We start from the raw sequence: 144179 nt of genomic DNA, 5'->3' as shown, positions 1-144179 counted from the left end.
GCCTTTCAAACAAATAAATCTAAAAAAAAAAAATTTAAAGGAATGACTAAATATATCTTGAAATCAGTGCTTCAAAGCATCTCAATTGAAAGAGGCCTGCATTGGCAATTCTGGCCATGGCATGTAAGAGCTCCTGTGATGAAAGGAGCTGGTCCCAGCAACAGCGGAACAGCCAGGCCTAAAAAGGTGAGGCACTTCAGGAGCGCCCAGTGCACACGGCACTCCAAGCCAGAAAGCCTCTCTAAATGCAGAGCTGATCTGACCTTGGCTCAGATGAATTTTACAGATCTCACAACCTAATCCTTTTTAGAAAGGAAAAAATATCTGCTTAAACACACCAAAGCGGGCCCAGAAACATTTCTTGCATCTTGTCATTAATTAGAATCTCTGTGCCTGAGAAACACTGGATCAACAAAGCAGAGTATGCCCTTGAATCAGGGTCATCCTACATAACTGGGAACCCGGGAGAAGAGTAGAAGCTGAGGTCCTGGCCCCTGGTGCCCCATTCTCTACCCACCCTTGCTGGCTGCAGAGCTGTGGGCGCTAGTGGTCTTGTAGGCACATTCCCACACCTGTTTATCTGCATGTTGCTCACCACACCCCCAACTCAAACGAGAACTGCCCCTGCATTATCTCACAGGGCTAGGATGGAGTTGTGGGGAGGGGACAGCGATACCCGGATGCTCCAAATCCAAGAAGCTGAACTGAGCTGGGCAGTGCTCATCTCTGCTAAAGGAATTCTGTCTAAGCACAAGGACTGCTCATGACGACAGAACTGTGAGAGCTAAGAGGGCAATCCGAAAAGACCACCTAAGAAAGTGCTATATGTGCTCTCACTGAAAGACTAATTCATTAAATGTGATTTAAAATGGAAAGATGGAAGGGTGGGAGGAAGGAAGAGCCAAGGCTTCTGCAGCTTCCTAAATAACGTCCCCTCAGAGAAAAAAGTGGGGGAAGGAAGCTCACAAGCTAACGCTGGGGACTTCAGGGCAACTCCGAAGCTAAAAATTCCAAAATGTCTTCTCTGGCTTCTTGAATCTTCAAATATCATGTGGCTCTCCCCACATCCTCTGTCTTGCATTTTCATGTTTTACCACATTTGAAATTAATGTATCATTTTTACTAATTACTAGTTTTGATTTTAAAATGTCATCAAAAGTGCTGGTTCAGGAAGAGACAGTGAGTTTACCCCATGGGGTCAAGTGCAACCAGCACCCTACTGAGTAGCCCAGTTTTGAATCACAATGTGACAAGCTCCACAGCCCCAAATGATACCCCGCAGAGCTCCAACACCATCCTTGATTTCCTGGGTCAGTCTTGCCTGTAAAACTGGGACACACAGAGGGAATACAGAAACACAGGCTGTAGGAGATTCTCTGATGGGGGAAGTGATTGAGCCGGTGTCTCCAGTCATTTCAGCCAAGTCCCCTCAGCTTGTTCCTTTCACAGGAAAATAAGCCTCACACAGTAAGGAAAGCAATGTATCCTGACTTCCGGTAGGTTCCCAATAAAGAGGAATCTTTGATCTGAGTGGTTGATTTGAGTATGAATGTGAGAATAAAGACCTCTCCCGATGAATACAGGTCTGTGGTGTTAATACAGTAGAGGAAACACAAGTCTTGGGCCAAATTCAAACCAAGGCCTGGAGAGACAGGGAAAATGGGGAGAGGAGGGGGAAGGGAAGGAGAAGGGAGGGGAGGGGAGAGGAGGGTAGTGGAGGGGAGGGGAGGGGAGAAAAGGAAGGAAGGAAGGAAGGAAGGAGGGGGGAGGGAGGGAGGGAGGGAGGGGAGGGCAAGGGAGGAAGAAAGGAAAGGAAGGGAGGAAGGGAAGAAGAAAAGAAAGAGAAGGAGAATGAAGGGAACGGTGGAGTGGAGGAAGAATGGAGGAGAGGAAGGATGGAGGGGAGGAAGGCAGAAAGGGTGGTGTAGTGGAGACAAACCTAGAATACTTACTGTCTGAAACTTTCCACACCAAATTTGCCAACTTCTGTTTTTGAGACCACTGTGAGAGTCAATCAGGCCCTATGAAGTCCAGGCCCTGAAAAAAATGTAGCAGACTAACCCAGCATGAGTTCATGTTGTATAACAAACCATCCCAATTTTGTGCTATAATAACCCCAAAAAGGAACATTGGCCTAGTGGCTCTAAATCATTGTTTAGGATACATGTATGCTGCCTCAAAGCTCCTGTGGTCTGTATCTCCCTCTGCTCCTGGCTCCAGCTTCCTGCTCCTATAGACCCTGGAAAGCAGTAATGATGGCTCAGGAAGTGGGTTCCTGTCATTCACTGGGAGGCTAGAGAGAGTTCTTGCTTCCTGACTTTGACCTAGGCCAGTTTTAACTTCCATGGACATTTAACAAGTGAACCAGCCAATAAGCACTCTCTCTCTATGTATCTGCTGCCTAAACATGTGAATTACTTAATTCAAAAAGAAAAAGCACCATCTTTCACACCTGTAGATGCATGCTGATCTTGGCTGAGTGAGTTAATACAGGCCAGGCTGGAGATGGCAGTCCTACACGGTGAGTCTACAGGCCTAGATCTGCGGCACTGCCTCTGACCCTTGCAGAAACCAGTGGGTGAGACAAGTCCTGTCCTTCTCATGTCGGTGACAGAGGCCAAGACTTACAACATGCAACAGCTCTAAGGAGCCTGCTGGGAACCAATGGAATCACTTCTTTGTGCTTCATCTGGCCTTAATAAAGGAAGCCACATGGCCGACCTCGAAGTTAAGTGACAGGGCAGCGGGGGTGGGGTGGTGGGGTGTGTATGACCCATGGACTAGGTAAGGATCATGAAATCAATTGGTCTGGCCATGCCATTGCTACTAGAAGCAGAACTTGAAATTCAGTAAAGCTATAGCAGGCTAATTTTTAAGATAAACATTTTGTGTGGCCTGTGAGTGATGCTGTAAATATCCAAATGACCCTTGGGGAAAAAAGAAAAGCTTTCCCACCCCTGCTATTGAGTCTGCCTAGTCACCTGATGTGAATCAGAAGGTGAACAACACGGGCCAACCATGCAAACTGAAGCTTAATTACATACTTGCTTAACACTCAGCATGTGCCAGGCATTCTGGGTGCTACAAAGTTACCAGCACACAAGACCATCCATCCACCCTTCCTGCTAGGGGAGTTTAACTCTGGTGGGATGGGGAAGGGATGTAGTCGTCCATTTGCTTTGTTTCGCTGGGCAATGAGTTACTTGAATATCTGGGCCTGGAAGGCAGGAGTGCCGTGGCTTTGGGTGGCTTTATGTCTCTCAGTATGCAGAACTGGGCTTTGGACGAGGCCCAACGTGCATGTCAATGAGTGAACGAACAAGGCATCTTCCATCTCTCCTTTCTGGAAGTCACTGAATGTCTGTCATTTCATCTGCAAATGGACAAGAGTAAGCTGACAGAAATTTAGATCTTCAGATTAACAGATGAGGCAGAGCTGGGACACAGAACAAATGACACCTGACGGCGAGACTGGAGTTAAGAGGACTTGAGTCATCTGGGCGAGAGGGCCCACAGATGGCACATGCTACTCTGGGTAAAAAAAAAAAAGTGGGTCATTGCTCCCAGGCCAATTATAGAACATCTGAAAGATCAGCAGGAGGAGCAGAGCATGTGTGCCTCACACCGGCTGCTCAGGGAAGAGTTTGGACAGCCAGGTAGAGATGTTAGCATATCCCAACTGCACCTGGCAGGTGCCCAGGGCAAAATCTCAGACAACCTCTAGAGGAAGTGCTATGAGATTCTCTTTAAAAATAAAATAAAATAAACTTATTTTTTTCATTTCATTTGTTTTTTTTCAGATTTATTTTTATTATTTTATTTATTGGAAAGGCGGATATACAGAGAGGAGAGACAGAGAGGAAGATCTTCCGTCCGATGATTCACTCCCCAAGTGAGTGCAACGGCCGATACTATGCCGATCCGAAGCCAGGAGCCTCTTCCGGGTCTCCCACGCGGGTGCAGGTTCCCAAGGCTTTGGGCCGTCCTCGACTGCTTTCCCGGGCCACAGGCAGGGAGCTGGAAGGGAAGCGGGGCTGCCAGGATAGAACCGGCGCCCATATGGGATCCCGGGCATGCAAGGCGAGGACCTTAACCACTTGCGCCACCGCGCTGGGCCCTTTCATTTCATTTGTATTTATTTGCAAGGCAGGGTAACAGAGAGGAAGAGATAAAATAAAGATTTATTTTTATCTGCTGGTCACCCTCCAAATGACCACAAAGGCCAGGACTGAGCCAGGCCAACCCCAGAAGCCAGGAACTCATTCTGGGTCTCCTACATTGGCGGCAGGAACTAAACACTTGAGTCGTCACCTGCTCCCTTTCAGAATATTTGCTAGCAGGGAGCTGGATCAGGAGTGGAGGTAGAGGAAGGACATGATCCCTGGTGCTCCAATATGGGATGCGTAACATGCCATGCTATAGCGCTTGCCCCACAGTGGGGTACTCTGCTGTGGCCCTCCGCAGGCAGAATGAGGCCAGCCCCACTGCACAGCAGAGAGAGAACTTGTTGAGTCTGTGGCAAGTGAACACTAGGATGCTGCTGCCACCATGATGGCTGAAAGCTGAGACGTGCTGAGAACCCAGATCCACTCCACTGGAGTGACCCCATTGGACAGGCAACTGGAGGTCTTCATTCAAGCTCTGCCGCTGATGACCAACCTTAATTTCTTCATCTGTGAAATGGACATTAAGGTACTCTCACTGCCTTGTAGGTTACAGGATTTGAGTGAGGATGGAAAAGATAAGCAAGTGCAAAAAAAAAAAAGCCAGGAACTGTCAGCCTTCCACCAAATGAAGACTGTCTCTAGGAGGTGAGGCTGGGCTTGAGCCAGCCAAGGATGCCGCAGTTGGGGAAGGGATGAGGTCCAGGGGAGAGGAACTGTCAGAACCACGAATGGGATTCTTTTCAAAGTGGCAAGTACTTTAGTGTCTTTCACTATAGGAGAAAAAAAAAATGAGGGATGACTTTCTTAAAGCTTGAAAAGTGAAAGTTTCAGAGGCCTCAATTTGTCTTATGAGGGTAATAAATATTGAAAACAAGTTACTCTTAAAGGTAACTGAAGCAAAGAACAAACAAATCCAAAATCCACCTGCCTGTTCTGTCACATACGATAGAGAGAACCATAAAGGATAGAAAAGCAAGGATGCAAAATCAGCGATCACAGGCCAGGGCATTGTTCTTCTCCAGTGACAGGAATCCCAGACAGGCATGTCACCAGGTTCGTTGTTCCCTTCTTAGCCTAGCGGTCATGTCAGCAGTACGGGCCATTTGCACACGCTTCACAAGTTTGGCTCTGATGGTACCTCGGTTCTTCATGAGCCATCACCTGCCACTGCTTGCACTTCAAGTCCACCTCTTCCTTTCCCTAGCCTGATGCACATCAAGGAAAGGGAGGATGGGGTACCCTGCCGATGGGGAACAACTTGAAGCATTCATTGGGCTGAAGGGATCAATAACAATGAAATTGATGGACATTGTGAAGGTACAGGATTGGGTAGTAAAACTGGACCTGTCATCTCTCTTTGTAAAGCAAATTCTCACCAATAGCTGCTCAGCTCCCAACATACAAGGAGCACCACTTTTCACCTGAATGCACCTGTACCCTTCCCCTGCTCCCTTAAAAATAAGTGTCATCTGGGGCCTGGTGCGTTAAAGTCCTCGCCTTGCACGTGCCAGGATCCCATATAGTCACAAGTTCTAATCCCGGCAACCCTGCTTCCCATCCAGCTCCCTGCTTATAGCCTGGGAAAGCAGTCGAGGACGGCCCAAAACCTTGGGACCCTGCACCCACGTGGGAGACCTGGAAGAGCTCCTGGCTCCTGGCTTCAGATTGGCTCAGCTCCAGCCATTGCAGCCACTTGGGGAATGAACCATCGGACGGATGGTCTTCCTCTCTGTCTCTCCTCCTCTCTATATATCCGCCTTTCCAATAAAAATAAATACATCTTAAAAAATAATAATAATAAATGTCTGGCTGCCTCTGAGATTCACGCAAATGTAGGCCATCTTTTTGCCTCTGGATGATACATCACTATCAGAAGATGTCTCCCAGCATGAGTTACAAGGCCTCTAAAAGCAATGACTCGTTTATAGGGCTGTAGATTATGGTGATTTTCCGTAAATCCTGCCTGAGTTGCACAATAGGCCAAGAGCAATTAACATTAATTAAGTGATCCCCATAAAGAGGTTGCTTTGCTGACACATTGATAACCTCTAAATGCACTGAGTCTACGAACGGCCTTCATAGTGTTCCTGCAGCTGCACCAGGGCCGCGGCTGTCCCCAGGGCCGCTGTGCACACATGTGGAACTCCACTCTCTGCAGCACAGGCTTCACACTGACCAGAAACTACCTGTACATCCTGATCAAAGAGAACGACTTGATAGGTGAGAAGTAGGGTGGAGAGTGTGCGTTCCTAACACATTCCTGCATTCCTGCTGGTGCCAGGGCTGCTCAAGCCCAGTCCATGTGAAAGAAGCAACATGGGACACAGGACCTGGAAACAGACCCACAGCGGGGCAGCCTGGATTCGGTTCAGGGAGAACACCCAGTGCCTTCTTCATGGGCTGGACTTCTACCCTGCTTCCAGACCCCACTTCCAATTTCCCAAGACTGAAAGAAGCAAGCAATAGATAGCACGCACAGCGCAGTCAACTTCAAAGCCGTTGAAGGCATTGCCACAGAACCCACAAACCTGAGCCCGCTCACCTGACGAATTGACATGAACAGTGTTGACAGAAAATCAGTATTTATTGCAAAGCACAGAATAAGGAGCCAGGTGGCTATGGCTTAATTCCCAGGCTCCCGGAGGAGTTAGGAGGGAAGGGTCTCATAGATTGAAGCTGGGGTTGAGAGGTGTATATTCAACTCGTTTCCAAGATCCTGGTTGGTCGGTGGAGTTCGTGACGTTCCTTTGATTCGTTGGTGATGCCATTCTCTTTAGGACACTTACAATGGTCGTGTGGATTTCAGCATGTTGGAGGGGGGTTACTTGTGTTATTTACCTACTCTGCCACACCTGGAATTTCCCTGCTTGAACTTGGAATTCCCTTAAATAAACCCCATCTGATAATACTGGCCCGTAGGATTTTACCTATTGAGAAAGTAAATGATTTCTTGGGTCAGGTCATTAGAACCTGTGTAAGGTCAGCTGTAGCACTCCACCAATTCAGTGAACTCCCCTTGATACAAGACAGGCAAAGACTGATTGGACTAAGAAAGATGAGAGGATGTATCCTGCCTTTGAACTATAGGGCTTTGGGGTCAGAATCACTTGTCTTCTGTTGAAAGGAAGAAAGACAAAAACCTGCTTCTGAGTCCGGGGTAGCACCACCCTCACTCAGGTCTGTATTTTATACCTGCATTTTATACCTGCCTGACTTTAGAGAACTCACCTGTGAAGGACATGCCCCAGCATTACAAGGAAATTGGAAGCGAAGACTTTTTCCAAGAGGGAAGATTGGGGACCAGAGGACAAGCCTCTTCAATGACGCCAAGAGACTACCCCCCCCCACTGCCTACCCCTACACCCCAACGGATATCCCTTCCCTGCCTTAACCCCTGGCACAGGGAAGGAATAGATGGAAACGCTGGGGCCTGGCTAAGGGGAAGGGCCAAAGGTGAAGACTCCTATAAGGCAAGAAGTTGCTGTGTGGACAAAGAAGGGGGAGGAGAAACAGACATAGTGGATGTGACCTGGAGTGGCCAAGGGTTCAACGTATGAAAACTTGCCCTAAAAGCTTGGCAGAACCTTGCTGACTGTGGAGTGGTAACCATGTGTGGCAGGGAGCAGAAGCTAAGAATGCTGAGGGCTGAGACAGAGACTTTAGAGAAAGTGGGAGCAAGAGAAGGAGCGAGAAGCTGGCAAGCTGGCCGGACCCATCTCGGGGAGCAGATGTGACGTTTGTGGCAACAGAAAACTGCAGGCCAGTCCGTCATGAAATTATAATGTGAAAACGAAGCATTACAGAAAGCATCAACAACAAGGCACTGCCTACGAAGGTCTCCCGTTTTGATTCAGGAATGATGAGACTGAAGCTAGAGTGGGCTGTGAGTCTGCAGAAAGGAGCACATCTTCTCTTTAAAGCAACCTGGGAGCACATTTTCTGATGCACGATACTCCCGAGCACGAGAATACTGCAGAAGGACCTGTACCTTGGCAGATGCCATCTTAGGAAAGCAGGTCAGGAGAGTAGCGGGATGATGCCAGTGGGGCCCAGGAATGTTATGCGGAGAACTCCTGGGATTCCTCGGAGACCGGAGCCATCTGACCGAGATACTTGCCCTTGAATCTAAGACCTTTCCTTTTCCTTCTCTCTCACACCCTCCTCCTACTCCTCCGGAGCAATTCAGTGCGACTCCAAGCCAAGTCAGCTATTTATAGAGCAAGAGCAATTTTACCACAGGGTGTGGTGTTTAATTTAAAGAGCCGTCAGAAAGTGAGGGGCAGATGGCTGAGCCGGCAGTGCATCTTAATGACCTTGGTGGGGCACCCAGGCCCCTGACTCAACACTGAACTTCACAGTTCCAGAAATGTGCACTGATGAACGACCCCCTGGGTTGATGAAGCTTCAGGGAAGGAAGGAGGGATAGAGAAGCTGGTTGCCTGCTTAATCATTTCTAGTTGGTCTGTGGGTGGCTCAGGAAATGAGACCGATATCCGTTCTGGTGACCCTTTCTGGAAAGTCCTTCCACTCAAGCAGTACTTGGGTGAATTATAACGCAAACCTGAAAGCTTAAAAGATAAGAAGGCAAGAAAGGGGGGTGGTATTGTAGCACAGCAGGTTAAGGCACCACTTGTGCTAGAATCCCATGTAAGTTGAAGTCCAAGCCATCTGCTTGCAACCCAGTTTGCTGCTAATGCACCTAATAAAGAGGAAGAAGATCCATGTGCTTAGGCCCCTGCCACTGACATGGGAGACCAGATGGGTGGGGCTCTAGGCTCCTGGTTGTGGCCTGCCCCAGCCCTGGCCACTGTGGGTAGCCATTTGGGAGGTAAACAATGGATAAAATATCTCTCTTCTGTAACCTCCTTCTCTCTCTAGCCTGTGTCTTCATCCTCACATGACCTTCTCCATTATGATCTTATCGCAACTTAACACATCTATAACAACCTTATTTCCCAATAAGGTCACATTCTGAGGTAGTAGAGGTTGGAATATCAATGTTTTAGGAGACACAGTTCAATCTCTAACAGTTAAATGAATGCATCACTGAATTAGACATCAGTTCGGTTCCATGTGGGCTGGTGTTGAGATAACCAGAAGTAAGGCCAGTTCTGGACCTGAAAGAAACCACAGTCAAATATATAATGCACTCCCATATCACACATGCATGTGCACACACACACAGGTGCTCTTCCACTCATGATGGGGTTTCAACCTGACCAGGCCATCATTAAGTTGGAAAGAATATAAGTTAAAAAATGCACTGATTACTCCTGACCTCTAGGGTACCCTAGCTTAACACATTCTCATGTGGGTTGTGACCATGGGGCTGGCCAGGAGCAAGAGTTCTGTCCTGGATCGCATGTCATCGTCCCAGGAAAACATAAACATTAACAGTTCAGAGTATAGATTCTACTGAATGTTATCACTTTCACATCATCAGCTGTTAAATGAATTTAGCATTTTCATCATTGGGCTAAGTAAAGCAGATGATCCAGTGTGAGTGGGCCACATCCATCAGTTGGAGACTTGAATAGAACAAGAAACCTGCCTCTCCCTGATAAGAGAAAATTTCTCTTGCCTGAGTGCTTCCAGTTGAACCATCAGGCTTTCTTTTTTTGTTTTTCTGCCCTCAGCCTCACCAGCTGTTCCCCATGTCTTGAACCTGCCACGCGCTGCACTGGAACAAGAGCATCAGCTCTGCTGCAGCTCCAGTGTGCCAGCTGCAGATCTTGAAGCTTGTCTGTCTATGTGAGCCAATGACTTACAATAATCTCTTTATATGTACACACAAGCTACACATATGCATGCACATAGAAGATACATACATATCAGATGGATGGGTAGAAATAGAGGAATGTTCTACAATACAAGAGGATTTCAAAGGATTATCAGAAAAAGAGAAGTTTGCTGGAGGAGGTGTTGTGGCACAGTAGGTTAGACTACCACTTGGAACCTACACATCCCAACAGGCATCTTAACCACTCTGCAAGCCCTCCTATTCCTGTAATATATATTTTCCATTGACTTTTTGAAAACCCCTTATGAGAACCTGTGTCTTACACATTATGTGTCCCTAGAGATTCTTGACTAGGTGATTCTCTTATGCAGACAATGTTAAGGATCACTGATTTATAAATCTCTGATAGAGAAGCTGAATGATTGTGCTGGAGAGAAAATTTGTCAAAATGATCACATGTGAGCTGGGCCCAGAGAAGCAAGCAGCATTTGCCCTGCCAATATGATGGTGCCAGAGGAGAGAGTGTGAACGAAGGAAACAAAGAAGAGAAAATGGGAAGAAAATTGGAGTAACTGGAGGTGAAGCTGACATGGAGTAGACAGTCTTGACTCCACCCTGTTGTAAATACTATGGTTAAGTAACATAGGAAGCTCCTGAAAACTTGTACCCCAGGGCATGATGTGCTGTGTCTGCATTTTAGAGTGTCTGTAGAGGGGAGAAAAAACTGGAAGTGGTGGGGACCAATTCAGACATCAGTGCAAAAGCTTGTTAAAAACTGTGTCTCCCCAAAGTCCATAGATTGAAGCTTCAATCCTTTGTGACAGTATTAGGATACTGGGCTTTAGAAGACAATTAGAAGGGCTTGGGGCCTTCGTGATGGGATTAAAACAGCAAGATACTAGAACTTCTGTGTCTTGCATGTCAGCTATCTGCCAGCCAGGAAGGGAACCCTCATTGTAAGGAGTTATTCGAATATCCCACCCTGAACCCAGCGCCATTTCACGAAATTCGTGCCGGTCTAGCCATCCACCAATCAACCATTTCACCTGAGAATCCCACCCCCAATTTTCCAGCCCCCTTTCCTAAGCCCGCCCACTCACCAATCAACCCTAGGCATTCACCTGCAGGCACCAATCCCCTGGGGCCTGCCCTCAATCCTTGCCAATCCTGGCCCCCACACACCTTGCAGGCCTACCTGAACATAAGGGGCCTCAGGTGCCTCCATCTTCCCTTTTGTCCCCTTTTCCCGCTGATCTCCACCACCTCCACCCAGTGCCTGCCTGGCTGGAATAAACCTCCTAAGATACCTTGTTGCGTCTGGTGTTTTCAGCTCACATTAAAAAGAAACAGGTTGTGGCAATTAGCTGTGTGTAATAATATCATATGAACTAGAGCTCTAACATGTTTAAAATAACTAACACTCATCAATAACGTCATCGATAACAGAGCTTGCCTGCATCTTGATCTCAGAGTTTCCAGCCTCCTGTAAGAAATACATCTCTGTTATTTAAGCTACCCACCTATGTCACGTTGTTATGACAGCAAGAGCTAAACAAAGCCCAAACATGAGATGGTGTGGTCCTGAACTAAAAGAAAAACAAGGGAGGGGTTTTGGAAGGTTCTGGAACTGGATGCAACAGGAGTGTGATGTCTAGAGTTGGAAAATGAAGAGGAGGTATCAAATATAACTCCAGTGTTCTAATTTGGGTGACGGAGAGGATGGAGGCGATAACACTGGAACACAGAAGGAGAAACATTGTGTGGAAGACACAGGGAATCCAGTTTTGCACACTTATAATAGGAAGTTGCATGGAGCATTTGTTTAGAATTGTCCAATGAGCTGATAAACATTAATTTTATTCCTCCATAAATGAGTTGTGCTGTTTTATAAAGATTTTTTTTAATTGGAAAGGTAGATTTTACAGAAAGAAAGAGAGACAGACAGAAAGATCTGCTGGCTTGCTTCCCAAATGACCTCAATGGCCAGAACTGAGGAAATCTAAAGCCAGGAGCCAGAACCCTCTTCTGTGTCTCTCCCATGGGTTCAGGGAAACAAGGCTTTGGGGCGTAGGAAGAATGTGAAGCAAGGTTAGCTGGGAGCTAGTAATAGCCCAGGAGCTATTCCAGGGGTGGTGAGGTAGGAGAAGGAAGAAAGAAGTTGTCAAAGAGCCATCCATGAAGTAACAGAAGAAGAGGTGAAACTTGTATGAGGGAAGTTTTCTGAGCCAGAATCTAGTAGGCAGAACTCACATATGCAGAGCAGTGATGAAAGCGCCACTTGGGACACTAACATCCCATACTGGAGCGCTTGTGTCCAAGTCCCAGCTCTGCTTCAAATGCCAGTGTCCTGCTGATGAGTGCCCTGGGAGACAACAGATGATTTGGGACATCCAGACTGAGGTCCTGGCTCCAGGCTTTGGCATGACCTAGCTGTTGGAGGCATCTGGGAACAGAACCAAAACATTGAAGATCTCTGTCTTCATGTGTATCATTCAAATAAAATGAAGATAAGTCATTTAAAACAAAATTAAATAGCCACTTATGGTAGTGTGGTGGGTGTACACTGCCACTTGTGAAGCCTTTTTCACATGTTGGCATGTCAGTTTGAGCCCCAAATTCTCAGCTTCTGATCTGCGTCCTTCTAAGGAGCCTGGGAAGCCAGCAGAATAGCCTGAGTACTTAGTACTTAGTACCACCATCCCCAGGGGACTCCTATGGAGCCCTGGGCTCTTGGTTTTTCCCTGGCCTGGCCCAGTCCCAGCGGTTGCAGGGCAGTAAAACAGTGGATAGAGAATTCTCTCTGTCACTTTGCCTTTCCAAGAAATAACCCTGTTTTTTTTTTTTTTTCCCGAAGTGAAGCAACATATCAAAATAAAGACAAGTCTGGAAGAGAAATCAAAACTCATTTAAGGATGCAAGTGGCAAAAGATGTCCTTCCTGTGGAGGTTAAAGCCGAGGAAGTGACCATCAACAGTCTTCGAAAAGTTCATGGAAAAACGCAGAGTACTTAAAACTAAACATGGGTTTTGAAGTTTTTGCACCAAAATAAACTTATCTTCCCATTTTCCATGAACTTTCTCAAGTCGTTGTTTTTTCCATGTGATGATATAATTTAAAATTAAAAAAAAAAGGTTGATAATGCTGAAATCTTTCAAAGTGTATACAGAACCAGAAACCAGAGAGTAGAGGATAAGTGATGAAGAAACTGAAGCATTGTATTTAGTTTTTAAAGCAACTATAAATGTATCATGGGACAAAAGAAAAGACCATCCTTAAAAAGAAGTAAGATGAGAATTCAAGGAAATGTGTTTTCACATCCCTAACTGCGGGTCCCAGCAGCTCTCGTTCTTCTCGTCGGCCACTAGGGGCAGTGTGCAGGGAAAAGGCGAACTTCCGGCATCTGCTAAAAACAATCCACCCACGTTAAAACTTGCTCAGAAAGCTCAGCTGAACACACTTCCCCAGGTGCCTACACTCCACCTAGAAACTTAAAGCAACTGTAGTAGCACAGTTGCCATTTTTGTAGAAAAAAGTGAAATTGTGGAGGAAATTTGGCAGGATTTGTGAATTTTACTGCTTCTCAGCATTTCTTTAGAGGGGAAAGATCATTTCCTGGATACAGCTGGACGCACATCTTTCTTCTAGAAACCTGTAAGGCAAAAGAAACATCCTCCTATTGTGTGACTGAGAATTCAAATAAGTGGCTCTCCGGTCCCGTCGTCAAGCCATTCCAATGAGTCCTGGATCAGTAACGACACAGTACATTTTGTGCAAGAATGTGGCGTCTGTCTTCACTCTGTGATGCCCGAGTATTGGAAAGTGGCCCTAACCTTTCAACATCCTTTCTCTGCAAAGAAGTGTAACTCCTTCATCTGTTGCTTCTTTAAGAGAAAGCCCAGAACATCAACGCAGTCCCCGGAAACAATACTCAGTGTCTCAGTAATTGGTATCTCGGTTCCCCTGTGGCCCAGGTCTAGCTCCAAAGGTTACCGAGTCTCTAGAAGGAATGGTGGAATGGATTGTCGCTCAGCCTATTGTGACCGCTTCCATTGATGGTCCCCAATGAGACACTCCTCCTGGTAGTCGTCCTGCCTTCATGGGCTCCTCTTGGAGCTGGGACTGGGACTGACTTTGATGAAGATTTGATGAAGAGAATGTGGGGTCAGTGATGCTGTTGTTTCAGGATGAAGTCTTTTTTTTTTTTAAGATTTATTTCATTTTTATTGAAAAGTCAAATATACAGAAAGGAGGAGAGACAGAGAGAAAGACCATCTGTCCATTGATTCACTCCCTATAAGCGGCCGCAATGGCTGGAGCTGAGCTGATCTGAAGCCAGGAGCCTCTTCCGGGTCTCCCATGTGCTTGCAGGTTCCCAAAGCCTTGGGCCATCATTGACTGCTTTCCCAGGTCTAAAGCAGGGAGCTGAATGGGAAGCGGGGCCACCGGGATTAGAACCAGTGTCCATAAGATATCCCAGTGCATTCGAGGCAAGGACTTTAGCTACTAGGCTACTGCGCTAGACCCTTGAAAGAAGTCTTAATAAGTTTTGGCAATGGACAGGATTCTGCCATAGAAGGTATGACGTCATTTGGGTGATGGCATCCCATATCGTAGTATCTGGATTTGAATCCTGGCCCTCTCTCCCTCAGATTCCAGCATGTGCTCAGGTGCACCCTGGGAGGGAACAAACAAGTGATTGCTCCAGTGGTTTTGTCCCTGACATCCTTGCAGGGGACCAGAATTCAGCTCTCAGCTCTCTACTTTTCCTTGGCCTAAACTCAGACGTTGTGGGCATTTGGGAAATGAAGCAGCAGATGGAATATCTCTATCCCTCTGCTCAAACATGTGAAAAGCGTGTTTTCATTAAAAAGCTGCCTACTAACTTCTATACATATATTTTAAAACAGATTTAGCATATATATGTATATATATATATATAAGATTTAGTTATTTATTGGAAATCCGGAGCTGGAGAGAGACAGAGAGAGATCACATGCAAGAGAGCACCAGAGAAGACCTTCCTGCACAGGTTCATGTCCCAAAGGCTGCCAGGCTGAAGATCAGGCTGAGGCTAACAACTCCACTGGGGTCTCCCATGTGGGCGGTGCTGCATCCAGGTCTCTCATGTGGGTGCAGGGGCCCAAGTGCTTGGCTCACCTTACACTGCTTTCCCATATTTGTGTTGTAAGGAACTGGATAAGAAGTAGTGTAGCCAAGACTTGAGCCATAATTCTAATAAGGGATGCTAGCGTTAGAGACAGCGGCTTAACCCACAGCACTTCAATGCCAGCCTCTACTTCTTGGGAGTCCTGAGATGCCGTGAAACATGCCCAGCTTCTCTGCTGGACAGAAGCGATGATCAAAATGCAAGGAGGGAGGGAGACAAGATTTAAACAGTTATCAGAGGAAATACGGCTGTTAATGTCATTCACCAATGGCAAGGCTAACAGAGCAGGAGATGACTCCCATTGGGAAAAAGTGGTATGTTGTACTTACAGATCCCACAAAAAGGGGATGGGTCACACAGATCACTCGAGAGCACTGGGGTTGGTCAGGGGTAGCGAGGACAGAGGAAATCGGGTTCTGTGAAGGAACAGACAAGACACAACAAGCAAGTGTGCCATTGGCTTCTCTGAAGACTTGGAGTGGGTTTTGTGGTGAGCAGCTGTCCTTGCCCTGGGGTACCAAATGCTGGGGTGACTGGGGTGATTGGGGTATGTGGATAGTGGGCCAGAGGTGAGGATCTGAGAAAAACTAGGAGGGAGGGAAGGAGATGGGGAGGGGAGAAGAATAAGGAGGGAGAAGAGAATGAGAGAGAAGAGACAGAGAGAAGTCAGGGTCCAGGCTTGTCAGCATCCCAGCTGGGTCCAGCCCACAGCTGTCCAGCTAGCTAAATGCAGACTTTTGAATGACCATGGGCAAAGCCAAGAAAAGAACCACCCAGTTGAGCTCAGCTCTAATTGCAGAATGCTGAGCAAAGACAGTGGTAGTTGTTCCAGGTCACTAAGTTTGGGGATGTTTTGTTACACAGGAATAGATAGCCACAAGGGACATGAAATTTTGCTCCTATATAACAGGAATTGACAAGAGTTGCATAACAGCCAAGGGTCTGACTCTTACCTTACGGGGTTGATAAGAGGTAATATTGCTAATTTGTCCTAGCACATAACTTAACACATCATTTTATGCTGTAGATCTGATGCTTTGACATCCTGGGGTCCTACTGACCCTGGAGGGTCTGCCCCTCTCACAGTCACAGTGTTTTTCAAATACAGACTGACTATTCCAGAGTCCACACCTCCTACCACCTACTTTTCAGACTCCCACCTCAGCCACTACTCACCTGTGCTATTTACCCAAGGACCGGGTACAGCAAGGACAGCCCCTGGACCCCAGGGTTCACAGAGATTCTTCAGAGCAGCCAGTGGCAAGCCACCTTGTGCCTCTCCCGTTCCTTCCCAGAACCCACAGTGAGGCTTTCCACCCACATTTTACCCTGCCCTCCTAGAACCCCAGGGCTTCCTCTTGTGGTGCCCCCGTTGTGGGGTGTCTGTTTCACTGGAACCTGAGAGTATCCCAGACTGTCTTTTTTAATAGCAGTCATTTCCCGATCTGTTCGCCTTGCCATGCCGGCATAATAATGAAGATTCTCTTTTGAAACCATAATTCGCATGTCTAAACAAGCAGGACGGTCTATTAGCCAGTGTGACCCTCACAGGTGACTACACTGGGTGAGATATTTCAGGTTAAGCTCCTGCCTGTAATGGCAACAGCCCATATAGGTGCTGGTTCATGTCCCAACTGCTCTATTTGTACCACAGCACCTTGCTAACGTGCCAGGGAAAGCGGGGCAAGACGGCCCAAGTACTCAGGCTCCTGTCACCTACCTGGGAACAGAGTCCCAGGTTCCTGGCTTCATCCTGGTCCAGCCTCAACTGTGGAGGCCATTTGGAGAATAAACCAGCAGACGGAAGACCTCTTTTTCTTTTTCCTCTTTTTCTCTCTCTCTTTCTGTCACCCTGCCTTTAAAATCAAATAAATAAATCTTAAAAGAAAAGTGGCTAGAAAGAACCACTTATCACCACGGGCCACGAGGAGTAGTAATAGCTACAATTTTTGAATGTTTCCCATTAATCCTCAGGAGACCTCCAAAGGGGATCTTATTGTCCTTGTTAGCCAGTAGTGAAAATTCAAGCTTACACACACGCACAAAACAACATGCCATTAGCAAGTGACAAAATGAGGATGGTGGCTCCCTTTTCCTTTAATCCAAGGCCACAATCTTTCCCTAGCCAGAACCAACCACCTTTGCTAGGGTGCCTGTGGTTTGCCAAACTTGTCCATACATCTTACTGTAAAAGTAATGACTCTCCTTGACAATCTGCAATACAAGCAGGAAATTCTAAATTCCTCACTGGCTAGCCATTGTTACCCTTGCACCCCATGTTCCTAGTGTTTTTCCCATACACGGGGAGCATATATTTTAAAAACTTATATTCATCTTATTAACTCTTTTAATCCACTATTTAACCCAACTATTGTGAACACTTTATCATGTTCTTTAAATACCGTTTTAATTTGCTTTTTTTTTTTTAAAGATTTATCTATTTTGAAAGAGTGACACAGAGAGAAAAGTCTTCCAACTGCTAGTTTACTCACTGGACAGCTACAAGAGTCAGGCCCAGTCCAAAGCCAGGGACAAGGGGCTTCATTCCACTATTTTCCACCAAAACGTTAGTAGGGACTGAATCAGTAGAGTAGCCAGGACTAGATCTGGCACCCATTTGAGATGCCAGCACCACAGGCTACTGCTTAACCCTCTATGGCAAAATGTCAGCTCATAAGGTAGTGTTGTAGGGTTTTTGACCCCTGAGTACGGCAGCAACCTCAATTCTTGTCTCGCAGGAAAGAAGAATTTTCATGCGGACACAGTTAGTTTTAAAGTAAGATTTATTAGAAAAGCTGAGAAAGGAAACTCTCGTCCTAGTGGTGGGAGGAGACTTTGAGATTGAAAGGACCCTTACCAGTCCCTTCCCCGCCATAATGGCAGGAGGAAAAGTGGAAAAGACCCTTACTAATGGTGGGGAAAGCACCTTTGAAAGGTTTACTTCAAAGATGTTTCTCCATGAACAGAGGAGAATTCCTGGTCCCCATGGTACCTGGCCTTGGGACAAAAGGCCCAGAAAGGTATCAGACATGCTATTCCACCTTCCCTTTTCAGTGAAAAGGAGACCAGCCTGAGGCCCTCCCCCACAGTGGCCGGAGACAATGGCTGATGCTTCAGGTGGGGAATTGATATATTAATGTCGCCCTTGTCTCTTGGGGAGGGATTTTTCTGATATGTTAAAATATGCACTTGTCTCAGGAGAAACATGCTGTGGTGAATCCAAGACATGGTGGGGAAAATACCCTTTTATATTTGAGAAAAAAATGATGACTTGGGGACCCAGAACTCCTCTCTCAATATGAATTTTAATGGCTAGATATAATGGATAATTTCTTTCTTTTTTTTAAGATTGATTTATTTTTATTGGAAAGGTGGATATACAGAGAGAAGGAGAGACAGAGAGGAAGATCTTCCATCCAATGGTTCACTCCTCAAGCAGCCACAATGGTTGGAGCTGAGCCAATCCGAAGCCAGGAACCAGGAGCTCTTCCGGGTCTCCCACACGGGTGCAGGGTCCCAAGGCTTTGGGCCGTCTTCAACTGCTATCCCAGGCTATCAGCAGGGAGCTGGATGGGAAGTAGAGCTGCCGGGATTAGAACCAGCACCCATATGGGATCCTGGTACGTGCAAGGCAAGGACTTTAACCACTACAGTATCGCACCAGGCCCCATAATGGATAATTCCATCATGCAGCTTCCTAATTTATAAACACTATAGCCACTTTCTTTGTTTTGGGGGGACATTTTTATTTTAATTTTTATTATTTTTATAGTATATACTATTATGTTTATTTTATTTTTATTTTATTTTTTATTATTATTTTCCGTGATACAGTTTTGTAGATATTAGGATCCTCCCCTTTCTCTCTCCCCATCATCCCCCCTACCATTTTCCCCCAAGTTATTACAGTAGTATAGCCCTTCAGCAATAGTCACAAGTCCAACATTCTGTTATTTAAGTGTATCATGACATCGTAGGTATCAGCGACGGTCAAAAGTCTAATAGCCTATTGTCAAGATATATTTAACAGCTTCATTGGAACTCTTCCTTTTATTCGGGAGTATCTTCATTTCCTGGTATGCTAGTCTGGTCTGCATTATAAGGTCATCTAGAGAGTATATGTGCATTCATGTTTACCTGGTTATCTGTTCTTTTGTATTTTGCATGAATGTTGCCTTACATCAGAGAGAACGTGTGATATTTGTCATTTTGGTTTTGGCTTATTTCACTGAACATAATGGTGTCCAGCTGGGACCATTTTGTTGCAAATGGTAGAATCTCATTCTTTCTGATGGCTGAGTAGTATTCTGTAGAGTAGATGTACCCGTTTCTCTATCCATTCCTCTTTCAACAGTCATCTGGGTTAGTTCTGTGTCTTTGCTATTGTCAATTGTGATGCAGCCATTTTCTAACCCATCGATGCTCTCATGTGAATTATTCCTACTATTTTTGTCATGATTGCTCATATGTCCTCATACATAACCAGCATCTCTGACCACTACTTTAATATAACTTTCTGAAATATAGAATTGCTAAGTCAAAGGATGTACATATTTTAAACATTTTTGATGTTTAAACATTTATTTTAAACATCAAAATTTCTTCGCAATGTGTTGTACCTCTTCCCATTTACCCATAAGTCCTTGCTTTTTAAACGTAAATTACTTATGATAGGGATCGCTCTGTATGCATTTGCATGCATGTATCTATGTATGTACATGTGTGATTCAAACAGACAGGATCCTTCCCACACCATCAACAAACAGTTTAGTCTTCGATTAATATCTACCATGGGTAAATAACCTATTTGAGACTTGAACTCTTTATTCCAACAGAGCAACTTCATTTCTCCTAAGGGCTTACCTTAGTGGAGTGACTGTCTCACAGCTGTGGAGAACTATGACGTGTGACCACCTTTGTTGCTTATGTGACTGGCATGCCTGTAGGTCCATTCAGACCTGGAGGGTGCTGTGTAAGAAGGACAGCAGGCAGTGCATCCTGCTGCAGTAGAGGAGGCTGCCCAGAAGAAACAATGCCAAATCTGATTCTAAACAACTAGAGGAGGCAGAGGTCTCAAGTGCAAGTGGAAGGCGGTAGCAGTCCCCTGCACAGGCTGGCCACTGGAATGCCCTGCTTGCCTGTGCTGATCTACAGTGCCTGCATCCAAATGTCACACAGCCCACCACCACCCATTGCCCTCCACCTAGCCTTTTGGTTGGTATTTGCCCTGAACTCTAATTAGTAACATTTTGGGCTTCAAGCTCAAAGGTCCTTGTGAAACAGCAGATAGATGAGCCAAAATAACAACTCAGCTCACATGAAACTGCCACATAGCTGAAGTCACCTGGAAAGGCCTCAAGGAACTGCAACTCCCATATGTAATCTTTTCCAGGGGCCCACATCAAGGTAGAGTGGCAAAGAATTGTGCTGGGCGACCTGGGGCTAGGTCAGCTCTGGTGACAAAAGAAACAATACAGAGAGTTTTCAAAGTACTCTGAAGTAAGAGACTCCAAGTGCAGTGTTCCATGGGGTCCAGGCAATTAACTGGGCTCATTGGATTGAAACCTGGTGCCACTTTTCCTGCTGGGCTATGTTCCACACTTAGCGGTGGCTTCTACTTCCTGCCAGCAGCATAACTCTCAGCAAACCAGTGGCCCCAGGAGACCACACCCCATCCTTCCTACTCCTCCTCCTCCTCCTCTGGGTATAAGTAGGTAAGTGTCTGAGGCAGCCCTGTGCCTACCAAGTCACATCCATTAACAATGCACCGATGCCAACCCTGCAGAGGTGTCTCCCCATTGAAGTAAGGCACAAAATATAATGACCTCTTAACTGGAGCAGCCTTATCAGTATTATTATGGCTTTCTCTTCATGCTTGTCACTGCATTATGGTAATTTCTTTTAGTCATGGGTTTTAATCAGAGTTGAAGTCTAAGTTCCTGACAGCTCGGGAGATTGACTTCACACTGTCACAAAATCCTAACACAAGCAGAAAGCTAGAGGCCCTCACCAGCCTCCTCCCACCAATTAAGCACAAAGCCACTGCCTAAACAGCAGGCTCGTTTTCCAGGTTTCACACAAAAGGAAGGAAAACAGAGGATACACCCTTCTTTTCCCGCTCTGCTTCCATCAAGCTTCAAAGCCAGAGTGATCCTGGCAAAGGCTGGACAAGCAGCAGATATTGTCATTTAGCTAATGGCATCTACAGGAAGCCAGGAATCATTCCTTTGACAGAGGTGGCACCTCAACAGCAGTGAACCCTGTGGAGTCAGGAGTTCCTCAGATACACCATCTTGATCTTTTTAAATTCCCAGCGAGGACCTGGGATGAATGGGATGTGTTGGGTGTCCTCCGTGGAGGTTCTGTGACAGAGACGGGGGCACCTCTGGCCTTGGTTTCTTGTTGTCACATGTACCAGAAGGCCCTGCTCACCCTGTGGGACTCTCCTCACTAGCGGGTATCTAGGATTAGGTCAAGTGTTAGATGGGGAGCCGGATGGAGTTCTAGGCTTCCGACTTGCCTTCCCCCAGTCCTGGCTACTGTGGGCAGTTGAGGACTAAACTAGATCCTTCTGTCTCTGTTTGTCCCTCTGGTGGTAGTTCTTCCTTTCAAGTAAATAAATACATAAATAAATCTTTTTTAAAAAAAATTGTCAAAAAAAAAAAAAAAAAAAGACTGCAATCACCATCTTCTGGAAGGAAAAAAGCATTAGTCTTGCAGCACTAAAGTGCACTGGCTCCAAAATTATTATTATTAGTATTTCTTCCACTCTCAAATCATTAACCAGAATTAACCACGTGGATTCAAAAACAGGGTCGAGAAGGACAATTTTTCTGTGCATCAGAAAGCACAGAGCTAGACATAGTCCGTGAATTGGGTAAATGGCTAACGCGATGACTCATCATTGCACACCAAGAGGAGCAATGAAGATGCACAGAGTAGAGTTAGCCCTCTCAGTTTGTTTGGTAATACAAAGGCATTTATTGTGTTCAATTCTCCAGCACTATCAGCAATGGCCAGATAATGGGGAAAAAAGAGAACTTCTCCCTAAGTCAGGCCCTCTGCTCACTGTATACACAATTTTCCAAGTAGTTTGCCAGAGTGAATCCCAAATCAGGTATCTCTATGCAGAGCATGGAAAAGCTGGTATGGGAATATGCACAAAGAATATGCTAACCCTTTTAAATTTGGTGCAAGGTGGCGGGGGTGGGGAAGGACAAAGTGCAGTGCAAGGAGAAAGAACTGGAAGTCGGGACAGGGATCTGAAAGGGACAGTAAGATGATGGACATGAGGCCGGCTGCGGATATTTATTTTGCTTCTAGCTAGTAGCTTTCCAGAAGCATAAAAACAAAGGGCTAGTATGAGGATTGCTGCACCAGTCTGAACGTGAAGCAGTTAAGGCTTGCAGCAGAGTCTGAAGGAGACAGACATTTGAGATTGTAGTGGAGGGGTGATTGACGCACAGGGGTGAGGGGCAGCGAGAGAAAGCAGACACACCCACTGCTCATGGGTCTAGGAGAACTGCCGAGTGTAGTGGGAAGTTGGGCAAGGGCAACAAGAGCATGAGCTTCGGAAAACAGAAGGGCAGCAGAATCAGGTTCTTGTGCCCTGGACAAAGCCCTGTGTGTGTCCAGGGCAAAAACCCAAGAAGGAAGAAGTAAACACCAAATGAGAGCAGGGGCATGTTGCTGAGTCACGGTCCGAGAGCCCAGGCAGGAAGAAGCAGGCAGCTCAGGGATGCCTATGGACCTCAGGAGGGTGAGACCACGAGGTGAGCCCACACCCAATCAGCAAACTCTACCCAGTACCCAAAAGTACACTCCAGCTTACCACTTGCTCTTGCCACCTTCATCTGAGACACCTGACCTCTGGTCTGGATCGCTTGCAGAAGCCTGCCAAGGGCTTTTCTCTAGCCCTTGCTTCCCGATAGTTCATTTCTTATGAAGCAGCCAGGATGGGGCCCTTGTCATGCACTCATTTCTCTGCTGGAAACCCTTCCACAATGTCTTGTGCTCTCAGAGGATACCCTGGTTTTCCCTCGACCTGAGAAGTACTAAAGAATTCAGTCCTCTAGTCTTCTGTGACCTCATCTTGCAGCACTGCCTTTTTGAATCTCTTGGCTTTGCTGGTCCTCTGCCAAGCCTGTCTCAGGGCCTTTGCACAGGCTGACTTCCTCTAGCTTGGAGTCTCTTCCCAAAGAACTCTTCCCAGGTCTCTGCTTGAGTACCATCTCATCAAGAAAGCCTTTCTTTTCCATTTTGTTGCAGAAGACATCCCTCAGGGGCTGACGTGGTTTAGGTGTAGGTTAAGGAAGCTCCGAGGGGGTGAGAGGGATTGTAGGCAGGTTTCCTCCCTGCTATTAGTCCAGCATCTGTGCGAGGGCTGACCATAGTGTGAGCGCAACAAATACATGTTGATGTGAGAGACGAAAATCCACTCCCGGCTTACCTCCACATACAGGTAGTGTCAAAAAGATCTATTCAAGAAACAAGGCATTTGTTATTCTTGAAATGCCCTGTGAGATTCAGAGCTGCCTCCTCCTGGTATCAGCTGCCATGGCTACAGGTTTCTTAAAGGGGTCAAGGATGCAACAGATGCTTTACATTAGCTTTATGTGCCCCATAAAATTAACAACAAGCAAACCTGGAGTAACAGCGCTATCATTCTGTCGTGCAATTCTGATCTGACACAGACTAAAAGAGCTTGGCTCTTGGCTAAACGCTGTTTCCAGAACCTTCAATGGAATTATGCCTGTGTCATTCATTTACTGGTATTCATTTTATATATGTTTATAGATAGAGCCAAAAAGAAAATTGCATGGTCAACAAAATCAAAGTAAAGAAGGAAAGATACCTGGTGTTTTTCAGTTTTGAATTACAAGCATTATGTAAGAAACAATACTCCACCACACCAAAGCACTTCCAGGCTAAATAAGAAACACACTTAACACCATGGTAAACATAATAGGATAACTTTAAAAAAAAAAAAAAGAATATTGCTTTGCTCTGTCTTTGGGGATGTTATTTCCAATAGCAATATCAATTCACAAAGCAAAGTCAGGAGAATAATTATGCATTTTTAGCCAATAGAACTGATGTATGTAAATAACATCAGAGAGAATATTGGATAATACCCTGGAAAGGCATCAACACTTATCATCTCAGCAGTTATATTCAACTACATGACCAAAAAACAATCCAATAGACGCTCACTATTTATGTCCAAGTCTTTAATAAAGCAAACCTTGTGAAAAATAATCAAGTATGGAGACATATGGTACCAAATCTACCTTGTATGTTTATTTTATTTCATTTCAAAATAAATGTAAGATATTCAATACTGATTCATTTGAAAGACTCATTGGGAGCAGGGGTGGGGTGCATGGTAGTGGGGGACAATTTTTCTTATGCTGGATACAGCCTAGAGAATGGTGAGCAAATACACTTTTGTCAACCTCCAAGCTGCAACTCCCTTGTGTGAATTCCTTAATATTAATATGTTTATCATTTGCCATGGTAGTTTTATTAAAAGGGGTCCCTTTTCCTCCCCCTACCCCAAACCTCCACCTCCCAACACTAGTCTTCCTCAATGATTATAGTAGCAGAGCCCCTTCTGCGAGCTTCTGCCCACAGAATAGTCATGTCCAGTTCCAGCCCATTTTACAGACAGGCTGTTGAACAACCTCTAGAAAGTGTGAGTGATTTTATAAATGTGCTTCTTCTTACATTCAGATATGACGTTTCAACTATACAAAATCATACATGTGACACAGGCATTTGATGCAGCAGTTACATCGCTTGGGGTACCTGCATCCCATATTGAAGTTCAAGTTCAGCTTAATTAATACCTGTTTTGGTAGGCACAAGCATGGTTCGAGTGACTGGATCCATGAGACACTAGTAAAAGCCTGGCATGAAGGGATTAGCTCCAGGCTTCAGCATAGCTCATCCTAGTTACCATGGCCATCTGGGGAATGATCCAGAAGATGGGAGGTGACTATTTCTCTGTTCTTTTATCTTTTTGCCTTCCAGATAAATTAAAATAGAAAACCCTAATACCTTATTTTTTTCAAAGATTTATTTATTTTTATTGCAAAGTCAGATACACAAAGGGGAGGAGGGACAAAGGTAGATCTTCCATCTGATGATTCACTCCCCAAGTGAGCACAACAGCCAGAGCTGAACCATTCCAAAGCCAGGAGCCCGGAGCTTCTTCCGGATCTCCCACACGGGTACAGGATGTCAAGGCCTTGGGCTGTCCTCGACTGCTTTCCCAGGCTATAAGCAGAGAGCTGGATGGGAAGCAGGGCCACTGGGACACAAACTAGCACCCATTTGGGGTCCCAGTGCATTCAAGGTGAGGACTTTAGCTGCTAGGCTACTGCATCAGGCCCAATTTTTTTAAAAATCACATTTGAGAAAACTTGCAAGAGGACTTCCAGAAAATTTCGGTAAATTCACAGATTCGAATGATGCTTTGTAGAAAGCACCATTCCAAGTACTGGAGATACAACGATGAACACCATTGCTCAAAAGAGCCTTATCTTCATTAATTTTCTATTCTAGTGTGTGATGGGGTGGTGGTGACAAGAATAATAAGCAAAATAAGTTAAGACACATGCTCCTGCGATGACAATTTTGATTTTCTGTACAATGATACTTGTTATTTTACTAAGGATTTATTTTTATTTTTTATTTAAAAGAGCTACAAATAAAAGGAGAGACAAAGAGAGATCTTCCATCTGCTGGGTCACTCCCCAGATGACTGCAGTGGCCAGATCTGGGCCAATCTGAATCCAGGAGCCAGGAGCTTGTTCTGAGTCCCCCATTCTGGTGCAGGGATCCAATGCTTGGGCCACCCTCCATCACCTTCCTAGCTCATAAGCAGAAAGCTGAATCGCAAGTGGAACAACCAGGCCTTGAAACTGTGGAGGCTTAGCCTGCTGTGCCATAGCAACTGTCCCTGCCTTGATACTTGTTAAAGTTTACAACAAGTGGAATTACAGGATACGTTTATTTTCATTTTAAAAATTACTGAAATCCACAGGTTTTTCATGATGCACATGTTTCCTGAACTCTTCAAAATCCTCCTCCTAGAGTGAAAAATTGAAATACAAAGGAAGGTGGGACGGGATGCAGCTCAGAGATCAGGGTGGACCACGTTGAGGAGACAAAGACTAGGAGAAGATGTTGCCATGCAGAGAAGATAGCAAGCACAAAGATCCCGAGGTGGAAACATGCCAGCAACCATCCAGGAGCACCAAAAACCAGGGAGAGGCTGTGCAGCAAGGGGAGCACTGGAACCGCAGCCCTCAACCATCAGGCAGGGCAGTCATGGGATCTCACCAGTGCTCCCACTCTGGCTGCTTTGCTGAGAGGAAACGGGGCAGGGTTGGGGACACATCAAGAAAGCTGTGGCATTAACTCGGGCAGGAGATGATGGATACCACCGTTGGTCCAAGGTACAAGCCTGCCATGTGGATAATACCAAATGGTCCAACCCTGGATATATTTTGAAACTGGGCACATAAAATAGGTTGGGGACAAAGGACTGAGACTTTTCCAAAGACTTTTTTCTTAAGCTTTTTAAAATTTTTATTGAAAAGACACATTTACAGAAAGGAGAGACAGATAAAGTTTCATTCTCTGGTTCATTCCCTAAATGGCTACAATGGCTGGAGCTCAGCCACTTTGAAGTCAGGAGCCGGAAGCCTCTTCTGGAAACAGGGGCCCAAGCACCTGGGCCATCCTCTTCTGCTTTCCCAGGTCACAAGCAGGGAGCTGGATGGGAAGTGAAGCAACCGAGACTGGGACCAGCATTCACATGTGATGCCTGTACTTACAAGTGGAGGATCCATCAGTTGAGCTCTCACACTGGCCCCTCCAAAGATTCTATGGCCACATAGGGTTGGTGTGCCCCTCTCCCTGCTGGACCCAGGCCAGTGTTCATGAAACCACTCATCTGATCACCAACACCTCCCTGGCTTCCGGGAGTGGCTCGAAGCGGTAGTTCAGAAGTGAATGGTCTCCCCAACAAGCCATTGAACTTATCTGGACAATAAGATGCTGGACTCTATGCTTGGTATATGCTTGCAATGAAAGAATCTCAACTGAACTTGAACTGTGGTTATGCAACAAGGTGGAGGAATCCACCATGGGGGGAGGGTTTGGGGAGGGGTGGGGGGAATCCCAGTACCTATAAAAACTGTGTCACATAATGCAATGTAATTCATAATAATAATAAAGGAGTGAATGTTCTCTGCAAAGTTGAAGAAGTCCTGTTAGGATTAACGGGATTCCAGAGTCAAGCAAGACTCTCAGGTTTGTGCTGTTTGATGTAGGGGCAGGCGGGAAGCGGGTACGGGAAGGGGCAACCCTGGGTCTCTGTGCCTAAGACCACAGAGCAGCACTTCTGCTCTCAGCAGTTCCCAAGCTGGTTTGCCAGGAGGATGGGACTACCTCCTTCCTCCTCCTCCTCTTCCTCCTGCAACGTTTTTCCTCTCCTCCCGTTCCTCTCCACTCTTTTCTGTTTTGCCTCCTCCTCCTCCTCCTCTGCCAGCTCTCCCCAGGGCGCTCAAGGCACCAAGAACAAAGAGTTGCTAACTCACGCTGCTGACAGGCAATGAGCTCCATGGAGACAGTGCTTGGAACTGCTGCCCTCCCTCCCCCACCCCACCCACGCTCTCATCTGCTTTCTGATGTCTGTTTACATACAATATCCCTCTCTGGAGTGGCCTTGCCTTTGACTTTTCTTATTTCCCTTCCATGGGTTCTTCCTTAAGGTGAAGCCCAAAGCCAAACTGCACCTGACCCTACAAACTCCACAATCATCCCCCGATTATGGACAGTGTGCCTTTGCCATGGAGCCATTAACCCAGATGCTCAAAATGCCAAGAACCGTGGACCGCCCCTGCCAGGAAGGCGGGAGCAGAGAAGGGGGTCTCTGGAAGCAGCTGTGTTCCAAACCTTCCACATTCCATGGAACGCTTAGTAAAGGAACCCCGGGTTCACAGGCCAGAGGCTATTGTTTTGATTCCTGGTGCCTTTGAAACTACATGCCAGGTGGCGTGGCCTAGCAGCTAAAGTCCTCGCCTTGAATGCCCCAGGATCCCGTATGGATGCTGGTTCTAATCCCGGCAGCTCCACTTCCCATCCAGCTCCCTGCTTGTGGCCTGGGAAAGCAGTCAAGGATGGCCCAATGCTTTGGGACCCTGCACCCGTGAGGGAGACCTGGAGGAAGTTCCTGGATCCTGGCTCCTTGCTCCGGATCGGCACAGCACCGGCCGTTGCACTCACTTGGGGAATGAATCATCGGATGGAAGATCTTTCTATCTCTCCTCCTCTCTGTATATCTGACTTTGGAATAAAAATAAATAAATCATAAAAAAAGAAAGAAACTATATGCCAGAGGAGCTCCTGTGAGCTAAAGAAACCTGAGTTTTACTGTCTCCTTCGTTTGTAAATCGTGTCTTTTAGGCATATGCTGTAACAGATGGTAGGTGATCCTGCAGCGTGTTTAGTGAGATAGGATCCTTGCTAACGTTCACCCGGCCCATCTGCATTTTCTAGAGGCCATGACATTCTGATACCTGAGCTAAGAGATCCATCCAAACCAAGAAGATTTTTTAAAATAGTGAGTAATAGCAGCAGGGCTGTGCCTGGCATGTGCTAATGAAAATGCCGAGATGCTCAACTCAGAGTGGAAAAAAACCTAGCTAAACACAGCCTCAGCGGTTCTCCCGAAAGGCTGTCACTGCGCTCATCCGTGATGCACGATCAAGATGAAATTGGAACCAAGAGTACTTTATTCAGGACATCTGCAAGATAAAAAAATATAATGCTCCTTTTCTATCTGTGTGACATTGTTCGCAATGATGTGATTTGGCTGTTGAAACCATTTGTACTGTATCTCAAGGCTAAGGCTGACAAGTCTCTCTTTCTCTCTCTGGGTTGTTATCTGAACTGCAGTGAGCTGTCCTGGCCATTCTGCACACAGGGCACTTGGAAGGGGACAAGCTGTTCAACTGACTCCGACCTGCTCCTCTCCCTGGAATCCCTGCACGTCTGAGAACTCGGGTGGTTTCATCTAAGGACCTCCAAACCGGGAGCTGTGTTCAAGGCAAGCCACAAACTTTAATGCTTTTACTTACGGGTTTTGTGAGGCTAAGAGTCTAGTTGGTACAAAGAAGAAAATAGGATCCCCCTCTGAAGGAAGTACTGTCTTAGAGCATTGCCTCATGATACTGTTTTTTATATGGATGTGTGTATGTGTGCTGCTGGCTTGGTCTGATTCTTTAAAAGGAGAAGGGAGTTTGAATGAACAGTCTGTGAATTCCTCATTAACAATTTATGACAAACATTTCCCAACAACCTTTCCTTCTTAGCAGATGTGGGCACGCTGCACTTGGCCGTGATCATTAATCTGCAAAGAGCACCATTCTAGATGAATGTCTCTCTGAATTTTCATAAATCAGTTTAGAAGTTCCATGAAAGGAGACCCTGTGAGATGTTCTCTCATTACAAAGACACAATGCTGCCGGTGCAAAATCTCTTCTAGAATATTCAGCCTCATGGGATCTGGACTCTGGCTCTAGCAAGTGCTCTTGTCCTTGACCGCCCAGCCTCAGACTCTTCAATCAGACTGACTGGTGCGAGGGGCCAACATGGTCTGCAGAGAGGGTCCCCAAGGCATTCTCCTGCCTGCCCCTTTTCCCTCAAGTTCACAGATGATTTTCTGCATTCTTGCCAATCCATCCAAAGATGAGCATTCCTCAGAAGGCTGGTGTCTTGGGCAGCCGGCAACTTTGAACAGAAGGAGGGCGTGAAGGTTCCAGGAGCCAAGTCTCTGACCCTTCTGTGGGTCTTCCTTTTGCCCAAGAGAGCCATGGCAATGAGGACTCCTCTTCCCTAAGCAGTGGCTGTGAACACTAGAATCCCTGTCCTCCAAGCCAGACATGAAAACCTGGAAATATTACTCTAAACTTTCTCTTGTTTTTGCCTGTCTTTGAATGGTCAATGCAGACATTCTCTGTCGTGAATGTTGGCCCAAAGGGCCAAGAAGAATCTGGACAACCAGGCCTTGTGTGCAACTCTCCCTCCTGTTCAGTCTGTTCCATTAGATCATTCGTTTTTTTGTCAAATCAGATTTCTAAGTGGCTGTCTATTCTTTATCAAACCAAAACATAAAAAGTAGAGTTTTTGTTAAGGGTTTGGGTCTGCCTTTTTGAGCACTGGCGTGTTCTTGAAATAAATGTGTTACATTTTTCTGTTGTTAATCTGTTAACAGAGGTGTCGGCCATGTCCCTTATACGTATCATACTTGTCTATCCCCCTGCCTCCAAAAAGGCAACTTTCATATAAATACATTTATACATTTTCAGTTTGAATCTTAGGGTATTGAATTGGTAGCAACAGTCTGTCCAAGTCTTGTGGAACAGTGAAGATAAGGAAAGATGGGCAAAGACTGCTACACTGTGACGTCATTCGTTGGACTCTGGAGCTGACTGACACCTCTTGGATGAAGCCGTAAGTTGGCTATATGTTGGTTTCGTGACATTATTTTTGAACTCTGATACACCACTTTGTTTTAAATTTATTTGAGATATAAATAAACAGAAAGGGAGAGAGATCTTCCATGCACTGGTTCACTCTTTTAAATAGCTGTAATGCTTGGGGCTGGGGCTGGCCAAAGCAAGGAGTCAAGGATTCCATCAAGGTCTCCCACATGGGTTGCAGGTGCCCATCCACTTAAGACTTATTCCCCTGCCTTCCCTGGTACATAAGCAGGGAGCTAGATCGGAAGTGAAGCAGTCAGAAAACAAGCTTGAGCTTCAGTATGGGATCCAACATGACAAAAAGAAACTTAACCCTCTGTGCCATAACACCAGCCATAAGGTACACGAGTAAGATCTCCTCAGGAAGGGTCAGAGAAATGACTCAATGGCTAATCCTCTACCCGCAAGCACCAACATCCCATAAGGACACCGGTTCAAGACACGACTGCTCCATTTCCCATCCAGCTCTCTGTGGTCTGGGAAAGCAGAAGAGGATGGTCCTTGGGATTCTGCATCCACTTGGGAGACCCAGAAGGAGCTCCTGGCTCCTAGCTTTTGATCAACTCAGCTTTGGCCATTGTGGCCATTTAGGGAGTGAACCAGCAGATGAAAGAGCTTTCTTTTGTATCTCCCTCTCTCTGTAAAATATGTCTTTTCAATAAAAATGAATAAAACATTCAAAAAAAAAAGATACCCTCAGGGAAAACTGCAGTTGTTTGGCTTCCTTGAAAGAAATTTTGACTTTGAGAACAAGGAAACAGCGCATAATGCACTTACGTGTCTTTTGTCCTCCAAGTTGACGTCACATCGAATCCAGGCCAACTGGGAAGTTGGCCAAGATCTCCATGTGGGTGGTGGCATACTCAGGACCTGCTAGCAACTGTCACAGTAGCTGCAGGTACCTGAGACCAATGTTCTTGTTGAAATATTAGGCTGACTCTGCAACTGTGAAATCCATGGATAATTTTTTCATTTTGTCTTTTTCCACAGACTTTATTTTTTACTCAGTCCACATAGGTATCCATTTTGTGTTGCATACAAACCTGTTAAACATGTTGAGATGTAGGGGGGAGGGCAGGTAAGGAGTGTCCATCTCAGCAGGACATGAAGAAAACACGCTGTATTACTTTGTTTTCTTTTATTGGGCTGTGAAAGGGAAGGGAAGAAAAGGCGTTCAGATTTTATTGAAGTGTCTAAGAAAGATATCTTAACAAGTGACTCGAGGAAGAAGCTGTCTGTAATAGTTTTCTTATTGAAGAGCAATCAGGAGCCTGTTGTGGTTTTTCTACTTCTGAATCTGATTGTTTTCCCCCATTCCTTCATCATTTTTGGCAATTTATAAGTAGCTCCCGCCATCCAGTAGTTGAGATCCAGGCTTCCGAGCAATAAGAGTTAATATATTACATTAGGCCATGCAACCTGAAGTAAACACATTGATTATATGGTTAAAAAAATCCACAAACACTGGTGGCGCTCTCTCAGCCGATCAATCACACTTCATTTTGCCGGTATCCATTAAAGTTTTCAGGGATGACTGAAGGCAAAATGGCCGAGATGAGTTAGAGGAATAAAAACTAAAAAGCGTAGCTTTCAAACGGAAGACTATCGGATTCAAATCCCAAGACAGAAAAGAGAGAGAATAAAACAGAATTTTATTTTCATAGACCAGGATATATACATTAAAAATAATACTCAATAAGCATGAAAATCAGCCCACTATTCTCAGGAAATGTTGGCATCCGCTAGGAAGGTGTTGACGTTCTCACCGGGTTACAATTCCTGATTGCCAAGGAAATACAGCCACAAATGTCTAACGCAGAAAGAAGAAAGTCTAGAAGAGAAAGACGTATTTTCCAAACCAAATCTGAATGGTTCTTGGAAACCAAGAAAGGTCAGGGGACTTCAGTAGAGAGGAAACTCAGACCATCCTGTCTGATGGTCGACACACGAAACTCAGTGGACAGACTGGTGCAGCAGCAATCCCAACCTGGAGCAATCCCATGGTCCCACCACTGCTCGGAGTTCAAAGCACTCCAAGGACAGGTTGTGAAGCAGTTGCCTGAGACGCTAACACACGCACCTTTGCCGTCACCCAGCACAAGGGGCCGATTTCAAACCACAGACTCTATTTTCATCTTGTAAAGCCTGCATCTCTATGACATTGGATTCCACCACACTGAGCTTTTTACAGGTTTTTTTTTCCTCTCTCTCTCTCTCTTTGGTTACATTAAACTCTACTACTAACTTTCCAGGAGTTTTAGACAAGTAATTTGTTTTGAACCATTTGGAAGTGAGAATCAAGTTTGCAAGATAAAATGAGTCAGAGGCTTGAAAATTAATTGAATAAATCAAATTAAATAGCAGTCTAACAGTAAGACAATATGGATCTTCTGTTCCACCTCCAGGAGAAAAATAAGTTGCCCATCAATACATTTGAAATTAAATGCAGCTGATTTTCAATTATCACTGCTAATGATAACGGAGAGAAGGCAGAGATGAGAAACAAAACCCACAGAGAACTCTGAAACCTCATTTTCATCTCTCTATTTCCAGTTCCATGTCAATGTTCTTTTCAAGCTAAGTTTTGACATGCCTCTGTTTCTTTTCTGGTCATTTAAAAGACATTTATTAAGAACCCTCTGTGGGCCCAGCACAGTAACCTAGAGGCTAACGTCCTCGCCTTGCATGTGCCAGGATCCCACATGGATGCCAGCTCGTGTCTTGGCGGCCCTTCTTCCCATCCAGCTCCAAGCCTGTGGCCTGGGAAAGCAATTGAGGATGGTCTAAAGCCTTAAGACCTTGTACCCGCGTGGGAGACCCGGAAGAAGCACCTGGCTCTTGCCTCCTGGCTTTGGGTCAGCTCAGCTCTGGCCATTGCAGCCGCTTGGGGAATGAATCATCAGAAGACTTCCTCTCTGTCTCTCCTCTTCTCAGTATATCTAACTTTCCAATAAAAATAAAATAAATCTTAAAAAAAAAAAACCTTCTGTGTAGGCATGGGCGCTGCGGCTCAATGGGCTAATCTTCCACCTGCGGGGCTGGTATCCCATGTGGGTGCAGTCTGTGTTCCAGCTGCTCCACTTCCAATCCAACTCCCTGCTCATGGCCTGGGAAACCAGGGGAGGATGGTTCAAGTCATTGGACACCTGCACTCATGTGAAAGACTCAAAAGAAGCTTTTAGTTTCTATCAGATCAGCTCCAGCCGATGTGGTCATTTGAGGAGTGAACCAGGTAGATGCAAAATCTGTCTCTCCTTCTTTCTCTGTAACTTTGTTTTTCAAATAAAGATAGATCCTTTAAAGAAAAACTGTGTACGAGGCTCTGGACAAGAAAGAAACCAGAGCCATGGGGCTAAGAAGCTAATAATCACAGAGTTGGCTCCAGTTTCTTCCTTTAAGCACTGCAGCAAAATGCATTGCATAAATTAGAATTACTAAAAAGAAAAAAAAAATGCCCTTAGAAAAATAAAAGCATTCTTATCTCAATTCTTTCCTGAAATAGACTTTTTCACTGGGTCTCATTCTAATCCTAATCATTATATGAAGAAGAAAATAGTAACTGGGGGGAAATGGAGGGCAAACACAAAAGAGACAAAAAAGGCTATGCAGAAAATTAAGACAAAAATAGGAAAGTAGGATATCATTTGTTTGTAAACCACATGAAAAGTTAACTCCAAGTTTCCCCAGGTGAAAGATGGCAGAAGTGGATTGATCCGTATGACTGTCACAATTGACAAGCCGGAAAAGAATGCAGACAGGCTGCAGGGACCTGAGAGAGATGGGGTCTGTCCCAGTGAATGGCCAAGAAGAAGAGATAGCTGGGGAGACCAGTAAGCAAGAGAACCGGATCCACATTCAAAACAGAAATGACGAGGCAAGAAAATCTAGGGAGCAAAGAGTAAGCCAGGGCAATTAATAATGGGAAAATTTTGCAAGTCATTTTCTGATTGACTCGTTCCACAAATACCGGAGAGGAACCTTCTGTGAGTTAGACACGCACAGAGCCTATCCAGGTAATTCAGTGCTGCACGGTAAATTTTTTCTCAACCAGTAAATAAGGAAGGAAGGAGACAATACTTTAAAAAGCTCACATCATCCGTTTTAAATTTTTATTTATTTCTATTTAATTGAAAGGTTGGGGAGAGAAAAAAAAATCCATCTGCTAGTTTACGTCACAGGTTCCTGAAATAGTCAAGACTGAAGCAAGTCAAATCCAGGAGTCCAAATCACAGTTTGGGTCCCCCACATACATGGCAGAGACCAACTACTCGAACCTGCACCTACTGCCCTCTTGGGTGCACAGTAGCAATAAGCTAGAATCGTAAGGGGAGCTGGGGCTTGAATCTAGGCACTCCAACTTGGAATCCAGGTATAACAGACTTAACTACTGCACCAAATACCTGCCCATCCCTAGTACCTCCCCCTCGCACACGTACACACACACACATTGTTTAGCACCTGGAGCTTCCTATTAGGTAATTCCTTCTCCTTGGCTCCTGTTGAACTCTGTCTTACCCATCTGCAAATAATAAATCCTACAGCCCAGTTACCATGACCTCAAACTCATATGGGCCACACCAACCAAATGTATCCAAGTACATCTGGTCTGTTTATTTTTAGGAACCAAAAGAAAAGATTGTCAAGAAATAAGATGAATGGTCTTATTTAAAAATTCTATCACTCATGAGCAACATGAAAATATGAGTATTAGGTGACCAAATACCACAGGGATGGAAGATGGACGTCGTCCCCACTTCGATCTGGTTCTGTGCTAATGTGCCTAGGAACACAGCAGAGGATGGCCCAAGCGCTCGAGCCCCAGCACCCACGTGGGATACCAGGATGCCACTGCTGGCTCTTGCTCTCAGCCTGTCCCATTTCTGACAACTGTGGGCATTTGTGGGGAATGAACCAGTGGGCAAAAAATATATCTCTCTTTCCCTCATCCTCTCTCTAACTGTGCCTTTTAAACAAACAGGGAAAGAGACCTAATCAGAGACGGTAGCCTCAGTGCTGCCCCTTCTACTGGAACAAGGCACACTCCATCCGTTGTGTAATCTTAGGCAAAGCACCAATGGTTGCTGAGCCATCGATGACAGCACTGTAGGGCCACATTGCAGATCAGGCAGCAATATGGCTTTTCCCAGCTGTTTGACAGTGAGCACGTACTTCGAGTAAAGTCAGATTTGTGATGTTAAGAGCTGAGATGAGACAGAGAGGATCACAGGCTGAACAAGATTTATTTATCTTTATTGGAAAGGTGGATATACAGAGAGGAGGAGAGACAGAGAGGAAGATCTTCCATCTGCTGGTTCATTCCACAAGTGAGCGCAACGGCTGGAGCTGAGCTGATCCAAAGCCAGGAGCCAGGAGCTCTTCCGGGTCTCCTATGTGGGTGCAGGGTCCCGAAGCTTTGGCCTTTCCTCCACTGCTTTCCCAGGCCACAGGCAGGGAGCTGGAAGAGAAGCAGGACAGCTAGGATTAGAACCAGTGACCATATAGGATCCCAGCGCATTCAAGGTGAGGACTTTAACCACTAGGCTATTGCACCGGGCCTGAAAAAAGTGTTTCAAAACTAACTCAAGGGGCAGAGGTAGCGTGAACCCCACTTGACTATACAGATGTAAAAGGAAACCTGCCAGAGTTCAGTGCCTAACGAATGCTTTCCCAGAAGTGAGGACATAAATAACAACAAACTGCCCCACACTGACATGCATGTGTAAGTGGGTACTTTAAAAACCTTGTGTAAAAATGTTTATTTCCATGCCAAAAAAGAATCAAGAACTATCATAGTTTTTCCATAATGCATGTGTTCCACGAACTTCTTGATGAAGTGCATGGCTTTCACAAATGTTTATCACCCAAACCAATATCCTTTAATTCAATTATCTATGAACGTTTTGAAGCAAAACTGCCAAGGTGATTCAAGCATGCCAAAGATGACACCTACAGCCATAGTGTAAGGGACAAAAAAAAAAAAGGAGAGATATCTTTCACTAACTAATTGAAGAAGTTATGGCTGAGGCTGATAGCTTTATAATAAAATTCAGGTTAACAACAGAAAAGCCTAACAGCTTTATTTAAGCAGCATTTTATACAACATGGGCAGTTTTCAGACACGAAGACTCAAGGAAAATTTCATCTTATTATGCTAAGTCTGATGAAAGAAGTGGAGAGTTGTAGAGAACCAGGCTTGTGGTGATGGACAGTGAGAGCTGGCTGGTATACAGGCGCTTGGCTGCTCCGTCAAGAGGAATTCAGGAGCAAGTTCAGCAGAGCAAAGAGCAAGCAGCAAGCATTTTCTTGGGAAAGCAAAGAAGCACATTGCACGGAGAGGGGCCTATTTGCAGGGGAAGGCCCCATCTCTGAACTGTGCATAACATTACACTGGTTGTTCAGTGCAACAGGAGTGCACTCCCATAAAGCCAAGGAATATTCATGATTTTAATAGGAAGAAGGTGGAGATTGCCCAAAATATGGCCACTATGACTCATCATGTTTAATACGGTCCAATGTTTCCTGTACGGCAGCTGGTACCTGTGTCATTTAACATGCTAATGAGTTAGAATGAGCTCTAGGTCCATCTACTTCAGTCTTCGCTCCCTAACTGGATAAGAGCCTGGTCCAGGCAGGGGTCTGTTTATCCTCAGAACAAGGGGACCAAATGCCTAGCCTGTCGATCTTGGGATAATAGGAGCTATTATCCCCAAGTGGTTCAGCTGCTTCCTCTGCTTCCCTGTCTGGCTTTGACAACAAGGATAAGATACAGTCTTGATAAACAAGGAGAAACTTAGCAAGATTTTTTTTTTTTTTTGCTCAGATTCTTTTTGTGTGACTCTGCAAGGAATTCCTTCTCCCTGGGTGTGGAACAGGACACCTGTCACACGAGAACCTTGCTGACAGAAATAAATAGGCTCCATCAAAAGGTCAAAATGAGGTTTATTCAAGGCAGTTATGAGTGACATAGGCCTAGGAGGCACAAGCGTAATGACTTTTCGTGAGTCTTGGAATGTGTTCCAACGTGGTCATAGTCTGAATTTCTGTATTCCATGATAGCAAATTTTCATGTACATTGCATAGTGAGCATATATTGGTTTTGTCTGAACAGGTGGTAGTAGGAATTTTCACCACAAACTCAAAACACCACACACAGCAAGTCAGGCAGGGGGGTCTTTATTCCAGCAAGAGAGGTGCATTAGGCAGGGAGAGAGGCAGAGAGCAGAGAGGGGGCTCCCCTGCTCCAGCAGGATCCTCAGGGTTTTGTTTGTTTTGTTTTTTGCAAGGGGTGGGTATTGGGAATACAGGGCCAGGATTGGTGGATAGGGCTGTGAGCAGGTACCAGGCACACTGGCGATGAGGGATTGGTGGATAGAGCGGCCAGGTACTGTGCTAAGAGGTAGCAGTGGATTGGTAGAGAACAGGGTTATGAGGTTACAGCGGACTGGCAGAGAACAAAATTTGAACTTAAAGGATGGAAGACTTATAGAAGTGAACCTTAGGGAAAACTGAGTCCTAAGAGAGGCAGATATTTAAAACTGTGCCAGGTCGCGATAGCATAGTGGCTAAAGTCCTCGCAATGAACGTGCTGGGATCCCATATGGGCGCCGGTTCCAATCCAACCCCCTGCCTGTGGCCTGGAACAACAGTTGAGGACAGACCAAAGCTTTGGAACCCTGCACCCACGTGGGAGACCCGGAGGGACTCCTGGCTTCGGATTGGCTCAGCACCGGCCATTGCAGCCGCTCAAGGGGTGAACCATCCGATGGAAGACCTTCCTCTCTGTCTCTCCTCTCTGTATATCCGCCTTTCCAATAAAAATAAATAAATCTTAGAAAAAAAGAAAACAGCACCAGGTCTAAAATGTTGGGGTTCTTAGCAACCTTCAGGATGAGCATTTGAGGCCCTCCTCACAGGTCGGATTTAGGTAAGTAGGGGCATATTTCTTAAAATTGAAGGTTGCTTTAGTAGAGCAAGATTAGTAATAAAAATCTTCAGAATATGTTCATAAAAGAGGTTAATGGGGCCAGGCATGGTAGCCTAGAGGCTAAAATCCGCTCCTTTCATGCACTGGGATCCCATACAGGTGCCTGTACTAAGCCTGGCAGCTCTGCTTCCCATCCAGCTCCCTGCTTGTGACCTGGGAAAGCAGTGGAGGATGGCTGCCTTGGGACCCTGCACCTGCATGGGAGACCTTGTAGTGTCTCCTGGATCCTGCTATGGATCAGCTCAGCTCCAGCTGTTGCAGTCACTTGGGGAGTGAACCAGCAGACAGAAGATCTTCCTCTCTGTCTCTCCCCCTCTCTGTATATCTGACTTTCTAATAAAAATAAATAAATCTTTTTCAAAAAAAAAAAGTTACTGAAACATAGCTGCCGTTTCATTTTTAAGAATATTTCTAGGAGGAAATAAGGAATGTATTGATTAAGAATAAAGGGTTGTGCAAAGTTGCTCCACACAACTAAGCTGAAACAGACCCAACATACACATAACCCAAGTGGTCTGGTGGATAAGAATAACAGCTCTGCCTAGACACCCCTTCATCAGTAATTGCTTCTCTTGAATGTGTCATAGGCTTTTTAGGAGTAGTTTGTTTTTAACATTCCAGGGGGAGGGAGGAGGTCAGAGACCTTCCTTGGCTTTATGGCTTTCTCGGGGAAGAGCAATTCTAGTTTCTGTAAGGAGTTATTCGAATATCCCACCCTGGACCCAGCGCCATTTCTTCTTCTTCAGAGCTCATGAAATTCCTGCCAGTCCAGCTGTCCACCAACCAGATGTAACCCAGCATTCCACCTGAGAATCCCACCCCCAATTTTTCAGCCCCTTCCCCAGCCTGCCCACTCATCAGTCATCCCTAGGCATTCACCTGCAGGCACCAATCCCCTGGGGCCTGCCCTCAATCCCTCCCAATCACTGCCCCCCCACACAAACACCTTGCAGGCCTACCTGAACATAAGGGGCCCCAGGTGCCTCCATCTTCCCTTTTTTCCCCTTTTCCCGCTGATCTCCACCACCCTCACCCCATTCCTGCCCAGCTGGAATAAACCTCCTAAGATACCTTGTTGCATCTGGTGTTTTCAGCTCACAGTAAAGAACCAGGTTGCGGGAATTAGCTGTGCGTAATAATATCGTAATATCGAATGAACTTGAACTGGAACTGTTTTAAGTAACAGTTTCTGTGATCAAGCAAAGAAAAAAATGAGGGGGGAAGGGAGAGCAAGACGTGATAGGTGAAAACTCCTTGTTCCTTTCAGCTCAAGCATATTCAGTATGCCAAGGTTTAGAGGTGTCTTACTTTGTGCCCCTGGCAAAGCTTCCTGAAAGACTCTACTTCTCCCTTCTTCTTCATCCTGGTTTAACCGCGAAAATGACAGGTTTTCAAAAACAGAAAGTCATCACATAGAGTCTCCTAGAGTTTCAGGAGCTTCGCCCAAGACCAAACCACTTTACAGATGCTTGTTGATCCACAGTAAATTGGGGAAAATTGCAGACTGACACTGAGTGGTTGATTACTCAAGAGATCTCACCAGGCTCCAGCATTCGGCTTGAGCTCCAATGTCCTTGCCTTCTTTTTAGGATTATCAATTAACCACTCATCAAGAGGAATCCACTGAAATGAGACAGTTATGCACCTAGCCTTAAAAAGGTCCCCAGTAATTAATATCTAAATGGTCAGTATCATCTCCTACAGTCTGCCCTCAAGGGAATTCTGGCTCAAGATAGGAAGCCTGCGGTACATACTGGCAAGCGTGGGAACCAACACCCGTTGGTTCACGAGGAAGACAGGGCTGGAAACAGAACGGACCCAGTAATCGCAACCACCAGCATGTGCATAAGCTGATTGGGGTGACAGACGGTGTTGGACCCTGTACTAGCAAACTGACGCAGGAATCAGGTCTGGGATCATCTCAGATGAAGTTTCTTTGGAGATCCCTCCAACTGAACTGCTGATCTTAGAACCCCAACCATCAAGAGACTGTCAGCCAGTGGACTCTGAATAGGTTTCATTGCGGTTGAAACTGCAAGATTGGCAGCAATCCAGAACTGATGAACTATCAAAACTGTTTGAGCAGGACCCTTGGAGCGCCTCCCACTGGGGATCTGGGATGGGTGGGAGGTTGGGTGGGGCTTTTCCCTTTGCTACTCCCCTAACTCCAGATACAGGGAAAAATGATATTATTGTGGAAACAATGGTGTTACCCACTCTCACCCTGTAGCCCTTAACCCTTGGTACCCTAATCAACTAAGTAACATTATTAAAAAATAATTTTAAAAAAAGATAGGAAGCAACTACCATCTGCCTGAAGCCTAATTTTCTATCATAAAGAACACAGAACTGCCCAACCACCTGCCAGCGAGGTTCCTGGACACCTGCTGAGTATGCACTCCCTAATTCCCAACTGGGAACAGTAACATTCACTGTCTTTCCTCTCTTGGGAGAATCTAGGGACTGAGCAGTCCAGCCTTGCTGTGCACATCAGCGCCTACCTTCCACAAGCCCGATGTCAGTGATTGGCTTTTTCATGTTGCGCTAGCGGACCCAGGTTTGGGTTTCGGTAGAAATTGCTGCAACTCATTTTGGGAGGGGTGTTCTGTGACATCCTTGAAGAGAACAGAATGATCTGTTTGCCACCCTCACCTTAAGCTCTTCTTCCTCTTCCAGGCTGTTGAGGGTGAGGGTTAGTATCTAGAAAGCCCTGAGTCAATGCTCCATGAATTTGCTGTTCAGTGTCTCATCATCCAGTTGAATTTCTTCTTTGGCAGTTATTACTAATTTGTAATTACTTTGTATGTTAGAAATGATACTTTGAAAATGACTTAATCAGCTTTTCCTGTTTGTCTAGTAGAGCCAAGGTGTCCATCTGCCTAAGGGAAGATTAGGATTCCTTGTAGAAGTAACAATGAAAAAAAAAAGGATGGACTTCACTTCTTACTGTCACAATAGGATTATGCTGCAAAACAATAGCCTTACAAGGAAGGCATTTGTATTGAAGGGATTCCCCAAATTCCTCTAATATCAAATTTGTTATTGGCCAGTTAAGGAGCCCTTCTGTTGTGGTAAGAACTCTCTTTCCCCCTAAGACCAAAAAGCCTAGGAGGCTTGTTTGCTCATTAAGAAAAGAGGGTAATACACGGGAAGTTAAAGAGCAATGTTGAAAACAAAAGCCTGGGAAGAGAAGGGGAGGAGGGAAGAAAGGAAAAAGAGAGCTTGAGTGAACTAGCTTTGAACCGGAGAAGGGAAGTTGGGAGGCCAACATCAAGGATACATGTGGGGGGCTCTTGTTCCCTACCCCAGTTGGGAATTCTGAATGAGGCAGCCCAGTTGGGGGCTTCACCAACCCTGCAATGCCTCAGAGGGCTCTGAGCTGTGGTGTCTGAGTCCTTCTCAATTCCTATCCAATACAAGGCCTGAGCTGAATGCAAAGAAACTTGACATTTCGGTTAGTCTGTGTGGCCTTTTTCTGGATACACGTACTATTTCTGTCAGACTTATTGAAATATTGAAACTAGTTTTCAGAAGTGAAACTGTAGTGTGGGTTACCCACTCCAGTCAACGTTCTGCAGGCTAATGAATTCCGGATATTCCAGCAGGAGACACAAGCCCTTTTCTATCAAATGTCAACATTTCCCCAAACCCTGACTCTGTGATTAGGACGGCACATGGTTTGTTATTCATTAACCAATCATGATTTATTGAGTGCTATGCTGGACCAGGTGCTGAGGATATATATAGTAGCTTCAGAACTGACTCCGAAGAGTTCGTAAGGTACTATGAAAAGGAGACAGTGTAAACAAAGCTTAGACTGCTGTGGATTGATTTGTGTCCCCCCCAAAGTGATGCATTAAGATCTCACATCCAGCACCTGTGACTGTGACATCATTTGGAAATAGGATCTCTGCAGTTAAGGTGTAATGAAGAAGAAGTCATAAGAAGAACCTAAGAGACACAGGCACGCACACAGGGGAAGGTGCCACGTGGAGGAGGCACAGCTCCAAGGCAGGCAATTCCAAGAAATGCCAACAAGCCCAGAAATGTGGAGAGCATGTGAAGCAGTCTTTTTCAGAGCCTCCAGCAGGATCCCAACCCTAGAGGCACATTGATGTCAGACTTCCAGCTTCCAGGACTGTACAAGAATGAACGTGCTGTTTTAGTCCATGCATTTTGATTCGATGTCTTAAGGCCGAACGCAAGTCCTAACAGCATTACCTTGCAAAAAGTGCTTTATTAAGACATTCGTACAGTATAGAAAACACATGGAGGGAGCAAAAAAGCCTCACCCAGAAAGTGGGAACTCTGTGTCCCTCATCAATAGACTCCCAAGGTCATGTATCTCCACTCCAAAGAACATCTTGATGGTCAGTCTTATCTTCAGGAGCTGCTATTCCTGAAACTCCGGGACCCAAATGAAAATAACCACCCCCCACGTGACCCCCTTGACTGGTTGGAGCCTACTTTGTCATCATCAGAATTGGCTAAAGAACATGATGTAACCAACCAACTGAAGGGGGCCGCTAACACTGCAAACCAACCAGGAGCATGGATATGAGCGGAACACGTACCTCTCAGTCCCAACTTCAGTCCATAGGAACCTTCACCTCTAACCCCTGGGAACAAAGCAATAGCAGGCCAGCTCCTTGTGCTGCACATTGCAGCAAATACCTGTTTTCTTTCACCGCTCCAGGTTCAGCACTTAGCTTAGTGCACATTGGACACATAGACCACAAATGGGGAGTTCTATTGCTTATTCCTCCCAACAAGTTTTAGGGGTGTTCGAAAGCATTTGGCAAAGTGCAGAAGGGTCTGGGAGAAGTGGTTGCACAGATGTTGAGCTCAGCCCACTCAATGTAGGAGACCTAAAAAAAAAAAAAAAAAAAGCCAAACAGACCAAAAAAACAAAAACAAAAACTCTCATACCTACAAACTCTGCTTTGTACCTCCAAACAGAAACCAAGGCTGTGTTGGACCAAGATGGAGTTCAATACTCAACTGCTGGACACAAAGTTTTCCAACTGTGTGTGCCTTGTGGAAATGAGAAATCATTGACAGAACTTAAAGACAGAAGCTGGAACAACACTTCTCCCTAGCTGATTTGAGGGCCTTACGTAAAGGAGCCCAAGGAAATGAGGCATCAGGGAACAATATAAATTCTTAACCTGCAGATGCAGTGCAGCCGGTCACTGGCACTCTAAAAAAGAAGGAGGGATGAAATCCTGCCCAATCTGCTTTCTAAGGAGATGTTATCATCTTTATTACTATTACTTTCATCAAATTCACACTTTATCTACCAAGCTGATGTTTCAAAGAAAGTTTTCTCAGTTAAAATAGATTTCTAGCCCTTTCTGCTAAACTGCCGAAGTTAAATACATACTCCAGAGAATACCTCTTTAGAATTCCAAAGCATTTCCTAGGTAAATTTTACACTACCATCATTTAAAACAAATGAGTTCTGTTGCACAAATATATTCATGCCAAACATTTCAAAAGAAAATCCACGTCAAGCTTCATAGATCATTCTTGAGTTTTTTATTCCAATTCTGGTTGTCATTGTAAATCACGGAAGACTGGGGGTAGAAAAGCGTGAGCAACGGTTTATGTTGCAGGAAGTGTTATTTTTTCTAGATCTAGAGTGGATGAAATTATTCACTGAGGTAAACATGTTTACCTTGTAGGAAAATACTTGTAAGAAGAGGCATACAACATCTTTCTCAATAGACTGTTGAGCAGTATCTTTGGAAAGTCTACAAAATGATAGTGATAATAATTTTAAAACTCTCAGCCTTTTACAGTCTGATGATCCAAACCTGTCTTCTTTCCTCCATTTTTTTATATCTTCCTCTAAAGGAGCTATATAACAGAGATTGTCATATTGAGAAGTGAAGATACATTATAATATGCATCTCTGCTCCTGACTCAAAGATGAGTTCCCAATGAAATCGGTAAATAGATCTTGATAATAGGATACTGGATCAACTGCCATTGTCTATACCTACAATGTCAGTATACACTCGAGTAGCAGAATGATGGACTTATGGCTGTTTTTGAAGGATTATACTATTGTAATAATATAGGGGAACTAACTGGTAGAAGAGGAATTGAGAAGGAAAGGAGGGAAATTCCTGAATCTACGCAACTGTATCATAAAAAAAACTTTTTTTTTTTTTTAAATAGAGAAAGAGGACCTGGCATGGTACCCTAGCAGCTAAAGTGCTTGCCTTGCATGCACTGGGATCCTACATAGGCGTGGTTCTAATCCTGGCATCCCCACTTCATATCCAGCTCCCTGCTTGTGGCCTGGGAAGGCAGTTGAGGACAGCCCAAAGCCTTGGGATCCTGTATCCACACGGGAGACCTGGAAGTGGCTCTTGGCTCCTAGCTCCTGGCTTTGGATCAGCCCAGCTCCAGCTGTTGTAGCCAGTTGAGTAACAAACCAGCAGATGAAAGAACGTCATCTCTGTCTCTGCTCCTCTCTGTATCTGACTTTCCAATAAAAATAAAATAAGAATCTTAAAAAAATAGAGAAAGAGAGAGAGATTTTCCAAATGTTGTTTTATTTTAATGGCTGCAATCACCAACTCTAGTCCAGGCTGAAGCCAGGAACTGGGAGTTCCATCCTGATCTCCCACATGGATGGCGGGCCTTCTTTCTACTATCTTCATCTAGTCACACACACATTTGCAAAGCTGAAGGAAGCACATTTCTGCACATATTAAGAAGAACACATGAACACTTGATGTTCCTTTCCTCACTAGAACCTTTGTTTCAACCTAGGAGGTACATAGCTGTCTGGTTTCATAGCTCAGCTATTGACTGCCATATAGAATGGGCCATTGTCAAGTACTTTCCCAGGAGTATTAAGAGAGAACTGTATTGGAATCAAAGCAACCAGAACTTGAGTTGGTGCTCTGATGTGGATATTGATATTGCAGGCCATGACTTACTCTACTGCATTACAATGCTGGTCTTTCTTGCCACTGACTGAACAAAGTCAGGGAAAGAAGTTGGATGGGTCTGGAATTTCCAGATGCTTCTCAGCCCCTGCTTTTGGTATATTTGCATTTTTCAAAGAATTATTATTTTTTTTTTTTATTAGAAAGTCAGTTATACAGAAAGGAGGAGAGACAAAGAGAAAGATCTTCTGTCTGCTGGTTCACTCCCCAGGTGGCCGCAGTGGCCAGAGCTGAACCGATCCAAAGCCAGGAACCCAGAGCCTCTTCCAGGTCTCTCACGCAGGTGCAGGGTCCCAAGGCTTTGCAACACCTCTGACTACCTTCCCAAGCCACACTCAGGGAGCTGGATGGGAAGCAGGGCCGCTAGGACATGAACTGGCATGATCAAGGAGAGGATCCTAGCCTGTAGCTTATTGTGCTGTGCCCAGTATGTTTATATTTTAAACTTTAGCTTTATTAAAGTGCATCTCCTTCCAAAAGAAACAGTTCATTTCCATGGCCTAAAACCTTAGCATCCTCTAAACAACACCCTCCTCCCCTCCAGGATAAAGTCAGTTTGGCAAATGCAAAAATAAGTGATATTACAGGGAAAGAAGCAAAAACACCATATCTACATGTGATTTAAGACCCCAAATTCAAATGGCTGGTTTTGATTAACATATACCCTTTTCCTAATACTAATTCATTTGTTCATTTATTGGAGTTTAAAATTGCACCCCATGCCCTCCAGCCTCAGCAAACAAAGATATAATTTAAAATACCAAGACACAAATGTGCTATTTATTCCTGTGTAAAAGAGCCATTATTACAGTGACTTATTTTTTTTTTCTTCAAGGAAACTAGCTCTTTTCAAGTTATTTACCATGTTGTCAATTATTACCATCATTAATAATGATAATGATAATCATTGGGAACCAGCAATGTGCTGAGGGATAAACAAAGCACAGAGCCAGGCGTGTTCCCAACCCATACCAACAACCATGGTTTTGTTTCACCCCACAATTCACAATGTGGAAATGGCCAATACCAGGGAAGCCCTTGCCCAGGAGCCTCCCTCATCCTTTCTCATTTCAAAGCCCCTTTTGCAATTCCATGCGCGTAGAGGGGAATGCTTGTTCACAGTCAGTCTCTTCTGTCTGACCTGGCACTGGCACTGCAAGCCTTGTAGCTCTGCAGGCTGGCACTAATTGCCAGAGTTCCCCCAGCTGAGAGGGCCTGGATGTCGGTGCCCCTGGACGAGCTATTAATGGAAGCTGTTATCAAGTCACAAGACATGAGGCCCGTCTGGCGCTCTCTCTGCACACTGGAAGTGAACGGGGGAAGCACAGACTCCCGTCTGACGATGAATAGCTAAGCTGTGAAGCCAGCCGGCTGGGCACCTCCTAGACGTCAACCTGCTGAAACCAGGGTTCTGGGTGGGAACAGAGTGTCCTGTGTTCGTGTGTCAGTCTGTCTGCGAGCATGTGCTTCTTCAGCTTTGCAAATGGGTGTGTCAGTGGATGAAGGCAGGAGATAACTGAAATTTATGGGCAGCCGCCTGCTTGAGTAACCATCCTGAAACATTATGAATATAAATCTAAGGGAAACATTGGGGCAAGAATAGAACCTACGTTAATAGCTTTTTTTAAAAGAGTAATTATTAAGGGATATTTTACTCTCACTGTTTTCATGGAAGCCCAGAATGTATTTGTCGTTTAGGTTTTTATTATCTTAAGGAATTTGACCTAATCAAAGTTTGGGGTTTTTGTGTTTTTGTTTTTTTTGGACCTAATACAAACTTAATGGCGTGCGCCTCCTCAACAAGTCAGGGCCTTCCACTTCAGGATTCTGAATATGGCTGTGGGAGAGAAGCAGCAGCCTTTGCTTTCCTTCTGTCCACTTCTCTGGGCTCAGGCAGCTGTGGAGCAGGTATCAGAAAGAAATCCACACGATGCTAGAGGAGGGAAGCCGTGGTGCAGTGTGCCCTGGCTGATGGCAGTTCTGTTTCATGGATTTATGTGCTTTTTGTCCCACTTCCTGGCTTCCTGTAGACTACCAACTCATAACAGAGGATCAGCCAGCCACCACATCAAGAATCCCTAAAGCATCAGTGACTCCTGAGAGCTTCAGGTGGACATGATTGAACCAGAAATATGGGGCATGCTCATTCACCTATCCCTAACTTCTATCCAATTACTACTTGCCAACTTTGGTTCTCAAATTGTTGTTTTCCAGAGATGGTGGATGGACATAGAGGGACCGTACACCTGCATACAGACCTCGATTGTAGATGTAGAATTTCTGCATACATGCCAAAGATTATCTTCTGCCCTTGGAAACACACAACTCTAAGAACCAAATACTGCTTTCACTTTGGTATAATTATCTCAGTAGGAGTTATCTGTGTGTATCAAAGGGTGAAATTTGATCTAGGCTAATTAAGTTTGCTTTCTTTTCATCATTTAGACGGGTAGAACTGTATCTCTCAAATATATTTATTATGTCTTTAAAATTTTTTTTTCTTACAATTATCTAGGTGATGAATGGGTCATGGGTACCTAAGGCTGGGTTAAGTACTCAATAGCTCTCCATTTTTTCCTTCCTGGGAGCTACAGGTTAATATCAGGTTCTTTTTTTTTTTTTTTTGGCTTTTTTTGTTGTTGTTGTTTCAAGAGATGTTTCCTTTAATTTCTTTTCCTTTTGTGGAAGGAGTCCTGTGACCTTAGATGTGTATCTTTAAACTTACAATGACAGGTCACAGGTCTGTCGCGAACCTTCCATGGATCTGTGTCGTTGTGTGGCATGTCACCTCCAGCCTCCGCTCAGGTTGCAAGACAAAATAACACGCTTGGGCAGTGCCGCTGCCTGTCTCATGGTAGACGACCAGGGCATCACAGTTCAGTAGTTCATGCCTTTCCTTGCACTCTATCCATCTTTTCTCTGGAGAGACCTGTTGAGCAGAGAAAATACTTCAGGCCCAAATTACACACTACATTTTCCTTCTAGGAAAATGCCAAAGAAATTTGCATTGATCAAATTCATGAGGGGTTTATTGGAACTTGCCATCTGTAATTATCCTTGTTCATTTACTCATTCAGGGGTTGTCTCTTCCTCTGAAATGTAAGCTCCATGAAATCACAGACCGCATCTGCCTTGAGCACTGCTCTATCTCCAGACCGTTGCTTAGAACGCAGCAAATATTTGTCGAGTAGATGGCTTGATTCATTCGTCTACTCCTCAATTAGTTCAGATGACAAAAATAAGTTCTCTCTCTTTGCTGGAGTCCTGGTTTCTGGAGGTTATACAAGCACTAAACCACTTTTAGGCAAGTAGCTGGGCTAGGGAGGGGGAGAAAGTGCTAAATATAATCTTTAAAATTATGAGTTAGCTATTACCTTTATATATTGTTTTTGATATGATATGAACACTCCATTATTACCTCCCCTACTGATTACCCAACAGATATTAATAAGCACTTGGGTGATGCTACCATCCTTGTGATTTGAAACCATGCCAGGTATGAAGCTGACAGTCCAAGGGCAGAGGCAATTTAGAATAAAAGGCAAAAAGGGTTGCAGTCAGGGGTGTGCATAGTTTAGCAGGTACCTACGATCACTGTAGTCATTGGTTGTTGTAGTCTGTTGGTATGAGGATAGTTATAGTCAGAAAGGCAAGATTGAGTGGCACTCAGTGTTTGCATTAAATGGAAGGGCCGGTGAAGTCTGGAGCATTGGCTAACAGATCATTCATCTTTCCTCCCTTCGCTATTTGTCCGTTAGACCTGTTCATGACCAAAACCCAGACCTGACCCAGAGTCCAGACATCAGAATGTTGTCCAATGTTCTCACTGCAGCCTGATTTAAGGACATGTAGAATCAGGGCCATTGCACTCCTTCAGATAATGAACCCCCCGGGGGGTTAAAAAAAGTTATCTCTATTTACTCCATGTAAACTTATTTTAGTGCATGCTCTGGTCTGAATGTTCATGTGCCTCTAACATTCATGTACTGAAACCTAATTCCTAAGGTGACAGTAATTAAAATATGGAGTCTTTGGAAAAGATTAGGTCAAGAGAACTCAGGCCTCACAAGTGGGACCAGTTCCCTCCTATCAGAGGCCAGAGAAAGCTCGTCCATCTCTCCCACTGTGCCAGGACATACAAAAGTGTCACTTAGAAATGGTCCTCACCACATCCTGAATCCCTGAATCCTCAATCTTGCACTTTCCTGGTCCCAGAATTGAGAAATAAATTCTGGCTGTTTATCAATGATTTGGTCTGAGATATTCTGTTATATCATCAACCCAGAGAGACTAAGGACAGTCAGTCACATTAAACTCTAACTCTGTCTGGAATCCCAGTGATGACTTCATGCATGGTTGAAACAGCAGTCTTGTTAGGTAACTAGTAACAATAGGAATGGTCAGTATTTATTGAGCATTGATTATGTGCCAGGCCTCCATTTTAGAACTGTCGAGTCACACAGTTAATATTCACAACTGCTCCGTTCTGTGAGATGACTGCTGTTACTATCTCCTCTCACAGATGGAGAATCAGGAGATTGAGTTATTTTTTCCCCAAATCAAATGACTCCAAAATGGAAGGATGAGACAGAACCCAGACAGCCTGCTGCAGAGCCAGCATACCTGACCCCTGATCGTTGTCACCGTTTATTGAATGCTAGCTGTGTGCCAAAAGGCTTTATGCTTATTTTATTTTTTTCTTAATCTACTTAAGTCTATTAAATCTTGCAGAAACACAGATGGGTATTGTTTTCCTCATTTTGCGGACAGTTTATGGATGGTCCAATAAGTCCTGAAATCTTGATGGAAACCCTGTCTGCCTGCTCCTGCCTGCTTCAAAGACCCCCACTGCTCAGTGTCCTCCTGTGACTTAACCTTCCACTGAGCTTGCCACTGCCTTACCTGAGTCTTGATCTATTTTGTTTTCCTTGGCCAGAGACAGCAACCATAAGTTCTAATGCTGCATCCCTCAGAAGGCTGAGAATTGCAGTCTTTCTCTCACCTACCACTGTACATATATCTTTCCAAGAATGTTTACTTACCGGCCCTCATCTGTTCTTCACAGCAACCCTAAGCTATAAAAGGTGGGCATTGTGCTCTCTCATTCCTTTTCTTTAATTTTTATTGGAAAAAATTTTCCATCATTTGTGAAACGATTCCACTTTACACCAGAGAGAGTGAATAATGTGCCCAAAGGGTTTGCACCTGGTCCTGCTCTACTTCCATTTATTTGCTTTGCTTTCTACTTTGTGTAAGCATCCTTTAAAAAAAAAAAAAGGAAGCCATTTCCATAGGTGGGAGAATCAGAGTAACAAAAGGAAATCTGGTGCTTATCTCAGAGACCATCTGTATTCATGCAGTAGCTTCCTCATCTGCAATAAAGAGGATTGAGAGTTCAGTTAAACACTGAGGACTGACACATGTATTTATCATTATTATTTCTTGAAACTGTGTGGAAATGACAGAAAATACATAAAACAGAGCAGAAGCTCATAATAATGAAGACCTTGGCAGAGAAGAAAGTCAGTCCAGGAGACTCAACGTATGAATAGTAGGAGCTCCGGAAGGAGAACAGACAGGAAGGAATGACCCGAAAAGTAATTTTAAAAACTTCTTTTTCTAGAAGTACAAGGCATAAACTTTCAAGTTGAGCTCATCAATGGAATGCCCATCTTAGTACATGCAAAAAGACCCACACAGAAGGCATTACAATGAAATTTCAAAACACAAGAATAAAGAGCGGTTTCTAAAGGCATCAAAAACGAGGGGAAAAAACAGGTAACATAAAGATCTGGGAAGCAAAATGGCACAGCACTTCTCAAGAGTAACACTTAAAAGTCAAATGGAACAAAGGGTTTAAAAGCATAGGATAAAGAGTCTGGGAGAAATCATTTCCAACCTAGAATTCCAAAGCTTTCCAAGCCAGCAACCCAGTATGAGGTTATGGTAAAGATACTTTCAGATCCATCACTCAGAAATATTTACTGCCAATATGTCCTTTCGCAGCAAAGTGCTGGAGAATGTCCATTACCATAATAAGAAAATACATTTAGAAAGAAGATTTACAATGGGAACAAGGAAATAGGAGACCCAAAACATGTAAGGAGGAAAGGGAATCCCCAGTATGATGCTGACGGGATTGTTCTGGGAGACAGCTAGGTACTTAGCCTTGATAGTTAAGACAACTGTGTCTGCCTTGGGAGTGCTTGGGTTCAATTCTTGGTTTTAGCTTGGGACTCCAGTTCGCTGCTGATCTAGACCTGAAGAGGCAGTGGCAGTGGCTCAAGTGACTTGGTTTTCTGACATCCATGTAGGGCTCCTAATTTCAGCCTTTACTCACCCCAGACTCTGGGTATTTGAGAAGTGAACCAGTGGATGGGAGCTCATACTGCCTTACTATTCCTCACATAAATTTAATAAAATAAAACAAAAACATAAATCCTAAAAGCATGTCTTAAAACAAATATCAATAAGAATAGGTCTGACAGACAATTTACAAGTAAATTAAAAGCTGAGGAACAGGGCTGAAGCTCTCACAATGCTGGCCAGTGGCTCTGTGGGTCCAGAGCATCGCCACACTCTGTGGGTCCAACCCTTCAGGGTTCTGCTACCATGCCAGCTTACCTTGCTCCTCGGTACCATGACTCCTCGGCACCATGACCAACACCATCACCTTCAAAAGTGTTGATCCCAACTGTAGGAACAGCTCCCAGGTTTTGTAATCCCTGGGTGGTAAATCCAATACTTCATTAGGCTTTGATGAACCAACAGAACAATCTGTGAGGAAGAACAAGGTGGCCTCCAGCATCTTTGGGACACCTAAAGCAAATCCCCCTTCCTGGGCCAAGTCAGCAGGTGCCAAGCCAGTGAGACAGTGAGGACCCAGATTCATTGGGGCTGCAGAGAAGCAGCTCCACAGAAGCCAGTGTGGTAGACTTCCTGGATCTAAAGGGAGAAGGTGAGACTTACGAAAATGAAGACACAGAATTCATTCTGAGTCACCCGTGTGACTGGAGGGGCCCAAGTACTTGAGCCATCATTCACTCTTCTCAGGCACATTAGTAGGACGGTGGACTAGCTGGCTCAAGCTGGCTTTTTGACATGAGCTGAGATTATCCCCAAGGGTAGCTTGGCCTGCTGCACCTCAGTGTCCACCTTTAGCATAGCTTTGAAAAGCCTAGCACCTATGAACTAGAAATAGCTTATAGTGGAAGAGGAGATGATTAGGGAAAAATGTGAAGAAATAATAATCAAGAAATCTTTGTACTTGATGAAACCTATTTGTAAATCCAGAGTCAAGAAACTACACAAATTCAAACACAAGGCACGTCAAATAAAATTCCTCAAAGTTGGTAGTAAATGAGATCTTTCAAGATGAAAGCTTTTAAGCAGCCAGAAGAAAACTAATTTTATGCACAGGAAAAAAAAAATAAGAGTTCCAACAGAATTCTTGTCACAAAGAATGGAAGTGAGAAGACGTTGCAACAACATTCTTAAAGAAATGGAAAGAAGAAAAAAAGACCAAAAACTATTAACCTAGCATTCCCTATCCCATGTAATAATGAAGAAAAAAAAATTTTATTAAAAGGTATAATCATTCATAATTAGCAGATCTATCTCCTAAGAAATATTAAAGGCAATCCCTTAAATGGAAGTATCCATGCACCAAGGACCAAGGAATGTGAGATCTGGCAACTCCATTTCCCCTAAACGTTAACAACAATACAAGAACATAGATTCTCACCATTTCTATATAACTTCACCCTAGAGATTCTAGTCTAAACAACAAGATAAGGAAAAAAAGCATGTGAATTTAAAATGAATAAATAAAATGTGTTTCTTTGCATAAAACATGATTATTCATCCAGAAAATCTGTTGGAGTTTACCAAAAAGTTAATAGAAAAGGTGATATTTAGGAAGTTGCAGAGCACAAATCAACTGTGCTTTTATATACCAGTGGCAATCTACTTTTTTTTTAAAGATTTATTTTTTATTATTTTGTTTATTGGAAAGGCAGATATACAGAGAGGAGAGACAGAGAGGAAGATCTTCCGTCCGATGATTCACTCCCCAAGTGAGCGCAACGGGCCGATACTATGCCGATCCGAAGCCAGGAGCCTCCTCCGGGTCTCCCACGCTGGTGCAGGGTCCCAAAGCTTTGGGCCGTCTTCCACTGCTTTCCCAGGCCATAGGCAGGGAGCTGGAAGAGAAGTGGGGCTGCTGGGATTAGAACCGGCACCCATATGGGATCCTGGGCGTGCAAGGCGAGGACCTTAACCACTGCGCCACCGCACCAGGCCCAGCAATCTACTTTGAAACTGAAATTCCAAAACAGGCAGGCGTTTGGCCGAGTAATTAAGACCCTTCTTAGAGCACTGCATCTACCGTCAGGGTGTCCGGAACAGTAACTGGCTGTGCCAGAGCCTGGGAAGCAGTGGTGATGAGTCACCTCACTGGGCTCCTCCCACACTCACAGGAGACCTGGATTGAATCCCGGGCCTCAACATTTGTGGGCATTTGGAAAGTAAACCACCAGATGGGTGCTCTCTCCCTCTCTCTTCTTCACTCTCTCAAATAAACAATAAATAAGCATGTTTATAATCTACAAACAGTGCCATTTATAATAGGGCCACAAGTAACATACAGAGGAATACCTCTGACACAAACCTGTGAGACATGTCCACTGAAAAGTATAAAACATTTCGGAAGGAAATTAAGGAATTACATAAATTAAGCAAGATGCTGACAGTTAAGATATCAGCTCTCACCAGTTTAAACTTTAGATTCAAGGCAATGCCAATTAAAATTTGGAAGGGTTTTTCCTCCCTTTGGTAGAAATTAACAGCTAATTCTAGGATTTATGTGGAAATACAAAGGACTTAGACTACCCAAAACAACTTTGAAAAAGAAGAACATAGCTAGAGGATCAACAGTGGCCAATTGGAAGACCATTTTAAAGCTATGATAATTAACACAGTATCATATTGGTATAAAGATAGATATAAAAGTCAATGGAGCATAAGGAAGAATCTAAAAATATACCTAAATACATGAAAGACCAATTTATTTTTATAACAATTCAGTGGTAGTTCTGTGGAAACCAGACAGTGCTTCTTTCAGATTGTGTTAAATATCCAAATTTTAAAAATCCCTGATATCTTACACCATTCCACAAAATTAATGCATTCCACATATCCCAGTGTCTCTTAGGCCAATACATAAAGTTTAAAACTATAAAACATCCAGAGGAAAGGGTGCCAGAAAATGTTCTGACTCCCAGGTCCATTACGTTGAGGTTCAACTTCTATCCTGGAAAGGTGACACCTGGCTTTTGTCATATCATCTGGAATGGTGATAGATTCTGCCATATCACTCTAAGTGGCTTGGAGGGAGGAAGTCCTTGTCATTATGAGAATTCTTCCATTAATCCAGAAATCTCAGTTGCTCTCAGGAAAAAAGGAACACTTGTAAATACATACAAGAGTACTTCAACAAGTTCATGGAAAATGGTATTCATATCTAAGCGCATTTTAGTCCAGAAATTTTGAAGACCATACTTCGTTTTTTACAACAATTATTTTCCACGAACATTTTGAAGACTCCTTGTGTGCAAGAATTTCAAAAAAGTTTGCATCAAAATAAATGGCACTTAAAAAAAAAAACACTTTTTGAAAGGTAAATTTACACACAGAAGGAGAGAAAGCCTTTCCATCTGCTGATTCACTCCCCATAGGGCTGCAACAGCCAGGCGTGGGCCAGACCAAAGGCAGGAACCCGATTCTCTATCTGGGTCTCCCATTTGGGTGGCAGCAGTCCAAGGACTTGTACTATATTCTGCTGTTTTCCTTAGGCACATTAGCAGGGTGTTTGATCAGAAGTAGAGCAGCCGGGAATGGTTGCTTATATGGGATGCTACTGTTACAGGCAGTAGCTTAACCCACTGCACTACAGTTATGGCTCCAATGTGTTAATTCAATTTACCATGAACTTTTCCAAAGTACCCTCATATCATTGAAAATGTGGGGTTTTTTAACAGTACACAGACACACACACACACACACACACACACACACACACACACACACACACCTAGATAACTCCATCACACTCAGGAATTTAACCACTGCTTGCCTCTTGATGACTCCCAAATTGGTATTGCAGTCCGTAGTGTTTGACTTTCAGATGATTCTTTTCCACTAGCCTACATACATGTAGACAGGTGTGTCACTGACATCTCAGCATGTTTCCAAACTGTGCTTGCTGTCCTCTCCTGCATTCCTGCTTCATGTCCCTAGGGAGGCATCCCTTCTAGTTAGTTCCCCAAGGCTAGAAACTGGGAATCACCAAACACATGCCATAGTACAGGGCAAGAATCAGATAGAAACCTCAGGGCTTATAGCTTGGATGACTTTGAGTGGTTTTTATCATGAATAGGAAAGAAAACAAGCCCAGGAGAGGAAGATCACAGATCAGAGGGAAGATGCTGAGACCACGGATGCGTTCATTTCAGGGTGCTGGCAGAGTGATCAGGTGGAGATTTCTAGCAGTCAGTTGGAAATGCCACGATACGTGACAGATTGTTGATCTTGGTTACAGAAACGAAAGCTCAAGAGCTTTTCTGAAAAGTTTAAAGTATAGTTTGACAGGAATCATACTGTTTCTGAGAGTGAAAACATCCAGAAGCACTGGGCTGTGGCAGACAGACCATAAGGGAGGAAGAGAAAGGAAAACTCCAAGGAGAAGGAGAGAAGTGGGGAGTGTGCTTTTCTCACGGGTGAGAGATGGGCAGTACAAGCCTCATTTTTTTGTAGTAGGTTCTTTGCTTACCGTTCTTGAATGTACAAAGGATCTTCAAAACATTCATGGAAAAAAATGAGATCAAACTCAAAGTTAACTTTGGTGCAAGAATTTCTGAAATCTATGCACAGTATTTTTTTTTTTTTTGGACAGAATGGATTTTCCAGACTTTCTGAAAATATTGCACATAGCTTCTTTTTCCTGTTCTCCTGTTCTACACACCCCCCCACCCCAAAAAAAATCTCCTTCCTGGACTTCCTGTCCCTTCTGTGGCCATACCTCCTTCCCGTTTTCTCCCTCAGGGCACCTGCCCGAGGAAGGGCGGTGCAGGGGGAAAGGGCCTGCCAGTAGGGTTTTCTGCTTGGAAGTATTAGGAATGCAGACAGTAAAGAAAAGACCAGCAGGAGAAGTCTTAGGGTCCTGGCTGTTCTATGGGACCTGCGCCTGAATGCTGTGGAGATGTCGGACACCTGCCTGAGAAGGGAGAAGGGGATGTGTGCTCTGCATGTCTGAATTTATTCCTTTGACTCTGGAAGTGGTGACACTGCATCATGGCCCTGAAGAAGTAATTTTGCTCCTGTGACTGCCTTGGCAGAAGTTCCAGAAAGACATATGGATGGAATCTTCTGGACATTTGTGGGAGTGTCCTCCCTCAGGGATGGTTTTTGCAAGCTTGTTCTCACGTCCACACCTGTAGCACTCGCCTTTGCTTTCCCATTTGTGCTCAGGCGATTTAAGCTCAGTGATATTCCACTGAAAGAACACACCCAATAGCAACGTAAGAGCAAGTCATCAGAATGCCACATGTCAGGATCTCACTTCTGAGGCTCAGAGATAAGAAGTGAGACCCTCGTTCTCCGGATGTGAATCCAGCCCGAATTAAAGGGGAAAAAATCTGGATTGTTCGAGAGACACTAGCATGAAAACTGTGGACCCAGTATTTTCACTGATAAATTACTGCTAAGGGGGTAGTTATTGAAAAGTCCTCCAAGGAGTGATAAACTCACTCAAATGATATTCTGCGGCAAGCTGTCTGATATCTATGACCCTAAATTTCAGTCACATTTGAGGAAGTATTCATTTCTCATTAGAATAGATTTCAATCCACACATATTTCTATTTTTAAATATATGAGATTACACAGTAAATCCAGCTCAGTTTCCCTAAGTGTCCTTGAGTTGAGAAGTAATTTCTTGTTAAGTTTCACTTCATCAAAGACCTGCATTGCACCCTAATCTTTCTTTCCTTGAAGAGTCTACTAGAAAAACTTTACAAAATGCCAAAGACCAAGGCCCAGTGCTTGGAAACCGCGCTGTGTTCCTAACTTTGCCTTTCAAAATGAACTCCCAGAAGGATGTCCACCAAGAAGTCTGCCAGGAGCCAATCTTGATTCATTTACCAGTGTTTCTGGAATCCTCTTGGAGAAAGTTCCTGGGAGTTGTGCTCATGGGAAAAGGAGAGACTGCAACTGCAAGACTGGAGGTTCCCTGGCGGATGAGGTCTTCTTGGCCTCAACCTCACACAGGTTTCCCCTGAGAGGCAAGCAGAATCACCTTGCTTGGAAATGCTGCAAAACTACCCTGGCTGATGTCAGCCTTAAAGGAGCAGCACAAATCAAAACCACAATGAGGGGGATCCATGATGAGATCACAGATAACTTCAGTGATAATTGGATAGCAGCCTACAGAGGTAAGACACGAGGACCTCACCTGTCACCTTATACAAAAATCAGCTCTAAATGGATCAAGAACCTAAATTTGTACCCAGAAACCATCAGACTATTAGAGGAAAACATAGGAAGCACTCTTCAACATACTGGAATGGGGAAAGACATCTTGAAAAAGACATCAAGCACAGGTAGTCAAAGGCAAAATAAGTAAGTGGGACTACATCAAACTAAAAAGCTTCTGTATGGCAAAAGAAATGATCAACAAAGTGAAGAAGCAACCAACAGAATGTGAAAAAATTTTTGCACACTACATAAGTGATAGGGAACTGACATCCAGGATTTACAAAGAGCTTCAGAAACTCAACGACAGCAAAACAACCAACCCTGTGAAGAAACAGAAAGAGGAAATGAACAGACATTTGTCAAAAGAACAAATTCAAATGGCTAATAGACATATGAAAAAATGCTCAGGCTCCCTAGCCATCAGAGAAATACAAATGAAAACCACATTGAGATTCCACATAACTCCAGTGAGGTTGGCCTGCTTTCAAAACTCTACTATCAACACCTGCTGGCACGAATGTAGGGAGAAAAGTACCTCCTTCACTGCTGGTGGGAGTGTAGGCTACTAAAACCACTATGGAAGTCAGTACAGAGAGTGCTTAGAGAACTGAAAATAAACCTGACTTATGACCCAGCTATCCCACTCCTACGAATATATCCAAGGGAAGTGAAAACTGCATATGAGAAATGGATCTGTAATCCTGTATTTACAGCAGCACAATCTACAATAGCAAAGAGATGGAAACAACCCAGATGCCCATCCGAAGAGGACTGGATAAAAAAACTGAGGTATATCTATTCCATGGATTACTACTTAGCCATTTAAAAGGATGAAATTCTACCATTTGCAACCAAATAGTCCCAATCAGAGACCATTATGCTCAGTGAAATAAGTCAATCCCAAAAGGAAAAATATCGTATGTTCTCTCTGATATAAGGCAGCCTTCATCCAAATTATAAAGTCAATAGCCTTTTCAATACTGTTTACACTACAACTCAGGGTTTTGATATTTTTGCTTTTATTTTCATTTCTCTAAAATAGTTTCTTTTATTCTTCACTGACTCATAGATCACACAGTATCATCATTTTCTCCAAGAGGGCTTTCTGTTCTTTCTTTCATTTCTTCATCAACACATTGGTTATTCAGTAGCATGTTATTTAACTTCATGACATTTTAAATTTTTATTAAAACTTTGTTCCTGTTGTTGATTTTGTTTTATTGCATTTCATTTAAGGGAATGTATAGTAACTATGTAATAGAGACTGTCATATCCAGATGTGAAGATACAATGCAGTATGCATCTCTACTTCCAAATCAACGATGGACTCTCAATGAAACTATTAGATATATATTGACAATAGGATGCTGAACTGTCTGCCACTGTCTGTACTTGCAATGTCAGAACATACTTACAAATAACAGAATGATGGACTTAGGACTGCTTATGAAGGACTATACTATTTTAATCATATGGAGAAAATTGGTTGGGAGGAGGGAATTTGGGGAGTGGGTAAGGGGTAAGGGAAATCCCAGAATCTATGAAATTGTATCATAAAATTAAAAATAAAGTATAAGAAAAAAACCCATCCCTAAAAAATATTTGTCTCCCTTTTCTATAATTCTGCCTTTTAAATATAAAGTCAATGAATCTTGTAAAGAGGATAAAGGAAGGAGCACCTTTCTAGAGACCCGATGTAAATTGTTATCCAAGTGAGAAAAAAGCAAGGAAGGTCCCAAGGATCAAGAGGGATGAAGACAGGTATGGCTGTAGGTATCCAGTTGCCATCCACAACAAAGTAAGAATATCTCGATGCTCTACCACTCACAGTGCTAGCTGAGAAAGAATCCCTGGATGTGAAATGTAGGTTTTATTTGTGGCTTTGTTTTCCTGCCCATTAGTCACCACACTGCAATATCTAAGCAGTTACCCATCTATGCACTTTGGCTAAGAAAAGGGAGTCGTAAGACAACCTTCTTCATCCCAACCCACGGATCAGTCTGGATGAAGTCAATCTTAGAGAACCTGGGTACTGACTCAAATCATTCCAGAATTGCAATAATGTTCCAGAAGTCATCATTTCCACCATCCTAGTTGCCAGAGCTGGTGGATGGTAAGGTGCTGGTCAGCAGAAAGACTATCAGGGCACCAGTCCTCACATGGCATTTGGGCCATGAGTAACATCTCCCTCTGCACACGCATAGGATAAAACACAAGAATGAGTGTAGGTTGATCTCATTTGGTTCTATAAATTCCTTCTCCCTACTATCTGGTAAGCCATGTAGCAGTGGTGTAGCAGTGGTGGCAACAGCAAGGCATGCAATCTACCAGCCGCATGGGAGCCTGCGTTTAGAAGGACTCTGTGACTGGCTTAATGCTCTGCTGTTGCCATCTAGGAATTTCTAATACTTTTTAATTTCACATTGCATTGCAAAAATTATCTAGCCAGCCCTAAAATGGAGTGCTTAGCCTTGCTCTGTAAATCATTAACATAACTCTGGGGTCAGAGGTGAATTGAGAGAGGAAAATAATTCCCAGAGACAGGAAGAAGGCTCGCATCTGGTGCTTCACTCTGCAAATACCCACAGCAGCCTGGGCTAGGCTGGGGCCGAAGTCAAGAGCAGCAAACTCAGCCCAGATCTCCCATGTGAGTGGCAGGGACCCAAGCACTTGAGCCAGCACCATTGCTTCCCATTGAAAGACTAGAGACAGGATCCTGAGCTAAGAACTCAACCCAGGTATTTAATGTGGAAGTGGTCATCTCAACTGCCAGTATAAACACCTACTCTAGAAAGCAGACACAGTGGTGATACATGCTAAGCCTCTACCTATAACACCTGCATCCCATAGGGGCATGAGTTCTGAGTCCCAGCTGCTTCACTTTTGATGCAACTCCCTGCTCACAGCCTGAGAAAGCATCAAAGGATGGCCCAAGTCCTTGAGCCCTTGTGTCCACATGGGAGACCTAGAAGAAACTCTTGGCTTCTAGCTTCTGGCTTCAGACTAGCCCAGCTCTGGTCATTGTGGCCACTGGGGAGAAGGAACCAGCAAATGAAAGATCTCTCTCTAACTCTGCCTTTCAAATGAAAATTGATCTATCAATCAATCTTTTAAAAATGAACAGCTATTCCAGATTAGCATGGTTCTGGGTAGTAGAACAACATCCAAATACAGAAGATAGGGTTGTTCTCAAAAATCCACACATTCTATTAGGACAAACTTTTTTCCATGCTTGTGTCTCTCCCACTTATCCAAATAAAATATTCATATGAATGTGAACAGAAACATATTCACCTGGATGTGAATGGTCAGTAGGAAAAACAAACGCACAGAGAAACAAGATTTGTTTCATGAAACTATAAGCTAGGTCAGGACTACAAATGGAATTAATGGCCTCTTGTATAAGAGTGACACCATTCTGACACCAGGACTTCCTATAACAAACTGTTAAAATATTCTTTCTACTAGGTCCTAGACCGCTGGCCATTGCCAGGTAAGGAAGCAGTGATGAATAGAAGGAAGTTCAATGGAAAAAAAAAAAAGAGGAAAGAATGGAAGGGAGGAGTAAGGAGAGTTGAGTTTTTCAAGACAATGAGTACAAACCATAAAATAAAGGTACGCCATATTTAGAGCAATAAACTTTATGAAATGTTAATTGGGTTTACTCTGAGATCTGCCTTTTTCATTATTATGTTTAATACCAAACACTAAAAAATTAATCAGGAAATTCCATCTGGCCAACAATTTCAATTTATGAAATTCCTTTTGCTTCAGAAGATTAAAAGCAATCCCTCTGAGGGAACCAAACATTCCAAGACAGCCCAAACAGTGTGAACAAAGACTCTAGAGTGTCATTTTCTCTCAACTTGTTACATCTTTGAGTCACTTGCAATCTATAAATAAACTTACATTTTGCAGACATTCCTCCACAAAAAGAAGCACCATGCTGGAATTCAAAACATGAGACTATTTTTAAAAGGGTTCTGATTTTTAAAAATTAGTTATAGGCCCTAGGTAATTCAGGAGTTATAACTTGGCTTGCTGTCTTTAAAATAATTCCCTACATTTGGCTGAGTTTTAAGTGCAAGTCAAGGTAACTGAAGATTTTGCTGATTATAACTGCCATGCTATATAGTGGAAAATGGAAACAGTCATATTTTGAAATGAGTAATCAATACTGTTTATCTTGGAAAATATGTATGTATTGCCCTTGTTTTTGGAACCCTTGGGTCTCCCTATATGGAGTATAGGAAGTTACCTGATGCTAAAATAAATCTTCAAAACACAAGAGAAAAACAAGGAAAATTTTGGAGCAATGCTTCTCTTACCAGAAAGGCATGTTCAACTGTAAAGCTACTAAAACAGGAGTATGCATACTGAAACCTTTAATATGAATGCATTTGTCCAGCTGAACTTGTTAGCTGATCTACCAAGGGGTAACAGAGAAGGGATCTTAATGTAGATCGAATTTCTGCAAAACCACACATGTGGAAAGCTTCACGCTCTGTACCTTAAAAGGCACTGATAATAGGATATAGATGTTACCACATTTGAAACTTTGGGCTTTGGGAACCAGATATGAACTGTTCTTTCAAGACCATGTGGGTTAAAAGGACTGGGAAAAGGAAGCAATTCAAGGAATTTATTTCTGCCTCTGTCTTAATTGACAAAGATTAGCTGCCTGAATGCTATTTGATTTTTACTCTTATATATATATATATAAAAATCTTTGGGTGGTTTTCTCCTAAGAATTCCTTGGTAACAAAGCAGAAGCCTAGTGTTAGTAATTAGAGACAGAACAAGACCTTGGACACATGACTCTTGTAATGGAAATTAATTGAGACGTTATATTTCAGAGTAAAAATTACCACTTTTCATGCTTGCTGCTTCTAGTCAGCTGAAGATAAATAACAGCATTCTTTTGAAAGAGGATGAGTAAACACAACATTTTATTCCACAGGGCCATAGAAATCCAACTAAAGGTACACATTTAATTTTATTTCTCAATTTCCAAGGACAACTTTTATTCATCTACACAGTAAGAAGTGCAATTCATTTGATTCACCGCACAACAGAACCCATGCAAAGGAATATTATCACCTCAAAATAAGTGACACTTTAAATCTCTTTTGGGTAAATACAATAGAGATATGAGTATAAGTCCAGCAGAAGTTTTTAGAAGCAGAAAATAAAAATTGTCGGCCAACAACAAACTATTCTTGATCTTCCTTGGGGAAGTGAGTTCCTATTCTAATAGTCAAAATTGCTGCAAGGAGGTGTTACATAAGTCAATGTCCTCTTGCTGTAGGTCCCAAGAGAAAGGCCTCAGGCGCATAAGTGGGAACTGGCCCAGAGACTAAGCAAAACAAATATCTTGTTTTCTAAACTCAGGAGTCTTCATTTTGACAAATACTGAAGACACTAAACTCTGAGAGATGGTGAAATGTTAAGTTAACCCTCCGAATAACTATGGGATCATTTCACCTGACTGAATGAATTTTGGTGTGGTAAGCAGAAGGCAATGCATCTACTTAATAGATCTATATAAAAATTGTAAAATTATGGGCTGTGAGTCACTGAAAAATGTCTCCCAAAGAGACAGTACCAACATACGATGGTGTTCAAAATAAAGCTGACATTATTAGAGGATGAGCACAAGTATAATACTAAGCTAGGTGGGTCCCAGTTTGCAAAATTGGAATATGCTCTATTTCTTTTGTCTTTTGAAACACAGCAACTAATCCCATTCTTCACATGATTTCTTTTCATTTCTAATATACATATGAGAAAATGCATTGTAGCGACAAAACTGCTCCAAGAAGGGAGTCAACATCAACTTGAAATCACGAACTGTTTTCAAATCTTTTTGTTAAATGAGTTCAGACTCCAAGGAGACACAAATAATGTCTGCTGGTCTCTCTCTAATTCGTATTCATGAGTCACTGGAAATTTTTTTTTTCTGTCTCTCTCTTTCTTTACATTTTTCTCAGTAGTTATATCATTTGATTGCTGCTTGATTTTAATTCAACCTGGCGCCTCTTCACAGAGCACTAAATTCCCTCTGAATGGCTATACATTAAACTGTGGTGAGCCCTGAGGTCTCCACCACCGTCAAGATTTCAGCCTTCACCGCTTTCTGCAGCGCATCCACTCCTGGTTCAAGGGCGGCCTAGATGCAGAGATATCAGTTCAGACCCACACAGGTAATGACACAGATTACCTGGCAGCATGTGTCAGATAAGCCTTCCCATTTTGCCTGCTACCACCCCAGTGGACTCCGACACATTTTCCCTTCTGTTATCAGGTAAGCATTCATTCACTGAAGGAAAGCTATCATCACTATTCCTATCGCTTGGCAGTGCAGTTCCTTAACACCATGCTTTTATTCCTCAACATCTTTATGCTTAGAAACAGAATTGTCTGACACTCTAAATCCTAAAAGCTCCTGCCTGTCCTTTGTGTGTGATCATGATTGAGAAAAATGCTTAGAGGTTTGTGTGCGTGTGTGTGTCTCAAACTTTAAAGGCCAAACATTCAATTTCAAGACATAAAAGAGAGAACTTCTTCCTACAGAGAGAAGATCACATGCCAGACTTAGCTCTTGGGAATGTGGAATGTGGAATCCTACGTGTTCCACCATCTGTTAACTTGCAATTCAGGAGTCTCTCCCTTCAAGTAAGCTGTGAGTCAGAAGGGTATGTGAAGGTGGACCTTTTCCTTACCCATCATTTGTGCTTGCCCCAAGGGATTAGTCAGAAAGCTCCTTGGGAACACAGCGGAGCATCCCTTGAGATGATCTAACTGATCCGGATCCTGGAGAGACTGCAGCTTCTGGACTGCAGTAGCAGGGCAGCATGAAGGCTGGTCCTCCCTGATGACACTGGGTCTCTGCAGAGGCATTAGGCAGGCCCGTTCTATTTCTTTGCACTAGGAAGAGAAGAGTTATAGACTGCTTTGCCTCAAAGCAATCTTCTAGAGAATGCAATTGTTCCCGCCTCATCAGTATTTTATCAGAATCAAGACTTCAGTGGAAAAAAATAAAAGGAAATGAATCCTCTTCTCCCAACTGCTTAGCAGGCACGTATCCCAATCTTCCTTCTTTCCCTAATGACACTTAACTGGATCTCAGAATAGGTTTTTTTTTTCTCTAAGAAATTTTATGGTTTTAGAGTGCTTTTTTCAAAAACAGGACCTCCTCTAGTTCTGATGTTCTTACTGCATGAAAATGATGTCGTTAACTTTTGCTTATGCAAATCATATTAAAGTGTGCATTTGAAAAGAATTGCACAGGGTGGGGTCAAGGGGGAGGTGAGGTGGAAACACTGACAGAGAGAGGTCTTCCATCTTATGGTTCACTTCCCAAATGGCTGTCAGCAGCCAGGTCAGGCCTAGGTAAGCCTGAAGTCAGGAGCCTAGAGCTCAACCAGGGTCTTCCACGTGGGTGGCAGGGACCCAAGTACTTGAGCTGTCATCCACCAGCTGCCAAGGAGTGCCTAACTGGAATCAGAAGCAGAACTAGGACTTATACCCACGCACTGTGATATGGGATGCAGCTGTCTGGAGTAGCATCTTAACCACTGTGCCAGATGCCTATCCTGACACATCTTATGTTGACCATGCTATCACCTCTTCCCTCAAAGCACATGTGACATAAAATCAAGACCGTAGGCTGGCTTTTTCAGCCTTAGAATGGATCCAACTAGCAACCACCAGAGGGATCAAACTTACAACCATGCTGACAGCACAAACATAGCTTCCCACATCTTACTCTGTTAGACATCATAGGGCATTTTATTTATGGGTCATCTAAACATTTTTAAACCATTGTCCGTATCAAAGAACTGGCTAGTTAATGCAATTTCAAGATTCAAGAATGTATACAGAGAGTGAAAATTCCTTTTAGTTTTATTGAAATTCAAATGTTTAAAAAAAGAAATTCAAATGTTTAAAAAAAGAAATTCAAATGTTTAATTAAAATTGTTTATTTAGTTTTTTTTAAAGTAGACAGAATCATTGGTATTACTCTTTTATTACTGAAAAACATTATAAATCCTAGGATACTGTGTTTTTTAAAATCATTTCCTACATTGTAAACTAGTGAAAGGATGACAAAGAGAATATTCACAATTAAAAGTAAACTTGATTTGAAGAAACAATGATTTGTGCTCAGAAATCAATGTGTTTATGAAATACTAGAAGTTCTCAAACAGAAAGGTATTCCAGTACATTGCGACTCTGCCAAAGATTCTCTGAAGAATATGAAACAACACCAAGAATGTTATTTTAGACATGCTTCCTAAACTATTGCCACTTAAACTAACAACTCAAAATTCTGCTCTGGCTCATATTTTTTTTTACAAAAAAATATGTTCTAAATCTATTTGTACAGTGTCAGTTATGTGGATAAAATAAGAGCTGAGAAACCCTCTCTTTAAAAAAAAAATGTTGTTTTTGCTGGAAACTCTGTCCTGTTACCTCCTGAGCTCCTTGAAAATGAAAATTTCAGTGTCTTCCAGATGACAGCCACCTTGTCAGTGGAACCAAAATAGCTCTCTCAGCTAGAGAGCTGTCTGTCAGGAAGAGTTCTGACAGCTATCAGACTCGAAAGGTATGCAGGAAGCAAGGTAAGAAATGGTCTCATGAAGGTGGTACCAAGGGAGCACCTGAGTAGCAAAGCAGAGAGCGCACCATCCTAGGCTTAGTAAGATGGAGCCAACAGACATTTCTGGAATGTACAGAAAATACCAAGAGAAAGAGGAGCCAGAGAGTTGGTGATAAGCCCCGATTTGCGCCACTGGCTCTTGTGGGACTTGGAATGATTCTGACAAGATACAAGTCAAACCAGGTTACCCTTAGTGAAAGAAATCAAATGTGCTCACATGCATGGGATTTTCTCTCCCCCTAGTGGTGGGGTGGGGGACTTTGAAGCACCAGCCTGTCACTGTTTAATAGGGCTTGCAGCATCCACAAAGTTGTGTTTCTCTTCTAGTGCGTGTTGTCTATAAAATCAGGATTTTCTTTAGGTGTACTGCCATCCTTTGTGGTGATTTTCCAAACATTCTCAACCCCCATCTTGAGCAGCACAACCCAGGGTTGGCATGTCCCAAACCCAGGCCAAGGATCTAAATAGAAAAAGCGAAAGCAAGCTTACCTAGGAGAAAGCTTGAAAACATGGAAATATAGAGAGCTGCTGAAGGATCAACAAGGGATCTGAACCTGAGAGGAAGAGTAATAATCAGAGATAAATTTTGGAAAAAATCTCCCCTCCTACATTCCCCTTGCTATCGTTTTTCTGATTTTCTTTCTTGGCCATATGGAAGGACTTCTAGTCTCACAATGTGAATCACTAATGAAAAGTTAGAAAAGGTGATGACCATTTTAAGAAAAATAATTTCTCTTCCTCTTCACATGCAGAGGTCAGATTACATAAAAACATGCCCATATAAGAATATTAATAGAAATAAGTTATGGAATACAGTTGTCTAATCAATAAGATATTGGTCAAGAACTGAAAACCTCATTGTAAATTATACAAAGTATGTGTCGTTCTTCCCATCTGTGTACTCAGAGTTAGGCATCAATGATGCCTACTTGACTTCTCCTCTTGGATGTTTCCAAGGCAACCAAGCATGTTTTCCTCATACTCTTGTTCCTTATTTGGAATCTTGATCCCAGTGAAGAGCTTCCATGAGCCACCTAGTGTGCAAGCCAGAAATCTAAGAGTTGTTTGACCTTCCCCAGTCTTCCACAATTATATTCAGTCTTTCACTGAGTCCTTTAATCTTACCTCCTAAATCTAGTTGATATAGGTTAATTTCTCTTTTCCTCAAACACCACCCTCTTTCATCATTCCTCTCCTAAATATGGCTATTCCAAAAAGTGTCCACTCCACCCTGTGCCAACTGTGGCTTCCACACTGCACCACTGCATTCAACAGACTTTGAAAAATTGTCACAGCTTGTTAATCCTCATGAGAAATCTGTACCCACCACTGCCGAATCTTAACCAGTCCCACTCTTGGCCAGCGCTTGCATTGGCCTTTGAAGAAGATCGCGTGATCTTCATCCTGTTTTTACATTCCTTTTGTGGGTCCTTTCTTTTTCTTTTTTTAATTTCCCAAATGTTATTTATTTGTTTGACAGGCAGAGTTAAAGAGAGAGTAATGGGAAAGAGAAAGGGAAAGGTTTCCCTCTGCTGACTTGCTACCCAAATGGCCACAACGGCTGAGACTGATCCAGACCAAACCCGGAAGTTTGAGCTCCATCCAGGTCTTCCACATGGGTGGCAGGGGCTCAGACACAGGGACCATCTTTTGCTACTTTCTTGCCTGCTTTAGCAGGGAACTCGATAGGAAGTAGACCAAATCATACCAGCACCTATAGGAGATGTCTACAACGTATGTGGTGGCCAGCACCTCTCTTGAGGTGTCTCTAGGGTCTTTTTATTCTCAGGCCTCGTTTTGTAAGACTACGTTCAGGTTCATTTTTCTTTGCGTAATGTAAGAAATCAGGTCACATCCAAGTCATTTGTCTTGTCACCACCAAAAATGAGTTCTTATTCCCAATACAAAGATGACATCCAGGGTGGCCTTGTGCATTTAGGGCAGCTTTCCTTAAATTTCCATCTTACGTTCCGTTGTCTTCCCTGGGTAGAGCCATCAATGAGCAATGGCTTCCTCTGAAGGAGTAGGTTGGTCATGAACCGTCTGGTCTGGACAGTTACTGTGGCATCATAATGGTGGCCATTTCTCTCAACCAGCATTTTTGAAGGACTGTTTTGTATTCTGCAAACGCTGTGGTGACTGACAGAGAACTTGGGGAGATGGAAGAGAGGCATCAGCTAGTCACTGTGTCAGAGGGGAATTAAAACATAGCGATAGAGAATGGTATTGTAGTTTCTGTTCACAGCAAGAAATCAGAGGGAATTTCAACAGTGTTCGTGTGTGTGAGAAGCCCACTAATCAACTGGCATCTGATACCAAACATTCTTAAGAGGAGAGTGTATCGTCTGCTGGTCAACAGCCGAACAAGTAAAAACACACATGGACATTCCATTTAGTTCTGTCTTCAAACAAGCCTGCTTAAAGATGACAAGTTTTTATCTACACCAGTCTTATTTTTGTTCATTTCTTTTGTCTCCTCTCTCTAGAAAGTAAGTTCCGTGACCCTAGAAGACCCGCCTGTCTTCTGCCGTGTCCGGCAGCTGGGAGTCGTGCCTGACTCAGAGAAGACAGGTCAAGTTAAGCACAGGTGCATTCGCGCATGAATTGGTCCGGGAGAGCTGATAGAGTGGGTATGGACGTTCGGAAAGTCTTCTCGGTGATGTCAAGGTTATTTCCCCTGAAATATTAACTGCTCTGTAAAATCTTGGCCAGGTTTCTCGAAGTTGAAGTTCAGGCACAGACGAACTTTCACACACGTGCTCTCGGGCAAAAGCCTCTCCCACTACCCGCTAGGAGGAGTCACACCTCCCGATCCAGAAGCCCTCCCCCTCTCTCCATTTCTCCATCCCTCTCTCCTCCCCGCCCCGACACAGTTCCGGCAGCCCTCCAGTCGCAATGCTCGCCGGGAGGAGTAGTGTTCCTGTCTGAGTCTTTAAGGTTTTCAAGACTGTGTTCGGAACTACATTTCCCAGCGAGCCTCGCGCCAGAGGGAAGCCGAGGCAGCTGATCCGCACTGAGGCGGTGCAATGGCGGCGCCCATGCTGTGGTGCCGCTTCCCTGGAAGGCGATGGGCTTTGGCCTTACTTGCCAGCGGTTGTCACCACCGAAGGGGGGTTCCGACCGAGTCCACGTCCAACTGGAGAAGGGGACAGAGCTCAGTGTCTCAGCAGTCTCTCCACACGGCCCGGAAGCCCGGGAAAGGGTATTATTATTTTCATACCATTAATTGCCCACTACAGTGTGAGGTGCTCTAAAGAGTCAGGAGAGGTGAGGCCACTCACGGCCCAGGCTTCGGACGTGTTGGTGGGCGGGAAGGTATGGGGAGCTGTAATCTGGCGCCCCGAAACCTAAATGAAAACACAAAGCAGACACGGTGTGAGCCCCTCCACCACACAGAAAATCACCGACTTAGGTTCGGCGTATTCGGGGAACTTTGGAGTGTAAAATAGCAAGCATTTTCTCGAATCGGAGGCTGAGCAAACAGAAGGGTGAAGTGATCACCTTACTAATTACGCCTGCAGCGGGCTGGATGTGGGATAATATTTAACTGTGAGCACTGAGTGCCACTACGCTCCCGCGGTGTTCTCCAGGTAGCGCACACTGGAGTTTTTGTGTTATTTTAATAAACATCAGCTCTCTGTGGAAGCGTTTCATGTTGGACGAGTGTCTAGACTTAAAATGATGCAGTCAACAGAAGTATCTTCCCTCTGGCTATGTAGACAATTTTGCTCAGCTTGCTAGACAACCCCTGAACAGCTGTTTAATGCTTCACTGTGTAAGATTTAAATAGCTTTTTTTTTTTTTTTTAAGGAAACATAAGGCACATTTCTAATATTTGTTTATTGTTGGAGATTGGTTGGCATATTTTTGCTTTCTACTTGGAGGAACAGAGGGAAAATGTCCAGAAGCATTCTATTTCCATTCTTAGCATAAACTAGATAGTCTCCCTATAAATGGATAGAATGTATCTATAAATATACTGCCATGTAAAGGAATTGCAAAAATACTTCGAGTCATGCTTTAGTAAATACAGAATTTCTGATGAGAATTCTCAGTTTAATTCTTCCCATTTGTGGGCTCTCAAACTTTAAAAAAGTACTTGAACTTGAAATAATTTAGATGTAGAACTTCACGTGATGAAATAATTGAACCAGATACAGGAAGTAAGCAAATGAAAGCCATTGTCTCATCTACTTTTCCCCATACCTCAACCCTAGCCACCCTCCTAAGTGGTCCATCTGGGTGCACACTCTTCTCAGCTATATAAACATCATCAAAAATACAATTATATATATAGAAAATATAATTGAACCATATCCCAATACTTGTAAAACAAAGACCTGTATAATATGGAAAGGTGCCTGGGGGAAGAGCATGCTAGGAACACACATGGATTCCTTAGGGAATAGCACGCTTAGGAGAACTTGAGAAGTCTGTGTACAGACCCAGCACAGGAAGGATGGCTGGAAAAGAAGGGATATTATAGCTTTAACAGCTTATTAGATTCCACAGCAACCAGGCGTGACCAAACAAAGGAACCCAAAATCAGATCTCAGGAATAGAAAGTTATTTGTAGAAGAAAAAAAAAAAAAGCACATCTGATGGCTAATGTCTTCCTTCCTTTGCACAGAATTTTCAGGTATAATGTCCCTCTGGTCGTTGTGCTTGCAAGTCATTAAATCATGGTTATAAAATCAATCCAAAACATGTCTGAGGATGTTGGTTCCTATTCTATTCTATTCTGTTCTGTTCTATTCTATTCTATTCTAATTCTATTCTTCCCTCCCTCCCTCCTTTCCTCCCTTCATTCCTTCCTTCCTTCACTACTAGCATTCTGACCTCTTTGCTGAGTGATTAGCTGGCAAAGTGTACTGAATTCAGAAAATGCTGCTTTTCATTCAACTCAGCCAAGCAGTTAGCACCTGATCACTCATTTCTGAATCACTCTAGATGCTAAATTGTTCTTTTCTCTACCACCTGCCTGTTCTTAAAGCAAATCTAATGTCATATTGTAAGCAAAGTTTATTTTGCAGATGTTATAAGCATCAGGTGTGTGCCATTCCCTACTGTGTTTGGGACCTGTGGGGATGAAAAGACACATGTGCGAGTGTGTCAGGGTTGAATACCATGCTCTCAGACATCGAAGTGCAAGTGCAAACTTATAAATCGATTTTGATTTAGTACAGGTGTACGTTGTGTGTAGTACATGAGGAATTGGCATTTTTCAAAAATGTAGGGGTATGCGTTTTTAAAAAATGTATGGGTATACATTTTAGTAAAGTGAACAATTAACCTTCTTGATTTAGACTACTAGCAATTGGCACCTAGTGAAGGATGCTAACTACTACTTTACCTTTATGTCTTCCTCTTTAGTAGCCAGGCCTGGGCAGCTGTGGTCGGCTTGGAAATTCACGCCCAGATTTCTTCCAATTCTAAACTTTTCTCGGGGGCGGAAGTCCGCTTTGCAGCACCTCCAAATTCTTTGGTCTCTTTTTTTGATGCATCTCTGCCTGGAACTCTGCCGGTAAGCTTTGTGCTTTAATCCTGTTTTCAGTGGAAATGTTTATGGCATTTTGATCCGAGATAAGATTTGTTTTAGTATCTTGCCACAACTCTTAGTGAAATGACTAAATTTTTTCAGAAAGACCAATCTTTTTAGTCTGAATTAAGTCATGTAAATATGTGTATTCACTCATTTCACAAGTATTCTAGAATGCCTGCTATGTATGCAGGCATGTTCTGCATAAACTGCCTCGTAAAGCTGAGCAAAGATTCCTGCTTATGTGGGCTTCAGCAGTTAGTAGAGGAGGTGTGTGTTACAAATAATGTGAATCCTGTGGTGATTACAGGCAGCACCCTTTTTACTTAGTTCAGTAAAAGAAGGGCAATTACAAGATATTAGTTAAGGAGGATTTACTGGAAGAAGTAATGTCAAGCTACTTTATAAGATGCCAGGTAGGAGGGGAGGCTTGACGGCTTAATTGGTTCATCCTCTACTTGCAAGTGCCAGGATCCCAGTGGGTGCCTGGTCATGTCCTGGCTGCTCCACTTCCCATCCAGCTCCCTTCTGGTGGTCTGGGAAAGTAGAGGAGGATGACCCAAAGCACCCATAGGAGATCTAGAAGAGGCTCCTGGCTTTGCAAACAGCTTAGCTCCAGCCATTGCAGCTGTTAGGGAGTAAACTAATGGATGGAAGCTCTTTCTCTCTGTTTCTTCTTCTCTGTAAATCTGCCTTTCCAATAAAAACAGATGATTCGTTTTTTAAAAAGTAGGAGATAAGCCAGTGCATGAAAGAAAAGTCTGATAAAAGGAAGCATCATTTAACCCATGGTATTACAGTGCACAGTGAATAATCTTCTCAGCATTGAAATTTAGGAAATGAAGAAGTGATCAAAAATGAAGAAAAACATCAGCCACAATAAGTAGTGAGTTAATGACACATTTTTTATTTTCATGTATCCTAAAATCTACTGAGCAACAAATTTTAGGATTGTGTTTTCCTCAACTGATTAAAGTTTGAACAAAAAGATGGAAGGAACAGTGTGAATCTTTGCGCTATGAGTTTCTGGTTTATCCACGTGCCGGAGTCCAGCTCCAGCCGAGTTCGGAGCTCGGGAAGGGTGCATGGAGTCGGCGATAAAGAAAGACACAGACACAGACACTTGGTACGTTCTCACAACAGCTCAAGAAAAAACTGTTCTTTTTATTTACTCAAAACCCCTCTCAAGCTTCTGCACAAGCAACTATTCTATTTTTACTTCAAGACTAAGGGGGCATGTACAGACATTTGGTCACTCCACCTGCACTTCAAGGCTAAGCAGGTGCCCATAAAGATAATTCTGCAAAATACTGTATTCATATTCTTCAAAGCATGCTATTATTTATTCTTCAACAGTAGCCATGGAGCAAAGCCAGGACTCCAAGGTCAAGGCACAAGTGATTACCTGCTAATCAGTAGTACATTCCTACCACATTTCTACTTCTACAATTTACGCATCATTTAATGGGAAAATAGGTTACAAGGGAAAAAACCTAAAATCTAAAACAGAAACTTCAAATATTAAATCCATCTACAACTATAGACTCCTACAGCCCCATAAACAATAAGACAATAATCAAAAGCATTTTTCTTTAATAAAAGCATCCTTAATTCCTCTAGGTAAAAATTATAAAAGCGGCTAAAACAGTTACATTTTCTATGTTCCAAAAAATTGCAAAGACAGGCTAGCCTTTGAGATAACAATAACTATATTTATTGCCATAGCAGTTTCAGCTCTCACTCCCATCACTTGCATTAATATTTAGGATATATATCAAGCCCCTTCCCAGAAGGTGTGCTACATGCCTGGGCCAAATTCTAAGACAATGGTTAAGTACCCAATAAGGTGTCCAAAAATGGCATGGGCTTAATTGTGGTCCTGTGTGTAAATAGTCAAAGGTCCACTCACCAAAACATTATCAGTGACATTAACTCTCAAGCTCACATCAGTGGCAAAAACTGTCTCTCAGGGGCAAGCAACAATGCCTCAATAGATTACAGAATTCTTAGTGGGGTGCTTGAGTGTCCATGCAGCCAGGGGGTGAAACAGCGTCAAGGTGGTCAGAGAGACTTCCGCTGGGTCTTGCTTAACAGCTGGAAGCTCCCCCAGGCCTTGCCACACAGGGGAGCTGTTCTCTTCACACCTTTGTGTCATCCACACTTTCTGCACAGACCCCAGCATCCACGGCCTATAGTAACCACATGGATGTGTGCGTTCCCTGCTTAATTTGGGGACCTGTGTACGCTTAGTTATGAAGAGAGGCATGTGCAAGGAGTTGTCTAGGGTGAATGCCATACTCTGATGTCTAAGTGCACGTGAAAATCGGCTGTACTGAGCACTGCAAGTTAACAGGGAGAGAGTTCTGCTTCTGTCACAACTTCTGCCCAGTACTAGGTTCTGGGCATGTGCTGGTCTTATTTTGGACTGTACTTTGGGAGAGAATCTCTGTCTTGAAACTTTTTGCTTTCTCATGCTTTTTGTCATCGTGACTCCCATTCTTGCAGATCACACCCATCCAGAATCATCTTTGATTTGCTGCTGAGTTTCTCTGGGAGAAGACAGGTGTAGATCTCTCTCCCTCTGTGTGTGTGTGTGTGGGGGGGAGTAGCGTGTATAGCTAAGAGTGTTTGGAGTTTTGTGGGGATTGTTTGAGAAGAGACAGTCTTTCAGTTAATAAACATGAGTACTCTTTTGGGTAGACTCAGTTATGATAAAAATAAAATAGCATCTATTCAGACAGGTGACATGGATGACAGCTCATCATACTACCTTTTTCTTTCTGAGTTCAAAACATTTTTGTTCCCATGTAGCAGCAGCTCATTACCAAGAGACTACGTAAGCTCTGAGTTCTCTCTGGGCTTTTCCAGCTGGCAATGTGATATCTAACAGGATGTTTAACATGGTTCACATTTAGTAACATCCAGCTGCAATAGGTACTTGTTTTTATAAATAGCTGCTTCAGTTGTGCCTACATGTGATCAGATATTAAAGATGATTTAAAAGAACTAAAATGCCAGCATGCTTTGAAAGAAAGACTCCTTGTCATATAGCAAAGAAGGTGGTGCTGAGATCAGCAGAGCAGTGGTAAGGATTTGGGACATTTGGGCATTTGGGTTTATTATTAATTAAAGGATAGAGAAAGAACCTACGGATTTGCGTGAGCTGGCATTTGTTTTTCCTTTTCAGAGCCTACATCATTCAAGGGTTGAGTAGCCTAAATGGGTTATTTTCCCAACACAGCTGATCTGCCTCTTTTTCAGAAATGTTCGTCTTTAAAGGTTCTATTTTTAGCGTAGAAGCAAAATTACACCCAAACTTCCGGAATAAAACACTGTCACTGAAAACATTTCAAAACTTTGTAATCCATCTGTAAATCGACATGTGCCCTTCTTGTTCCGCCTCTGGGTGGTGGGGGTGGGGTGTTTGAGGTATAGTGATGCTCTGTATCTTGACTCTGTCTCTAGGGGCTACTTGTAAAGAAATCAAGAATTGGAAAGAATACATCTCTGAGATTTGGAGTAGAGCAGTGTGCTATTTTGATCAGTTAAGCCAACAAGTATGTGTGATTCGTGATGCTTTGGGCAGTTTCTGCCCAGGGTTTACCCTGTCCCCTCCTCTCCTACTTCCCTCCCCATTAACTCCCTTCTCACATGGCTGCTGGCCTCACTCAGCACTGAACTGTTGAGTTCCTTATGTTCCATTCCATGGCTTTCACTTCTTCTGCTCCCTGTGTTCTCCTGAGTAATCTGTTCAGCTTTGGATTGAGTTCCTGTCTCTTTCAGGCAGCCTGTCTCATGTCCTCCCATGCATTACTCTCCCAAGTGTCGTCAATTCAGCAGTTATAAAGTGGAGCCTGCTAGCTTTTCTCCCCAAAGGTTCCCTGCCTTGTGACCAAAGAACAAACTACCAAACAAGCAAACAGACAAAACCCAAAAAACCAGAACGGATCCGCTGAGAAGTGGATGTAGAGTGGGCAGGGAGTTAGGAAGGTGGGGGAGAGAGTGTGGAATGTATATGTGGAAGAGGGGGAGAGAGATTTTAAAGTTGTATTTATTTACTTGAGAAGCACAGAGAGGTTACAGATCTTCAGTTCACCCCTCCAGTGCCTGGAGCAGTTGGGACCAGGCCATGCTCAAACTGGAGGTTGGAAGTTCTATCCAGGTCTCCCCCATGAGTGGCACATGCCCAGTTACTTCAGGCATCACCGCTGCTGTCCAGAATCTGCGCTCACAGGAGTCTGGAGGCAACAGCTGGGCATCACACCCAGTCCTGCCAGTATAGGACACAGGTGTCGTAACTGCCTGGGTAAGTGCCTCAAGGTGATTTATTTTATAGTTTTGGGAAAGTTAGCTATTTGGAGAAAAAAAAATAGATATTTGTAATCATCTCATACACTGAAACAAAATTCAAATACATATTTTCAAGTTAAATATAACATTAAGCATGAAGCATTCAGAATATTCTTTTGTTCCCCAAATGGGAAAAACTGTGATCATAAAAGCAAGAGCGAAAACTCTTTTAAGGCAACATGATGGAGAGTTGGCTGCCTTTTTTTCCCCCAGATTTAATTTATTTATTTGAAAGTCAAGAAAGGGAAAGACAGATCTTTCATGTGTTGTTTCACTCCCCTGGGAAGCTGCAATGGCTGGGGTTTGGCCAGGCCAAATCCAGGAACTTCTTCTGGGCATTTCAGATGAGTGGCTGGGCCAACCACTTGGGCCATCTTTTTCTACTTTCCCTTGCCTTTAGCAGGGACCTGGATTAGAGGTGGAGCAGTTGGGACACAACAGTTGCTGTTAAAAGAACGGAATCCTGACATCTGCAACAAAATAGGAAAAAAAAAAAGTTGCTGTTTTGGTCTGCCAGTGTCACATGTTGCAGCTTTATCTGTTATGCCACAATGCTGGCCTGAGAGTTAACTTCTTAATTCACCCAACTACTATTTCAAGTATTTAGTTAGCCACTGATTCTTTCAAGATTCTATTCAGACAAATAATGTAAAATGTGAGCGAAGACATATATACAAGGGGTCTTCAAGAATGTATATTGTGAAGGACCTGTGCGTGGATTAAAAGAATACTTAAGCAATGACAAGCTTTTGTAAGTAGCCTCAGAGAGTTGAGAAGGTAGCTGCATCCTTGAAACAAAAACAGATTACTACTGTTTAAAAGAAAGATTTATTTATTTGAGTTACAGACATACATATAGACACACAGGCAGAGATGCTGGTTCACTCCCCAAATGGCCATAATGGCCGAGGCTGGGCTAGGGTGAAGCCAGTAGCCAGGAGCTCCACTGAGTCTCCCACATGGATTCAGGGGCTGGATTGGAAGTGGGAGTACCCAGACTGAAGTCACTGCTCATATGGGGTTGTGGCATTGCCCACAGCCACTTAACCTGTTGCCCACAATGCCAACCCCCATAGTAATACTTTTAAGAAATGGGCCTGGCACAGTAACTTAGTGGCTAAAATCCTCACCTTGCATGCACCGGGATCCAATATGGGCACCGGTTCTAATCCCGGCTGCTCCACTTCCCATCCAGCTCCCCACTTGTGGCCTGAGAGGGCAGTCGAGGATGGCTCAAAGCTTTTGGATCCTGCACCTGGGTGGTAGACCAGGAAGAAGCTCTTGGCTCTTGGCTTTGGATTGGTTCAGCTCTGGCTGTTGCGACCACTTGGGGAGTGATCCAGCTCTGCCTCTCTCTCTCTCTCTCTCTGTGTAAATATTTCAATAAAAATAAATCTTTAAAAAAAGAAAGAAGAATGATCCCTTAGAAATTAAAGTCATGGTGCCTGTCCCCACCTGTACACTGAAAGAAGCTCCAGAATTCGAAGATAAATTCAAGAAGGTCTTCTAGAAAGTAAAGCAAATATACAATGATTTGTGCAATGGAAAAATGAAATTGGAGACTCAGTCTTGGAAGTGCAATATCTGGTTAATAGGAGTTCCAGAAAGAGAGAGGAACAGAAACATTAGGGAGCCATCACATAACAGAATAATTTCACAGAACCGAAGGACTTCCCTGTCAGGTAAGGAAGGCCAACCACCCCAGACAAGGCATCAAACTGGCCTTACCTACAGGTGTATCTTACTGTTAGTAAACATGGGGATGAAGAGAAGGTCCTAAAACCACCAGGCAGGCTAAAACAATTTGCCTTCTCTTATCCCCAGAACCTTCTGGAATAGGAGAAGAGTTCCAGGGTGGCTCCGTAATAAAGGATTCTAGGGGAAAGAAATGAGGTGGAAATAGAATGTCTGATATTTGGATGAGAAAAATTTATACATATAATCTTGAGTTTTTGAGAAGAGTGAGGAATCAGTACAGTTTAAAAAAATAAAGCAAATGGGAAAAATAATGAAGGATGTAATTAGGAAAGAAAAAATGTTCAGAAAAGAAAATGTAATCTTAGTGCACTAATCGCCCAACAGAGAAATATATACATATATATATATGCATATGTGTAATAATAATAGAAGCACCTATACTGATCTAACAACAAGGGATATCACTTGGATATTGGGAAATCAAAGAACCAAAGTTACAATCTACCCTAATTGAAAGTCATATTCTAAATTGATAAGGCAAGGATAAGTAACGTAAGTCTGTGCCTTTAATACATTCTTGGCCACCGAGAAAAGGCCGCTTCCAGCCCTGAGTTAGCACACTGGCTTGGTTTTGTTTCTTTTGAATGAGGCATGGGAAGTTGGATGTTACTGTGTTTTTGTTTGCTGTTTTAAAATCAGTTAAAGAGGAAAAGATTTTGAGCTCCTCAGAGACAAATAAAATGTTTTTTTTTCCCTGCAAGATTTGTTTTTGTTAAATTTCCAAGGTCATGTTAAGTAGTAATGAGATGTTACCTCTATTAGATTTCCAGCTTCCTGCTGGTGACCTTAAAGATTGTCTCCCCATCCTCAAAACTGTTATTTTACTCTGATTTGGGGAAGATGAGATTTATCCACATTTTAGATTTGCCTGTAACTGAAGCTCAATTGTGGTAAGCGTCTCTGCTTCGCAGGAGTGGTTCCCTGACTTTGTTGTTCAAATTACCCTGGGGGAGTGGGGCACTTAACACAGGAATACATTTTATTTTTTGAATAGAAATATAATAAAGCAGCAAGCCTGAAGAAGTTCTTACAGCAGAGATAAAAATATGGCAAAATGACTCATAATTGGTTTGCTTTCCCCTTGTAGCTAGTATCAGTCATCTCTTGGGAAAGGAATGGGCCAAATCTTGTGGCTCCATGTGCTCAAACCAAGTACACCGTGTCACTGTGACAGTTTATCAAGTCTGTCTTTTTGCCAGATTAAGAAAGGATTGTCACTTGGCACATGGTCAAGAGCCTTGGCCAGGAGGTGATGGATTTTCCCAAGGTCCTCTGGCACCGTGTTCTATTTAAAACTAGGAAGATAAATATCAGAGAGTTCAAAGATGTGAAAGGGGAGCTGCCAAGGAGAGGACTGGGCATCAGAAGGGGTGGGCCGGGCACTGCTGCTTTTCATTATCAATACTTTAAAACACACACCGGTGATAGGCTTAAAGGCGAAGGAGGGGGTATTGATTGAATAAGCTTCCAAAGAGAGCAGACGGATGTCGCCAGCGCACGAGGACAAAGACAGCTGGGGAAAATGTGTCCCTCTTGCCTCTGGGGCAGGGGCATCTCTAGGTGCCAGTTGGTAGGGAAGGTTGAGGAATCTGCAATGCCTTTCCTTTCTAGTCAGCACCATGGATTACACATCGCTCTTTGGGGTGCCATTTCCTTCCTGATGTGTCAGTATCTCTTGCATTCTGGATCTGCTGAGAGTGAGCTTGATTCTTCTGGACCCACAACTGCTTCTGTTCCTCCATCGCCTTCTACCTCTTCCCCCTCGCTCTCCCCCAGCAATAGAGAATTCAGGTTGACATTTATTTCCCCCTCAGCACTTTGAAGACAGTGCTGTCCTCGGGCATCTATTAGTGCTAATGAGAAGTCAGCATCCTTTGCAAGACATTTGTTTCCTCTGGTAGCCTTAGCCAGCCTGTGTGCCCCTGTGGGTTTGTTGTCACTCTGTTCAGCACTCAGTGTGGTTTTCCACATGTGGACTGAACCCTGGGCTAAGTTGATGGTCGCCTCTGCCTCGGCCCCTTGTACTTTATTGAGTGAACCAGCTTCTTGGCTGATTGCCCTGACTGCCACAATGCCTATCTCAGTGCATCAAGCCCCACACTCAGACTAGGTACAGAGTCAAGAGCTCTGATTTCTCCAAACTCTTGCAAACTTGATACCTGCGGGATTGGCTTCCTCCAGTAGTGAAGCTGTTCCACCGGGGCCAGGGTCTTTTTTTTGTTTTTTAGAATATTTATTTTATTTTATTTTTATTAGAAAGGTAGATTTATAGAAAGAAGGAGAGACAAAGATCTTTCATCCACTGGTTCAATCCCCAAGTGGCCACAAGCAGGGAGCTAAATTGATCTGAAACCAGGAGCCGGGAGCTTCGTTTGGTCTGCCACATGAGTGCAGGATCCCAAGGCTTTGGGCCATCCCTTACTGCTTTGCCAGGCCACAAACAAGGAGCTGGATGGGAACTGGAGCAGCCGGGATTAAAACTAGCACCCATATGGGATCAAGGCGATGATTTACACACTAGACTGTTGTGCCAGGCCTTGAGCTACAGTCTTTGACTCCCAGCTTTATACAGGTGTCACGCTAGCTCCCTCCTGGACCTGGACTCTTACCCTGCACGTGCTTTAGATCGCCCACATCTGGCATCTCTTGAGCTGGTTACCCTTACCATAACAATAGCAACGAAATCAGTGAGTGTGTCCTGAATGCAGGCACTGCCCCAACTGCCTTGTCTGCCTTGTGTGTTGAGCTCATCAGAGCCCTGTGAGGCAGTTACCGGCATATCACTGAGCAGAGGTAGACACGCCAGAATCACAGCCAGGAGCCAGGCTTCAGAGTTGATGCTCTTAGCTGTGTTGACGTTCTGTCTGGCTCTTGTGTGCCCTGGATGTCCTGTGGCTTTAAACCCTTCTGAGTGCAGTGGTGCCAGGAGATGGACCCTGTGTGGGTGTGTGTACACACCTGTGAACATGTAGAAATGAAAGGGTATAATGAACATGTGTGTGCCTAAACAAATGTCCAATCCTCCCTGTCCCCACACCTTCCTGCTCCCTGTGTCTGTCTCTTGGGCTGCTGAGGTTGGTGACTGTGCTTCTCAACAGTTTGTAGGGCCACAGGCATTTTATCTTCTCCTTTCCCCTTAGTTTTAAAATTTTATGGAATCTCATCGTATGTCTTCAGACTGAAAAGGTCACTTGGCTCATTTTTCTGCTTGTGGGCAGGGTTACGGCTACACCGGTGGATGGCCCGCTTTGTTTTCATTAGCAGGATTCACACAGCAGATCCTCCTCCTGAGGTACCAGAGTTTCCTTTAGTTGATTAACTAATGATATACCTGCAGAATTAGAGACGGGAACCTAGGCTAGTTGCTTAGTTACTTTCTATTTGCCAGTGTCATTCTGATTTCTCTACCTGTACTAATGTGTATACGGATGTGAAATGGGGAGGCAATTAGGGAAGAAAATGTGAGTTTGATAAAATGCTATGGCAATTACTAGTCTGTTTGTTTCATAATTGGCCAAATGTTTCCAATAATGATGAGGTCTCAGCAAGTTAAAATATCTGCATGTGCAAACCTGCATAGTGTGTGTGTGTCTCCCTGTCTTTTTTTCCCTCACCCTTCTCTCCCTCACACACTTACATTCACTCTTTGTAATCTGAAATGCCGCCTCCCTAAAGCAGAGGAGCCAGGAGAGGACCCTGCTGTCTCCTCCGTTGCCAGCTGTAGGAGTTCTCAGGGTGGCCCGGTAGATCACTTCCTCTAACAGTCAGACTGCAACACAGATTAGGCAGAAATGAACGACTCTGCTCTTGTTCAGCTTGTCTGAAAGCTCTTAGTTGTAGGTACCCTAGAACCCCTGAGCCCCTGTGCATGCCTTTGGTTTCTAGAATGGAAGGTAAGACCATCAGCCCTCATTGCACATATGTATGCAAGAACACCCTTCTCTTTGCTCAGGATCTGCCTACTAAAAAATTTTTTTTATAAATAAATAGATATTGAGACTTCCCATGGCAAAAATGTTTAGAACTTGCCCTGGCAACCAGGGAGTGAAAATGAAAACTTTGTTTACAGTTTACTAAGCAGTTGTTTTTTTCTTTGTTTGTTTTTTTCCAAATCACAAGAGTATGTCCTTTTAACAAGAAGAAAGTGAGAACAGGAATAAATAGGTTGATAAATACGATGTGACACCCAGCCTCTGGTAAGAGACAAACAATGCGAAAACTGTGCTTGATGCAGGAGCCATATTCTGCAACATGGAAATGCAGATTGCCCTAGAAGGGCTCTTGTCTCCCCAAAGAAATGATCATGTGGGTGCTTTGGGATTAATTTTTCACATTTCCTGTGACAGATTCACTTGAAACTGATTAAACCTGTGATATCCCAGCTCTCCAGACATAGCCAATGCTAGTAATAGCTTTCGTTTTGGAGGACCTAGTAGGGTTAGAAACACTTGACTAGATCTGGAGGGTGTCAAACTGAAATAATTTCCTGCCCCTTGGTTCTAAAAAATTATGAATGTTTTTTCTAACTCAGAATTTGGAAACAAGGTAGAAAGTCCCAAAAACATCGTTAGAGAAAAACTGTTTAAATGCATACATCTATAATCAAATCTGTATTATCTGTACCCATTCACACTTAGATGATGTTTAGCTGTTTGACTAAGAAGACAAAGTGTTAGTTTTCTATTAAAAATTCTTTTTTCCATTTCACTGACTTGCTTTCATGTAGTCTGTAGAACTTAATAATTGTGCTGTGTTCTCAGACTTTATTCCTGCCAGTCACTCACTCCCTCCTGAGTCTTGCTTTGTGGGGTACAGTGTTCCAGGGGTGAGGGATGAGGACTGAGCCACCTTGCTCCCATGCAGGAGATGTGTCCATGACCCTTCCTCTGGCAGGTGTGCAGTGGCCCAGGCCTGCCTCTGCCTTGCCCGTCTCCCACAAAGTCAGATGACTCATGGCTTCTGCCTTGGCAGGCAGTGTGAGTGAGCTCACCGCCCTAGGTGGAGAAGCGTTTGACTCCTTCCCTGCCACGGGTCATTTTCCAGCTCGCAGTGGATTCTGAAAGGCCTCCTTCTTCAAAACCGTATCCACTTCCTCCATTTCCCTTGCCCACGAGCCATGCCGTGTTCCCACCTGCAACCTGCATTGCTCGTCAAGCTTCTGCTTTCTATCCATAAATATTTCATGCAGCTGATTGACTATCCTTTTATGTCTGCTTATAAGGAATTCTTTGTTTCAGGTTCTAAAAAGCTGCTCCAATCTCCAAAGAGTTTCAGATACTTGGAAATATATATATAAGCTGTTTATGGTGTTGTTTCTTGCAGTTTTTACATTCTTGCCTTTAGGTTTATTGGGTATATGAAACACAAGGCAATCTTTTCAGTAATTCAGTTATCAGCAGTGTCACTATTGCTCAGTTTTGCATGAAAATGGCGTTTTTAAGCACTGTTGGTGTGTCAAACTATCTGATCCTACAGTAAGTAGAAGTCTAAAGATAGCCCTTCTATTTAGGTTTCACATTAAAATTGTTTTCCTTATTTTTGCTGTCTTTTACCCCTCAACCTCGTTTTTTAAGCTGCCGTCTTTATATCTGGCACTAGAGTACCCTTCCTGTTCAATTTCCACCTCTCAGTTATTATTTCTGATCCTGCCATAAACCAGAGAGTCACATGTGTTGATGTCAATACGAACAAGGCTCTGAGTAGAGACTTGTCTAACAAAACAAACTATGCAGGCAGCATGGCAGCTGTTTATGGAAACTGTTTAGCTTCTTGAGGCTGTAAGTAGGAAGAGATCTCGAACATCCTTCAGTCGAGTCCTTTTAGTTTACAGATGTTGTGACTTGCCCACAGGCACACTGTTACTCTATGTCGGCCTCAGCTCACGCTCGTGTTTCTTACTCCTACTTTAATGATCAACTTCCAACTTATGTTCCATTATAGCTGGAGTTGCTGGGAGTCTGATTTTGTAAGTGGCCATTATTTTGCAAGTATGAGGATCTCACAATGGTAATAATTCCATTAGCAGATATGTGGAATATGTTTAAGCATGTGCACACATAATTGTGTGTATCCAGAGGTGTTCACAGTTATACGCACATTGGATTATCAAATCCTCCAAATTTAGGATCTAAATGGAGGAGGAGAGAGAGCAAGTGAGAGAGTAAGGAAGAAAGGAAGAAAGAGAAGAGTACTGAGTTAGAGAGAGAGAGTGAGTGAGTGGGAGGAAGGAAGGGAGGGAGAAAAGAAGAGTGGATTTAGAAGTGGGTGAGGAGAGCTGTGACCTGATTGGCCAGCTCTGACTGCAGACAGCTCTCAGCTCTGTTTGTGAACACTTTAAAAAGGTTTTTTGAAAAATGGAATTATGAATTTGTTTTGGTGCAAAATTTTTGAAAGCTGTCCGTATGAGAGATCTTCAGAAAGAGTATGGGAAATTCATATTATGAGAAGTATACATGCGTTTCAAAAATTTCTTGCATCAAAGTGAACTTACCTTTTGATTTTCCATTACTTTTTTTAAGTGCCCTCACATATCACCAGGCAGATAATGGTCCCAAGGGAAAATTGTTTTAGGATCTTGTGTCTTTGCTTCCCTGCTTGCTTTTGACTATTTTCTCTACAGTATCTCCCAGTTCTCTAGTGCCTGCCGTATGTTTGTCTGCTGTGCTCTTTAAACATCCATTGAGGTTTCTTTACGGAGAGTATTCATTTACAAGAATTCTTTTAAATCCCTCATCATTTTGAAGGTATCGTGTTCCTTTTCTGTGTAGTCAAATCTTTATTTCCTTAGGAATTTTTGTTTCACTTATTTTATACCCAGTGTTCAGCAGTCCTGTTATCTGAAGTTCATGAGTGATCTTTTACTGCTTTTTGTGTCTCTGCTGATTCTGGCGAGTGGCACAGTGGCACATGAGTGTTCATGTGTACTGTGTAATTTTGGGTTATGAGAGCATGTTTGAGCAGGGCTTTCTTTTTTTTTTTTTAAGATTTATTCATTTATTGGAAAGTCAGATATACAGAGAGGAGGAGAGACAGAGAGGAAGATCTTCTGTTCGATGGTTCACTCCCCAAGTGAGTGCAACAGCTGATGCTATGCTGATCCGAAGCCAGGATCCAGGAACTTCTTCCGGGTATCCCACACAGGTGCAGGATCCCAAAGCTTTGGGCCGTCCTCGACTGGTTTCCCAGGCCACAAGCAGGGAGCTGGATGGGAAGTGGAGCTGCCGGGATTAGAACCAGCACCCATATGGGATCCTGGCACATTCAAGGTGAGGACTTTAGCTGCTAGGCCACGTCACCAGGCCCGAGCAGGGCTTTCTTACTGGGAATCTTGCAACTGGGTTAATGTTGAGTCTTCCCAAAGAACTTTTTGCCCTTGCTTTTGTGTGTTGTTCCAGGTCTGCACCAGGGTTTGTGTTTGATTTGTTAGTTTGTTTAACAGGGAGTGAGCCCCCATCTGCCGACTCATTCCCCTGATGTCCACTGTGGCCAGAGCCAGAGTCAGGGCCATGTTGGGAAACAGAAATGCAGTCTGAGTCTGCCTTCACCACTGCATCGTGGGTTCTGCATGAGAAGGAAGGTGCAATCAGGAGCCAGAGCTGAATGCTGAACCTGGCTGCTTCAGGGTAGGGTACAGCTGTCCTAACCCACCTGCCTTAGCTGTGTGGCCAACTCTCACACCACACTGGGGCTGTTTTTCAGGTTTACCTTTTAGTTTGGGATGTGTGTATATCCCAGGACCAAAGAGGTACTCAGCTTGACCCCAAGCATGCTTAAGAACAGACTACCACTTCTTAAGACCTTTTTCTTTTCCTGAGCCTGAAATGTAAGCCAAGACTTTGTTAAGGTTGGAGCCTCACAGAGGAAAAGAGGATAGACCAACATCGCTGGAGCGGTGCCCCTGCTGCTGGCAGGAGTGCATCAAGAAAGGCGTCTTCGCCCCCGCCCTGCTCCCCTGCCTTCGTATTTTGTACATATTGTGCTGCCTCACACCAACTAGGGCTGATGTCTGTCTTCTTTCTACCCCATCATACCTGTCCTCTGGTCACAGACACACAACAGGTGACCAAGCCCTCTTCACATTACTCATGAAAGGGTTCACCTGTTCCCTTTAAAGAGGATCAATTTTCTCCAGCAAAAGGCTCATTCTTAATGACTCAGTCCCTTAACATTTGTGTGGAAATGATGATGGCATCTCATTTCTCAGAAACATGATCGGATCTGGAGGAGCAGGTGGCTGTAATGGGTGAGAAGGAGAACTCTGGGAGGAGATTGCTTTATTTCCTCCGATTCCCTGAGAGTGCTTGCCAGGGTGTCCACCCAGCTACTGCTGGCTCTGCAGAGCCTCACCCACCCAGTGGAGTGTCTCACTTTCCAGTGATGGGATGCCTACAGGAGCGTACTCATCACTCCCAGACTCGTTTCTGAGGAGGAAACCTTCGCAGTATTGTGTTCAGGAAATGCATTTCTCGCATTTCCACATGCCCTTATTGATTGGTTTTCCTCTCAAAAAATGCACTTGGATATGATAGCACAATAACAACCTGCTAGAAGAGTCAGTGCTTTACCTAGAACTTTTATGTATTTAATATGAATTTTACATCTGACTACATCAAAAATTGTGTAATACTAGAAAGGTCGGTAAGGATGTGTGGAAAATAAAATATCGACATGTTGCTAAGGATGCCCAGGAGTATGAAAGCTTAGGGGTCTTTCATGAATATAAATATGCAGTATTTTTTAGGGAAAAAAATTGGCCAACCAGTGTTCAGTGGCACTATTTCTGTCTCTGACATTCAGGTAGCACATGCAGGCTTTGTTCTAGTGATTTATACTAGGAGCCTATAATAAAAATGCAGCCTGAAATCATGCAGCCAGGTACTGTTCATTTTTCTTCCACGGACAGTTCCAGAACTTGAAAAATTACAGCCAACCTGGAAGGACCTTCCCTCACAGAAAATATGTGCCCAGCCATGGCCACTATCCTCTTGGGGTTCTGTGCATTATGGCATCATTGGCCGTGCTGAGGAGGCTTCCAAACAGATATTTTAGGTACTAAAGCCGAGTTTCCAGGGGCAGGTGTTCGGTAGTAGGTTCAGATGATGCTTGGGATGTGGGCATTCCATGTTGAGTTCCTGGGTGCAAGTCCCTCCTCTGCTTCTGATTCAGCCACCTGCTAACGCATGCCCTGGGGAGCAGCAGGTGACAGTCCCTGAGAGCCAGGGATGGAGTGAGTCCCAGGCTCCTGGTTTTGGCCCAACCCGGCCCTAGCTGTTGCTAGCATTTGGGGAGTAAACTAACAAATGGAAGAAGTCTCTGTTTCTTTCTCCATCCTTCCCTCCCTTCCTCCCTCTCTCCCCCTGCCCCATCTTCTTGCCTTTCAGTCACTCTGCCTTTAAAAAAATGAAAATAAAATTTTAAAAGGAGAGTTTTCTGCAAAGATAGTCTGTGGTTTGTGGGAAGTCATTAAGAATACAGCCTCCTTTTCTGGGGACATCTGAGAGTCACTTGAAAAGTCAGTGTAGAAATGGGATAGAGAGGTGTGTGTCGGCTTTATTGCTGGTAATGGCTTAATCAAAAACTACAACCTGATGGGGAGCCAGATGGTTGCTGGTACTCTCTGCCTAATTTGATCTTGGCTCCCTCAGAGTGCAGGCCTTCCACTTGTAAGGAAGAGCCTGTGTCTGCAGAAGGCCTGTCACGTGGCCTGGGCGCATTAGAGCATGCCATCTCTGTGAGCATGCTGCAGAGAGCACCCACCCGGGCCCTGTGCAGATGGTGTGTAGAATCCTACTTAGGCCCAGCCCTTCTGGGGGACTGACCCACATAGGCTTGGTTCCATTTGCCAAGTTACCTGTCAGAAATGTCCTTCTTCTTTTGTGGACAAGAGGCCGAAGTAGAAAGCCAAGTCCTGCCGTGTAGGCAGAGAGCATGTGAGGGGAAGTGGCCCGGATTCCCCAAGAGAAGAAGCATGAGTCCAGCTGTAAGGTCTCCCTTGTGTCTGGAAGGAGCTACAATGGGTTCCATGGAATTCTTGATCCACACTCCAAGCGTGTTCTCTGCTCAGAGATGGCGTGCTCCAGTGCGCTCAGGCCACGTGACAGGCCTCTGCTCTCTGAGGTTCCTGGGCAGCCAAAGGCCTTTCTGAGTAGGCTCTTTTTGTATCTTCAGCTTCACATTTAGTATTGGTGGGGTCGGGGAGAGAATTGGCGATCTTCTCCACAGCAGCATCTTGGAGAATTTTTCTCCTTTGCTCTTTTAAAAATCTTGGCAACACGGGCAAGTCATTTTGCTCTTGGCATCTGAGATGACAAGTGTGGGCTTGGTGATTCTGGCATGGTTAGGTAGTCAGGCTGCACTCCTCTGAAGAGCATTCTGTCCCTCATGGCTGAGGGCTCTTGCAAGCGAGTCTTTGTGCTTCCTCCACTGGGTACATCTTTATCACACGGACTGGAGCTGGGGCAGGAAGAACAGGTGAGACTCAGAATACATCGGTACTCTCAGGAGCCTTAACAACATTCCATTCCAAATTGTGATGTATGAATCTCCTTTCGCAAGTGTAGGAACAGGATGCATAATCAAGGGTCTTTGTCATGCTCTGCAGCTTGCTTTGGAGACACAGACTGCAGTAATATGTGATTGTCAAAGTGTTTCAAATTGGCAAGGGTATTTGCCAACTCATAAGCCACCCCAGTGAGCAGGATCAGGGGCTTCAACCCCAAGTGATAGGAGGAGGGCCTTACTGATTTAGCAAGGACACAAGGAGGTCACGAACACAGATAAAAATAGAAGAGAGAACTGCCTAGTCCCTATTCTTAGCATAAAGCGCCACGCTCTGTTCTCTTCTGCAGTATTCGCTAATTGTTTATTTCCAGCAGTGTGTAACAGGGAGTCTTTCCTTTAAAGCTTTTCATAAACTTTGAAGATGCCTGTAGTCACTCATAACCTTTTACTTGTAATGGTCAGCCAGCTAGCTTATTTACCTTATTTCTTATTCTCTTCCATTTTTGCATCTATGCAGAGAAGTTATAAGAAAGCACTTCATTAACATTCAAATGACACATATATTTTCTGTTACTAAGTTTCCATCATTAAAATATAAACACAAGGGCCCAGTACAATCGCTTAGTAGCTAAATCCTCACCTTGCACTCCTGGGATCCCATATGGGCCCTGGTTCATGCCCTGGCTACCCTGCTTCCCATCCAGCTCCCTGCTTGTTGCCTGGAAAAACAGTTGAGGACAGCCCAAAGCCTTGGGAGCCTGCACCCACGTGGGAGACCTGGAAGAAGCTCCTAGCTCCTGGCTCTGGATCAGCTCAGCCTTGGCCATTGTGGCCACTTTGGGAGTGAACCAGTGGACAGATCTTTCTCTCTGTCTTCCCTTCTCTGTAAATCTGCCTTTTCAATAAAAATGAATAAATCTTAAATACAAACCCAAGAGCAATTGGTGCAGCAGTTAAGTTGCTGCTTGGGATTGAGTGTCTGGTTGGGGTCCTGATTACTCCACTTCTGATTCAGCTTCCTGTTGCCTGCTACCTGGGAGGTAGCAAATGATGGCTCAAGTACTTGGGCCCCAGCCACCCATGGGGGAGACTTGCATTGGATTCTAGGTTCTTGGCTTCTTGGCTTCCTCCTGTGCTGGCTTTGGCAGCCATTTGGGAAGTAAAACAAGTGGAAGATTTCTCACTCTCTCTCTCTTTCTCTCCCACTCCCTCTTCCTCTCTTTCTCTCTTTCCTTTCTAATAAAATTAAAACAAACAAATAATAAATAACATAAAATAATAAAGTAAATAAAAGTTTTCAAAAATAAAACGTAAACCTGAACACTTCCATTTCACCATGGCCAGAAGTATTGTGCCGGGGGGTGGTGGGTGGTTCTCCTAACACTCCTGAAATGACTTAAGAAAGTGGATTCACAGCAGTGTGAGGAGCAGTGAGACTTCTGCAGCTTGTCTTCCGGAGAAGCGTGGGTGGAGGATGCTTGTAGATATTTATGTAATGAGGCAACAGGACCGAAGCATGAGTGCAGAATAAGACAAGATATACTTACAGCTTTAGAAGCAATAAGTCTTTCAATTAGAAAGGATGTAACTGAGAAAAGTATTTTCCTAGCAGTAAAAAGACTCTTCCTTCCATATTCTTGAAATTATATTAGTATATATAATATACATATAGACTCTTCCTTTAATATTCTTGAAATTGTATATGTATATATGATATACATATATGTACAGATACACATGTATACATATATAAATACACTATGTAGTATTTCCCTGTGAACAGATTTGTTCATGCTACATGAACAAATACATGCTGTATCAGACTTCATTGCTTTTGCAGCATGCCTCTTACTTGCATCCATGGCATAGGAAAGGTTAGATAGAGAGGTGGGTCTATAGAATATTTTCCTAGGTACAGCTGCTTTTCAGCAACCATGAAGGAAGCCTCAGGTCCACAGCCATTGGGTTCATCAGCTCCTGTTTGCTTAAGGCTCTCTCCCTCATCTCTTTGTAGTCGGTATTCTCCTTGAGTTTTTTGTGGGAGGCTTCTAACATTCCACTATCCTCTCGGGTAGGAAAATTAGCTACTCCTGCCTGGCTGGTGTTTTTTCTTTTTGAAAATAGTCAAACTTATGGTCTTTCAAGACCACCTGTGGCTGACCATCCTGCATCTGCACCGTCTCCCCTTTGGGTGAGCGATTAGAGAGTAAGTTGCAGACGTGATGGCCCCTCATCTGCAACTACTGCTCACAAGAAAAATGATTCTTGTACATTAGCACAGTGCAGTTGTCCCATGCGGGTTATTTGTGTAGATGCAGCTATTGTCTAAGGTACTATTGATGTGCACATTTCTACAGATGGCTCAGTAGCATCCATCCTGCATTTTTTTCTCCAATCCAGGAGCAGGTGAAAGACCACACACACACAGACACACACACAGACACACACACAGACACACACACAGACACACGGTGTTTAGGGGTGGGGTATCATGTTTCTTTAGTGCCATTTTTTTTTCATTTTCTTTCTTTTCTCCTTTTATTCCTCCCCCTCCCACCGCCATTTCCTTTTTTTCTCCTCTCCTCATCTCCTTTTACAACTTGATCATTTTGAAGTATCTAAGCCAGTTGTTTTCCTTATATATCTATTCATAAGGCAGGCATAATTAAGGAAATGGGAAATTTTTCCATTTGTAAGCTTGGCTTCTTTTTCCCCATCATTTGAACCTCCATGATTGCCTGGCCCACTAGGAAGCCTCTAGCAAGAAGCCATGTTTCTGTTAAAGATAGCCTTTTCTTCCTAAAAATATGTGTCGTGATAGAGTTCTTCAAAATATTTACTTCTCAGGACATTCATGAGACTAGAACCCGTGTCTCTAGGAATTCGCTTTTGACAATCCCAGGGTCTGTAGTATACCCACATGAGCAGTGGTTACCTGGCTGCATGTCTTATTTAGGGTTTGCTTGGCTCAAGTCCGTTCTTTTCAGTTCTCAGCAGTAGGTCTTTTGACTCAACACTAATCTTTATGTAAGGAAGAAGCATCTCATTCTGGATCATTAGGGCCTTTTCAATGTTTTACCTTTCTGCTGATCATGTCTGAGTTTCAGGGATTTGAAATCATGTTGTCATTCTGCCGAATCTGCCAGGTAGAAAGTGCCAGGAGCGCATTTTGGGACTGATCAGAAAAGCCCTGCCAGTTTCAGTTTGGGGGAAAATGCAAACTGAGTGGATTTGTATGTCTTAGACTTGATAATATGCTATTTTTAAAGTTACAAACAAAGGCAAAAAAAATATTGAATTGACGTAGGAGCTATTTTTTCTTAGTTAAAGATTCTGGCTCCAGTGCAATGTTTTATTCAAAAAGAACACTGGAAGGTATCTTTTATATTTTTTTGTTATTCATTTTCTTGAATCCTATGTCTACTGTCCCTTCAAATATCTTCTCCGTTGACTTGCATCAAATTTCCAAAGTAGCTACTACATCAGAAGACAGAAAGTCACCAGTGTGTGGCAGGCAGTGGTCAGATGGGGCTAACAACCAGCTGGATTAGTGGTAATTATTTGTAGTTATTCGGCTGCTTAAAAGCTGATTTCTTTCAGTTAGGAATTGGGAGCATCTTTCCAGTCACAGGCAAACATGCAAAATTACCCAGGAAATTTTTGCATCTCTATAAAACTGAAAATGAAGTAATATAAGCTTTCTGAGTCATTGAGAAATATGGTCTGTGTTCCACTGGAGATAACACAGTAATTATCGCAAAAGGTGTTGGTTATCATTTAAGGGGGAAATATTATGTTGACATACAACATAATTTCAGCATCTGTTGTGCCTTGCTTGAGATTATAAATCCAGGCTAATGGATCTGTGGAGCTGTTCAGCCCTTTTCTCATTAGAATCCCTACATCTGAAAGAGTCAGTGGAGATGGCAGAGATGGGTACTTTGCATTTAATAGCATTTCCACTCTGAAACTAGTATTACTGTATATCTGCCCTGTGCTGAGATATTTAACTTACAAGGATCCTACAGAATAACTAATCTTAACAGGTAAGGAAACTAGACCTAAGAACTTGGATAATTTGCAAAAGGTTATATATACAGTGAGTAAGATGGTGGAAGTGAGCAATTCAGATTTAGGTGTTTCTTAGGCAGTTTTGCCTAGCTCATCAATTTGTAAAATTTGTAAAAATCTTCATCAAGAGGTCAGCTTATAATGACCAGTGAGTAATACCAGGTTTACAACTGTTCAGAATGTTGTGGAAAAGAGGAATAGAGACCAAGTTAACCTGCACACCCAATTGGTCTTTTCTGCCAGCCAGTCTGTAACCTTCCTATCTGACATGGCCAACTGGCCAAGGGTGAGAGCCCATACATGTGCAGTGTCACTATTGGACCATTGGCCTACAGCCCCAAAGTGACACCTCCTACCTCTAGGCTGTGTCATGTGAGGGCTCCTTATACCTTGGCAGTTCTAGGGCTCATACGAGCCAAAGGCTTGCTCTTTCTCTTAATCCCAGAGGTAGGTCTCAGATCTGAGTGTTGCCATGGCCCATGGAAAAACAGGTTGCTCAAGTGCCAAAAGCCAAGCTGCCATAGACTGCCTTATCTGATTGTGACTGTGGGCACGGAGTGTGCCAGGTGGGAAGAGCCAGGAGGGGGATGGAATCCCAAGTGGGCTTCTGACGCTGGCTCAAGGAAATGTTCTTGCCTTTGACCCTAACTGTTTCTGAGAGGTGGAATTGTACAACAGGCCCTGGGATAGAGAGGAATGGCAGAGCTGAAGAGCGCGTAGGCTGCTCTTTTTTGGAACCAGAATTCTTGCTATGTGATGGACATTTGATTTTTTTCCTTTTGTGAAAAAAGAAATGTAGCATTCACCTGTTCCTTTTCCATAAGTATACATAGCGAACATAACTAGTTATGTGAGTATGTCCTGACAAATATTTTATGTCTGTATAAAACTAGTATTTTTAATGGTTGAATTCCATTTAAGAATTATCTGCACTGGCCAGTTTCAGCAAGCTTGGTTATTACAGCTCAGGTTTTGTAATTGTTTTGGGTGATGATAAAAAGGCTCAGTGGTGAGAAGGGATGTGGAGGTGAAGAAATGAGGGAACAATTTTCTCTACCATAATGAAAATTTATCTGCATGGTAGGTTTTGCTTGGAATACGAATCAGTGGGAGTTCATGCTTTGAGACAAATTTATGGCTAGCAGTAACATAAAGGCCCATTTTACTGCCTTATTTTTACTTAATAAATCTTAATTACTTTCCCTTCATAAATTAAAGCATTTACCATGCTATATCCTAATCATCAGATTTGTTGTATATAGCATCAATTTCACAGAGTAATTGCCATTCGGGCTTTTTCAGAAAACATGACCTTGTAGTCTTTGTTGCAGTGCTCCAGAGGAATTGCCAACTGGATTACCAGTGACGATGCTGGTCTTGCCCGTCACTGCCTCGTTTTGTCAGGAAGAACTGATTTGCACTGCACCGACTTGGAGTATGATAGCATTGTGGGCTTCTGAGCTGAGTGGAAGGGAAGAAAAATGCTGTGATTGGAAAACCGGAAAAACACAGCTTGAATTACATCCCAGACTCCCCAGGAGGGAGCACAGCAGCCAGCTCTGGGCAATAGATTTATTTGTAATTAGTAAAATTTCACGTAAAAGTACTAAAATCCTAAAGAATATTTTGTTGACTTAGGTAGGTCATAGAATCTTTTTCTTGCTAATTTGCTCAGCAGATTCTTTCCAAGTACTTCTTGGCACCTTGGAGTTCACTTCAACCTAGGTTGAATTGTCACAAATGTTCCTTTATAAATTAGTAACGTTTCACAATTTTTGGCTCCCAAAATGTGAAAGAGGAATCCATGAATATTTTTGCTTTTGTTGATCAGAAATGTTTGAAAGGCCCTGTTTTATAGATTAGCTATTCTTTTATCAAAAGAAAACTTTATGACCCTGTGCAATGGTTCAGTGGCTAAACCTGTGGCTTGCATGTGCCTAGATCCATATGGGCGCTGGTTCATGTCCCGGCTGCTCTACTTCCCTTCCAGCTTCCTGCTTGTGGCCCAGGAAAGCAGTCCAGGATGGCCCAAAGCCTTGGGACACTGCACCTGCGTGGGGGACCTGGAGGAGGCTCTTGGCTCCTGGCTTCAGATTGGCCCAGCTCTGCCCATTGCGGCCACTTGGAGAGTGAACCAGCAGACAGAAGATTTTTCGCTCTGCATCTCCTTCCCTCTGTAGCAATCTCCCTTTCCAACAAAAGTAAATAAATCTTAAAAAAAGAAAAAAATTCAAGGGCAGACGTTGGCCTGTAAGTTGATAACTGCTTCTGGCTCCCAACTCCAGCTTCTTGATAATGCTGCCGTGGCAGGTGGTGCTGATGGTGCAAGTAATTGGACTCCTCCCAGCCACGTGGGACACCTGGCTGTGGTCCTTGGCTGTAGTGGGTTTTTAGGGGCATGAACCAGCAGATGGGAATCCTCTCCGTCTAACTCCCGTGGTGTCTCCCTCTTCCCCTTTCAAAGAATGAGTTCTAAAATCAAGTACAAGTAGTGTGTGTCTTGCTGGCCGTGGCCCGTGTGTCCTCAGATCCTGCCTCCCCATGCCTGGCAGCAGGGCAGCTATTCCTACAGGTGTGGGATCCCAGAGTCAGATCAGCTGCTCTCTAGCTAGAAGCTTGATGGAAAACCGGAAGTAGCAAAAAAGCAATTTCTGCTTCCCTCTCTGTCCCCAGTAGCCTCTCTGGTAGTGGCTGCATGCTATGCATGGCTGCCATGGCAGCCCCATAGCTGTGGCGACATGGCCTCTCCCTGTCCCTCCAGCCCTGAGACCCTCCCATGATGCTTCACAGCTGGATCTCTGCTCTAGGGTGGAATGAAGTCTGTGGGCTCCCTTTTCCTTGGCTTATTTGCTAAAAGTGGCTCCTTTTCACCTGATTGGTGTGTTATGTGAAACAGTGTTGCCTTTATTTCATAGCTTATAGTCTTTGAGCGTTGATAAAAGAAGTGTTAAATTGCTCATTACCTCAGTTCATGCTTGCTCAGCTGTCATTGTGTTGAAGTGATGAGGCAGAGAAGAACGAGGCGTAGTGACAATTGCCCTGGTGGGCCCAGTCTGATTGGGGCAACAGCACTGTCCCTGAGTGCTGTGGGAGCGGAAAGAAACGCGATATGGGGTAGTGGTGGGGGTTGGAACAGAGTTTGCAAAAGAGGTGACATCTAGGATTTTTTTTAAAGATTTATTTGTTTTTATTGGAAAGGCAGATTTACAGAGAGAAGAGACAGAAAAAAATCTGCTGTGGGCCTGGCACAGTGGCCTAGTGGTTGAAGTCCTTGCTTTGAACATGCCAGGAGCCCATATGGTCGCTGGTTCTAATCCCAGCAGCCCCACTTCCCATCCAGCTCCCTGCCTGTGGCCTGGGAAAGCAGTCAAGAATGGCCCAAAGCTTTGGGACCCTGCACCTGTGTGGGAGACCTGGAGGAGGTTCCTGGCTCCTGGCTTCGGATTGGCACAATGAGTGAATCATTCGATGGAAGATCTTCCTCTCTGTCTCTCCTCCTCTCTGTATATCTGATTTTGCAATAAAAATAAATAAATATTAAAAAAGAAAATCTGTCTGCTGGTTCACTCCTCAAGTGGCCGCAACTGCCAAAGCTGAGCTGGTCCAAAGCCAGGAGGTTCTTCTGGATCTCCCACACGGGTTCAGTCTTGAGGCTTTGAGCTGTCCTTTACTGCTTTCCCAGGCCACAAGCAAGGAACTGGATGGGAAGTGGAGCAGCCAGGATACAAACCAGCACCCATATGGGATCCCGGCGCGTGCAAGGCGAGGACTTTAGCAACTAGACTACTGTGCCATGCCTACAACATCCAGGATCTTGTTAGATGCTAAAATCTTGGTCAAGCACACAGGAAGAACGGTGTTTCTTGCAGAAGCAGCAGTCTGTACAAAACTGCATCTTGTACTTGGCCGCATTAATGTTGGGTTACGAGCAGTGGAGGGACGAGGAAGCGCGGAGCGGTCAGAGGTGCCGTCCCGATGGCCGCTGCAGTCTGTGCCAAGCCCCTGGATTCCATTCTTTTGGTGAAGGAACAGAGGAATTACGTGCATGTTTATCCTTTAGAAAGGGCACCCGTGACGGGCTGGGGGAAGAGACAGACAGGTGCTTAGATGCGGAAGTCATGCTTAGAGCAGGTGGTGTTTGAAGCAAGGCTTCAGTTAAGCCCGGGTGTGTGTGGAGGAGGAGGAAGACCACATCTATTAAGAAAGAACATGTAGAACTTGGTGTTTTGGGCATGTCCTGGGAGTTGCCGTTAGATTGTCTGTGAGGCCAGGGAATACTTGCTTGCTTAGGATGAATAAATTTTCAGACCCGAAGACCGTTTCTCAAATTGGGGTCAAAATGTCTTCATAGAGGTCCCATGCACATCTGAGTTGTTTATGCTGTGTTCCATGCTGGATGTATTTTAGATTCTAGACTAATTATGGCTACAGCACCACTCAGGTTTTACAAATAAGCCAAACAAGTGCTTCTCTTCATAAACAATTCATTCCCACCTCTCCCAACTGCCACCCCCTCCCGCCCCCCGGTCATTACCCCTACTAACCTTTTCCTGGCCCAGCTCTTCCTGGCCTCTCTGTGTGACTCATGATATATGTTGGCTGTCCACTGCGGAATCGTCCCTCCTACCTCTGTCTAACACTGCCTTTTTAGAAAAATATTTGTCTTTTTGTGGGTACTTGTGTTAGTCTCAGGAGGCTAGCAATAGAACCTCCTCTGCTCATTGAGAAAACTCTTTAAGTCCCCTCATCACTAAGCCCTCTGCTTGGCAGAGTCTGTCCAGAGGCTTCCACAAAGTTCAAAGAACACAGTGCTTGTCCTCTGGGAGCCTAGCATCTGGAGGCAGATCTACTGAATTAGAACCGTGGAAAAAAATTAGAAAAACCACCAAATCGTATCTGCCCAAAACAAATTTCAGTGCGGTTTGGTTTAAGGCACGGCTCTCGAGTTGTGACCAGGTGTAACTATTCTTGGTAATTAAACACACTTTGTTCTTTGAAGTTCAAGAGCGTGGTGACTGGGAGCCTGGGGTTTGGATCTGACTTCCTGGCTGTGCTACTTATTAATGAGCTGGTCTTCAGATTATTTGTGGAAAAGGCATATTCTTTAAAAAAAAAAAAATCGTAACAACTGAAACAAAAAACCACGTGGATTTCCAAATGCCTCTGCACTACAGCAAACTTAGCTTTTAATTCCTTCTTCCATGGACCTTGTGAAGTTTGGGTAGGTGTCAGTCACCCTTTGCTATCAGTAAGGGGCATCTTGAAAGGTTTATGGCTGGGATTGCTGAGAGGCTCAACAGACACATGCGCATGATGGGCAGCACATGTCCAGACACAATGCCAGTGCAGTAAAAACCCTCTGTTGGTCATGAACTGAAGCCAGAGGGGCGTGCCAGGTGGGTGTCCTGAGCCTTGTGCCAGGTGGGTGTCCTGAGCCTCGCTTTCCTTCCACTAACAGCTCTTACAGCTAGCCCCAAGATCCATCGTAATATCCATCACAAAGAAATTTCTGGAGCCTTCCTCCTGTAGGACAGATCATTTTGAATTTTCAAATTATTTCTGATTCCATCAGACGTGATCAGTTGCCACTTCAACACACTTCCAGAAACAAGTCTGAAGGCCAACAGGTGACAGATGATGGTGTCTTAGTGGAGACTGAGGCATCTCCTGAGACGTAGCATTTCCTTCCTCATCTAAGTTCACCGCACATGGATTGAGTGCTGCTGGTTGTCAGACTCTTGGTAAGGCTCCAGGGATTCCAAGAGAAGCAGAAAGTTCCTGACCGCCTAAAACACAGGCTTGCATGGAAATATGTGTAAGTTCAGGGCAAGCACATGGCAGGTCAGGAGAGGTCGGCCAGGAGGATAAACAGGGAGGCTTCATGGAAGCGGTGGCACCTCAGTCAGATTATGAAGTTTGGGGAGAGTCAGATCAGACTTGACCACTCCTGAGGGTACTATAGCAGGAGGGAGATCGTGAAGATCGGAGCCTTGGGGGCCACAGTGGGACTTTGGCAACAGAAGGCCACAACATTGTGTGTTTAACAGCACCACCTGGTATGGAAACAACACTGGAGATGCTGGCCAGCAGATCCCTGGCACCACTGTACATTCACTGAGGGCAGGGAAGAGTCCTGGTTATCCCTGTATCCTCCTTGTTTAAGACATTGTAGACTCTTGAGGTTTTTTTTTCCCCCCCTGAAATGATGGCAGCCCAAAATTGAATTTTCCACTTCTGCATCCTATCCTGAAAACCTGCTGACCCGGGCCTCCATCTGTCACCAGCAGCTTGCCTAAGATCTTCATAAATTCTTTTTTCTTGGCATTCTTTTAACTGGTGCTCTCTGTTTACAAGCCCCTCTGTGCAATTGTAGTGTGGTGGTGATTGATGCTTATAATTCTGACCCTGAAGTACTTCAAGGCTTCTAAATCATCAAAAAAAGATTAAAGTATATTCAATATCGCTCTGATGTTTGTGTGTTTTACTGCATTCTTATTCTTTGGAAATGGATGGTTTATCAAGTGCCTTTGTGTTCGCACGTCATTGAGCGGGCACAGTGAGAGGCTGTGATCACCTGCAATTCTTCACTCTCCTTCCCAGCGCCAGGCCAGGGAATCATTATGCATGTTCAAAAACAAACAAAGCAACCGGTGTTCTTCACGCTGTCTAGAAAAGAGGAGGAAGTTGGCCTTGAAGGGACAGACTGGACTGAAACTCAAGAGAAGGTGGTGGTTGGAAGAGCACTGCAGGCAATAAGGTGGAATTGGCTGGAGCCCACACTGCAGCCCAGCCCTGGAAGGACAAAGCTCACCACCAGACCTCCAGCTCCCCTTTCTGTGCACCTTGACTCCAGTCACCAACCTTGGATTTGGCAGGATTCTGCACCAGCTATATTTGTATTACAGTAACAACCATTTCGCAGAATGCTGAAAACGTCAATAATTAGAGCATCCCGTTCCTCACACACGTCGTTATTTCAAAAGCGTTTTTACTGTGAAGCTGATAATGTTAGTAAGCCCGGAAGGAAGAACTCCAAATAGGAGCTTTCAGATGGTTCCAGTTCCTAATCAGTGTTCTGAGATGAAGGCTGGGATGCTGCCACTCAGAGGGACATCTCTTGAGATTTTCTTTGGGAGTCTTGATGTACTGTAAGTTAATTGGCATGCTTATGTTCTTTATCGTTTGTTTTTATTTTTTAACTTCTTAAAGACTTTTTTTTTGTTTGAAAAGCCAAAATTAGAGTAGGAGGGAGAGAGAATGCTTCTGTGCACTGGTTCACTCCCTGTCTGGCCACGTTAGGCTGAACCCAGGAGCCAGGACCAAGTCTCTCGCATGAGCGACAGGGGCCCAAATACTGGGCTCTTGGGCCAGCTCTACCACGTGCCAGCTCCAGGAATCCAGGCAAGGCCCTCTGTCACTCTGTTTCTTGATTTGTCTCTGAAATACCAGAATTGCCATGAGGTTGAAATACAATGGTGAATGTGTAAATACTATTCATTTAGGCAATTACATACTGATACTTAAGAACAGTCTAGTAAAATATGGAAACGTTTCATCAGTCAGTACCACATCCTCAAAAAATACCCTGAAAGTTGAGTGGGGCAAGGAACTGTTTATGAACTCTGAAAGGTGCCCTCGTTGTATGACTTATCCACTCTGCAAAGTAGGCATTAGCTCCCTGTGTGTGCCCTGGGGAGGGAGCGATTGCTAAGTAGGTGCTGAGTTAGAGCAAAAAGGGGAAATCAGTTCTTGGGTTCCCAAGCACAGGATGGGGATTTTTTGTAAAGGCCATTTGTTTCAGAAAACCAACAGGAAAGATTCTGAAGGTTTTCACCACAAGGATACTATATGGAATTGAGGACATTGGGCATTTTATACCCTGATTTGGAAATTACACAGCAGGTGTTTGTACCAGATTATCACATGGTACCCTGTCAATGTGTATGGTCCTTACGTGTTCAAAAATGTCTTAAAACCTGTGTTTCAAAGCTAAGGGCACTGAGGTGCCTTGTCCTGTGGCACCGTGGGACAGAGTAGGATCAGGACCTGACTGGGACTTGGGCCATTCCACTTGTATCACATAGTCTCTAGTGGTCCTGTTGCATACCCCCGAAGTTCTTAAAACTTGTCAGGTCCTTTAGGGTGTCTGGTGGTGTCCAAGAAAGACTGCAGGGTCCAGAGCCCGATGGAAGTCAGCTATAGAGGGGGCAGACCCCCCAGAGCTCCTTTTCAGTTGGCCAGGCCTGGAAACGGCAAAAGGTAGGTAGCTGTGCTCCTTCCCAGGCCTGAAGGTGGCCCTTAGATTTCAGAATTGGCTATAGCTGCATCACAGTCGAGCAGCTCTCCCTCGGATCCTGGACCCCTGCCTGAGCCTTGCTGTTCAAGACTTCACCACTGTCAGCTTTGTCACTCCTGGCTGTGTCCGAGAGCAAGGGTTTAGATGTATTCCACATGCCACTCTGCTTCCTGCTTAGCCTCTAGGATGCTTCCTGTCCACTTAAGACCGGGGTTTGGGGGAAAGGGTCTCCAATGGGGCAGTTCCATCATTTGCTGCTTGCATTTTCTTTTTTAGATCATTTTCTGGATCCACGTGGTTTGCTTGGGTGCAGAGCCGCCCACACAGATTCTGAAGTGATGGCTGCTGAAGGGCCTGTGGAAGTCCTGGAGTGGCCACCGCTGTGGGGGAAGCGCTTGGTTAAGCTCTTGATTCTGAGCTGCACGATGTGCTGTGTCCATAGGTTCTCAACAGGCGCTGTGTGGAGGCAGCTGTGATGACAGGCCTCGCCCTGAACTGCCACATTAACCAGAAGTCACTGTTTGACCGGAAGCACTACTTCTACGCAGACCTCCCGGTGAGTGTGCTTGTGCTTCAGCCAATGGGAGCACTCAGTGCCTGGTCAGCCCTGCCACGGGAGCACTGGAGTGTGCCTGTTATCCTTCCCCTAGCAGCTGTGTCCCCCACAGCAGGTAGCATTGCCCGGCCCTGATGAATGCAGGTGCCCCCCCTTGCTTGCAAGATGGGATGCAATTGTCCTGGTTGCTGACTCCTTGGTTAGGCTCATGCTTCTGGTGGCGCGCTCCTAATTGGATGGGGACCAAAAGGAGCCAGCCTTCTCGGCTCAGCTCAGCTCATCCCAGCCGTGGGGGCATTTGGTGCTAATTGCCTGTTAGGACAAAGCGGACTCAGGCTGATGCTACGGGAAACGCGCACTGTAGCTCCGTGGACACAGTGAGAGCTTTTCTCTTTTAAGTTGAAGTTCCCAGTAATAGGGTTGTCTCCTTTGGAGATGTTTCTGTCATCTTACGAGGAGCAAGTAAGTGGGCAGTAGTAAGCAGGAACATGAACCAGAAACCTGGGCTGTAACAGCAGTAATTGGCCGAGCAGTCAATTCAGTATTTACCTACTTTTTCCTTAAAATCAAAGTTCTTTTTTCCCCCTTTAAATTCACAAGAGTCGGTTTTTCATAACATTAGGCTGGAATAAACTAGAAATGTGGAATGGGCTTCCCTGAGCAGTGTTTGGCTTGATCTGAACCTGTATATTTGCAAGTGTGAGTGTCCCTTAGGTTTGCAGAAGCAACGGGGACTGCGTGTGACTCCACCTCCTCATCTTTGCACTGGAGATCGGGGTGAGCCGTTGTTTCAGTGGGAGAGAGGAGGAATTAAGCCAGCAGCAGGAGCAGGACCTGGATTCTCCCCCAGCTGCCGCTTCGGTCCTTGGACTGCCACCCTTCCTGCAAGTTCTGCTTCTTGACAGGGCTGGAAAAACTCAGCTACTCTGCCTCCTCTTCTAAGAGTGCTAACCATTGTTGATTTACATGGGAGACTCAACCTGTTGACTGAAGTGAGATGCTTTCTGTTTTTTCTGGTCCAGGTAGTGTCAAAGCTCCAGAGCTGCACAGCATATGGTCAGGTTGAAAGAGCATTGGTTCTCCTGGCAACTTGTTAGAAATAACAAAATCCTCATCCACACAACACATCTCCTGAATCAGAAACCCATGAGGCAGGGTCAGGTGATGGTGTGTGTTACAATGTTTACTTACACATTTCTCCATCTCCTTGAAAGAAAGAATTGACAGAAAAAGAATGGGGAGGGAATGTAGGGAGGGAGAGAGAGAAGCGATTTTTCTTCTGTTCACTGGTTCAGATACCTGCAATGGCCAGACCAAACACACGAGGCCAGAACTCCAGCAGGGACCCATGCACACAGGGGCAGTTATCTGCTGCTCTCCAAGATACTGTAGGAGGAAGCTGGGTCAGAAGTGGAGGAGCTGAGACTTGTACCAGCACCCCGATGTGAGAGATAAGCATGCCAAGGAGTGGCTGCAGCTGATGTGCCACGAAACCTGCCCTAGCAGGCTGTGTGTTAACAGGTCTGCCGAGCTTCCAATGCCATTGAAGCTAAAGACCTTCTGGCTAGCTCAGTGGCTGGCAGCACAGAGTCTGGAGCCAGACCATCCGAGGTCACATGGTGACCCTGAGCCCTTCTGTGCCTTGTAAACATTAAAGAGGTCCCTGGGGCCCGGCACGGTGGCGCAGTGGTTAAAGTCCTCGCCTTGCACACCCGGGATCCCATATGGACGCCGGTTCTATCCCGGCGGCCCCGCTTCCCTTCCAGCTCCCTGCCTGTGGACCGGGAAAGCAGTCGAGGACAGCCCAAAGCTTTGGGACCCTGCACCCGCGTGGGAGACCCGGAAGAAGCTCCTGGCTTTGGACCGGCATAGCATTGGCCATTGCGCTCACTTGGGGAGTGACTCATTGGACGGAAGATCTTCCTCTCTGTCTCTCCTCTCTGTATATCTGCCTTTCCAATAAAAAAATAATAAAAATAAATCTTTAAAAAAAAAAAAGAGGTCCCTGGCCTTAGAGAAAGCAATGTACAAAGAACAGTATCCAGGCCCTAGCAAGTGCTACAAATGCTGGAGCCGTTCTCCTGTATTCTTCTCCAGTTCTTCCTGTTGACTTGCCATCGCTTTAGTGTGTGTTGAGGCATGAGTGCATTGAAAGGAATTCTTCCTTTCAATTCAGAAAGAGGGAAGGGAGTCTTGGCAATACCCATCAGTGTTTTCATACTCTTTGCTATCCATTAGGTGAGTGGGAACCTCCTGGCATGTTCTGGCTAGGAGAGCAAAGCATGTTGGGTCAGGGAAGGTGCTGGTGTGATTGGTTAGCTCAAAGAACAGAGAGAAATAATGAGCAACTGCCATTGGCCCTATTGTGAGTAGAAGGTAAAATGCTTAGCCAATATTGCTTAATATGGAGGGCATGTCAGGAACCCAGGAATGAGATGCAGAGTTCAAGCTAACGAGCTAGAGGGAAGCAATAAGTTGTTTTCTTAGGGGCCCCTGACAAGGACATTGCTCTTCCCCCAGAATGGCACTTCAGTAAGGAAGTGGGGTTCATGTTGCGACTGGGGGTGCTGAGCGTTAGGAGTTCTCAGGAGGCGATGGAAAGCCACCAAAGTCACGGTGAATCTAGACTGCATGACATGATATCTTATTTCTTCTTTCACTTCTTTCTTCTTTGCAGTTTTTGTTTTAAGTAAGCCTTTAACTGTGGAACATTAAAAAGAATAGTAGGGGTAGCTGTTTGGCCTAGCAGTTAAAACCCTCGAATAACATATGGGCAGAGTAGCTGGGTTCAGTACCCAGCTCTGGCTCTTGACTTGAGTTTCCAGCCCATACAGAACCTGGGAGGTAGTGATGATGGCTCCAGTTACTGGATCTCTGCCACCACATCTGGGAGACCTGGATGGCGTTCCCAGCTCCTGGTGTCAGCTCAGGCTTAGGGCAGTTTCAGGCATTTAGGGAGTGAAGTAGAGGATGGGAGCTTTCTTCTTTTTTCTCCATTTGCCTTCCTTTCTGCTTCTTAAGGATTTTTTTTTTTTTTTTTTTTTTTAGCAAAGTAGATCTTAGCTTATGTGGAAGGAATTGTTAGTGACCATGTAAGCTGTATTTGTGTGCAGGCAGGCTACCAAATCACCCAGCAGAGGCTCCCGATTGCCGTGAATGGGAGCTTGACCTATGGTGTTTGTGCTGGGAAGCAGCAGCACGAGAAGGTCCTCAAGAAGGTGAGGGTCAAGCAGATCCAGCTGGAGCAGGACAGTGGCAAGAGCCTGCACGATGACCTGCGGTCGCAGACGCTCATTGACCTGAACAGGGCCGGTAGGTGTGCGCTACACATTTCTCCTTCCACCTGTCTCAGTTCTTGGGCTTTAGGGGTTTCTCTTCCCATGTAAGTAAATGAAGAAGGCCTGGCAGACAGGGAGTGCAGTCTGCACTGCTTTGGTATTGGCATAGCTGATGAGAGAGCATAGTTTGAACTGTGACTGCTTGGGGCCTTGCTAGTAAATCACACCAGGGAGCAGATAAGCTTGCCCACCTGGTCACCAAGCCAACAGCAAGCTCTCACAAACAGACATAAAAGGAAGTGAACCAAATGGAAGAATCGAAAAGTGAGAGGGAATGGAGAGAATGTTTCAGTGGGTGGAACTGCTCCGAGAGTCCTTCAGTGAGCCTTGAGTCTATTAGTGTGCTGACCCAGCCCTGCGTGTCTTTGGTAGGAGTGGGCCTTCTGGAAGTGGTGCTGGAGCCCGACTTGTCCTGTGGGGAAGAGGCCAGGACGGCCGTCCGGGAGCTGCAGCTGATACTTCAAGCCCTGGGGACCAGCCAGGCCAACATGGCAGGTAGAGACCACCGAAGCCGGTCCCTCAGCCTTCGCCCTCTCCTTTACTGCTGCCCACATCTCTGCTGACTTTTGTTTTGTTCTCAACCATCCATGATACTGAGGTTGTTTTACATCCTTGTTTTTCGTTTTTCTGTTTGCTTGTGTTTTTTTAAGCCTTTTACTTACTTTGTGTGTGTGTGTTTCATGTTTTCCTTGGATTCTTTTCTGAGCTCCCAAATATAAAATAGCAGTTGACAGCAGTGCAAGACATGTGAGCAGAGGTGACATAGGACTGGATCTTTGTCCAGCTCCTCCCACTGGAGCCATGAGGATTAATGAAGACTGTAGCTCCACAGCTTCTTCTTCCCGGAAAGATGGCGCTGTGTTTCTAAAGAGTAACTCTTGGTTTATGAGTTCTGTAGGCAGACAGGTTTTCCTTTTTGTATGTTTTCTCTTTCTCCTCTTGTAAGATTTCCATCCATGTACAGCCGAAGCCAAATTATATTGAATGTAACCTAGGATGACTATACATAACTTGAACCTGAGATAAAATGTTAGCTTCAATAGATGCATAGTGGGAAACTTAAAACAAAACAAAAAAAGCACTTGCACTCTTGGGGCCAAGAAAATGGCACGTTATACATTTTTAGTGTTTGCAGATTGGGTAGGCATATTGCAAGTCTGGGTCAAGATCAGTTTCCTTGTGGTTCTGTTCATTGGCCCCTGTCTCATGCTGCTTATCTGCCCAGAAATTAATCTCTCCCAAGGTTTTACTCATTTTCTGTTCCTAGGGTTGTTTTTTTGTTTGTTTTTAACATATGTAAGATTTACTTATTTATATGTCTGAAAGGAAGCATGCTGGAAAGACAGAATCTATCTGCCATTCACCGATTCACTTCCCAAATGGTTGTAGCAGCCATGTCCGGACCAAGCTGAAGCCAGCAGCCAAAACCTCCATCCTGGTGTCCCACGTGGATGGCAGGAGCCCAGGCACCCTAGCACTGCCTTCCTAGGCATGTTATCAGGAAGCTGGCATGGCAGTATGGGATGTGGATATTATATACAGCAGCCTGACCACTGGGGCACAACATTAGCATCTTGGGGGGCTTTTTAAAGTTTCTGCCACCACAGGGGTACCTATTGATGGCACAGGGGTTCTGAATCTACAGTTCCATTTTTCCTTAGCACACAGAGTAATGAGTGCCCCCAGTAGAAGTAGTTCATCCCTCTGCTGGTCCACAATACTGTTTACCAACCTTATCATGTCCTAGGATGCATTTACATGTTAGAGCGTCTTGTGAATGTGCAGTACTACTTTTGTCACATCAGACATGTTATAAGCAGTGAATTATAACATTGGCGCCATTGTAAAAGTTGAGTCCGAAGATGGAACTTGCTTATTTGCTATCTTTTTTGTTAGATAAAGACTGCAGAAACACAGCCACTTGAGTTTGAGTGGCATAAAGGTTAGCCGCCTACAGTTCACTTTATAGAAATGAGACTTCTCAAATGAGAATTCTTTTTAGCTGTATCTCATTCTGCAGAAAAGAAATGACATGTGGGCAGATTGGATGATTATCCATTTATGCACTAAGTGTTCATTCTGTAATGCTTTCAAATAAAGTTTTTATTATTCCATTCCCCTTCGGTAAAACTGTGATTCCTGCTAACCCTATGGAATAATAAACAGGCCACCTGTTAGCTGAGAAATAGTCCCATCTGGGTCATTGCCAAGAGATAAGCCATAATGGCAAGAACTCATCCACCAGTGACAGCTGAGAGTGTTTATTACATCTCACTTATTGTGACACTTTGTTTTAAATAAAAATCCATAGATAGGCTTTTGGTTCGTAGCCCACTTGGATGCGCAATTCCCATTCCTCAGTGGACGGCATGTTCCTGCCGTCCATTGGGTTGACTGTGTGCAGTAGACACAAGCATTTGAAAAAATTAAATTATTGTCTCTTTGAAACCTGCAGGTCATGCTGATCCTTGTGATAGGGGCATCCCATCCTAGAGTGCTGGCTTGAGGGCCGGCTGCCCTGTTTGCAGCCCAGCTCCCTGTTAACAGGGCTTGCGAAACAGTGGGAGAAGGACTCAAGTGCTTGGCCTCAATCAGACCTGGCTCTTGTGGCCATCTGGGGAGTAAAACAACAGATGGAAATTCAGTGAGTGAGTGAGTGTGTGTGACTTACTCACTCATACACTGTGTGTGTGTTTATCTCACTCTGCCTTTCAAAATAAATAAATCTCAAAAAAATAAACTTTTATGTGTCCAGTGTTGTGAAGTAGTAGCTTAAGCATCTACTTGCAGCACCGCCATCCTTGACAGGCCCCAATTTGAGTCCCAGCTGCTCTATTTCCTGCTCAACTGCATGCTAATGTGCCTGGGAAAGCAGCCAAGGGTGGCCCAGGTGCCTGCACCTGTGACATCCACATGTGAGACCCAGAAGAAGCTCCTGGCTTCCAGCCAGTGTGGCTAATTGAGGCGTGAACCAGTGGACAGAAAATACCTCTCTCTGCTCCTCTCTCTAGTCTTCCCTTTCAAATAAATAAAACAAATATGCAAATAAATTAATAGACTTTTTTAATTTGCTGAGAGATGGGTAGTATTATACTCATTATAGAGAAGATAAAATAAAGGTTAGGAAAGTTGAGTTATTTGCCCAAAACTCACAAGAAGTGACTGAGCTGGGATTTGAGGCCAGGTATGGCTGACCCCAGAAGCCATTTCTTCAAGTTCAGTGTCAGATTGATGCTTCCTGTGGTGGTGGCAGTGTCCCAGTTGCCAAACATGCTGTCTCCAGGTGACAGTATAGCAGAATGTGGGGGCCTGGCCTGGGATCCTGTCCTTCTGCCTTTCACTGGAGAAGAAGGAGTCTTCAGGTCAGGCTGCCATGAGAGGGGTGGCCCTCATGGGACAAAGTCTGGACTTCCACGCTGGCTGTGTTCAGTTTCAAATTCCTCGACTCTGTCATGAGAGCCACCGTGTAGGGATGAATGCAACCATGTAGAGAAAACTAAGCAGCGAGCTGGCTGGGAGCCCCTGCTGGGTATATGTCACCTGGTTTTGTTCACAGTAATAAGAGGTACTGCAGTAAGGGAATCACAGTTCATCTGGATGAATAAGCTTGGTGAAACATGCCCTGTGCGGTTTGCTCACATTATGATTTTTAAATTCTTTCTTTGGTTAAAGCTTGTTGTTGAGTTTTTCAGAGAGCCTGCAGCAATCAGAGGTGGCTGAACAGACCATCCCCGACCCTGTAGTCCCTACTACCTGTCAGGACTGTTTCCTGTTCTGAAGTTGTCTTTCTTTACCCTCCTTCCTTCATTTTGAAAGGCAGAGTGAGAGAGACAGATCTTCCATCTGCTGGTTCACTCTCCAAATGACTGGACCAAGCTGAAACCAGGATCATTTCCAGATCTCCCATGTGGATACAGGGACCCAAACATTTGGGCCACCTTCCACTGCTTTCCCAGACACATGAGCAGAGAGCTGGACTGGAAGTGGAACAGCTAGTCTCAAAGTGGTACCCTTATGAAATGCCAGTGTCACAGGTGGCAGCCCAACCCACAATACAACCCACTGAAGTTGTATTTCTGTAACATGGATGTGGCTTAGAGAAAAGTATGTGCCAAAACACTGCACTTAATGGTCTAGTTTTTTATTTTGTTATTAACACGTCTCAACTTCTGGAAGCTTCGTGATGTTGTGATTGTGTGGGTATGAAGGCCCTCCCTCAGAGCTATAAATGCACGACGTAAACCTGACTACTGTGGCTTTTGTGCACTTGAGGCAATTTAACTTAATTTGTTTAAAAGGTGTTCATCTTCACTGTCTAGAATGTCTGATACTATATTTGAATCCAGGCTAGTGAACTCCCTTTCAACACTGCAGGATACTAAATGATTCCTCCAGACATTTGTGTTGTATACTCTTCCTCGAGAAGAGACTCAAATTGGTGCTTTTATTCCTCCTCCAAATTAGAATTCTAAATTGTAAAAGACAGTTTCATTTTTAAAAAGCAGGTGAGTAATTCAAGGTTCCCGGGTTCAAAAGCAGTTGTCTCCCAAGCATTGAGACTTGGTTGAATAGGCAACAGCTCACTCTGAAAGTTTTTCACTAAGCTTAATGGGCCTTTCAGTGGATTCCAACTGCAGATTAGTCCTATTGAGATGAAATTTTGAAACTTCTCAGTGAGAGAGAAACCAGTCTGCTTACTCACTGCTCAGGAAAAATGCCAGGCCATTGGCTTTTTCATTCAGCAAGGTTTAATTGATGGGGCAGTCATCCAGTGCTTGACTCAGCTCTAGGTTCTGAAAAGACATTGTTCCTTCACTATGGACTTTAAGTTTATGAAGGAGACAAACACATGAACAAAGAAAGCAATGAGGAGCAGATAACCTAGCAGTTAGGGAACCCACGTCTGCATCGGTCAGAGTGGTAGGGTGTGATGCCCAATGCTGGCTCCTGTCTCTGGCTTCTTGCTAGGGCAGATTCGAAAAGACACCAGTCCAGTGATTGGGTTCCTGCCACCCAAATGAGAGAGTCTAGATGGCACTCTGCCCGGATCTAGCTCCAGCCACTGCAGACATGCATTGAGTAAACCAGCAGGTGAGACTTCTCTATACCTCTGCCCCTTAAACAAGCAAGCAAGCAAGCAAATAAAGACACAGTTGTTTATGAAACCCAGTTAAGTTTTATGAAACCCAGTTATACAGTTAAGTGCTCAAGGGAAATATGCACAAGGTGTCCTGATAGTGAATCATGTTGGAACTGAATGTGTTGCCATTTTGGGGCCCTCAGAGAAAGTGACAGTAGGTCTTGTAGACTGAAGGCCACAGCCAGCGTGGACTATGAGGCAGCATTCCGGGAAACGGCCAAGACAAAGGCCCTGGATGGAAAGTTTGCATACAGAATATTGCTGTGAGGTAGCTGTGGGAGTAGGAGACTGCTATGGGTGAGCAGAGTGGGGTACACGTCTGCTAAGACGGAAGGCAGGCAAGGGATAGATTTCAGATGATGGCAAGGTTGGTTCCCAGCCCAAGAGCAGCGGGAAACCGCAGAAGGGTCTTTTAGGCAGGGGAAAGATGGCCGTTTCCTGTTCTAGAAGCTGCTCTGTTGCTCTGTTGCATTTGTTCAGATGCAAGGGGCTGCTCTTTTGAACAGTGCTGAAGGCCATGAAGATGGAGAGATGGGTTGATATAAGATGCTGTGTAGAAGTAAAAGGATTTGAAGCCATCTGGCGTCAAAGTGGGAGAGAGGGAGATAGCAGGAATGCCATCAAGGGAGTTTGAGAAGCAAGCTGTGGTGGTGCCATTAGCTGAGTTGGAAGATGAGGACAAGAATGTTTGTAAGGGGCAAAGAAGAGTTTGGTTTTGAAAGCTCAGGTGCCTGTGAGACCTCCATGTGACACTGTCAGGTAAGCACTGAAGGGTATAATTATATCACATATGGGAGAAGTCAAGACTAAAGAGAAAATTGAGTTGTCATAGGAACATAGGTAGTGTGTAAAACCAGGCAGTCCTACACAGAACAAAAGTGAAGAAGAGGGTCCATGGACCGGCACAGTAGCCTAGCGGCTAAAGTCCTCAACCTTGCATGCACCGGTATCCCAGATGGGTGCCAGTTCTAATCCGGGCTGCTCCACTTTCCATCCAGCTTCCTGCTTGTGGCCTGGGAATACAGCAGAGGATGGTGCAAAGCCTTGGGACACTGCACCCATGGATCGGCTCAGCTCTGGCCATTGAGGTCATTTGGGGAGTGAACCAGTGGATGGAAGATCTTTCTCTCTACCTTTCCTCCTCTCTGTATATCTGACTTTCCAATAAAAATAAATCTTTTTATAAAAGAACAAGAGCAATAGGATGCACATGCGCTGAGGAGGGAAAAGGAAAGGTTAGTTGACACATCACGTGCTGTCAAGGTGGCCAGTAAGCCAAGCACATGCCATGTCCTGGGTCCCCTGGATTTGTCAGCCAGGAGGTTCTTCGTGACTTTGACAGGCATTTGCGGAGACAGGAAGAGAAGCCAGGCTGGGTTTAAGTGACATGGGGAAGATTGTGTGGGCAGCAATCAACAAAACATGTCAGGAAATTGTCTAGAAAGAAGAGAAGTGAGGGCTGAGTGAATGATGGAGTGGAAAATTGGCTTAGGGAAATGGGTTTTGTGGTTTCTGTGGGTTCTAGAGCTATTGCATATGCTTGTTTCAAAGGCAGCACTGAGGAAGAGATTAGTGGTGGAATTGGGAAAGAGGGAAATAACTCAAAGACATGTCCCTGTGAAGCAAGAGGGAAGCTAGAATGTGGGCTAAGTGGTCAGGGGCCTACCACTGTAAAGATCGGGTTAAATCCAAACTTTGTATTACCTCCTCACAGGAGACTGTGGTTGTGTGTACAAGGGGACTGCAAAGGATTCATAGAAAAATGAAAAGATGGATTGTTTTGGTGCAGAAATATTGTGAAGTCTGTGTGTATAAGTGATCTTCCTGGAGCTCATGGAAAATGCATTGCATACCATGAAAGCACTAATTCCTGGATTTCAAGACATTTTTGTACAGAAATAAACTTGGATTTTCATTCTGTTTCCCACGAAGCTTTGAAGATCCCTTGCATTTAACTAATTTGGAGGACCCACCAATAGAAGTTTGTTGGTATAGATTCCCTTGGAGAGGTAGGCCTCAAACACTTATAACCTTGAGCGAAGAGAAGTTGACAAGAGAGACAGGGACACTGGGAGACTTGCTCATGGAAGACTTGGAAGGGGAATGCAGCCAGCTCCCTGTGGGGCTGGGAGCTCTCCTGTGGAGTGGCTGAGACCAGATGAGGGCTCTTTAACACCCAGCAGAGAAGAGCTCCACCTCATGGGAACTGCCTGTGCACCGGAGTGAGCAGTAGGGTAGCAAGCTGTGCCATGACAGCGTGAAGGTCCTAGTCCCATGGTGGTGACTGGACAGGCAGCTTACTGCTCTGTTCGGAGCTCACAGTGTGGTCCTATCACCCAGGCTTGAAGGACCGAGGCCTTGGCCCAGGTGGTTGCAGTAGAGATGGAAAGGATTAGAGGCAGAGATTGAGAGAGGCGAGAAGAGAACAAACCTTCATCCTTTCCAAATGCCTGCACCAGCCAGGCAGTGGCCCAGAGCTGGGAGGTCAACAGGGTCTCCTAAGTGGAAGGCAGGGACCATCAGCACTGCTTCCCAGCGTCCACACCAGCAGGAGGCTGGAAGCCAGAGCCGGGAGCTGAACACACAGACTCTGATGTGGAATGTGAGCCTCTCTTAAAAAATAAAAAAAGACATATGCTTGCTTATTTGAAAGACAAAGTGAGAGAAAGGGAGAGACGGAGAGAGAGAGGTTACCCATCTGCTGGCCCACTCTCTAAATGGCCATAACAGCCAGGAGGCCAGGAATGCCAAGTGAATCTCCCACATGGGTCATAGGGGCCGCTCCAATATGAGATGCTACAGGTAGCAGGTTAACCCCCTGTGCCACAATGCCAGCCCCAACTATAGGTTTCTTTAACCAACATCTTAACTACAAGGCTAAACGTCCACCAGACGTGTTGCTTTTTTTTTTTTTTTTTACTTTTTTTATAGTGGTTTTATTTATTAATTTAAAATTTTTATTTTTGATGTTTGCACCGGCCATTGTGGTCACTTGGGGAGTGAATCATCAGGTTGAAAGATCTTCCTCTCTGTCTCTCTTCCTCTCTGTATATCTGACTTTGCAATAAAAATAAGTAAATCTTAAAAAAAAAAAAAAAAAGACAGCAACTACCAAGGGGGCCAGCTCGTGCCAGTTCATGTCCCAGCTGCTCCACTTCTGATTCAGCTTCCTGCTTGTGGCCTGGGAAAACAGAGGATGGCTCGAGTCCTTGGACCCCTGCCCCTGTGTTGGAGACCCAGGAGAAACTCCTGGCCTCATTTTATCCCAGCTCCAGCTGTTGCTGCCATTTCGGGGGTGAGCCAGTGGAAGGGAAGCTCTGCCTCTCCTTGTCTCTCTAACTCTTTCAAATTTAAAAATATATATAACTTCGCATAAAAAGAACCTACTCAGAGAAACTAAATGCCGCATTTTGTCTTCTCATTCTGTTGCTTCAATGGTTGTAAGTGAATTGGAGAATCTGAACTTTGGAGGGTGAGAAGTAGGATTATTTCTTATCTGCATCTCTGTCTTGGGATTTTTAACTTCCCTCCTTTCCTCAGGAGCCTTTTAGTCCTCTCCACTGTCACTTTCTGCTCTTGGGGTTTTTGCCCTACATCTGAAAAGGTTTTGGGGTGCCAGCCCCTTCTTGGTCTGGTCACGGACAGCCCACTGCCACACCCTTAGCCCTGTGTCTGCTGCACAACATCCTCACTGTACTCAGCCAGGATTCATAGTCATGTCTGTGAAAAGAACAGATGATGACGGTACCCGGAGCACAGAGGAGGGGAGAACCAAATGTCAGCTGTAAATTGTCAAGGACTCTCTGAGAAACCGTCTGCAGTCACTGTTAGAAAAGCCACCTTCTAGGGCAGAGCAATGTTAGCCGGTAAGGATTTAGCAACCTTTTCTCCACCCCAGCTTGGACACTTTAAAGCATCACCTTGAATAAAGATGCAGAGTAAATCTCCATTTCAGCTCAGTAAATCTTATTTAGCTCAAAATAAATGCAAACCTCCCAGCTGGTACTGCCCAAGTGTCTCTTCTCTCCAGTGTGTGCACAAGTGTGCACACAGAAGCAGAACACCTCCCAAGGGAACAGAGGTCTCAGCCATGTATGTCAGGACCCTCCTATGTCAGGACCCTCCTTGCCTGCTCTACCATCAGGGGCACCTGACGCTGGTCACGTGAGATGCGCTTTCCCTTGGCACTCTCCCACCTTAGGAAAACCATGTTGCCTTATGGAGTTTTGTACAGAGCTGTTCTTCCTCTTCTTCCAGAGGGCCAGTTGAGAGTGGACGCCAATATATCTGTGCACCACCCTGGCGAGCCTTTGGGTGTTCGGACCGAAGTGAAGAATCTCAACAGCATCAGGTTCTTGGCCAAGGCCATAGGTGAGTGTCAGCTGTTTGCATCTGATAGAGTTTGTTGTGTCAGTTACCTCTTGCCGCCTGACAAGCCACACTGACTTTCATTTTCATAGTTCTGGTGGTTGAAAGATGATTCTGCTGCTTGTCTCATGTGAGGCACTCACTCATGTGGCTGTAAGAAATTGGCAAGTGGGCCAAAGCACAGGTCTCTGACATGGCCTTGGTGTTGGGGTCTTCATGTTGGATGTCTGCTAGGCTTTTCAACCCATGTGGTTTCTCTTCATTCATTTGCTGAGCCTGATCTTCCTGTTTGACAATGGGAATGTTCTAGGAAGGTGAGGAAAAAGCCTTGAGGCCCTTCCCAATACACTTGACTCAAAGCCACTTGAATTCAGAGCAGGTTCAAGGAGAGGGGGACCAGAGCCTACCTCCTTGTAAGGATCAGTTGCACAATCCAGTGGCTGTGTCTTACCAGTCACAATGTTTTTTTTCCTGACCAGCCTGAACTCTCTGAGGTCACATTTGTTCATGTTAGACTGACCTGGCATGGCTTGACCTAATTTGTTAATTTTTTTTTCCTTCCCTATTTTTGACTAATACAATGCCTGTGCCTATGCATTCAAGTATTGGTCTTATTGGTGCACATGCCTTGGGTGTTTCTTGGATGACAGATATGCAATAATAATTAAAATGGAATAGCTTAGCAAGGCAAATATCCAAGATTGTCCCATTGGAAACTGATGACTGTGAATCTGAGGGGAGAATACTTCAGGAAAGCCAAAATCTGTGTTAGAATTGAAGTTATCAGGAGAGGAGGGAGGGAAGGAATTTAAATTTCATCCCTTCAAAAGTGCGGGCAACACAACAGCCGAGTGCAGTCCCGAACCGTGGCTGTAGCGCCTTGTGTCTTGTCAAGGTAAGTATTAGAAACTACGGAAAAGATCACTCTAGAGTTGGATCAAACCCATTCATGTGAACCAGTCTCTGTGAAGGTGCTCTGGGTCTGTAATTTTCAGGATAAATGGCAGAAGTAAAAAATTATAGGTTGGGGAAGGTAGAAGAAGTTTCCATGTGAAGATGGACTGAAGAGTGTGAACCTGGTCTCTAACATGAGACACATAGATTGTTTCTACAATGATGGGAGATTTGGATCAGGGAAAACCCTTGGAGTCCAAGTTTATGACAAAGTTTGGAACAAACAGAATGAAGTTGCACCTCTCCTGGTTGGTGGGAAGGAGACTTATTCTAAGTCAGGGTGATGGAAGCCTGAGATGTTTCAGGTAAATTTCATCCATGATGAATTATGAGGGGCTTGCATTTGGCCATCACCAACCTCTGTTTCCTTGAAGTGCCCTCTTGAGGTGCATTCTGACAGAGAATCCCAGCTGGGCACTGAGCTGGAGCCTGAGCTGCGGCCTGAGCTGCGGCCTGAGCTGGGACCTGAGCTGGGGCCTGAGCTGGGGCCGTGTGTTCTTCATCTTTTTCTCCTGAGGGCAGGTCTTTGCACTGTTTTCACATAAGCCAGAGTGAGCACAGGCCACATTCTGGGTTTGCTGCACCACAGCAGTTCCGAGAAAGGGATCTGGATTTGGGCCAGGGCAGATGGTGCCTAGTGGGCTGCGGAGGTAAGGGGCGGCTCAGGCTGTTCGGGGAGGCTCAGGCTGTTGTTCATGGCCAAGTGGTGAGGAATACAAGTTGGTTCCCACATCCTGTCTAGATGGTGAGGAAACATGGCATGGCTCTTATCTGTGGTGGATCACAAATCTGTTTGAAAATAGAATGGAAATTCTGGACCCTCTCTACAGGTACATGTCCACATTTTGTCAAGAATTTCAGGGGCTATGGCACCATTTGAACCATCTGTGGATCCTGGATTCAAACCTTTGGTGGATACCAATGCTAGATCCAAGTCACTAGACCGAGACACTGCTTCCAGCCCTGCTTCTGCCCGGGTCGCTTAATCTTTCTGGGGGTAGGGCTTCAGCAGCCCTCTTCGGCGTCAGTTGCCTGTGATGGCTGTAAGAGGAGGTACAGCCCAGAAGGGAAGGGTTATTACATGCTGATTATTTTTATTTTTGACTTGAAGATTGAGAAAGGTTTCTAATTAGTGCTTGAGTGGATGAAAGGTATAATCAAAACATGATACTAAGTAAATTATGCTTTCGCAGACTATGAAATCCAGCGGCAAATCAGCGAACTTGAGAATGGAGGTGAAATTCTGAATGAGACTCGCTCGTTTGATTACAAGCTGGGGTGAGTTTGCTTCCGTAAGCATCTGGACCGCAGTCGGTGGGGTCTGGGAGTCTGGGCTTGACTGCAAACCATCCTGGTGGCCTTGAAGCAGGTCGTTAGCTTCTCTGCACTGGTTCATCCTCACTGCCGGGATGGGACATGTCCTGCTGGGCTGTACAGGTGAACACAGACCCAGGCTGGTGATGCATGCTCTGGGTCCTGCCTTGCTTCCAGTGTATCTGCCTCATGACGAGAATGTTTACTTCCTCAAAGTATGTAACAGAACTGCACCAGTTTAAACTAGAGGGCAAAGACCTGGTTGTGGAGTTGTTGCTGTTGAGCTAACTTTGACCCTAATTTTCTGACTCAGAATTATAAGGCTTCTAATGTTCTAAGCAGAATGGAGAAAAGAGTTCGGAAGCCTAGAGGTGGAGCTGACTGGGAGCCTGAGAACATTGAGGCAGTCCAGTCCCCTGTACTTGTAGTTGCCACTCTTGAAATTCCTCTTCCTTTGTTGTTACTTGTCAATGTGGTTATGTATGTGTCTCCTCTGGAAGCCTAATGAACTTGAGTTTGCCTCGATCCCTCCTTGGGAGGGGAGCACCCCGGCCAGCATTGAGGTGGACCAGTGCCGTGGCCAGTGTTCATCTCGTCTTCTTTTTTAACTGTTGCAGGTGCACCGTGCCCATGAGAGACAAAGAAGGGAAGCAAGACTACAGGTGACTGTTGCTTATGACAAAATACCACAGCATGGTTGGGGTTAGGGGCCAATTTCACATCCAGTTAACGATCACCTTCATGACCCTGGTCAGAAGCCACTGGTGGCCCAGTTCAGAAATGGGAAATTGAGACTTCCTATTTCTTTGTGTATGTGAGAAGAGAACTATTTTCTTGATTTGATTGCATCTGTCTACTCCATGTGGTGGGGTTCAGCTGCTGGAAAACACTTGTTCACTCTTGCGTGTCAACTTGAACTGAGAAAATGGCAATCGAGGTGGGGCTGCAGGCTGTAACAGATCCAATATTGCTGGAAAGAAAAAAAAAATGAGAAAAGCAAATGTACTCAGGAGGATTGAAGGTAGATTCTTTCAGACCTCAAGTACTGTGATTCCATGGATAAAGTAAACAGAGAAGCTTCCTACTAGATCCACAAGTAAAGCAAATAATGAGGAGACATTGTCTTTTCCCCCATTGAGTTGAACAGTTGGCACAGATTGAAGTTGGTGGAGCAACAGTTACTGAGCGTAGCTTGCTTAGCTTGGGGAAGTACAGGAGGGTCACTGAGTAGCTGCTGTTGCCAGAGAGAATCAAACAGAGCATTGTTAGGTGGGCAGAAGAGACCAGGAAGCTTCTGGAGTGAACTTCCCCGTGGACCCCCCCACCCTGCATCTCTCAAAGGGAGGATTCCTTCTGTGGCTGTCATTGTCTGGGTCCATTGTGGTCTTCCCAAGAACCTCCTTGGTTCTTCCTTGTTGCTGCTGCTCTCATGCTGAGCGTGGAGGGTGGCTTTGAACTCGGCCAGCAGCCCCAGCTCGATCCCACACCGGCACGGGCAGCGAGTTGCCTGATGCCTCCCTTTGGCTTCCTCTCGCCTTCAGAAGTCAGACTGATTCATAGCGGGGACTTGGCACGAGCTGATGAATTGCCTGCGCTGCTGATGTATTACTTTCAAGCCACCATTTGTTGTGCATTATCCTGCGTTTACATAAGTTCTTTGACAAAAATGGGTAGAGAGAAAGCACTGCTGTTGGAATCGAGCAGAGGAAAGGGACATTTTTGTTTCCTGTGATTATGTGCAGAGATGCAGTGTCCACGTTTTAGCTGTTCTTAAGGACAGTCAGACCGACAGCAAAGCAGAGGTTGAAGGTACAGCATGTTCTCATATGTTCCCTTGTCCTCCTCCACCTCTGCCAGATTCTGTCACTAACATCCTGGGTTAATGTGGTACTCTTGTTACAGTGATAAACCAGTATTAATGCCTCATTATCAACCCAAGTCTGTAGTCTCATCAGGTCTCAGCCTCTGCAGTTTGGCATGGATGTGAAGATGCGACGGTGCACCTGCCGTTACAGCTCCTGTAGGCAGTGTCCCCATGCTCCCCACTTCTCCCCTGTCCTCAGCCCAATGTGGCCCATCCATTCATGTCTTCTTCAGGAAAGAAAGTTGTTTATTTCCATGTAACTTTTCATTTGTTATACCAGTACTCTGAGAAAGAGAAGGAATTTAAAATGGAGCAAAGTGATGTTTCTTCTAGGTAAAGCGCTCTCATTCAGTCCTGCCCTCTGCGGTCTCCTGGCTGTATACTTTACTTGGTGTGGCTCATTTGGCCCATTGTTAGATAAGCATGGAGGGTGGTGCTTGGGACGCTTGGACACTTGCCGAGAATGTCCTAGGAAACAGAATCGATATTGTAGGATATCAGAAAGTAATATGGTGTCTGAGCCCAGAAACATTCATACTAGAGATAAGTTGGGGTTTTCCGAGTCCTCCCACCCTGGCTTCAGGCCCCATCTTGTCTCTCGGCCCAGGTTTATGCCAGAACCCAACCTGCCTCCCCTGCTGCTCTACGACTCCACGTCCCTGCCTGCAGGTGCGGACTCCCGGCAGGTGATCAATATCGACAGCATCCGGGAGATGCTTCCGGAGCTCCCCAGCGTGACCCGAGAAAGGCTCGTTCAACAGTACGGAATGCTGCCCGAGCACAGCTTCACGCTGCTGGTAAGCACTGAGGCGGGCTGGACCTAACCCAGCTCCGCACATGAGCTGGCTGCCGGGCAGCCAAGCGGTGCCTGCAGAGCGCCTCAGTTCTGGCCCACATGCTTCTGGACTTTGCTTCCCATGCGGTGACACCACGTGCTCCCAGTGAAAGCCGAAGAGGAAGTAAAAGCTCACCGCCATCCCGCCTTGTGCGTGCAAAGGGGCAGCTGCTCACAGCAGCCGCACAGACTCTGAGGGTCCCCCAAGGGTCTGCAAGGGCAGCAGAAAAGCAGTGTCTCGGTTTCTGATGGGCTGGCAGGGGCAAGGGGCCCCAGACCTGCCAGTGATTTACCAGCCATGAGAGGAAACGGTCATTGGGCACCGAATGCTGCGTCCTTTGAGGCTGGCTGTTTGAGCATCTGAAGGAGTCTGCGGACAGCCTGGCTCTGTTCAGCCCTGCCGGGGGGTTTTCATCCTTTTCAGAGCTGTTTGGGGTTTTGTGGTTTCCTTTGTTGGTGCAGCACTGAAGTGATGGGCGTCGGTGAGTAGCATTTGGTCACAGTTGTCTTCTTCCTGTCCGGGAGGGAGGAAGCGGAAAGGGTCGCTGCAGTGCCTCCCAGGGCTGCCGCACTCTGGCGCTCTGCCTTTGTAGAGACACGCCCTGTGGAAGCTTTTCAGGTGGCCAGCAATACGCACATGGGAATGCAGGAGCAGCTCACAAGGGGACTGCGGAGACTCCAGGGAAGGCGGAATGAAAGGAGACATTTATTGTGGTGCAAAGCAGATTTTGAAATCCATGAGTATTTTTTTTTAACATTACATATTTTCTGGGAACTCTGAAGGCCCATTACATGCATGGATTTACAAATATTTTATGCACCACAATAAATTCACCATCCAGCTCCATTTTCCATGGACTTTTTGATGTACCCTTGTATTTTTATTTCTGCTTATATACTTTAATAACAGACACCCAGCAGTTTGTAGTACAAGGCAGGCAATGGGATATTTGTTGGAGGATGATTCGCTTAGAAAATATTTTTTACCTTTTTTTTTTAAATTTTGATTACCATGAAGTACTTGTCCATTTTTATAGAGGTTACGGTGCAGTATCTTGACAGGCACAGCATGAACTGGCCAGACCAGGCAGCCAGGCTATCTGCATATCTTCTCTTTGTGTCTGGAGCCTCCAAGTCCTCGTCCATGTCTTGCCACAGAACACACTGCACCATTGTGAACTGTAGCCCACTGCTCTGTGGGAGGACCCCAACACTTGTCACTTCCAACTGACTGGGGTGTGGTACCTGTGAGCCGGCCTCCTCCTATCCTTTTTCCACTACTGTTTCTAGATCAGATTGACTGTTTTTTGGTTTTTCTGAACCTCCACAGTTGAGCACTGACATGCACTATGTGTTTCCATGTCTGACTTAGTTTGCGTACCATGATATCCCGTTCCATCTGCTGTGCTGCAGAAATGATGACTCTTTGTCCTCCATGAGAAGGACAAAGAAACTTCGAGAAGTTTCCAGAGAACCATATATGAGAACTCCTTGTTGATCACCAAGAATGATTAGGCTGGTCAGGAAATTTCAAGGGCTTCAGACAGCTGCTCACAGCCACCTGCTGGCTGCTGTTGCGCCTTATCCATAGCTGTCGCATCGGCTGTCTATTCATTATTTACTGATAAGTGTGTCTTGCTCAGCCTCTCGAGGACAAGGGCCATTCTGTGCTCTCTGTTTCTCAGAACACAGACTGGCATAGCACCAGTGCTGGAAGGCAGGAGTTAGACTATCAGACAACCGCTGCACCTGCCGCTTCTTTACTCCCACAGTTTGGCTGCAACACAACACATCAGCCGTCTACATCTCCGCCTCTATCGTGGCTGCTCAAGTTTCTAGCCCACTCAAGCTCAGTACCACACTGCACCTCACGACTTCATGCCAGCCTGTGTAGGGGAAGGAGCCAGCTGCTCAGCCTCCAAGGCCTCTGCTACAGCTTTGGGTGGCATCTGACCCCTTGAGTGAAAGCCTCGCAGGGTAGCCATTGGGGGAGCCAGGCTCCCTTTCTTTGTTTAAGACCTGTTTTAGAGAAGTCCCCGAAAATGACATTGAAAAACAATCTTTGTGTATCCACAAAAAAGAAGCAAAAGGATCTTTCAGTCTCGTCTTGCTTGGCACAGCCAGTTCCGCTCCAGGAGGCAGAGGGCAGCTAGGCGAGGTTGTGCAGTCAGCCTTGATGTGTGGCAAGCACAGTGTAGGCCTCACCATCCTGAACATGAGTTCTGTGAGGGCAGCGATGTTTTTGCACCTGTATTTGTGTCCCAGCCTTTTCCTGCGTCTTCACTGCTAAGCCCTAGTAGGCTTTGAGTACGTGGTGAGGGGTAACAAACAGGTGAGAGTGTGGCTTAGTAGTTTAGGCTCTGTTTAGAGACCCCCATTTTCATTATTGACGCTTTTATTAGCAGGTACCAAGACAAAAACAAAGTTTTTTTTTTGTCAACTTCTAAAAGTAAGTTCATGAAGTTCATAAAGAAATGGAATTAGAAGTTATTTTGGTAGCAAAAACAAAAACAAAACAAAACCTTGAAGTCCAGGCATAGTCTTTTCATAATCTACACTTTTCCATGAGCTTATTAAAGACTCCTAGTATGTAGACAGGACCCTCCAGGTACAGCCCACGGGCAGATCACAGGAGCTGAAGAATATAGGGTAGAAACCCAGAGCAGGCTGTAAGTAACTTGGTTGACACAAAAAGGACAGCTTCCAGAAGGAAGGTATTCCTTAACTCTTTTTGAAACTCTTTTTGACTTATCTTGGAAACCTTACTTTTTCTAACTTGCAGGTAATGTATTTAGTTCATTAGTTGTTTGCCAAAAGCGCTAGTACCTGAAATGTCCAGGATGAGACTAGAACAAGACAGGAACGGCCACAGGATGACTCAGACAAATTATTTTCCTGAAATTAGGCAGTGCCTGAGCCCTTTGTGATTTTGTAATCATTGGCAGCTGAGTTTCTCATAACACAACCAGAAATGATCGGTTCGTGTGTTTTCCTGCCTTCATCAGGAACACAACAGATTGCTGAGAAGGGCAGATGCACAAATCTAATGAACCATCTTTCAATTTGAAGAGTGCCCAGGAGTATTCATTAAATAAATAGCAGTGGTGGAGGTGCGCCGCGCAGAGTGGTTCCATGCTGCATGCCTGAGGATAGCTGATTAAAAATGAAGCAGTGGGCGCAGGCCCACCCCCCCCCACCCCCCCCACCCCCCCCCCCCCGCGCACATGCCTGATCCACGAGCAGGAGAGGACTTCAGTCCTCAATCCATCTTGGCATCTTACTGTACAGGAACCACTGGGTTATGTATTTGTAGAAGTTTTGTTTTCATTTTTATTTGAAAGAGACAGAGGTGGATGGAAAGAGATCACCCAATGACTGGTTCACCCCCCGCCATCCGGCCCCGGTCAAGGCCAGGGTCCCTGAACTCAATCCAGGTCTCCCACGTTGGTGCCAAGGAGGCAAGCAGTTGAGTCATCCGCTTGCTGGCTCCCTGGTGTGAGGTAGTAGGAACCTGAATAAGAACGAGAGAGCACTCCTGGAGAAATGTGGGCATCCTCCGTGACAGCTGAACTGCCGCGCCGCCTGCCTACTCTAGGAATTCTATATTTTAGCTTGATTGCTGATATTTATAGAGTCCTATACCTTAGCCTCTTGCATACTAAGTGCCACTTGAATGCATGGATGGATAGATGGATGGAAGCGTGAATGGGGTACTGTTTTAGTGCCCATGAAAATCCTGGGGGATGCATCCCCATTTCCAGAGGTCATTTGCATAAACTGCCTTTTGACAGCTCAGCAAATCATAACATTGTTCATGCTTTTTTCGTTTGGTCTTTGAGCAAGAGATCATGAAATACTACTTCAGACTTGCCACATACCATGACCATGAGCAACTCACTGGGCTCTCTGACTCTTAAATCCTCAACTGGTTCCTTTGGAGCATTAAATCAAATCTAGAAATCTACCTTCTGATGGGTAGACTAGAAGCTCACGGAGCTTAGGAATGAAGAGCTTGGGTCCTGAGGTCTAGCTAGCTGGGTGACTCGGCCTTGCTTGGGCGGTTCCTGAATCCTGGAGGTTCTGTGTTCTCACCTATCAAAGGGCACACGCTGTGCTGAGGGCTGCCAGGAGGAGGCATCAGAAAATGCCCTGCTGCTGCCAACCACAGTGTGCACTGTGAGCAAGCAGCCTCTCCCGTGCGCTGCCTAGGCAGTCGGCCCTGACTAAGGAAGGAATGGAGTTAGGAAGAGATGCCCCGACAGAAACTGGCCTGCGACAGCTTGGCTAAGAAAGATGCACATACAGGGTGTGTGTGTGTGTGTGTGTGTGTGCGCGCGCACTCCAGCGGTTGGGATACCCGTGTCTTCCATCAAGGGATAGCACCAAGCAGAAATGAGAGTTCCAGTTCATTGCTGTTCAGGTTTTATTTTATTAGCTGAGAAAAGGAGAGTTGTTGTGTTCGTGCTTTTCATTGGTGTGTCATTCAGCACAGTCATGTGATACAGGTTCCTCTGGACTACTTCCGTGGGGCAGGAAGATCCCGGGATGCACTATAAAAGCAGGAAAGATGCTGTCCACTAAAAGGGGGGAACATTGTGTCTTGTTTTCCAAGTGGGTTGCTTCCCACTTGGAAGCAACCCACTTGGAAAACAGGGAAGCAAGGTCAGAAAAACCCTGCAAGCTCTCCTTTGCAGGTTTCACTTACTGGGTTTCTACACGGCTCTTTATTTACACTCACTTTTGCTATTCCCTCCATCGACTTCCAGGTCTGGATGCTTATGTTAGATTTCCACCATGGTCTCCGCAGCCCTACCTGCTGGCTCACCACTCTCCACCTCCTATGATACCGTGCAGAGGCTGCATCATTGTCTGTACAACCTTTCCTCCCACTTCCTGTTGGAGTAGGTCCCAGGATTAGGGAGCACCAGGTGTCCCAAAGAGCTAGGTTGTTGGTGGTGCTGATCTTGCTGGAACCTGTTGGCTGTTAGGTCTGAGGGCCTCACGGGCCATTTTGACCTGTACAATGCCATAGTCGGTATTATTTTCTCCTGGGACCAGTGCAATGCAGTGAGTTCAGTGAGTTTTCGCCAAGCTCAGCACATGCGCAATTCACTGTTGTCCCCTGCATTCTTAAATTATTTACTACACTGTAAGAAATGGCGCCTGATGTGCCACTACTAGAATTCTTAATCTGCCGGCCGTCAGATCTGAGAGCTACCCGGGCCTGTCTTGGATGGAACCTGTAGGATGCCATGTTGTTGCAGTTCACTGAGCCAGAAATGAGTTCACTCCCAGCTCCATGCACGCACAGACCTGCCCCATAGCCCTTGCCTCCTTAAACAACATGGTGCCTGATAAGGCTCTAGGGGGGTGTACTGGGCTGTGCAATCCACCCTGTTACTGCACTGCCCATCTGTGACCTGCTGCTCTGTCTCCTTTCCTGATCAAATCAAACAGACCAGAAGGACGGACAATTCTTTGTCTCAGATCACCTCTGGAGCTCCCGGTAAACATCCCTTCCCACCTGGTTGCTGATAGAGTTCAGATCACCATTTGCTGAATGCTGCTGGGGTATCAGTCACTGCATCACCACACCGTTGTGCCCGCTGCTTTCCTGGTTCTGTCAGTCTCCAGGTACCCCTCTGCTGTTCTGTCCTGTTTCCTGGAATGTGCCCTCTTTGCTTCATACTGGCTAATATTTCTCTGTCTGTTTAAACGTGTCCTTACCCTATTCCACCATCTTGATTCTCACTACTTACTGCCTTACTTGTTCAGCATTCCAGCAAGTGTAGTTGGCTTCCCCTGTCTCAGTCATCACAGAGCATCTTCACCCAAGGCAGGGCCGGAGGATGACGGACGGACCTGGCGCCGCGTGTCCTTCAGTCTTGGCACACGGCAGCAGGCGGTGTGTGAAGCAGTGTGTGACACCTCCTGTGCTGCACACCCCCGCTTAGTGCTTCAGGAGGGCTGGTTGTGCTTGGCACCAGGGCCTCGTGCCTCCAGTGCAGGCACGGAAGCTTTGCCAGGTTGCTGCATAGCCCGCATAGGGAAATGGAACACAGAAAAAGGAACAAAGTTTCTTCTAAATCCTGCCCTTGATATTTAGGAACTGAGAGGGCCCTGCCAGGGCAGCCGGGGCTATTACTCTCCCAATTAAAAGAAGGGAGGATGGCAGGATGGCACGCTCACCTGCAAGATGCCATTGTGTCTTTTAGAAGCTTGGAATAGAGATTTGCAGACTTCCAGGACCATGGTGCCAAGGAAGAAGGGCAGGCACAGCCAGCCACATGCTGCCCCAGGGCCTCGAGGGCCACAGGGACCTGAGTGAGTGTGCAGGGGGGAGTGTGGTTGCCCTGTCACACGAGTGTGCCTGTTCTATATCCAGCCTTGAAACGTGTCAGCTCACCTAAACAGCTTCATTTTCTCCAACCAGCTCTTCCCCATTTAAAGTCATAATCCTTTTGTTTCTGACATCACAGCAAAGGTTACGATGTCTCCGAGGAACAGAATGGCAGAAAAGCAATCACAACAACCATTGGCTCTTAAATGGATTGTTGTTCGTGAATTTGGCTCTAAATCCCTAGTCAGCAACAAATGGCCCGATTTTCTTTCTGGATGAATTGCCTATAAACTAATGATAAATCGCCATGTATCCCATATTTAGTACTCTGCCTTAAAGCTAATAGTTTGAAATAGTATCGGAAACCATATTGACTGGCTTGAGGCTGCCCCATCTCAGAGAGGTGTAAAGCATTCCCCTTCTAACCATTGTTGAAGGAAAATCCATTTGGCCAACATTGCTGTGCACCATATTTCAGCACCATGCAGTTTTCAAAATTGATTTTATTTTTCATTTTCCACCACTTGGTAGCTTGAGGGTGTGTGGACGATGAACTCCGCACACATTGTGTTGTGGTAAAGTTGAACGGAAGGTGCATCTCCCAATTGTGTCCCTGCACTGCCAGCAAGGCCCCGTCTTTCAGGTGCAGGGGACAGGCGGCTGGCCGGAGCCGGGAGGGCACTCTGGGCTGTGCGCCATCTGGATGGAGAAAGTGTAAGGAGTGACAATGCTAGGTGCTCAGTCTCAGGGACCCACAGGAGCTTCTGTCCCCAAGCCACCCCAAAGCCCAGTTTCCTCTTTGTGCAGTTTTCTTTTTGGGCAGATCTCGGAGGAGACAAGCAGGTCCCCACAGCCATTCAGCACCATTGCTGTCATCAGGCTACAGCCCAGAAGCTTCTCCCCTACGCTGGGACTGTTGGGCAGTTGTGGCTGTAGGGACACTAAACTGTGTCCCAAAACCATCGATGGACTTACCACTAGCATACTTCCTGTGTCCCCTCATGGCAGATCGTGTTCCTTGACCATGTCCATCTGCTGACAACTTCTCTTAGCTCAGTTATTTGTATTTTGATTATCCAAGGGGCATTCCACTTCCCAAACTGGTCCCCACACACCCCACCCTCCAACACACACATCTCACCCAGAGTCAGTGCCTCTCAGAGAATGTAAACTCGTCTACACTTCCTCCCTGAAAGGCACTGGTGGCCCGGCTTGCTGCAGGATAGGTCTGAGTGTGCTTCCAGAGACCACGCTAAGGCAGCTGTGGGCCATTCTGCTTGGATCTTAGGGGCTTCCCAGGCTACCAAGAAGCCAGCGTGGGAATCGTGAGGGAACGAACTCAAGCCCTCAACCTCTAGTTAAGTGCCCTCAGCACGGGCTGCAGGACCTACCCTGCCCCATGGGTCAGTTCAGAGCTTGTGCAGGTGCCCTGATCCTGCAGATGGCAGCAACAAAGCCTGGTTTGCTATCTGGAGAGACCCCAGTGGAGGGGCACGTCTCCTTCACCAACCTCCAGCACCCTCCAGCGCCGGTGAACTCCCTGTCATGTCCCCACAAGGAGCACTTGCCCCAAAAGTTTTACAGCTGAGCCTGTTTCCAGGAACCTCAGCCACTGTCCCCCAACTTTTGTGCCATGGAGGATGGATGTAGTGCTGGTTTTGACCTGAGAGAGCTGTGTCCTGTTGAAACCACTGCCACTCAGGATACAGGGTTAGGTGGAGCCGCCCTTGTTGCGGGTGGTGTGCCCTGTTAGGTATAAACCTGCTGCTGAGTAACGCATGTCAGGGCATCAGGGTGCAAAACCATAAAATACAACACACTCACCCCCAAAACCACATGAGAAATCATGGGCTTCGTCTTGATGCATCGGTAGGTATTGGAGAACTCTGTGGGCTCAGGGGGGCTCTGGCCACTGTCCCACCCCTGGGTGCCTGGGATGGCACAGGCAATGTGTGTGATGCTGTCTTCCTGTCTGGCTGGGGACAGGTATGTGTGTGTGTGTGTGTTGAGCACTACATGGCTTGATGTACATTGGCAAAAGTAGAAGATACACTTGCCATTTTCTTCTTAAGCTAATTGCAAAGCTTTTGTAACACCTAAAAAAAATGCACTGTGTTGGAAAGGCAGTTACTGAGGATGAAGGCGAGAAAGAGAAAGGTCTTCTGTCAACTGGTTCACTCCACCAAATGGCCACAATGGCCAGGGCTAGGCCTGTCCGAAGCTAAAGGAACTAGGAGCTCCCTCTGAGTCTCCCATGTGGGAGGCCAGGGCCCACGCAATAGGGCTGCCATCTGCTGCATTCCAAGGTGCATTAGCAGGGAGCTGGATCAGAAGTAGAACAGCTGGGACAGACACAAAAAGCTCCCATAAGGAATGCGGGTGTTGCAGGCCACGCTTTACGCACTAAGCCACACCACTGTCCCTGCAGCCACTTTAATATCATGACTGTCTTTGAGCAGCTGGCAGCTGTGGAATAAATAATGGGGAGGTTCATCTTCCGACGTGCTCATTTCTTGATGATTGCTCACTTTGGTCTCCAGAGAGGCGGGCAGTCAGAGGCCATTGCATGTGCTCAGTGAAGCAGAAGTTTGACTCTGAGCTCCTCTGCTTTCTTGCTTTGTGACCTCAAGCAAGTTAGTGCAGAGGGCATGGGCAGGATTGAAGGAACTTGTAGAAAGAAAGCACTTTAGAACAGTACACAGCACCTTTGTAACCACTGCCGTTGTGTAACATTCTTGTCATTGCCATCATCGTTAGTAGTAGTGGTAGCTGCTGCCATGTCCAGCTGCCCACTCCGTGTCTAATGGGTGGGCAGGCTGTGCTACTGGGAGCCTACCCCCAGCCCAGGCTTCCACTCGGGGCTCCAGCAGCTGCCAGGATTCTCCCTGCCACATAACCAGCTATTGTTCGCCTGCCTTTTCATCAGTCTGCTTCTGGGTAGCTGTCTCTAGCAAACTGTATTCTGCTTACAAATATAGTGCAGCCTCATGTCAGGCCTCCGTTAGGCGTGTGACTTAGAACAACAGTTGCGGTGGAAAAATCAACCTTCATCCTCTGCCAACTTGAAGGCCTCCTCCTCCTTCCTCTGAGGGGAGAATGCAGGGGAAGCTTGGGCGGGGCTGCTGCAAGGGCCCTCTGTGGGGCCCATTGAGGTCCCATCCCTCAGGGCAGGTGGAGCAGAGGAAGAGGGCATCCCTCAGCCTTGCCTCCCGCCCTTGTGGATCAGTCGACAAAGCCATTAGTAACTAAGGCTTCCTGTTAGCATCTTAAGAGGCTGACCCTGCATTGACTCCAAATGTAATTGAGTGCTTTGGGGAAATTCGATTAAATATGAAAAAGATGCTTCCTGGTCATGAAGCCGTACAGCTGTCTGATGTTTTACAAAAGAGACCGCTTCTCCCCACCACGTCCGTGGGCTCTGAAGGGACAGTTAGACCTGTCACGTGTGGGATGGATCAGCGCTCAGCCGAACGCCTGCTTTTTGCGGAGGTTTCTCAGGCCCCTAAAACAGTGGCTCTTGTGTATCACTCTTGCCTAGGATTTTTCTGGAAGGGAATTACTGTGTTTCTCAGCAAACCAGATGGTGGCACTGACAGGCCCACCAGAGACCTCTGAGAGCTATGCCAAGTGTATTGGCATTTGCCAGTCTCCTAGAAAAACTAAGATAACTAGAAAACGAGACCGTGTGTGTGTGTTCGTTCCCTGGTGACAAACAGGCCTGTGCTGTAGCGGCCAGTGCAGGCCATGTGTGTGGCCAGCTCTCACCGATCCATCACCCTTCGGGCAACAGCAGTTGTGGCCACTCAGCCTCCTCCAGGCCCAGCCCCTGCTGCTCACCCCACTGCACTCCCCCACACTCCCGTCACAGACTTCACATCCGCTTTCAGTCGTGGCTGGAAGTCACAAATGCCCTAGTGAGGTACACGGCTTCAGCTCCAAGAGGCCTCAGCACAGCACAGACACAAAATCGACAACCAGAAATCTGACTTGCCATGGTATCTGTCCCCCGGAAGAGCTACCCAAGGGGATGGGGTGGAAATTCATCACGTCTCAGCAGCCACGCTGAGCTTGTACGTTCAGACGCAGTGTGCAATGCTTCTAGATGGGTCAGGGAAAAGCTCGCCTCAGCAAGGCCTAGAGCCCACCTCCTGCCAGCGGCTGCCACCTGCGGGCCAGCGGTCTGGGCTGGAACCAAGGGAATGCGGCCCGTGGGCAGTGAAGGGGATAGTGGTTTTCAGCCTCAGGGATTTGCGAACCATCACGGAAGTTGGAAGACGTCCTTGATGGGCAGAACTTCCTCTCTGTGTTGCCTGGATCTGCCTTCATCTGTAGTCAGCCCAAGTGGCCTTTACCCTGGTGTAGCGAGAGCAGAGTCACCGCGTCGGCTTGCAAAGGAGATGCAAGAGATGAATATGGGATTTTGCAGTAGGCTTGTCACCAGAGAGCTGATCTGTGACAGAGGGCATGTAGGTTTTTTTTCCCCTCATTATTATGGAATTTCTTCAGCCACTGTGTGCTGTGTATATATTACAGCTGCTATGGTAGCTGAACTCGGAGGGCGGTTTGGTAAGGATGTCTGGTTCCCCCAACCCCCAGGATCTTATTTCTCTAGAAAGTTTTTTTGGTTGATGAAGGGTCATGCGGGACAGGGGGTGGGAGCAGCTTTAGCTATCTGTGAACTTGGAATGCTTCAGGGAAAGTATCGCTCGAGTGGCATTTCAGCGGGTGTGGGAAATCCGCTAATGACAACAGTACCTTTGCACTTAGAAACTACAGCGTCCCCCTGGGAGTGGCACAGGCTTTTATTTTTCTTACACAATACCCAGGGAAGACTTAGCTAGGTCTCTTGGTTCTGCCACAGGGATGTGACTTGAGTGCCTCGTTACTCCTGCACGGTGACATGGAAACTCCGGTGTTTGAGGGTGGATGTGGTTCCCGTGTGACGTAACCAGACATCCCCAGGTGGTGGGAAATGTTGCATCTCTTTACGCCGCCACAGCCCTGACTCAGCACTGCTCACACAGGGAGCACGGGCCGTGCGGCTCTGGTCCAGGCAGGGGTGAGGACATACAGCTGGCTGCTACCGCGGGCAGGACGAGGCAGGGCTGGCTGTCCTGAGCATGGCCCAGGAAGTCTGGGAGCCGGCTGCTCTCCACGTGGGGTTGGCCTCACTGGGCCACGTGTGCCCAAATCCTTCTGCATTTTCAAAACGTGCCAGAACCATTCCTGCCTGCCTCTTAAGATGCCCTGGAGAGGAATATAGTTCCTTGTCCGGCTTTTCCAGAAGCAGAGCATCCTCCTGGCTCCTCCTTCCTTTTGCTCTTCCCTTTCTCTCTGACCACCCCTGGGACACGGTCAAGGACAGGACCTGGAAAGGGAAAGGGCCTTGAACCTAGGCCCTGTTTGCAGCTCCAGGCTGAAGGCCACAGCCCTGGCTGGCCCCGGGCACAGAGAACCTTGGGGACTGGGGGACCTCGCTGACCTCGGGTTATCCAAGTCAAGGCTCTCCCAGGTGGCTCGCTCCTCTGAGGGAGAGGCTTTGTTAGTGCACAGCAGCCTCTTCCTAAAAGCAAGGAGAATTTTCTGGTGACACCGGGATGTGCAGCACGGGAAGAGTGGCTGTATTTAAGGAGGCGGGGGCGAGGGAGGGCAGTGCTCAGATTTGCTGATCTTTCATTTTGGGGGGAGTTTTTATGTAATTCGTTTTCTTTTTTTTTTTTTTTTTCTTTTTCCTTCACAGAATGAAGTTGGGCTACTGGAGTTCTTCCAAAATGTGATAAAAGAAACTAGGGCAGAGCCAAAAAAGGTGACTGGCTGGGTCCTCAACACTTTCCTGGGCTATTTAAAGCAGCAGAACCTCGCCGTCAGTGAGAGGTGAGTGCAGCCCGGGCCTCCTGCCTCCTTTGATCCCGGCCCCTGTAGTCCAGAAGCCACCGAACTAGGGCAGCTAGGCTCTGTGTTCAGCTCCCTCGGGACTCCAGACACGACAGCAACCCCTCCCCACCCCCTGTGACCTCCAGAGTCTAAAAATGCTCTCCGACCCCTCCAAAAATACAAAACCTCCCACACCACACCATGTCCTTCGCACTGTGCAAAGAGGCTGGCCACTCCAAGATGAGTAAAACTAGGGAGGCGGGTCCTTGCAGGGGACTCAGGCCTGAGAGAAGTGCCTGGCAGGCAGGCAGGCAGCGACCCAGCATGCCCCACTTCTGCTGGAGCCATACACAGGGGCTGCAGGTGCACGCCACAGGGCAAGGAGCAAGCAAGGCCTGCCCAGGGAGGGGGCTGCTGGGGCCCAGCTCAAGAGCGAGTACAAGCATGTCGGGGGACCCAGGACAAGCCAGAGCTGGTGAGACAGGCAGGTGCAGGGGAGCAAGGCTGCGAGGAAGGCTGGAGCCACATGGGGGACCCGTGGGAGCCTTTGCCAAGATCCCAGGTTGTCCCCAGCCCCACACTGGTGGCATTCGGAGCTCCTGAGTGGGCTGAGGCTTAAACAGCACACGCTGCTCTCCCACAGTCCCAGAAGTCCAAGATGGTGGAGCAGGCTGCTCTGTCTCCTGGCTTGTAGCTGGCCTTGTTCAAGGTGGGAGAAGCAGAGAAATCAGTTCTGCAGCCCCCTTGTGTGGACTCTGAGCCCATCACACAGCCTCGGCCAGGCAGCTCAGCCCAACCCAATGGCCCACCCAAGGCACCCATTTCCCATCACCCTCGTGTCAAAGGGTCAGGGCTTTGGTCTGTGCACTCGAGGGGCACACAAGCATTCAGTCCTATGCCGGGCAGCAGAGCAGAGGCTGGTCTTCTCTCAGGGCCACTGGTGAGCAATGCCCAGGCACTTGGGCCGCTGGCACAGTGTCTAGATTTCATGCCCAGACAACAACAGGAAGTGGTGGCACGTCCTCTGGCTAGAGGAGCTCCAGGAGGAGGGACGAGCTTAGAGGAAGTGAGGGGAGGCACCACCACATCCCCTTCTGAACAAGGCCGAGTTTGAGCTGCTCATGGGGCAGGCCTCGCCCTGGCTCAGGGGTGACCCGTGTAGGAGAGGGGTGGGTCTGCAGCTCGCAGCAGGCAGGGAGGCATGAGGGAGCGCTCTAAGGAACCCATGTTCCACCCGAGTTTTCTCACCCTCTGCCATGCGCTGAGCCGGGAGAAGGGTAGGTGCAGGCCCTGTCCCGGAGAGCTGACTTAGAGACACCTGATAGCAGAGCCGTGGTGGCCGGTCCCCAAGAGGGAACAGCAGTAAGAGCTAAGCCAGGCCTGGGCCCTGGCAAAGGGGGAGGACAATTGGCCAGCAGAGTCCGCCAGGTCACAGCCTTCCAGGTGCAGGAAACAGCGTGTGTGAGCCTCCTGAGGGGAGCCTGGGCGCGAGGCTGTGGCAGTGCAGACCCACACTCCAGGGTAAACGTGCACTTGGCTGCAAATTAGGAGTATCTGACATCTGCACATGACCTCAGCGTCAGACAGATGGCGCAGGAGGCAGTTTCTGGCAAGCAAGGACAGCTGAAGGAGGAAGCTGGGGCTCCTGGCATGTCCGAGCAGCAAGGGAGCAGGCCGAGGGGAGAGAAGTATGCTGGGGATCAGGACAGAGGTGGTGTCACAGCCACTAGGGACAGGGCACGCTGTGAGAAGGGGACAGCTGGCGAGGGCGTGGACAGTGAATGAGACTCCCATGGGGCCTCCAGGTAGGTGGCAGCACCCTTGTCTGAGCGGTCTCCCGGCCCAGGACGGGTGGGTGGAGACAGACACTCACTGACAGGAGGTTCTAGCAGGTGCTGACTTAGAGATTAGCTGTGCAGCGTCAGCCTCACACTTGGCCTCCCGCACTCCGTGCGTGCCCCCAGGCGTCCGTGTGGCCCCTGACTTTGCTCCCAGCTGTGACTTGTCACTGAAACCCCCTCTACTATCCAGCACACCATGGCCAGTAGCAGAAGCTGTCCCTAGAGAGGTAATGGAGGAGACACAGTCGCAGGGCTCCCACGGCACTCAGGGAAGGCTGCGGGGGACAAAGCAAGCGTCAGAGAGCAAGCACAGTCCCGAACAGGAGGAACATGGCTGCTCGGAGCCGAGGCTGCAGGAAGGCTCAGAGGGGAAGCTGATTGCTCACCGGGCCATAGCTGGGTGGTGAGGCTGGGCACGTGATGGAATCAGAATGCCAGAGGTGGAAGGGCATGGGGGCTCGGCTGTGGACCTGTGAGGTGCCTGCCCAGCATGGGTCAACAGGTCATGTTTGGAGAAGAGCAGGGGCTGGTGGGTCCCCTGGGGTCGCCACCACGTAGCATCAGTGTTTAATTCGGGGAAGAAAGGCCTGCTCCCTGCTTTAAAACTGGATTGACCTATGGAGGAGCACGCAGCTGAGAGGGGCGTGTGTCAGGCTGCACTAATCCAGGAAGACACATGTTTGAGCTTCAAGAGAATACACAAAGCTTTTGGCTCTAAGCACAGGGCGTTCCATTTTGTTGATTGTTTTCATGGAGCTGCTGAAGGTTAATCGTGGAAATCTTTTAGGTGCATCTGGTTCAACTCTTTACCTAGCAGAAGGGGGCCCTGAGGTCGTGAGAGAAGAGGTGACTTCCTGACGCCAAGGCCCCTAAGTGAGGTCGATTTTTCTGTGGTAGGTTGTGGAGTAGGGGCTTCACTTAGCAACCATCTTGGTGGTTGCTAAATGAGCAGAGAGAAGAATTAACCTGCTGTGTCAACTTGGAACTCTTGATATTTACCCAGACTATTTATTAGCACTGGAGTTTCAAGAACCCAGAGGGCACCCATTTCTAGACACGGGTTAGCTTAACAGGTTACGGAGACCAGCCTGGCTTCCATGGCCCTCCCCACCCAGGGAATATGGCTGGCACGAGGCTTTGGGGATGCAGGCAGAGATCCGGGATCCAGCATGCCTGAGGCCAGGAGGGCTTCCCAGTTTGGACTTTGTTCTCAGCATCCCTAATCTGATAATCTGAAATCCAAAATGCCCAGGATTATGGAACTTTCTGGACATCAGCATGCTGAACTGAGAAAGTGCTAGCTTTTGGAGTGTTTTAGAGTTTGGATTTTTGGATTTGCAGCGGGCACTTAGGCAGGACAGGTGCTGACTTGGCTCCCCTGGGATAGCAGCACAGGTTAGACTGAATGTGTGGGGGCAACAGCGGGGGAGCCAGACTGTGAAGTTTGAGTCCAATTTAGAACAAGGGGTCACAAGCTGTGGCCTATGGCCTTGCTGCATGTGGCCCTGTGGCCTGTGGCCTGAGGCCCAGCAGCCGGGTTCATTTCTCTGTCACAAGCGTGGCCCTGGCGCTTCTGCAGCTCATGTGTGCAGCATGCAGGCATCCCATGAGCACTGTGGTGATGCCGAGATCACTGAGAAGTCCCAGGCTGGATGGGTGTGTGGGGAGGCCTCGCTGTGGGCGCTGACAACCTCCTGAATTCAGGCCACAAGAGGAATTTCCCTAAGACCTGGTGTTGGTAGCTACTGGCAGTCCTGCGTCCTTTATGTCATTGATGTGATCTGAAAGTGGCTTCCTAAAATTCATGTGTCCTCCCCATGAAGTCAGGGCATTGGCAGATGGGAGAGGAGTTAGGGCCTGCAGGCGGAGCCTCCTGAGTGATGTTGGTACCGTAGGCTGAGACTGCAGGGCCAGTGCCCTCCTGCCATGCTCTGAGGACATGGCCTGGTGGCACAAGCACTGAGAAAGCTGGCCCTGGGCATACACTGACCTAAGTGCCTAGGGCTTGCACTCACAGCCTCCAGGGCTGGGGTCTGTGCGCTGTCATAGCAGTCCCGGTGCCTCCTGTGGCCACTGGAGCCCTGTCTTGTGCCTGTTCTAGGAAGGCAGGCAGCCCTTGGTGTGTGCCATGGGCTGCACATGCAGTCAGTGCCAGGAGGTGATGGGCCAGCATGTCTGGCAGGCTTGGGAACATCCCCACAGCCCTAAGCTTCAGCAGACCCTTACTCCTTGGCACTTGTTGGTGCCAAGGGGAGATTGGGAAGGATGCTGGTCTACTTTGCAGCCTTCTGCCCCTCTGCCCTCCACGATTTCTTCCAAGTGGCCCACAGAGGATCCAGGCACCAGCTCAGGAATGCTGGGTGCCCTGCCCACTGCTTTGTCCCTAGCTTGAACAGAGCAGCGGCTGAGGGAGGTAAGCAGCCTTGGTTCTCAGCCGGGTGGAAGCAGTGAGCCTGACCAGGACTGTGTGTAGGTTGGGAATTTAAGGGAGCCTGCCCGAGGGCTGCTTGGTGTTATGTAAGAGCTTTCAAAGAAGTGTATCTTGAGTGCTGGGGCCTTCATTTACATACCCCGACGCGCTATTTATAAGTCGCCCCTTTGTGTTTACAGCAGTCCCCTAAGGCCCCAGACAGCATATCACCGGCTGGTGACACGCATTTGGTAGTAGTGGACAGCGTGTCTGTAACCGGGTGCTGTGTTCAGTTTCCCGCTTTTATATCATGCCATTTTAGCATGATATAAGGCAGGTCGCAGATCCAGGGCCCCTGTGAGGCCCCCAACCCTCGTGACCTGCAGAGGACAGAGCGTGGGGGGACGAGGAGGACAGGGATGAATGAGGAGGTGGCTGCAGCCACCTTGTTCCCTCCCAGAAAATCTCTTTACAACGGCAAGGAATTGATGCTTGCATAGAATCCCGTAGAAATGTGGCTGGTTCAGCTCTTTTGTTTCAAGTAATTTTTAGGCTGTTCTTTCAGTCAAAACTATTTAATTAATGTATTTTTTTCCCTTTTCTCATTGTAGTTCATGAATTTTTTTTTGCAGCCCCTGCTTTTTCTTACTAATTGCCCTAAGCAGCTGTTTGTTGCTGCAGTTTCTGTCTAGCATCCATTATTGTTGGAAGTAAAATAAAAAAGACATTAGTCCCCAAAACTTGGAATAGCCTAAAATGCAAAGTTAAATAGAGCAGAGCCTAGTCGGTATGTTGTTTTCACACCAAGCATGAATCTAATCTTTTTTTGTTTTAAAGATGTGTTGATTTTTTTTTTAAGATTTATTTTTATTATTTTTTATTGGAAAGGCGGATATACAGAGAGGAGAGACAGAGAGGAAGATCTTCTGTCCGATGATTCACTCCCCAAGTGAGCCGCAACGGCCGATACTATGCCAATCTGAAGCCAGGAGCCTCTTCCGGGTCTCCCACGCGGGTGCAGGGTCCCAAAGCTTTGGGCCGTCCGATTTTTATTTGAAAGAGTTACAAAGAAGGAGAGACAGAGTTCTCCACTGGTTCACTCCCCCAAGTGGCTGCAGTGGCCAGAGCTGGTTAGAAGCCAGGAGCTAGGAGCTTCTTCCGGGTCTCTCACGTGGTTGCAGGCTTGGACCTTCCCCAGGTCACAGCAGAGACCTGAATCAGAAGTAAAGTGGCCACAACTTGAACCTGCACCCAAATGGGATGCTGGTGCCACAGGCAGAAGCTTAAGTTGCTAAGCCACTGCATTACCCTGAGTCAAATCATTTAAACTTAGAGGTTGGAAGCTTTGATTTCTAAGGAACTGCTAATGAGCCCCCTGCTGATGTGAAATGCCCACTTACTTTCTCTTCTTTTTGGGGGCCACCAGTCCTGTGCCAGCCTCTGCACTCGCTGAGCTTCTCGACCTGCTGGACAGTCGGGCCATCTCGTCCACAGCAGCTAAACAGGTACGTGGGCACTTGCCCCAGCCCTGCCCACCCGGTCTCAGTGAGTGCCCACCATGAAACCCAGAGGCCGTCCTCACAGGGAGGCATCGCCCCCCTCCCCCGGTCTCCAGTGCTCGTGGGGGTGCTTCTGGGCAGAGAGGGGCATGAGTCCTCAGCAGGGCTGTGAGGCCAGCATGTGCCATGCAGGCGATGTGCAGCCTGTCTTTGCTAACGGAGGACAGTGTTGCATGACTATTCCTGAGTGTCTTCCCCCAAACGTCTGTTTATGCAAAAGCCTGGGCCTGACAGCTCGTGGCCACCAGATGCCATGTGGTCCCCCTGGCACCAAGGGCACCCGCCCCATCCCGCCTGTGTCCCCAAGTGTATCCTCAGCATGGCGAGCGGTGGCTCCTGTGCCCTCTGTGGATAAAGTGTTAGGCGTGTGCCCACTGTGAGGGAACTCAGCTGAGAAGGCAGCTGCTACCCACAAGCTGCCCAGCTGTGCCAGGTGGGTGACTCCTGGGTCCTGATTCTTGGGATGTTGAAAATGCTTCCATGTCAGGACCCAGAACCACGGGGCACACCAGCAGCTGGCTCAATGCTGCCTCAGAGATCGCCTCTGTGGGTGCCTCTGCCAAGGCTTCATGTCACATTGCCAGGGCCTTTGCGTCTGATGTGGCTGCACACAGACAGCAGGGCCAGGGGGCACAGCACACAGCATGGCTGCCTTCAGCTAGCTGGGCCGCTCTGCGGGACCCTCACTAGCTCTGCTCCGCGAACCTGGGGTGCACCTGCCAAAGGCTCCCATTCCCCTCCCCCAGGAGGCTGCCCATGCTTCTTGTAGGAGTGGCTGTGGCTTCCTAGGTGTCAGAGGAAGACAAACGTATTGTGGCAGGTCTGGATAGCCCCAGGGCAGGGAAAAATAGATGAGTACCTGGGAACTGACATGCTGTAGCATTTGAAATCAAAGAGGGGAAAAAAACTGCTTTCTTACCTATCCTGTCCCACCAAAAAAAAAGGAAAAAAAAAGGGCGGCGGGGGAGGGCTAGGCCTTGCTCAGTAAGACAGCTGCAGTGAAGACGGGGAGGGAAGTGCTGTACAAGGCAGCAGCTCGCCAGGCAGTGGTGGGGCGCTGCACCACTGGCCGCTGGCCGCGCATGTGTGTGAAGGCGCTGAGCGAATGCTGCCGCCACCGTGCAGGCAGGCCCAGCAGGAGTGTGGGAGGAAAGTGTGTCCCCGGGAGGGACTCCCACGTGGGTCACTGCCTTGGATTTTCTGAAGAAAACCACCAAGTTTCTGGTTGGCTGTGAAGAATTCGATGCAGAGCAGCAAGAAGGTACTTTCCTGCCCCCTTGAGATGCCAGCCTTGGCAGCAGGTGGACCGCGCTCCCTCCCGGCTTCTCCGCAGGCTCACCTGGGGTTAGAGAGAGAACAGCTCCTCAAACACAAGAGAAGCCAGTGTGCTGGTCTGGGCGGTTTTCTGCGTAGGATGTGTACAGTGCATTGCTGTCATCCCCCGCTCTAGAACCCCGTCACCACCCCTGGGAAGGCGGCCTGGTTCTGTGTGCCGGGAGCCCATTTCTTTTCTCTCCCTAGGCTGCACTCCCTAGGTGTGTGTGGAGACCATGCAGCGTGGGCTGTCGTGCGTGGCCCATGCAACTGCTTCACTCCCTTTTGCAACTGAACAGCTACACCACAGTTTTCCTGTCCGCACATCAGCCAAGGGCCATCTGAGTTGTTTGTGCATTTTGGCTGTTGGCTAGTGCCATTTGCAGTACATGTTCTTGAGTTCTTGGGTGCACACCTGCGGGAGCAGAGTCGTGGTCACAGGGTCCTTCTCTGTTGGATGCTAAGGGGGCCGCAGAGCCACTTGGCGCAGGGGCTGCCGCTCATTAATGCGAGGCCTGGCCTGCTGGCCTGCACTCCCTCCCCTCCTTGCCCCTGTTGCTCCTTTCCACAGTGGCCTTGCTGGCTTTGCATTTGCATTTCCCTAATGACTAATTACACTGAGCATCCTTTTGTGTCATTTTTATAATGTGCTTTTAAAAATGTGTGTAGTTTTTCTTCCAGTTAACAGAACAGTCTGAGTATGCCCTAGGGTCCTGGAACCCCAGGGGCTCCAACAGCTGACTGTTCTTCCGCTTTTCCTGCTGCTGCCTCTGCTGGACCAGAAAGTTCCCTTGTGGTGAGGCAGCCGGCAGGGCGGCGCACGCTTGGCACACACATACACACATACACGCACCCCAGCACTGGCTGTCCAAACTCCAGACTGACAGCATGCCCAGAGTGTCGCCCCATCCAGAGTGCATCCTCAAGTGCCCCACGGCTCCCATGTTGTCCTCGGTCCTTACTGCCTCTCGCCACTTGTTCCTGTCCCCAGGTGCTTCACTGCGGCAACACCACTGAGCACCCCACCTGCCCACTTTGGGGAGCAGCAGCCAGCTCTGCACACAGAGCATTCTGCTTTGTTCTTCCCTGGTCAGGATGTGGCTTGGGGGTGAGCCTGAGTGCCTCGCCAACCCTCATGGCTAAGGCCCTGGCAGCTCTGACCAGTGTAAGCCATGTGGCCCTGTCGTGCCAGCTCCTAGGTCCTCATCAGTTAGCCCAGTCTGTAGCAGCCGGGCCTGCTTCCCAGAGGGGAGGCCCAGCCTGGGCCCAAGGGCGCTGGGGAGATTGTTTATGAGCAGGGCCTTGCAGGTGCTTTGCTTCAAGCCAGGGGTTGAGATCTCACCGCTCTCTTCTTAAATGTCAGATGGTTCTGGCTAGGAACATTTTATAGGAATTTTTAAAAAATGGTCAAAATCTGGGTACCTACCAATTTGCAGTAGTTCAATTGAATTTAAAAAAAAAACCTAATATCTAGGTGATGCTTTTGTTATTACTGTTAGCATTAAATTTAATAATTGAAGAGACAAATTTTATACATTTTATGAGCAAAGCCCATGTTTGCAACACAGGACAGAAAACAAACATTGGTCACTGTGTTGACTTTCATCATTAGGAAATTGTTTTTATAGTTGACAGCATCAAGGAGGCAGGGCAGAGGGCGGGCCTGGGCTCCACACCCGGCCCTAGCCCCTGCTCAACTAGACCCTGGGACGCAGCCATGACTGCACATGTTCTTACAACACTGCCACTCTCGTGGGAGACTTGGGTGGAATTCCAGATTCCGGACTTCCACTGGCTGCTGGCAGGCATTTGGGAGGTGAACCAGCAGCTGAGAGAGCTCTGCATTTTCTAAAAGCTTTATTTGTTTGAAAACGTGACAGGGAGAGACCGATCTTCCACATGCCTCTTCACGTCCTCAGTGGCCAGGGCCAGGCCTGGCTGGGCTGAAGCCAGGAGCTCCATCCCCATCTCCCGTGTGGGAGGCAGAAATCCAAACCCCTGAACCCCCAGGCATTTTGCAAGAAGCTGGATGGGAGGCACTTAGCAGCCAGGATCTAGACTGGCCCTGTGAAAGGGGAAGGGGGCGGGGATGAGCACCTGAATGATGCCTCATTAGTAAGTGTACTGAGGGTAAGTGTACCCATTAGTAAGTGTACTGCACATATGGTGCCCCCATCCTGCCCACTGCGCTGCCTGATTTGATGCAGATCCAGTAGACAGGCTGTTCCCTTCCCTGAGCTGGGGTGCCGCTAGCCAGGGCTGGATGGCTCACGGGTCACTGCACGTGTTCCCAGGTTCTGAGCTGAGGGTGCACAGTGCCTGTGGCCGCTGTGCTAGGGACGTGTGGGCTGTGCTGTGATGGGGCCTCTGCATGGCTGTGGGCACTCCTGTCTCCCCAGCTCCAGAGCCTAGGGCTCAGCAGGGGCTGCAGGGAGACGAGCAGGGCCCACTCCCCGCAGCGCCCGCCTCAGCCATGGCTTCTGCGACAAAGTCCCTAGAACTGCTGCCTTTGAAATGTTCACATTTCCCCCCAAGTCTGATGGCTTTGAGGATCTAGTATGGGCCAAATTTTGTGTTTGTTTGTTTAGTAGAAAACCACACAGCATTGACTGTGGGCAGTCCTGCCCAGCCCTGCCTGTACGGGATAGAGGCGACAGTGACAGGTTTCCTGTTATTTCCCTTTCTGTTCTTGCTTGGCCCCCCTGGGATCCTGTCTCCCAACAAGCTGTTTCTGGTTCCTTCCTGCAAGCCAGTGCGGCCCCATCCTTCACCAGAATGTCACCTCAATTAATTAGTTCTGCAGACACGAGACAGATCTATCACAGCCCCATGCCTCCCGTCAGCAGGCGTCCTGTGAGTGAGCAGCGCCTCCCCGCCGGTGGGCTTGAGCCGGCTTGAATTGGCAAGGGCAGCGGCCGCCGGGGGCCATCCTTGGCGCTGGGCAGAAGCTGGGCATCAGGAGCCCCCAGGTCTGCAGCCACCTGCGAGGGGAGCTCTGGGGGAATCAGGAGGCCAGATGGGCAGCCAAGTTCCCTGGCCTGCAGGCTCCCGACAGGGCACTCCGGAGTGACGCCACTTCCTCCTCTTCCCCACCCCTGCCCTGCCCCGCAGGTGTTTGAGGAGCTGTGGAAGGGTGAGGGGAAGACGGCAGCGCAGATTGTACGGGACAAGCAGCTGGGATTGGTGCAGGATCCGGCGGCTCTGGAACGGCTGTGTCGCGCCACACTGGACGAACACCCCCAAGTGGTGAGGAGCATGGGCAGGGAAAGGGGAGAGGTCCTGCTGAGCCCCCAACTGCTCCTATGGAGTCATCAGCAAGCACTGCTTTTGCTGGCTTCCTACCTAATGGTCAAAAGAGATGAAGTCGGGGTGGGGGGAAGATTTTTTTTTGACCAGGAAACTGCCCCCCCCCCATGTTTACCTCCACAAGGCTGCAGTGTCAGGGTTAATTTCAGGCTCCCTAGATCCAGGCCCAAGCCTGTCCACCTGCCGTGGACCTGGCCATGGACTTCACTTGCTAAGGCAGCAACGTGACCACAGAGGGAAAAGGCTTCCACTTCCTGTCTGTTCCAGGAGGGGAAGAAGGGCAGAAGGGACGATTTTTCCCACACGGTGATGAGGGCCCTGCCCAGGAGTGTGACTGGAAGCTGCCACTGCAGGCACTGAGCCCAGCACCCGGTCACACCGTGCCACACACAGGTCATCTGGAGAGCAGCCTGTCAGTCAGTGGGTTCACTGGCATCACCTTCAGAATGGCCCGCATCTCCCCGTAAGGCAGCAGGGACAGGACAAGCTCTGTAGGGCGCTCTCGATGAGGGCAGTCAACTTGCCCCCACCCCATGCCCTCCACCTGCCTGCCTCACGGCAGCAACCCATACAGGTGTGACTGGCACTAAGAAGCCGGTGTGCCTCACCCACTGCCAAGCTGGAGGTCAGGCTCATGACCTTGGTCATGTTTTGTGGGTTTGTTTCCCAATGACTAGGTCTTCCTGCAGGCTACCCAGCTCTTACTAGACCCTGAGTTCCTCTAGGGCAACAGCATCCCTCCAGGCCTCTGGAGCCGCAGGGGGGAGTGTCCTGTTTCCCTAGGACCCGGCACAGCCCACTGGTCCCCTGGGATGGGAAGGCACCTACAACCTCCCCGGACCTTCATCTCCCCTTCTGTAGTGACCTGTAGGCCCTGGTGGTGTCCAAGTGCTCCACCTCTTACATAGCTCTCTCTCCAAAGGTGGCGGACGTGAAGGGCGGCAACCCCAAGGCCATAAACAAGCTGGTTGGGCTGGTCCGGAAAGCCACGATGAGCCGAGCAGACCCCGCCACCATCAAGCAGATCCTGGAGAAGCAGCTGTCATTGTCTCTGTCATCCACATCGTGACACTCCAGGCCTGACCAAAGACGGTCCCCCGCTCACCTCTCTGTGCACAGAACTGGCGTCTCAGCCTGGGCCTGTTCCCCTTCTGTTTTGGCCAGATGCCACTCCTGCAGACGGCCTCATGCAAGCTGCCCTCGTGTTGACACGTCGTCCAAGCTGCTGCTGACCCTAAAGCAACTGGAATGCCATGTCTCTGCCCAGTGGGGACAACTCTTTGGTGCTTAACCCCAGGGGCATGCGCCCAAGGCTGGCTGTGCTGCTTGGTGCAGGGAACAGCGAGCGAGACAGGCACTGGGGCACATGAGACCCAGGGGAGGGCAAGGAAGTAGCACAACGGAGCCAGCAACACGCGCGTTTGGTTAGGAGTGCCGAGAGCGTGGGAGGGCGGGCAGGGCGGTGGCTGCATCCACTGGGGAGGGGCGTGTGCCCTTTCAACGCCCCACGCATCCCAGCAGGCACCAGTCTGACAATAACTGAATTGTTCTTGTGACACCAGAAGTTTTCAAATAAATTTAATGAATAAAATATATACTGAAATCTCACATAAAAAATTCACTTCAAAGATTGTGCAGTTGACAACTCCCCTCCCAACTCTCAGATCAGAGAAAGATAAAAGCTGTAACATTTGTGATTTGTTTAGCTCGGAGAGAAGACAACAAACTGGTACGTTAGACCCCTGAGCCCTAGCCCGGGGACAGGAGTCCTGCAGGCGCGGGACGCAGCCCTTGGCTCGGCGTGCCTCTGTGCTCACCCACAGTGCTCACAGGCTAGCTTTGCAAATGCTGTTTTTAAAACGAGTTTGTCACACAGTGATGGCAGTA

At 46.1% G+C, this 144179-nt stretch overlaps 1 protein-coding gene across 2 annotated transcripts; it reads left to right on the top strand.

The window, feature by feature from the left end:
* Positions 1–69779: 69779 nt before the first annotated feature.
* Positions 69780–143857, top strand: GATB (glutamyl-tRNA amidotransferase subunit B). Of its 2 annotated transcripts, XM_040966823.1 has the most exons (13): positions 69780–69967; positions 72139–72289; positions 101722–101835; positions 104949–105147; positions 105546–105668; positions 114571–114684; positions 116829–116913; positions 117567–117611; positions 119421–119610; positions 131729–131862; positions 137540–137618; positions 142098–142232; positions 143215–143857. In XM_040966823.1, exons 1-13 carry the CDS (start codon positions 69792–69794, stop codon positions 143359–143361), a joined length of 1692 nt encoding a protein of 563 aa, XP_040822757.1. In that variant the 5' UTR covers positions 69780–69791; the 3' UTR covers positions 143362–143857. The 2 variants fall into 2 exon arrangements, with proteins under 2 accessions (XP_040822757.1, XP_040822758.1); XM_040966824.1 differs by lacking the exon at positions 142098–142232.
* The last annotated feature ends 322 nt before the right edge of the window (positions 143858–144179 follow it).

This window comes from Ochotona curzoniae, unplaced genomic scaffold (assembly GCF_017591425.1).
Source record: "Ochotona curzoniae isolate NIBS_2020 unplaced genomic scaffold, NIBS_Ocur_1.0 scaffold_4506, whole genome shotgun sequence".
Classification (NCBI taxonomy): Eukaryota; Metazoa; Chordata; class Mammalia; order Lagomorpha; family Ochotonidae; genus Ochotona; species Ochotona curzoniae.
The sequence above is the reverse complement of the archived record's forward strand: the minus strand, read 5'-3'. Positions and strand labels throughout refer to the sequence as shown.

Bases quoted from the DNA above. Each gene is read 5' to 3' on its own strand.
- GATB (XM_040966823.1), top strand. From the start codon at position 69,792: ATGGCGGCGCCCATGCTGTGGTGCCGCTTCCCTGGAAGGCGATGGGCT. The intron at 116,914-117,566 runs GTGAGTTTGCTT...TAACTGTTGCAG, and splicing joins TCGTTTGATTACAAGCTGGG to GTGCACCGTGCCCATGAGAG. The intron at 142,233-143,214 runs GTGAGGAGCATG...CTCTCTCCAAAG, and splicing joins TGGACGAACACCCCCAAGTG to GTGGCGGACGTGAAGGGCGG.